Source organism: Chanos chanos, chromosome 9 (assembly GCF_902362185.1).
Source record: "Chanos chanos chromosome 9, fChaCha1.1, whole genome shotgun sequence".
In the NCBI taxonomy this organism is placed as follows: domain Eukaryota; kingdom Metazoa; phylum Chordata; class Actinopteri; order Gonorynchiformes; family Chanidae; genus Chanos; species Chanos chanos.
In genome coordinates this window covers 42765202-42896203 of record NC_044503.1, presented here as the reverse complement: position 1 = coordinate 42896203, position 131002 = coordinate 42765202, and the positions used below count along the sequence as shown (strand labels likewise).

The 131002-nt window shown below is 40.8% G+C and overlaps 3 protein-coding genes across 3 annotated transcripts; 1 reads left to right on the top strand and 2 right to left on the bottom strand.

Moving 5' to 3' along the window:
• Window positions 1-47798: 47798 nt before the first annotated feature.
• On the bottom strand, window positions 47799-54767 carry LOC115821833 (interferon-induced very large GTPase 1-like). The gene is made up of 3 exons (XM_030785620.1): window positions 54370-54767; window positions 53913-53987; window positions 47799-52821 (listed from the first exon to the last, which is right to left on the bottom strand). Exons 1-3 carry the CDS (start codon window positions 54765-54767, stop codon window positions 47799-47801), a joined length of 5496 nt encoding a protein of 1831 aa, XP_030641480.1.
• Window positions 54768-83075: 28308 nt separating this feature from the next.
• On the bottom strand, window positions 83076-90044 carry LOC115821832 (interferon-induced very large GTPase 1-like). The gene is made up of 3 exons (XM_030785619.1): window positions 89647-90044; window positions 89190-89264; window positions 83076-88098 (listed from the first exon to the last, which is right to left on the bottom strand). Exons 1-3 carry the CDS (start codon window positions 90042-90044, stop codon window positions 83076-83078), a joined length of 5496 nt encoding a protein of 1831 aa, XP_030641479.1.
• A 1076-nt stretch (window positions 90045-91120) lies between these two features.
• On the top strand, window positions 91121-107840 carry LOC115821831 (carcinoembryonic antigen-related cell adhesion molecule 6-like). Its single transcript, XM_030785618.1, has 6 exons — window positions 91121-91231; window positions 100007-100280; window positions 103493-103768; window positions 104254-104479; window positions 107314-107435; window positions 107779-107840. The coding sequence occupies exons 1-6, from the start codon at window positions 91121-91123 to the stop codon at window positions 107838-107840; spliced, it is 1071 nt and encodes a 356-aa protein (XP_030641478.1).
• The last annotated feature ends 23162 nt before the right edge of the window (window positions 107841-131002 follow it).

Here is a 131002-nt window from a genome sequence, read left to right as displayed (position 1 = left end):
CATTGATTCAGGAAATAACTGGACTATCTCGTTACCCTTAGCCCACAGTTGAGCGGAGAGCTTTGTTGTTGTTATTGTTGTTTGTGAACAATCTTGATGACATGTACAGATGGTTCCAACAACAGCACAGGTGACCACAGTAGTGCTCAGTAATGCTCAGTGAATAATGCTTAGCACAATGCTTAGCTTAACACAGAGGCATTGGCAGAAACTACACTATTACGTATTTATTATACATGCAGTCTCTGCGGAGCAAGCTTTAATTCCTGAACTGCCCTTCCTTGGCCATTCTGTCATGTTTAACTCTTACTTGTCCCATTGTTCTGTTAATATTTTTTATTGAACTTTATTAGTAACCTCTTAATTATTTTTCCTCTCTATTGTTGTCAACATTTGCACTCAGTTTGCGCAGTTCATTTGCCAAATACGGAGGTTGTGTGCTTGTTAATCATTAACACTAGAAGCGCCGAGTGCCGGTCATTTGACCGCTGTGACGTCTTACTAGAAGCACCATGGTGGTTTGACCTACTTATACCTAGAAGCACCGAGCGGCGGTCATCAGACCGCAGTGACCCCCCCCCCCCCAAAAAAAATCTAAGTTTTACGTTTTTTAAAGTTTTTAAGTTTTAAATCTTTGCACTCGGTCAAATTTCAGGACCCTCCTTTCATGACTTTTCCTAGATTTGTGCGTTTTATCACCCAGCAGCCTTAAATTTTCAAAAATCACCCCTGTACAAGCTAATTTAAAGCTATTTTGCTCCTATTTCTGTGAAATTGCCATCAGCCTCGTGCTCGGCCATGTTGTTTTCTGCCTTTCAAGGCTGCGATTCTCTTTTCTCTCAGCAGATGTCACAAGGGTTCGCTCGTACTAGTTTTCCGTCTTTATATATATATCAGGGTTTTATATATATCTATCGAGAGTTATAAATTAATATTACATAATGTGCAAAAATGACGACAATTTAATAACTATGAAGCGCATTTTTGTTTCATGTAGACCTACATGGGTGTATCAATTGTCACTAATTTTTGCACTAGCCTACTTGAACCGTGCGTAATTGGTCATCATATGACTAATAGTTCGTGTGTAGACTATGAAAAGCTTTATTCTCATGTCATGACATTACATTATTTTAGAGCTGCAACAATAATTTACAATATTAAAATGCAAATGTTTTGTAAAGCGGATCAACGTATAATAAACGCAATTTTGTTTCACGTACAGGGGCGTAACTAATTATTATACGACTTAGATAGTTGGCAGGAATTTTGCAGATACTAATTCATTCAATATAATAACACCCTATGCAAGAGACGGCACAGTATGGGTTAAACAAACTGTTGGCAACCCTCTGGGTAGAGCGCGAGAGTGCAATATCATGAGAGAAACCCCAGGGCCCACATGTTATGCCAAGGACAATATTACAGGTACATTGAGCAGTTTAGTGTGTTTGATTGACACAGAAATGTGGTGAAAGATTCAGAAATACTCTGAAGCAGAAACTGACCGAAATGATGCTGATAAGTTCAAACTGCGGGTCTCCTTTATTTGAGAGGTATTATGTGCGGTAAAAGCATGAACCCGGACGACTACTGGTCTGCTAATGTGGGAAATTCCATTTTCAGAGACGGATGTCTCGACAGAGATTCCACGATATCACGCGCTATCTGCGCTTTGATGAGAAGAATGCAAGGGCTGCCCACCTTGTGACAGATAAATTAGATTTTTGATAAAGTATTGCTTCTTACACACCTAGTGAGAACATAACTGTAGATGAACAACTGTTCCCTATCAAGTCGTTAATGTGTCGTTTCACACAGTACATGGCCATTAAAACCGGGCTAATTTGCTATTAAATTCTGGGTGGCCGCTGACGTTGAGACAAAATACACGTTGAACGCAATTCCCTATGTAGGGAAAGATGACAGTAGGCCGACAGTAGGCACTGTCAAACAATCTTTTAGTCTACATTGAAGGGAACTTCTGAGTTGGTCAGTTGACCAAGTGATTCATGACGCGGTCGTTAGGAGGGGGTTGGGATCACACCTAGGCTATTGTTCTAGGCTGTCGGTCGAATATCTCTCCACTTGAAATGGGAACACAAAACAGCGAGGTACAACATTCCCTGCTTGAACAGGCTCTGTAAAAAGGGTTACAGCATCCCGACACATAGGATACTAAATAGCTCGAAAAGTACTTTGTTATCTATTTATTTAGTTAGTACATTTTTCACTGTATACACTGTCTCATGTATCTATCTTGTATAATGTATAATTCATTCTTAAGTATTTACTGTAAATAAACTACACAGCTGCTGATTTACCAAAAAGAAGGGCGTTTTTTCGTGCTGTAATTTAGTTTCAATAAATGGTAAAAATTCGGCCATCTTATGCTACGTTATTTACTCTAAAAGCCTACACACCTGACACAGCTTTGTTTACGAAAATCCATTGCGACATACATATTTTGTAAAAACAACATCCATGCATATTTATTCATTTCCAAGCTGTGCCTACATTTTCTATTACATGTGTGGAATTAGATTTAGATGAGACTCATGATAGACCGTGGTAAGCTACTCGTGGTATGAACTAGTTTTGGCCAAATTATTGTAATGCGGGAGACTAACAATAGACTATGGCACTCTATTGGGAGGGGGTTGGGAGGTGTTACTCGTAGGTTACTTGGCAGGCTAGGTGTTAGGCTACTCATAGCCCACTTAATGCCTTGAAAAGTTGTAGTGTTTGCTTCTATCATGGCATAGAATGATCTGTTAGTTGTGGTAGATAATTCATTTATTAAAATGCAAGTGTAAAGCTTGATATGCTTGGCTGGGCTTATTATGTGGTATAAGCGATAATTTCACGGAAACAGACGAGTTCGGAACTGAAACGCTTTAGTCTACTTCTCCAGCGCCACCCAAAGCAGTGTCACACTCTAAACTTCCACAAGTTTTGATTTACACGCATTGTAATTCTCAACCAATTATTGCCTGTCTTGTCATTCCGATAGGTTGTTCTGCTGAGTAAGCATAAAGTCCAGTTTATAGCTTACTCCGTCACCCGACATGTCGCCCAACAATTAGAATGTCCAAATCTGTAATCGCTCCCTACAATAGAACTGTCTGCGGTGCTTTTAGTGTTAAACAGGAGTCAACAGTCACATGATTTACCTTCACAGATGGTGACAGATTATGAGTGATGCATTTGTCCAAGGAGAATGACCCCAGTAAGGAGCTCTATCCCCAGGCAGACAAGGTGGGATTCCTGCAAGGAGAGAAAGTGCTGATAGTGGGAAAAATGGAAAATATGTACAATATGCTCCTGCAGCCTCTAGGCCAGGACTACTCAACATGTGGTCCATGGGCCACATGTGGCTGTTGACCAGATTTTTTGCATACCCTCCCAAATGATATTATTATTACCTATTAATTATGATTACAGGTGCAAATATTGCTGCAAGCGGCAACAAAGGGGCCAAGCAGCTCATGGGCACCAGGTAGACAAGTAATCAGAATAACCCCTGCACAAGACACCAGTCCATCACACGGTGAACAGACACACTGAAACCCACTGTTCCCTATGAGGGTGCCACATTCCACCAAAATTCAGCTAGGGCTCTTTTGGCCTGCCATAGACAACCATTAAAAAACAATGATACCAAGATGAGTTAAAAATACAATGGTCTGCATAGAGTGTTCATAACTTCTCAGCTAAGATTCTTTACTGTGATGATGTACAAGAAGTTTGATTGAAATAGCTGCTTTCTTCCTGAATTAAGATTTTTATGTGTTTTTCCGGTATAGCACCCCCAATTTCACCAGACTTGCTGGGGACCCAGTGCTCAACCTGGCAATGAGATGTACCAAGTTGGGCATCAATCCACGTAATCATTGCTGAGATAGGCTCACTTCCTGTTTTAGAGGCTCCACCATTGAAGTTCTTTGAATGACAGCAGCCATATCGTTTGTCCTAGCAAAATTCTTTGCACAACTTTTGGTCAGGCTCCACTGTAGATGATGTGTACCAACTTTGGTGGTGACAGGATCAAAGCTCTAGGACTAGTTCATAAAAGTAGGGTTTATGAAAAGCTCAGAATGGCAGAAAATGAAATATGGTGATTTCAGATAAACTGAATTCACTTCACTCAGCATGAGACAGGGATTAAGTGGAATAAAAATGATTGCTCTAGGCTCAATGATTCAAAAGTTATAAGCAAAGATGTGCTCTGAACATTAGCCTGTTGGTGGTGCTACAAGGATTGATGGATTGACCTCAAATTTGGTGCCTAGATGCCTTGGGCTGTGCCCTATGAGGGGTGCCAAATTTCACCAGGATCCATGTATGGCCTCTATAAGCTCAGATTGAAAACAGTTGAAATTTGTTAAAACCAAGATGGCCAACAAACAAAATGGGCAACTCCTAGGTTTCATAAAATTTCAGTTAAGGCTGATTACTGTGATCATGCACAAGAAGGTTGGTTCAAATACCTGCTTTTGTCCTGGAGTTATGGGTATTTTAATATATTTTTGTGTGTGTTTTCTGGCATGGTGCCATGATGTGGCCAAATTTCATGAAACATGGTGGGGACAAATTATTCCCCCTCCAAATGAAGTGTACCAAGGTTGGCATCAATCCATCTAAATATTGCTGAGATATGCTCACTTCCTGTTTTGGTAGCTTCATCATCTAAATACTTTGGATGACAGTGGCCATATCCTTTGACCTTGCAAAAACTCTTTTTATAACTTTTGATCAGACTACTCTGTAGATGATGTGTCCCAAATTTGGTGGTAATCGGATCGATGGTCTGTCTAATACAAGTAGATTTTTCAAAAAATTAAAAATGGTAGAAAATCTAATTAGGCGGAAATTGATTACACTGAGTGCAATCGACTCGTTATGACCTAAGTATTCAGGGGGAAGACACAACTCTAGGACAAAGGGTTCAAAAGTTATAAGCAAAAATGTACCTTGAAATTTGGTCTGTTGGCGGCACTACAGGGATGCATGGACTGACCCCCAAATTTGGGTGCTGGATACCTTAGACCAGGGGTGGGCAAATCTAGTCCTGGAGGGCCGGTGTCCTGTCAGTTTTTGTTTTCACCTCTTAGCTACCTGTTGATTTTCACTTTGAAAACAGGTGTGCACGCTCTTCAGCCAATCAGAGACTGTATTTAGTTGGTCGACAAGAAAAACAGCAGGACCATGGCCCTCCAGGACCGGATTTGCCCACCCCTGCCTTAGACGGTCCTCTATCAATGTGCCAAATTTCACTTTTTACCATACGGTTCTAGGGGCTGCCATAGACTCGCATGTGATGAAGTATAATAATAGTGGGACTTCAAAAATCAGAACAAACACGATAGGGTTCCAGCAGCCTCTCTGCTTAGACCCCTAATAATAGTGAAAAACTCTAACGACTACAATAGGTGCCTGCAGCTTCGCTGCTTGGCCCCTAATAAGGAACCAGTTTTTACTCTCATTCCAACGATGTTAGGCTATAAACAAATTCTACCTGCAATTACACCCCGGACCAAAAGTTGGCACTTGTGATTTTTGGTCCTCATTGATCAGTCATGGATTTAGCACAAATGAACCCTTAAGTGAGAGCTAGTTGCACAAGACATGGCGAAATGCAAAACCTCATACAAGTAGTTTCAGGAAGCATGAGAAGAGGAATTCGCTTTCGTGGAGGTAAATAACAAACCAGTATACCTTTTTTGTCAGAGAACAATAGCTGTACCAAAACAAGCTAAAATTCAATGTCACCATGAAAGCTATCATGACAAGTTCTTGATGTGCATATTCATATGGGAGGAATTTAAAGACAGGCAAAATTCACACACCCACTGACAGCTTTTGTGGCAGGAAAACTCTGCTACGATTTAGCTGTAAAGAAAGTGACAGGGTCACTGAGGCATCACAGAATATTATGGGATATAGTAAAGAGCCAAAGGACTTTCAAGTGAAGGGAACTGAATAAGAAATGTTTCATTTGAGTCTGCAGAGAGTCGCATGTTGCTAATTATAAAGATAAAGGTGACATCAGATGTCTAAGTTGCAACATTCAGCTTCTACCTGCTCATGACATGTGGAAAGCATGTGTGATGATATGGCTGTGAAACTGATCGAAGACCTCGAGAATACAGAGCATTTTTATGGAGGAAATGCTCATCTGTTTCTTTTTTGAAGGTCAGATAAGAGGGGAGGAAATCTGTTTAACAGACTTTAACTGCATCCAGCTAATTACACTGTAACGCACACAGTATTTGACGGAAGAAAAGGCGACTTTTTTAAAACGTCTTATTTCTTAAAACGTAAGAAGACTTGTTATACCCATACATTATTATTGGTGATAGTTTACACTTTGTATCAGTATCAAGTCTATTAGATATTGTTGTAAAATTGACCATTTGCGGCAGAACAAGGCAGGGTGAAGTCTTGACAGTTCTAGTATCAGTTATCTTTGCTTTTTTTCCCCTCCTCTCTGTTATTCCCAACATTACCATTTTCTATCTGTGCAAATGTTCAGATCAATTCATTTCAGAACAGATTCAGGATTTGTGCTGAAAAATCATTCAACTTGACTCAACAGCCACAAAATGTACCTCCGCCGATGGCAAGGGATTAGGTGTGTTGCATCCTTCCAAGGAAAATGGCAGTGTTGAACCAGACCAGCCCTAACCCAAGGGAGACAAGGAGAGAAAGCATTGGTTACCATGGAAATGGAAAATATGAACAATGTGCTCCTGGAACCTCTAGGAAAACCAGCACAGATTTAGCCTTCTGTGAGTATGACGGCCTCTGATCAGGATAGCCACAAGCCACTATCATTCTGAAACTCATAGAGCTGTTACCACAGTCATGAAATTTCCTTTGAGCATGCAAAAGAGTGCATCATCATCATCATCGTCATCATAAATTCAGTAATTTATGATACAGCCAGTCACTGTAACAATGATAACCATGGGAATGTAGGACTGAATTACTGCAGTGTGTGAAAACTACTTAATTCCCAACTGTTTTAAATGTTACACACAGACTACTAATTGTTATACCTTTCATATTGTGCTCAGTTACAGTGTAATTTGAGTGATCACCGGTGACTGATGTTTGCTTAAGTGTAAGCAACGTGCTTTTTAAAAATGTCCAAAAATTACAATAGCACAAAATAAAAACGTTTGGTGTGTTTCTGTTCAAAATTTACCAGAAAATGTTGATAAATTTTCGTTAGATCGAGACAATGATTTGATTTTGATTAGGACCATTTAACAGCTTTATTCCTTGTAATTATCACAAGTTACATGTTAAATGTAAATGTTTAGTTTAAAGGACTCTTTTAGATGAAATTGCACCATTCTGTTTAATATAAAGAGGAATTTTTTTTTTTCCCCCAAAATTTAGAATTTACAACATAATGGTATTTGTTGTGTTTTCTGTCAAAAATGACCCACATAATTTTATTGATAAAGAAAACATTTCTTTTCATATATATCATTCTCTAAACATCTTTTATTACATTTCCAAACATGTCACAGGATGAACAGTCCCACTTCACATGTAAAATCTTCGCTCATAATTTGTGATTAAAAAAAATACAGTAATCAAATAGGGAAGACAATAACCAAATTATGTATTCGATCAATAATGTAATCTTGTCAAACTATGGTCAGTTAGGCGTACTTAAAGCAGTAATATGTCAATATACTGTGAAGCTTTGACGTGAGTCATTTGTGGTTCGATAGTGTTTAACAGGTTTAAGAGAAACATATAAACATCATAGCGGTGACCAGCAGGTCAAGCTGTTAAGGTTTCAAGTTTTAAAAAAACTTCAAATTTCTTAAAAAAAAAAAAACTTTGATTTTATGATAAAAAAGAATCATTTTTTTAATCTGTTTTTTTCTTTCCCTCAGAGGTAAACATTTTTATGTTTTCAGATATTAAACAGGAAATCAGGATATAAAGAGAAAATAGGCTAAAGCAATGATAAAGTGCTGTCTGTTTTAGTCACGGTGCTTCAGTCAAAATAATGACATTTTTACTCACTTTTTACTTGTCCTCTTTTCAGGAAAAAGCAGGTGAGGAATCAAATAAGGAGACACAAACATCTCATCCCGTGAGAGTCCTTTTGACAACACTCATCAAATGTGGTAATATTAGCCACACACTGCATATGACTGCAGCTAGATCGTTAAAAAAGATTAAATGTCGGAAGTGCAAGCAGCACCTCTTTCTCCTGCTCTGTTGCCAACCTTCCAGGCAAACTGGCTCTTAGTCATGTAGCCCGGAACTTAAATAAGGAAATGCTCTCTCACTTTCAGTTTCATTTGGACAATACTGACCAAATATGGTAACAGCTCCATGGCTTGATTGTTCGTACGTCAGTTCAGAAGCCTGAACTGAAAGTTTCATTATAAAACTCTGAGGTAACAGAGCTGTCACTTACTATAAAAGGCAGACAGAGGACTTAGACGAACCTAATCTCTGCTTCATCTTTATATGCTTATATACTGTATATGGGCATCTGCTGAGTCATCATTATTTGTGTGCACTTTTGGATGCTGTTGTGTTTGTCTCTGTACATTCTGATTTGGATGGCAAGTATAGGCTTCATTGTAAATAAACCATAAGGACTGGAGCCTGTCACGTCATGTAGTGTGATATCACCCAGCAATTCTTCAGGGGAACAGGGTAATGAATGGGGCAAATGTGATAAAAAACACAGTTGTGTATTAGAATTTTAATCAGGACCGGACACCCCTGTCACTATTTAACAGACTCATTTGACAGACCGATCCTGCCACAGACACGAGTCAACCACTTCTTCCCCGCCAACAGTCACTTTTTTCACTTTTTCCCCAATTTCTTTCAGTTTCTCACAAATGTACGGCTCGTCTTCAAGTTCGCGGACAATAGTCTCCGCAGTACCACGAAATTTTTGCGGGTGTAATAGTAGTTTGTGTGTGTCCAGCAGATGTGTGATGGCATGTGGTAACTCGGGCTTAAAAAGCTTTATTTCCACGATGTGTGATCGAAAAAAGTAGGGATCTGGTTCAAGGAGACATGAATGCCTTAATGGACACCCAAAACAATGTTCCTGCAGCATTGCCTCAATGACATGAGACCAACAGCAGCCTTTATGAGTTTGAACCTCAGCGGGGGGACGCAACCATCCGCATCTTCAGCGGTGTGGTCTTGGTCTCTACATCCCCTGGTGAAGACGATCCGGCTGGCATCTCAGCAGACTCAGACCCTTGTGTGCAAGTCAGATTCGTTTTCCCTAGATCCCTGCAAAATTCATCAAGCCTGCGCCCGACTTCAGGTGTTGTTATTTCATTTACCGGCGACAGTCTTTTCAATGCATGTAGAGAATGGGCGGTGGCTCCGAATGATCACCTCCAACACACCTGTCGGCTACAATTACACCTCTTTGTCGTGCAGTGGATCGTCAATACAGGTAATTGTGTCACACGCTCTGATTCCCCTGGGGCATTGCACCACACGTTCGTTGGCCATTCCCTACACCTGGCGCCTACAATCATGCCTTTTTCTTTTTGTCGTGCAGTAGACCAACAATACACTGGTATCTAACACCTGGTCTGGCAATCGGACCAAAATTTGATTAGGCTACGTCCTGCATGTTGAAAACTACAAAGGGTGTATATACCGATTCGAATATCCGTTTGATGAAAGACTTCCTCTACAATTCCAGACACCTTTTCCTACTTTAGTTGGTCCAGCCCCCAACCAATCCTAGGCACTGACACATGGGTGACACCGTTTAGTAGATGGTGGGCCATCATGTTATACAGACTTTGTCTCATACTGTCATAATCGGGTTTGTGGAAGTATTTTTCATTTGCAAACATGCGGTAGATTTAACGACCAGATCTTTCAACCAGTGCGCACTGAGCTGGAAGTTTGCGCTGTTTTTAAGCCCCTCAACAATATCAAATAGCACAGATTCCAACCGTCGGTAGCCAATTTGTCGTACTTTTGTTCATGCTTTTGATCCTATTTTAAAGGCGCAGGAGTGCTCACCAAGACAACGGTATTTCCGACCAGATATCCATCCATCATCAAACAAAACTTATAGTATACCTGTTCCGACTTAAATTGATGATCACATATCAATAAAACCGCCAAACATAAAAAACAACATCTCACTGAATAAATGTATTGGTGAAATCCAGATACCACGTTTTCCCCACGCAGTCTCCACACCACCATGTCTCACACACATACCCTGTCAATCATACCGGCCGAGGGAGGGGAAAGGGAGGGCGAGAGGGGTGGGGTGTCCTCACAGGGGGGTCATAAATCAATTTGATTGACAGTTTGACAAAGTGTAGGATATATACTACTAACGCTAAACATTTAAGGTAATTAAACTATTTGCTAGTGTGTCCCTTCACGCTTTGTGCTCGTTTGCTGTTGTGTCTGCATTTCCGTGTTTGTGTTTATGTGTTTTCCAGTAAATTATGGCAGGTCATGGGTTCCTCTGCCTGCTGATGTCTCATTGGGGTTCAGCACTTTGTAAGTGCACTGTTTCAGGCTGTGAGATTTGGGTACCGGACAAGGCAGAAGCACACGGATTCAGACATCCATTGCCACTCTGTTTTGACCATATGTTCGTCTAGTTTTGGAGCCTTAACGTTTGATTTTTTTTTCTTATTTTCATACTTTTTGTTTAATTCGTTATATGTTTACAGGCTTTACTTCAATCTATTTTTGCCCATCGTACAGTCCCACTCTCCTGCTCTTGCTCCTGTGTAACGACCTCGCCAACCCCATATCCTGTTATTATTCACCATGGTTCCTGATACCCAATGATATGAGAGCATTTTACTGGTGACCTGTTTCAGCTCAGAGAATTGTGTCTTTGACAAGGAATATTAGCCCCTGTATTCCTTAATACAATAGTACGTGGTTGAAGTGTCATGTTTTGGGGAAAAAAAACTCTGATGTGTATGAAAGAAATGCATTCATTTCATGGACTCAAGCCCAATTATACTGTAGTTGTGCTCACAACATAGAAAGAGGTTGTTATGCCCAGCCTAGGGGTACTGAGCATAACAAAAGTGACCCCCCCTTTTCCTGTACCTAGTGATGACCCGTGCCCACGAATTACAATCCAAAAAGTGATTTATTTACAAGTGGTAGTAAAAAGCTTTGGGGGTGAGCGCGGCCAAAACAACAAACAAAACAATCTATATTTCCCCAAACTAAATAACCTACTTTCCAAAAATAAAAGAAAAGAAAATACAGAAAACTTCCCTAACTCTCTAACGAAAAAACAGGAGAAAAGGAGAGCAACAAAAATGGCTTCACACCCCCTACCACTACCCGAACAGTTAACACGAAAAATATTTACAACTATTTTACAACAACGAAAATCACAAACACACCAATAAAGTTTTACAAACGATACAACGAATCTTCCTCCAAAACACATACAACGAATCTTTCTCGAAACACACACAACTAGTTATCAAATCGCAAATGAACGGAAACGGACAAAGTGGCCAGGACAAAACGAGAGGCAACCGGCATCTGGGTGGCGTGTCTTTTTAAAACTGGCGCCGTCAACCGTGGGCCAATCCTCGATCGCCACCTGCGGAGTAACACATTAAAGAGACATACGGGGGAAACACAGGCAGGGGAGGAAACAGCACCACACACAGGCAGGGGGAGAAAAACAACAGCAATACAAAATAATACACGTTTATGACTCAGGGTCATAACAGAGGTATTCTATTTGAAAAAAAAGGCATTAAAGGGTACAAGAATAAAAGCTGTCACACTTGTGTTACTGCACTAACAAGTGTTCACACCTGGATAGACATTACCATACACAGTATATTATTATATAGAACTAGATTGGGACCATTTACTCAGCAGTCCCAGTCTTTAATCCTCCCAGTGGTTTCACCATGACCTTTTGTTGCTTTCCTTGCAGTCATGTGACTTACAAGAAGTGTCTGTACCTTAACTGAAAGTGAAAGAACTCAGGGTCTTATTTTGTCTGATGCATTCATTGGTTAGGTGTTTGTCTTATTCAGACGGAGACTAAATTAAGGCCTATATCAGGAAGGCTTCTACCTAGCCAGGTTATTTGCTGAAGCCAATTTAAGATCACATGGTTTGCTCTAAATGTGATTCTAAAAAGAGTACTGCAGTAAAGTACACTAAAGTACACTTTTTACTGCGAAAGTGTAAGAGAAAACTTTGAAACTTGCAAGAGCTAAGTGGGAAATGGTGTAAATGAGTCAGAAGAAGTGTTTTTGTGTGATTCACAGTGGTTCTGTGTGATTCACAATGGTTCTGTGTGATTAACAGTGGTTCTGTGTGACTCACAGTGTTTCTGTGTTGAAAAACTTGCGGCCCTTGTTGGAGAAATGGAAGAAGGCCTCAGAAATGGAAGAGGGCCTCTGTAAGTTGAAGCCAACGGAAGAGGGCCTTGGTATACCAAAAAAGGAAGATGGAACATCAGCAAAACATAGAGGCAATATGAAAAGGATAATATCTAGGTCATAGTGACAGGGAAGCATAAGTAATGGCTGGGGCGTAGTGGCGTCAGTGTCCGCCTTGCATGGACTAGCCATCACTTGATAACAAACACCTGCATTAAGGGGTAAATATCTGGGGTAAGATCGGGGACATGGTAAAGCATCCAAAGCAAAGTGAGGGCAAAGTGAGGACATGGCTTAATCATCATTTTTACATAGCCAAAAAAGGAAATCGGAAACAGTGATGTATGGAATAATGAAATTCTGGGAAAATTTGGGGAAATTTCTGGAAGCGAATGGGATGGACCATGCAAAAACGGATGATGTAAGGGGTGTTACCATACAACCGTGTTATGCGTTTATTGGTTACATAGGTTTTGCATGCAGGTAAAATTTTAAATATAAAATTCTAGATTTAGATTTTTTTTTTCTTTTTTTTAGGAAAGGGAGGTTAGGCATTGGGGGACAGGTGGGTTCTAAAGAGGTGGGTTTTCAGTTTCCTGCGGAAGATGGTAAGAGATTCCGCGGTCTTGACTGCATGGGGGAGGTCGTTCCACCACCTCGGGGTAATGGCGGAGAAGAGGCGTGGTCGGGAGGAGCGGCTGCCGGGTTCCCGAAGTGAGGGGACCGTCAGTTGTCCAGACGTCATAGAGCGGAGGGTCCTAGTTGGGGTGTATGGACTTATAAGAGCCTGAAGGTATGATGGGGCAGAGCCTCTTGTGGTCTGGTAGGCCAGCACCAGTGTCTTGAACTGAATGCGGGCTGCTACCGGAAGCCAGTGGAGTGCAGTAAGCAGTGGAGTGACATGAGAGTGTTTAGGAAGGTTGAATACCAGGCGTGCAGCGGCGTTCTGCACGAGCTGGAGCGACCTGATGGCGCAGGCTGGCAAGCCAGCCAGTAGCACGTTGCAGTAGTCCAGTCGGGAGATGACAAGCGCTTGGACCAGGAGCCGAGTCGCCTGTTGTGTTAGGAATGGGCGGATTCTCCTGATGTTGTATAGGGAGAATCTGCAGGATCGAGTGACTGCCGCGATGTGATCGGAGTATGTCAGCTGGTTGTCGAGGGTTACACCAAGGTTTTTGGCTGCTGTGGTGGGGAATACCACAGATCCCTCGATGGTGATTGCAGTGTCGATCGCTGGGGAGTTCTTAGCAGGAAAAAACAGGAGCTCCGTTTTCTCCGGGTTGAGTTTGAGATGGTTAGCAGACATCCAGGAGGCAATGTCAGCTAAGCAGGCTGCGATGCGAGGTTGAACCTGGGAGTCAGAGGGGTGGAAGGAGAAGAACAGCTGTGTGTCATCAGCGTAGCAGTGGTAAGAGAGGCCATGGGTGGAGATAACGTGACCGAGTGATCTGGTGTAGAGAGAGAAGAGGAGTGGACCAAGTACAGAACCTTGTGGGACTCCAGTGTGGAAAGGGCGGGTGGAGGAGACCGATTCCCCCCAAGAGACCAGGTAGGAACGGTCAGACAGATAGGACTTGAACCATGCGAGTGCAGAGCCCGCGAAGCCCAGCCCAGAAAGGGATGAGAGGAGGATCTGGTGGTTGACCGTGTCGAATGCTGCGGAGAGGTCTAGGAGTATGAGGACAGAGCTGAGAGACTTCGCTCTGGCCATGTGGAGTTCCTCCGTGACAGCAAGGAGGGCTGTCTCGGTGGAGTGGCTGGCTTTGAATCCAGATTGATTCTGATCCAGGAGTTCTGCAGAAGATATGGAGAGAGTTGGTTATAGACTGCACGTTCCAAGGTTTTGGAGAGAAACGGTAGGAGAGAGACTGGACAGCAGCTAGTGACATCAGCAGGGTCTAGAGTGGGCTTTTTGAGCAGTGGCTTGACCCGTACTCTCCTCAGGGCAGAGGGAACCGTGCCAGTCGATAGGGAGCTGTTGATCAAGGACGAGATGAAGGGCAGAATGTCGTCCGAGATGGCCTGAAAGAGGGGAGAGGGGATGGGATCAAGAGGACAGGTAGTAGGACGATGGGATTTTATAAGTAGGAGAGCTTCAGCGTCAGATAGAGGGGAGAAGGAGGAAAAGATAGTGGAGGGGGGGAGGGTGCAGGATCCGGGGTGGGAGGGGGTGGGGGGAAGGAGTCGCAGATGTCATTGATCTTTTTCTCGAAGAAGGAGACAAAGTCATCAGCAGATAGGGATGAGGGAGGAGGAGGAGGAGGAGGAGAGAGGAGGGAGGAGAAGGTGGAGAAGAGTTTGCGGGTGTTTCCCCACGAGGGGGGAGATCAAGTTTGGTTCTATCAGCACGAATACTATCAGTCACCCTTGTGCGTTGCAGGGGACTCCACGAGGGTGAAGTCAAAGGACTGAAGGAGGGAGAGTTGGCCATCAGACTGAGTAGAATTCGGAAGGTTGAAGTCTCCTAGCAGCAGGATGAGAGTGCCGTCTTCAGGGAAGGCGCTGAGGAGGATGTCCAGTTCATCTAGGAATGACTGCAGAGGGCCTGGGAGGCGGTATAGAGCAGTCATGTGTAGTTTATAAGGGGAATAAACAGAAACAGCATGAAATTCAAAAGATGTTGGGGAGATAGAAGGGAGAGAGGTTGCTTGGAAGCTCCATGAGGGGGAGATCAGGAAGCCAGTTCCCCCACCCCTCCCCGAGGATCTGGGAGTGTGGGTGAAGGAAAAGGCTGTGGAGAGGGCAGCAGGAGTGGCCGTGTTCTCCGGCATGATCCACGTCTCAGTGAGGGCCAGAAAGTGCAGGGACAGCATGAAGGCTTGAGCGGAGATGAAGTCGGCCTTCTGTACCGCCGATTGGCAGTTCCAGAGACCACCTGAAATGCCAGCAGCAGTGTTAGCAGAGCGTGGTGGATGGATGAGGTTAGACAGGTTGCGTCCACGAGGATGCATCGGACGCCACCTGCGGAGATTGCAAGAGGAAACTTGAACAGGAATAGGGAGATGACTCATGATTAGTGAGAGGGGGACAAGGTATTTTAGGAGGTAGGGAAGAGACACAGCTCAGCACAATTACACAGATAAGCAAGTGAAAAATAAATAAATCAAGATGAAAATAAATCGCTTAGAGTACGGCAGACAGGTAGTAGTTGTCTCCGCTTCCTCGTTGTCCGTCCTCGGTGGACTCCCACAGGTAGACTCCCTTGTCTTAGTCCGACGAGACAAGGGAGACGAGACTGCTACAGCTGCCGCTTGGCGGAAGCACTATTACTAATGAGTCTTGTGACTACAGCATTCGCGGCTTAAGGGCTGGCTAGAACAAAGCGTAAATTCTGTGACCGAGAGTAACAAACAACTGCAAATCAGTAACTTAGCAGCTGATGCGACAGGAATTCAATACAAACTCCCTAGTAAAGTAAGCTAAGAACGATACCAGACAGCGCACACAGTTCTAAATAGATGGAGAACCTAGGTAAAGCAAGCCCTGAAAGACTCACGCACGAAGTAAATTATATATGGTAAACGACAGCAGAGTATACAGAGCAAACAGAAATCGCAGCTACTCGGACAATTACACGCAACAGAGACAAGAGAGAACCCAGAAATCGCGGCTACTAAGCAATTTAAAGCAAAGTCTTACTAGGAACCTGCTCTGAAGGAGAAGTAATCCAACTGAAAACGATGCACACACTGACTTAGTTTGTTGTATTTTGTTCACTGCTGAATGCAATAAACTTACACTGCATCGGACTCCTGAAGACTTTGACCGCTTTTTGAAGCTTAGACTTTATTTTTTTAAAAAAAGAAGAACTTAGTATAGGAAGTAGAGAACTGAGTGTGGAGAAAGGACTCGGTCACATCTGGCCCTGACCGGGGAGTCTCTCCCACACCCTCTAAGTCACAGAACTCCTCCTCCTGTTTTCTGCTTGTTTGAGTCAAGTAACTGGACTTTCACTGTTAGAGTGTCAGTGGAGCCTGAAAACATCAAAACTGCACATCATTCCCTCCAAACGTAGAGACAGATGACTTACTCAGGGCCTTATCCCCTCCCTGTGTGTGTGCTTTCCAGTAAATTATGAAAGGTCATGGGTTCCTCCACCTGCTGATGTCTCATTGGGGTTCAGCACTTTGTAAATTCACTGTTCCAGGCTGTGAGATTTGGGTACTGGACAAGGCAGAAGCACACGGATTCAGACATCCATTGCCACTCTGTTTTGACCATATGTTCCCATAGGTTTGGAGCCTTAATGGGTTTTTTTTCTTATTTTCATTCTTTTTCTTTCATCAGTTTCTTATTTTGTCTGATGCATTCATTGGTTAGGTTATTGGGACCGGGTTCTATGTGGATCCGCTGACCTTACAAATATTACTCTGTTTACCTGACAAGATTAAAACATATATTTCTGAAAGGATTTTTGTCAGTAACGTTAACTCGGCATTTTCGCTAGCTAACTATTAGTTTGTGTCAGCAGTGGATTCACACAGGACCCGGTGTTATGTCCCAAATGGTTTTCAAGCCAACTGGTTTCCGTACGCATAAGGGAAGCAGTTAGCTTGGAAACCAGTTGATTTCAAAAATGTCAGACATGGACTTAAGATATGGCCATGGCTGCTCTGGTGAGGAACCTTTATCTTCATCATCTTTATCTTCCATTGTAGTAGCCATCAGTAAAACCGCCAAGTTCAGTTGTTAAAACAAATGCCGCACGCACTTGACTGACAGCATTGGAGTAGTTTACTGTGATTGGTTTTTCCCCTGTGATGAACACAATATAGCCTATCGCATTTTAGAAAAGAAAATTTGTCCGCTGACTTCAAAGCTATGCGTTAAAGTAACGAGTAACGAGAACCTTCATAGAAATGTAGTGGAGTGAAAAGTACAATATTTGCATTTCAAATGTAGTGGAGTAAAAAGTTTCCAAAAAAAAGTAACACTCAAGTAAAGTACAGATACTCGAAAAATGTACTTAAGTACAGTACTCAAGTAAATGTACTTCGTTACTGTCCACCCCTGGTTAGGTGTGTCATGTTTGTCTTATTCAGACTTAGAGTAAAGTAAGGCCTCTGTCAGGAAGTGCACATCTCAGCCAACTGATTTGCTGAGGCCAATGTAAGATCAGCCGATTTTCTGTAAATGTCATTCTAAAAAGAGTATGGAAAGTGTTGACATGTTATACCAGTGACTAACTGTATTGTCTCTCATCTTTAGAGTGTGGGGCCTAGCTGAACATCCTGTACCATTACAGGAAACCTTCAGCTGAATATTACCATATATAGTGGTGTAGCGGTAAGACAAGACCACAGTATATCTTGTTGAGTGAACGGATGTGAACATATTCTTCCATCTTATGTTACAGATATACGTTTGTCTTAGTTATGTTCCCTTACATGGGTGCTGGTTTATAAACAAAGCATTCACACACCTGGTTAAGTTTGGAAGTTCCTGTTATCTGTGGGCACCACGGTCAAAAGTCCTTGGCTTCACAGGTATATCTGTGTGTGTGAGTACCATTGCAGTCTAGTCTTCCACCATCAAGACTCTGCTGGGTGGTTTTGATGACCTCCTCTCTGCTTTTGCTGTGTATTCCACCCTTTTACCTCAATAAAGACAAAAGAGCTACCTCAAGTCATCATCGTGCCTGTTTATTATTTTCAACACTTTAAAACATCGATGCCCAACAGAGTACTGTTTGAGTGTATATGTCCAAAATGTAAGGTAAGCTGTGCACAGAATATTTGAAGACAATATTTTATTAAATGTTATATTTCAATGATTCAGAAAAAAGTGTTTTTGTGTGATTTGCAGTGGTTCTGTGTCGAAAAACTCTGTCAAACTGTCACTTTGCCTAGAACTGTTAGGCAAATATGCTAATGGACACTGATCTCAGATCAGCAGAGAAGATGATGCTGTTGCTAGGAGACAGAGGTTGACCATCTACAACATGTGTGTCATGACTACAGCCTCATGACTACACAAAAAACTGTACATCCAGGAATGAGTGAAATGACATTTCATGATTTAACTAAAACTGAAGAAGCTGTAAAAAGCTTTTCTCTTGATTTTTATCTTTAGTACTAGACATTGTTTTTAGACATGCCTGTCATATGTTGTATTGTGTATGACATTGTTTGTGATGTGTGTGTTGCATGTTGTGATGTGTGTGACATTGTGACATGTGTGGTCTGTTTTCTGGTGTGTGTGTGTGTGTGTGTGTGTGTGCGCGCGTGTGTGTGTTGTGTTTTGTGATATGTGTGACATTGTGACACGTAAGTTGTGTATTGTGATATATTACACTACATTACAGTACATTACATTTATTTAGCAGATGCTGTTATCCACAGTGGGGAAACAATTCAAACTCCAGTATAGTGAGAGACCTATGAGTAAACACTGAGTACTACATCTGTTCAATAGGGCAAAGTGCAAGCAAGAAGTGCAAGTTTTCTTTTGTGTGTGTGTTGTGTTGTCTGATGTGTTTGAAATTATAATGTGTGTGACTTTTGTACAGAAAAGTTAGTGTAAGTTAGTGTCTCTGATCATCTCATATCAGCCTCTGTTTGTGTCTTTTTCATCATAAACTTTTTCTGACCACAGACCTGCTGTTGTGTGGATGTTTTCTCAGTGCTGGACTCTTCTCCATATGCCTGTGACGTTACTAAGTGTGAAAAACACTAGCAGTGTTGTTATTCTTGGCTTATACCACCGCCCTGACTGCTAACGGTTATTCACACCTCACTATTAACTCTCCTCATGCAACTATGTACCACTCAAACTCTCTTAAAACTCTTGTCATGCATGACAGACAGAAATATTGTGTTGTTTTTGTCCACATTCTAATCTTTATTAGTGTTATTAACCATTTTTCACCAGTTAAACTGGATTTTACTGGATTAACTGAATCTCTATATTCAGACATAAACCATAGCTGTGAGGTGTCTGATTATAAACCTGTCTGTCGCTCTGCCCTATACCCGTCTGTCTCCGTCAGTCTCTGTAACCAATCATCTTTTTCCAACCACAGGCTCTACTGTTGGCCGGATGGTTATCTGAGAGGTGGACAATGCTGGGTATAAACCACAGACACTGCTGTGTGTCAAGTACCCAACAGAATTTCTGTTACTCACATGGTTATACTGGAGTGACTGGTACCAGTGACCCTGCATCATTCCAACACACTCTGATCTTTTGTTTTGTCCGTTCTATTACCCCCCCCCCCCCCCCCCCCCCCCCAAAAAAAAAACCCCTCTTCCTTGCCCCTTGTTTCTCATTCTTGTCCAGCAGACAGTGTAGGTCACTGTGAATTTACAGCCAATCAGAATCATTTGTGTCATATACTTAACTCAGCTTTTTCAGGTGTTACTGAGAACACAACTGTGTATCAGGTGAATTCTGGGAAACCGTGTGCTGTGTTCCTCTGGAGATACTAGTGAACTGTAAACAGAAACTATGGCTGACTTCATACATGAAGGTGCATATGCCGACCCTTACCTTTCCACAGTGGGGGTGAACAACAGGGGGTTCACAAAATCAGTGAACGAATCGTTAAGGCCAAACTGGACGTATATACAGAACATGTATAATGGAAATAAACCGTGGTGTCTTTATGTCTGATTCTCAGAACCACAGGCCTCATCCTGTTTGATGGGCGTAAAAACTCACACACACTTCAGCACTGTTCTGGAATCAGTTTTTACATGGTGCATGCTGATTTAGGGCACGTACCAGCTGCTGTCAGTTTAGCGGATTAAAAAAGGGCCTAAATGAGCAATCACAGGGTCCCTGTTTGGAATATTTCACAACATCACATTAAATTAGGAAACTGTTGAATAAAAACTGATCTGATCTGATCTGATTCTGATCTGATTTCCGTTATTTTCCTGAAATATTTTCAGATTTTTGTGTATGTTTTTATATTTTATATTATGCGACTGACCGTAATGATGACTTTTCTCTATATGTCTGTGAGTCTGATCTGTGAAAACACCAGCAGGTTCCTGTTTCTCATTCCAGTGGATCTGACACTGACAACCATGGACCATGGACCACGTTCTGAATTCAGAAAAGCAGAAGTTCCTGAGTCAAAACCACAGAAGACATAAACTCTGAGAACGTTGTGTGCTATTCACACACACACACGTGTTAAAAACCCTTTCATTTTCTAAAACCTATGAACTCAGTTGTTCTGCCTCTGTCATCTCAATGAGCCAGACTGTTCAGTCAGTGAGAGGACCAGGATTCACACTGCTATTTTAAACAGATAAAATATGTACCTGTATGTTTGTGTGTATGCATGCATGTGTATGTGTGTATGTGAGTGTGAGTGTGTGTGTGTGTGTGTATATGTGAGTGTGAGTGTATGAGTGTGTGTATGTGAGTGTTAGTGTGTGCGCGTGTGTGCGCGCGTGTATGTGTGTGTGTGTGTGATACACAGGGAGAATGTGGATGATGAGGGATTTAAGAGACTTTAAATGGTCCATGGTTGTCAGTGTCAGATCTATCATGAGATGTCTAAATGGTCCGTCTGGCGGTGGAATATGTCCTATAGGCGCTGAAAAAGCCTTTCTATTATTATAGGCCGCACATGTTGTACAATTATGTAACGCTTGATCCACCATTGCTGACAAATAGGGTGACCACCATGCATTTTGAATACGCTTAATAACCTCCCCCCTTGCGCAATGGTCTGGGCCATGCGCATCTGTAATTAAGGTGTGAATGAGTGATGCAGGTGCCACGAAATGTCCCGCAGGACCCCTCCATAAACCCCGATTTGTGTCGTTTGGTGTTTGAATTGCCCCTCTTTGTAGCCAAACGCTTTTCTTATAGACGCTGGCTTGTTCTTGTGCTTGTATAAGAGAGCTTAAGTCCCCTGCTGGACTGGGTTCTTCCGCTACTAGTACCCCTATTAATTTAGTACCAACAGCTGCATGTTGGGCCAGTTCATCTACAAAATTATTTCCTTTTGCAACTATCGTGTTTGTTTTTTGATGAGCTGGACATTTAATGATAGCTAAGGCGGTTGGTAGATGCATGGTGTAGGTGCAATTGCAGTCCTAACACAGAACACCAAAAGATGTAGGTGTGATAGGATTAATAAATCAGTCTCATAAAATTTATTAACCATTAATTTGGGTGTTCAGTATTTTATTAATTAAACAACCAAGATTAATGGGATAAGCTAGCTGTAACACTGTGCTACAGTCTTAGAGAGCATTGCAGTACTAATGTATTACAATTACACTACTAAATCCATAACACTCATGAACAACCAGATTGGTGAAGGTAATTGGGAGCGCTTTGATGGCAGAGGTTGGCATTCAGTGAATACTGTGGCAAAAACAGACAGGACAACAGTTTATTTCAATGATACTATTTATTAACATAATCAATACTACTTGACAAACTAATACTGATATGGTACAATCAATAATCAGCAGCAAATAGAATGATCAAAGGGTAAATGGTAACAAAATGGTGATAAGTCTATGTACAGGTATTCAGTGTAGGACTGAATGAGTGTTAGACCAGAGATGAGTGAGTGAGTGTGTGTGTGTGTGTGTGTGTGTGTGTGAGAGCGAGAGAGAGAGAGAGAGAGAGAGAGAGTGCGTGCGTGTATGTGGGCGTGTGCCCAGCTGCGCACTGAAGAGAGAGGGAGGAGTTTCTTGGAGAGAGGCTGTGCGCAGGCGCACAGAAAAGAGGAGGAGGAGCGAGGGAGAGAGGCTGTGCGCATGTGTACAGCAAGAGGTATGCGTGGTATGAGGATTTAGTGCGCGAGCGTGCGTGCTAGGCACCAACTAGAGTGGGGGTGGCAACGAGAAGCGCATGTGTGCGAGAGACCAAAGAATGTCTAACTTGAGAGCTAGTCTCAAGTAAGTAGGCCCTAAACTCAACAACTCTACCCAACCCTTAAGTCACACTGCAATCCCAATGTTGGAGGTGTGCAATCAGAAGAAGGGAGTTAGAGAGAGAGAGAACGCATGCCAGATCTATCCTTCATTAGTTGTGACCAAAAGAAAATAGCAAACGGCTAAAAAACGCATCGTACATGAAATACAGTGTGTACATTTAAATCATAAAAGAATTCAAATGATAACACTTTCTTCACGTTAACTGCGTATGATCTTAATACTAAAGTATGCCCAGATGCCAGCCTTACTTTGAATAGCTCATTGCGTGGCGACCGAAGGTGCGTCTTTGGTAGTCTGATGAGCAGTGCGATTCGCAGGTCCAGGGAGAAGTTCCTTTCCTTGTCACTTGAAGATCTTCGGGGCTCGGTGGCTCGTCCGTTGATCTTTAAGGGTTTTTGATTTAGTTCGTCGACGTTTAAAGAAATAAAAAGGGGTCCGGTCGCCTTTTCTTCCGTCGAAAACTGTGTGCGTTACAGTGTAACTAGCCGGTAGAGGTTAAAGTTGCAACTGCGCGAGAGAAAGTAAATTAAACTTTGGTCGTACCAATATCTCGCTTCGTTGTTACTTGGTCCTTTTTAAGCAGGGAATTATGGGTAATATGTTCTACGGCCTGACGACCCCTACAATGGCCTCTAACAATTGAGAAATTGCATTCCCATGTGTAATTGGCGTACCGTCAGCCCTCAGGAATGCTCTTTGCTTCCAAATGTTACCATAAATGTGGCATACGCCGTAGGCATAGGCCGAATCAGTAAATATTAACTATTAACACGTATTAACACGTAAATATTAAATATTAACACGTTTTCCTGCCGCAAATGTACACGCTGCAGTTAAAGCTTTAATTTCGGCTAACTGAGCAGAACACGGCTGATCAAGCTTTTTAGCTTGTATCGAAGAAAAAGAATTATCAGGGATGTTCAATTGTGCTATTCCATAGCCCGCATGATTACCTGTTTCATCTCTATAACATGATCCATCAACAAATAATGTAAGATCAGCATTGATAGGGTGGTTAAAGAGGTCGTCACGAACCTTGAGAAAGGTATCTGTGGCTTGGGCACAATCGTGTGGAGTGCCTTCATTTGGAAGTACCATTCTGGAGGCCGGATTAATAGTGGTACAACGTTGAATAGTGAGCTCAGGTGCTGAAAGAATTACTTCATAGCCAGTCTTCCTGGCATGGTTTAACACAAAGCGTGGACTGGTTAACAGGGCGTGTAATTTGTGAGATGTATACAGTGTTACTGGATGTCCCATAGTTATGATGGAAGCTTTTTGGTATGCAAACGATGCAGCCCCAAGTCCCTGATAACATGGGGGTAAACCTTGTTCTACTGTGTCTAGCTTAGTACTATAGTACGCTATTGATTGCTTACCTGTGGGGGTGTCCTGCATTAACACTGCATTAGCAAAACCCGCTCTTTCAGATTCATACAAATGGAATGGCTTGCTATAGTTTGGGGTGCCTAGTGCCGGAGCAGACTGCAGTTCACCTTTCATTAATTGGAATGCAGCCTCTGCTTCTGTAGTCCACTGTGAAGGTGTAGCACTATCTGATTGCCCTGCTGCTTTAATCATAGCCCGCAATGGCGCTGTTTTAAGGGCATAATCACAAATCCACTGTCTGCTGTATCCCGCCATACCCAGAAAAGAAAGCATCTGTCCAACTGTCTGTGGCTGTGGAGCTTTAATTATGGCATCTATGTGTGATGGAGCAATACACCTTTTATCACCGCACAACTTCCTACCTAAATATTCTACTTCTTGTTTACACAACTGTATTTTATCCTTACTGATTTTATGACCTCCTTCTGCTAGGGCACATAAGACAGTTACTGTGTCTCTTTCACACTGCTGTTTTGTAGGACTGCAAATTAATAAATCATCCATGTACTGAATTAAAGTGCTATCAATATTGATGTGTTGTAGGTCCTCAGAAAGCACTCTATTGAAAATGGTTGGACTATCACAAAAACCTTGTGGCATCCTGGTGTATGTGTATTGTTGACCTTGGTATGTGAATGCAAAAAGATATTGTGAGTCTGGATGTAAGGGTACACTAAAAAATGCTGAACATAGATCTATTACTGTGTACCATTGAGTGTCCGGTGGAATATTTGACAACACTGTATGAGGGTCTGGTACAACTGGAGTCTCCGCTTCAACTATGGCATTAATCGCCCTTAAATCATGCACTAACCTATAATCATTTGAATGTGGCTTTCTGATGGGGAAGATCGGGGTATTACATGGGCTTTTAATTTTGATTAAGACTCCTGACTGTACCAAGCCCTCAATAGTGGGCCTAATGCCGTCTATGGCCTAAGGTGTGAGAGGATATTGTTTTTTATATGGTAAGTTAACTCCTGCTTTAACTTTAATTTTTATTAGTTGTGCAGATCTGACCATACCTACATCTGTCTTACGTAATGTCCATAGATTCTCTGGTACCTGCTGCAACAGGGTGTTTTGTTCTTCAGTGAGTGGTAATTGTGTGTTTATTCTTTCATCTAACAGCACTTTTTCAGTTACACTCTGATCATATGTCTTATTTGATATCCTAATAAATTGTTTATCCGAAGAAATGTGAATATTAGGATTACCGGTTGGAAGCCAATCTTGTACCTGCAATGTTTTTTTGATCATAGGTCCTAATTCATGTGATTCATGTCTATCAGCAATCATTAAAGCTGAGCCCTCTTTACCAATGCATGAATATGTTGTGCCTGTATCCACCATAAATAAATGTTCTCTCTGGTTTATAACTACAGGTATGGTGGGCTGTTCTTGTGGATGCTGTGAGGTGACAGGCAGCATCTGCTCTCCCTCGGGCCTCTCTGGGCAGCCCTAATATGGTAATCTTGTTGCCAGGCCTGTCCACGGATTGATTGGGCATTCTCTTTTCTTGTGCCCTACTTGGTTACATCCCCAGCACAATTCGTTGCTTGTTTGAGTGGGGGTTTGTGGCTGCTGTTGTCCAGGCTGTGATGGGCCCTGCTGTGCTTGCCAGGCATTATGCGGCTGTGGTCCTGGTTGTTGGCTCTGTGGGGGGTGTGCTTGGTTCTGTGGAGGGTACCCAACTGTCGTTTGTGTCGGGCCTCTGTATCCTCCTCTTTGTCGTTTGCTCCGCCCTCTTGACGGCTTGTAACCATACGGGAGTGAATTCACGTGCACTTGGATTATGGGTGTGGCTGATGCTAAGGCCATGGCAGGGTTTATGGCTGTAGATGGTTGATACATGTGTGTGGGTGGCATTGGCTGCTGCTGCTTCAGTACTGGGGCAGGGGGCGTCTGAGGCGGTGATGGCACTTGTGATATAGCCGTCACTACAGGTGCTTGGATGTGCTCCTCTTTCTTTTTGCCTTTGGTATTCTTTGTGAGCTGTCCTACTTGCAACTGAGTTAATTTGTTGGCCAGCCGCTTGGACTCCTCCTCCTGCTTCCGCTGCTCCTTTCTGTGTTGTTCCACATGATGGACTATATGTTCAGAAAACATCGCCCAATCCATTTTCAGCAGCCCCACCACATTATCTAATTTCTGCTGCACCTCTGGTGGCATGCTCTTTTTAACCATCATTTTAAATAAACTTGCAGTGGTAGCATTAGCATTCCACGGACTTCCTGTCTCTTCCCTCCACTTTCGTTGAAAGGCATGCAGAAATTTCAATGGGCACTCGTCATCTTTTAATGTTTCCCCCTCTAGTTTTGAAGGGTCCATCTTTTCTGGATATTGTTTTCTTACTGCAGCCCAAATCTCCCTTCTATGACCATTAAACCCCACATGATCTGCAATATTGCTAACGGCCAATTGTGGTAGTTCTGCTTCGTCGAAAATCTCATGGGCTATTTGTTTTCCTGCCGTGTGCATTAATAAAGCTTTGATATCACCCAGTGCCAGCCTCGCTCCTCCGGTGAACTCCTCTAGGGCCACGATCCACTTATTGGCCCCTTCAGTCAACGGAGGCAGTTTGCTGGACAGGGTTTGCATGTCCATAAATGACCACGGCACGTATTGCTCTCTGTCTCTTTTCACAATCAGTGGTGCCTGGATCTCGACCTCCTCCTCCTCGTTCGGCTTCACCTGTTCCCTCGGTGCTGTGTCGACTCTACGCCCACTCCTCAGCTCCATTCTGGTCTCTGCTGTTTCTGTTAATCTTGTCATCTCTTGAAGATGGCGATTAATGTTCCGCTCCGCCCTGCTGAAGTCTTCAAGTAGATGTTGATATTGTTGGTTAGTTCTGTTTCCTCTTTCTCGGGCCTCTTCGGTTCCCTCTATCCATAATTTTCCAGACACAAATCTCTCCATGGAGGTTGACCCTGTGGGCGGCTCTGTTGTCTTCCTTCTGCAACTCATGTCCCTGTGCTTTGGCGTGGAAGTTGTGTATCCCTCGTCCATTAACACCTCTGGGTTGATAAGCATTGACCTTTGAGGCTTCTCCATATCCGCAGGAAGCATATCCACTAGTCTGTGAAACTCCTCCTTGTCTGCCCTCTCTTGTAGGTCCTCCATATATTTTCTTTCTCCGTCACTGTGTGTGCCTCCTGTTGTTCCTCTCTGTCTCCACTCCTTCCAGATGTAGCCCCCCTCTTCCTGCTTCTCTTTGAAGTCTGCATATGTCTGTGTGCCTCTGTGAGTATGTGTGCTTGGGTATGTGTGCATGCCTGTGTGTGTGTGGGTGCATGTGTGTGTATGTGTGCTTGCACGTATTAGAATGCCTGTATAGGTGTGTGCGTCTGCATCTGTATGGGTGTCCGTGGGATTCCATGCAAGTTTGACAGTCCCCCTTATCGGTTCCAGCTCTATTTCTGTTTCAATCCTTCTTTCTTCCTGGGGTTGTCCTGTCTGTAAGACGTATTGTCCTGCCTTCAGTGGATTCTTGTCAGCTGAGTAGGATGGGGGTGATGAAGACCATGTGGGGGCTGTTAGTGGTGTGCAAACATTTGCTTCAGACAATGATTCTTGCCTATCTGCTATTTTCCCGCATTCTCTCTCATCCTGCACCTCTCTATGTGTATTTTGCAGTTCCCCAGCCCTTCTAGCTGACTGCCTACACGCTGTCCCTGTTTGCATAAACCAACCAAGAACCTCTTTTTCCTTCTGCTTTTTTTCCTATCCTCTTATCACTAGTGTCTCCCGCTTTGTAATGTGTTATATTAGTTTCTACCTCGTTACAGCATGCAATGTCAAACGTACCCTCTAACGGCCACTGGCAATCTCCAACTGTTCTTTTATTCCACTTTTTCATGCACTTTAAAATGTGGGCTTTGTGTCGTGGGTGTTTTTGAATGACTAATTCTTTTGGTGTATTCATGCTTTTGCTCATCACGGCTTTTTTCATGTTGTTAATCACAGATACATGTTTTTAAGTTGATTTCAATAGTTCTGGCCTGTCGTCCCTGTCTCTGCGCGAGCTTACGGTTATACACAATCTGGGACTAACCAACTGCTTTTCCTGGACCTTTAATACATTAATTTTCTTATACCCCCGAAAATGGACTTAACAGTACGATTACAATATTGTCTGAATTTCTATAGAGACTTTTAATATCAGCTGCGACGTACTAGCACTTCATAGCCTCCGTAAATATACAGTCCATGTCAAATAGCACCTTTTATAAAGTTACCAATTAGTAATTTGCCAAAGCTTTAGTTCGATCAGCCGGTCACTTTGCCAGTGTTTAATACTGTTAAAATCTTTATACGTTCGCTTTAACCAAAAACGTGTCCTAATTCCCTACGTTTCTACATAGTCTTTTTAAATTTAACTGATCATAAAACGGCGATTGCGTCTAGTAATACACATGCAATAACAAAAATTAAGTAGTCCGCGTTTTTTTTTTACACACACAGTTTACTGCCTAATGTATGTGGTATTTCGCATGTACTTTTCACATATGGATGTTTGCTGCTATAGCATAGGCATTTAACATTACTCAGTGGTTCTTTAGACTGGGGCTGATAGCAAAACAAGGTTTGTTCATGACAATAGGCGCTTTCGCACCGGAGGAACTTTTCATAGTGCTTAGAACTGTTGGAGAAAGTACCCCCTTTTTGGCGTGTTCGCACCGCAGGAACTTAGAACGATTTTAGTTCTAAGAACGCCGTTTTGAGGGGCTTTTTTTGCCCCTACTCCAGGGTAGGTACTTTTGCAGCACAATAGGAACCTTGTGACGTAGGTGTACAGCCATTGGCCCAGACGCAGGTATACGATGATTGCAACCGCCATTTTTAAAGATCCGTACAAAATATAAAGTCTTAGAACGTATTTCATTTAGCTTTTGATATTCATGTCTCAAAATGTCTGGAATTGTAGGAGGGGGCACATCGTTTTTATGTTTTATTTTACCGGTATTTTATATCCCCCAAAAATGACCATTTTGCAACGTCCAATGTATATTTGTACATTGAAGAGGTAGCGTACACTCCGCTTCGGTAGGTGCTTGTGTGTCCGCTTGTGTGGCTGTGATCCGCATTTTAACCTAAAATAAGAATGTGTTTATCCAGCTTACGATTTTAGGGCTGTGGCAGGGAAAAAGGGGGAAAAAAACACGATGCCGCGAGTAAGGGTCAGGCACAAGCGCTATGCTAGCACCCGAAAAGTACTATGCCCATCCTGTCATTCAAATTCAATAAAACTCATTGTGTATACTGTAGTCTAGTTTGTCGATTTCTTTTGCCGCAGTAATGGTTCTTTTTTTCCTTTTGGAGGTATTTAAAAGGTCTTAAAAGTCATTAAATTTGTACTTCAAAATGTGCAGCTATCCTGGTTAGTCGTAAACAACAGCTCTTAGCTGCTATACCGTCGGCCGGCTTACGTCACTTCAGCGTTCCTACTGGCGGTGCGAAAGCAAACAGAAAAAAGGCCCTAGAACGAATGTAGTTCTAGGGGAAGCTCCACAGGGGGTAGTTCCTATCGAATTAGACCCTAGAACTGTTCGGTGCGAAAGCGCCTAATGTGCACACTTAGCAATGTTTAGGGAGGTCCTAGCGCTTCCCCATGGCACCCGCTGAAATAACTTACTTACTTACTTAACTTACTTAACTTACTTACCGAAGCAGACTGGTTGTTAACACCGCAAAGTTTCCCCAGTCTGCAGGTACCGTGCAATACGTCACCTCCCAGACAGCCTCGGGTGGGAGTTCACTTCCAGCGGATAGCCCCCCTATCTGCTCCCGCCCGGTATACACCAAGCCAGAGCCCTTCGGGAAGCCACCAAGCTTCTACTGGAAGCGCACTCAAACAAAAACAAACACCTTCTCCCATACACTGGTCCCTCAGCACATGCAGTGTAGATAGCTTCTACTTAAACAACACAGAAAAGTTAGTCACACACACACAATCACACACTCACAAATTACTGCATCGGACTCTGCTATAATTTAGATTCTTTTAGAGGAGAGGCTAGATAATGCCTCGGCCCGGGCGGATCCACTGCTCTTGGTCTCGACAATTTTATGCAGAATTTTGGAAAAAGGCTCTGCTTACCTTTTGTATATGGCCACCGTCGATCCAAGGAGCAGATCCGTCCAAGCTGTTGGCTTCCCCGTGCCTCTCCTGGCTGGCTCGCCACTCAAATGTGGGTGAAATTCTCAGCCTGGGCCAAATGAGACTGAGTCCCAACGCCACACGATACCTGTTCTGAGACAAAACAATAGGAGTCTAACAATCAGTCAGATGCAGTGTAAGTTTATTGTAGAGTTCAAAAGGCATACAACAAACTGAGTCAGGTCCCGGGGAGTGACTGACTCCTTCTCACAAAGCACCGGCCTTTATACACGTTTTCTCAAAAAAGATACACTTTGTCTCTTTGTATGTGGGGCACCTCGGCCAGCCCATCTTCAAAGACTCCTCTTATCGTCATTATTGTCTAGTTCCTTGACTTTTACCATATTTACTGCCCTGCTAAGCGGTGGAGCGAGATATAGCACAAACCAGGAATATTTCACCTTCTCCATATATTATGACTGACCTCAACACTCTGGCAGAGACGCCAACCTTATCTCACATGCTGTCCTCTATAGGGCCGCACAGGCCTTTTCTTTCTGAACAAAGAGAACTTGATGTTTCTTGCAATACAAAGGATTGTATAGTTATATAGCTGTTAATATAAACGATTACATTGATTCACCCCTATAATAATGAATACATTATGGTTACATTGTTTATCATGGTTACTACAGTGGTTAGCTTAAAGGAGAGTAATATTTTTCCAACATACTGATGACTCAAACATGTCTGTAGTCATGTTACTGATGACTCAAACATGGCTGTAGTTATGTTACTGATGATCTAAACATGTCTGTAGTCATGTTACTGATGACTCAAACATGTCTGTAGTCATGTTACTGATGATCTAAACATGTCTGTGGTCATGTTACTGATGATCTAAACATGGCTGTAGTTATGTTACTGATGACTCAAACATGTCTGTAGTCATGTTACTGATGACTCAAACATGGCTGTAGTCATGTTACTGATGATCTAAACATGTCTGTAGTCATGTTACTGATGACTCAAACATGTCTGTAGTCATGTTACTGATGACTCAAACATGTCTGTAGTTATGTTACTGATGACTCAAACATGGCTGTAGTTATGTTATGTTCTCTGTACACACACTTACATTTCCCCATAAGTTAAGAGGGGAATACATCACTGATGTTCATTGATCCTTTAGCATCAGCTGACTCACACTGCTCCCTTAGCATTAGCTTCTCTGCTCCACGATGAAAAAACAAAAACAATATTTGCTTGTCTCAAACATACAAAGAATTAACTTGACAGAAATTCCAGTCCATGTATAAGAGCTAAGTATTCCTCTTTCTTTGACTCTTCGGACCCGTACCAGCGGGTTCAGAGATCAGACTCCTGAACCACTGACACTACACATGCACATACTGCCTGGACCCTTAGACTGATAACTGTCTACCACCGCACATGCACTTTAAGACTGTTTCACTCAGGACTGTTCCACTCCCACTACACATTCTTATACTCCTATACTCTTATATCTTATATTTTTATATTTCTACATTTCTGTACATTTCTATTTATTGCATCATGTACATGTATATTCCCTTATATATCTCCTTATATTACCTTTATATTTACCTTTTATTGTTCTTTCATTATTATTATTTACCTGCTACATTTTGCAAGCTGAGCTGGCTCCGAGCCCAAGAATTTCATTACTGGTAATGATGCCAACACTGTTATCTAGTAAATGACAATAAAACTTGAAACCTGAAACTACAAATACAGAAATGTAAGAGATGTTCTGCCCTCTGGTGGTAACTCACTGTAAAGACAGGAGAGGAGGGAGGTGAACTCACTGTGTCAGAATCCAGTACTGAGGGGCCAAGGTGCTGGTCGCAACAGAGAAGATGATGCTGTTGCTAGGAGACAGAGGTTGACAATCCTTCATATTTTCTTTGGTGATGATGGAGCCAGTTCCCTCACAGGTTAAAACAGCAGAACTCTGATCTTCTGTGAGGCAGCCTCCTGGAGTCCCGATGTTGGTACCGGATACTGGCACTGTAGAAAACGCATATGAGGAGAAATATTACACTGGGATGTGATCACCCACATTATAGATGGGATAAGATTAATTAACTCCTAAAACTGTTGTAAGTAAGTGTAAAATTTTATTCATAGTGTACACACGAACAACAGACAGCTCATAGACATATAGCAAATGTAAATAGCTAGGATGAGGCTGACGCAGACAGCTAGAACACACACGCACACACACACACACACACACACACACACACACACACACACACAATGTGTCGATGACAGTATAAAAACACAGATGAATGAACAGTTAGTGTATGCAACCGTTTTATAATTTAAGTTAGAAAAGCAGTGTCAGTTATTAATACCAAGTTACCCATAGTAAGTAAGTAAGTAAAATTGATTTGTATAGCACTTTTCACAGACATAATTCAAAAAGTGCTTTACATGGGCATTGTACAACATACAAAAGAAAAATATAGAGGATGAAGTGACCACCCAAAACATGTGGAAGAGGCCCAATACTTTGCTTTATCACGGGGGCAACCTTTTCTGGAGCAACAATTAGAACCTCCCTGTCTCATCAGCTATGAGCCATAAGAAATTTTCCACCGTCCAGCCCCTACTAGCATTGAGAAAGTCTAGAAGCCTAAATAACCTAAAGGCCTCACTAGGTTTGAATGAGAAGTAGAGTTGGAAATAATCTGGAAATACATGATATGCAATATTTAATCTGTTTGTAATCTGTCCTGAGGGCAGCAAATATAAAGAGAATAACAGAGGCCCCAGAACCGAGCCCTGCGGGACACCACAAGACAGTAGAGAGGAATCAGACACAAAGTCTCCAGTGGAGACCGTGAAACTTCTGTCAGTGAGATGAAATGTAAACCAGTTTAATGCTGTGCCTGATATGCTCACCCAGTCAGGTAGCCTCTTAATCAGGATACAATGGCCTACTGTGTCAAACACAGAGCCGAGGTCCAGTCGTTCTAACCACCGAGTCGCTGTATTGCTGTGTCGCAGGCCTCTGTCTGTCACATGCAGCCAGCTTGTGGGCTACAAATGCACTGACAGGAGATGCATCAATTTTCTTAAAAAAAGTATATGCTAATAAATATTATAAATATATAATAGAATATAATAAGTATACACTATATTATATAGTCATACATTATAAATATATTATAAATATATAAATATATTATAGCCTATTAACATATCGCCCAATATATCAAATCAGGTGCCTTCCCACAGAAAAGTATGTTTTGGAGGTAATTCATTTTCCTATAAACAGTGTGATCTCCTTCCAACACTACAGAAAAGTAGCATTCGCAATCGCCGCTATCCATGTGCAGAGACAACGCTGTGAACCAAAATGCTAATATAGGAACTAAAGTTTAAGAAAACGTTTGACAGCCAGAGAATATAAAAGGAACACATCTGCCCTCTGATTGGTAGTCGCTCGTTGGCATAAAGTTGAACGTTGCTTTTGTCGCCAGTGCATAGCGATTTTGTCGCCAGGCGACTAGTCACGCCATGTCGCTTAGTGTCGCCCGGCGATCATTGGAAATGAATGACTTCCTGTCACTTTGTCGCTTGTTGTTACTGCCGGTGTGAGCGCAGGGTGACTGCTGTGGGGCACCATGGTGGACCCATACACATTTGTTCTATTGGAGGGCTCAAGGCAATTTTCCTCTGACATTTATTCTCTCTGTTTTATTCATTATACTTATTTATTGTCATATGTGTTCTGTTATACAGCATCAGACCAACAGACTGAAGGAGAAATGATGAGTGTGTGTGTGTGTGTGTGTGTGTGTGTGTGTGTGTATGTGTGTGTGTGTGTGTGTGTGTGTGAAGATTGCAGTTGTGTTTCCTGTGTCAGTGTCTGAGTGTTAATGGAAACTGATTCCCATCACAGACTCATTTATGATATTGATGATGTTAACAGTTTATTGGAAGGAGGGGAACCCAGCAGTGAACATGCAGTTAATGTATTTTTTGGTCAACGCGACCAGTGTGAGAAGCTTAAAGGACCTCAGCATTAAACACATAGTTACCGTAAGGTGATGTTCCCAGTTTTGTGTCTTTACAGTGTGTGCTGTCAGTTCAGATTGTACCAGTCCATATTCTGTATGAGTTCAGCTTCCATGGGCTGGGCTGTTAGGCATTTATATCAGTGAACTGGAAACTCTCTCTCTCTTACACTGTGTTCTCCTCTCACAATGGTAAACAGGGCCTGCGAGAGTGTTCCTCCATGTATGCTGAGGTCCAAGGTGTCTCTGCAGCCAATCAGAGACCTGCACACGCCACCTGTGATACCATTTACTCTCAGGTCAGTGATGTGACTGGTCAGGACAGAGAGGACACTGGACCAGGGTGTGTGGGGTCAGGTCAGTGATGTGACTGGTCAGGACAGAGAGGACACTGGACCAGGGTGTGGGGTCAGTTCAGTGATGTAACTGGTCAGGTCAGAGAGGACACTGGACCAGGGTGTGTGGGGGTCAGGACAGAGAGGACACTGGACCAGGGCGTGGGGGGTCAGGACAGTGATGTGACTGGTCAGGACAGAGAGGACACTGGACCAGGGTGTGGGGTCAGTTCAGTGATGTAACTGGTCAGGACAGAGAGGACACTGGACCAGGGTGTGTGGGGTCAGGACAGTGATGTGACTGGTCAGGACAGAGAGGACACTGGACCAGGGTGTGTGGGGGTCAGGTCAGTGATGTGACTGGTCAGGACAGAGAGGACACTGGACCAGGGTGTGTGGGGTCAGGTCAGAGATGTGACTGGTCAGGACAGAGAGGACACTGGACCAGGGTGTGGGGTCAGTTCAGTGATGTAACTGGTCAGGACAGAGAGGACACTGGACCAGGGTGTGTGGGGTCAGGACAGTGATGTGACTGGTCAGGACAGAGAGGACACTGGACCAGGGTGTGGGGGTCAGGTCAGAGAGGACACTGGACCAGGGTATGTGAGGTCAGGTCAGTGATGTGACTGGTCAGGACAGAGAGGACACTTGACCAGGGTGTGTGGGGTCAGGTCAGAGATGTGACTGGTCAGGACAGAGAGGACACTGGACCAGGGTGTGGGGTCAGTTCAGTGATGTGACTGGTCAGGACAGAGAGGACACTGGACCAGGGTGTGTGGGGGTCAGGTCAGTGATGTGACTGGTCAGGACAGAGAGGACACTGGACCAGGGTGTGTGGGGTCAGGACAGTGATGTGACTGGTCAGGACAGAGAGGACACTGGACCACGGTGTGGGGGTCAGGACAGAGAGGACACTGGACCAGGGTGTGTGAGGTCAGGTCAGTGATGTGACTGGTCAGGACAGAGAGGACACTTGACCAGGGTGTGTGGGGTCAGGTCAGTGATGTGACTGGTCAGGACAGAGAGGACACTGGACCAGGGTGTGGGGTCAGTTCAGTGATGTAACTGGTCAGGACAGAGAGGACACTGGACCAGGGTGTGGGGGTCAGGTCAGTGATGTGACTGGTCAGGACAGAGAGGACACTGGACCAGGGTGTGGGGTCAGTTCAGTGATGTAACTGGTCAGGACAGAGAGGACACTGGACCAGGGTGTGTGGGGTCAGGACAGTGATGTGACTGGTCAGGACAGAGAGGACATTGGACCAGGGTGTGTGGGGTCAGGTCAGTGATGTGACTGGTCAGGACAGAGAGGACACTGGACCAGGGTGTGGGGTCAGTTCAGTGATGTAACTGGTCAGGACAGAGAGGACACTGGACCAGGGTGTGTGGGGTCAGGTCAGAGAGGACACTGGACCAGGGTGTGTGGGGGTCAGGACAGAGAGGACACTGGACCAGGGTGTGGGGTCAGTTCAGTGATGTAACTGGTCAGGACAGAGAGGACACTGGACCAGGGTGTGGGGTCAGTTCAGTGATGTAACTGGTCAGGACAGAGAGGACACTGGACCAGGGTGTGTGGGGGTCAGGTCAGTGATGTGACAGAGAGGACACTGGACCAGGGTGTGTGAGGTCAGGTCAGTGATGTGACTGGTCAGGACAGAGAGGACACTGGACCAGGGTGTGTGGGGGTCAGGTCAGTGATGTGACTGGTCAGGACAGAGAGGACACTGGACCAGGGTGTGTGGGGGTCAGGTCAGTGATGTGACTGGTCAGGACAGAGAGGACACTGGACCAGGGTGTGGGGGTCAGGTCAGTGATGTGACTGGTCAGGACAGAGAGGACACTGGACCAGGGTGTGGGGTCAGTTCAGTGATGTAACTGGTCAGGACAGAGAGGACACTGGACCAGGGTGTGGGGTCAGTTCAGTGATGTAACTGGTCAGGACAGAGAGGACACTGGACCAGGGTGTGGGGGTCAGGTCAGTGATGTGACTGGTCAGGACAGAGAGGACACTGGACAAGGGTGTGGGGTCAGTTCAGTGATGTAACTGGTCAGGACAGAGAGGACACTGGACCAGGGTGTGTGGGGTCAGGACAGTGATGTGACTGGTCAGGACAGAGAGGACACTGGACCAGGGTGTGTGGGGTCAGGTCAGAGATGTGACTGGTCAGGACAGAGAGGACACTGGACCAGGGTGTGGGGTCAGTTCAGTGATGTAACTGGTCAGGACAGAGAGGACACTGGACCAGGGTGTGTGGGGTCAGGTCAGAGAGGACACTGGACCAGGGTGTGTGGGGGTCAGGACAGAGAGGACACTGGACCAGGGTGTGGGGTCAGTTCAGTGATGTAACTGGTCAGGACAGAGAGGACACTGGACCAGGGTGTGGGGTCAGTTCAGTGATGTAACTGGTCAGGACAGAGAGGATACTGGACCAGGGTGTGTGGGGGTCAGGTCAGTGATGTGACAGAGAGGACACTGGACCAGGGTGTGTGAGGTCAGGTCAGTGATGTGACTGGTCAGGACAGAGAGGACACTGGACCAGGGTGTGTGGGGGTCAGGTCAGTGATGTGACTGGTCAGGACAGAGAGGACACTGGACCAGGGTGTGTGGGGGTCAGGTCAGTGATGTGACTGGTCAGGACAGAGAGGACACTGGACCAGGGTGTGGGGGTCAGGTCAGTGATGTGACTGGTCAGGACAGAGAGGGCACTGGACCAGGGTGTGGGGTCAGTTCAGTGATGTAACTGGTCAGGACAGAGAGGACACTGGACCAGGGTGTGTGGGGTCAGGTCAGTGATGTAACTGGTCAGGACAGAGAGGACACTGGACCAGGGTGTGGGGTCAGTTCAGTGATGTAACTGGTCAGGACAGAGAGGACACTGGACCAGGGTGTGTGGGGGTCAGGTCAGTGATGTGACTGGTCAGGACAGAGAGGACACTGGACCAGGGTGTGGGGGTCAGGTCAGTGATGTGACTGGTCAGGACAGAGAGGACACTGGACCAGGGTGTGTGGGGGTCAGGTCAGTGATGTGACTGGTCAGGACAGAGAGGACACTGGACCAGGGTGTGTGGGGTCAGGTCAGTGATGTGACTGGTCAGGACAGAGAGGACACTGGACCAGGGTGTGGGGGTCAGGTCAGAGATGTGACTGGTCAGGACAGAGAGGACACTGGACCAGGGTGTGGGGGTCAGGTCAGAGATGTGACTGGTCAGGACAGAGAGGACACTGGACCAGGGTGTGGGGTCAGAACCATAAAGTCTGAATCATACGCTGTCAGATCTGTTTCTCTCCACTAATGAATCTGAGCTGAGATGTGTTTGTGTCTGTAAAACAGGTTTCTCCTCCTGCAACTCAGACAGAGGATCTGACTCACAAGAGGGTTAGAAAGCCTGGAGTGGACCAGGGCTGAGGAGGTGTTGACAGGAGAGAAGATCACAGACATCACTGGTATCTGTGTTTGATACGGGACTATTATGTGACGGTTTAGGGTAATGAGTCTGTTCTGCTTTTTTGCTCAGTGCACAAGCTGTGACTTAGAGTCACTTACGATACTGACCAATCAAATGCCTCTATGCAATCTCAAACGCTGAAGACATGTTCATTTCTTATTTCTCATGACTATGAGTGGTTTGTTTAGATGGAAACTGATTGATTCTTTGAGACTGGTTATAACTGATTTTTAAACTGGTTATGGCTTGTTTTAGACCCCCATGTGTCCTGTGCCCAGGTTCATGTTGTGTGTTTGTGCTGTGTTGGAGTTGTAGCTCTATGGACACAACTGAGTGAATAGAGGAAATAAAACAGCTAAAGAAAATGTCGTCTGTTGGTTGTGTCTATGCGAGAGAGAGAGAGAGAGAGAGAAAGAGAGAAAGAAAGAGAGACAGAGAGAGAGAGAGAGAGAGAGAAAGACAGAGAGAGTGTGTGTATGAGAGAGAGAGAGAGAGAGAGAGAGAGAGAGAGAGAGCGGTGAGTGTGTGTATGAGAGAGAGAGAGAGAGAGAGAGGTAGAGAGAGAGAGAGTGTGTGTGTGTATGAGAGAGAGAGAGAGGTAGAGAGAGAGAGAGAGTGTGTATGAGAGAGAGAGAGGGAGAAAGAGAGAGAGAGAGTGTGTATGAGAGAGAGAGAGGGAGAAAGAGAGAGAGAGAGAGCAGGGGTGGGGGACAGGAAAACCACAAAACCAACTTTAAGACAAAGTTTCCAGATTTCTCTGAAACGGCTACAAACCACACAGGTGTCACAGAGTCACTGCAGGTTCCCTCCTTCCCTGTCAGACAGAGCTGATGACACTGAGATGAGCGTTTTCTTTAGTTCCATTCAGGGTTACAGACCCATATGTACCACACTCTTCTAAACTACACTCTCACACTGAACAGAGGAGACTGAAGAGAGACAGGGCTGGCAGTCAGACAGTTCACTAAAACGTTGGTCATGTCGATGGGACCTCACGTCCCTGCTTTGTGTAGTGACCTGTTGGAGAAATAATACGCTCCCATAAGATACTCATCGTAACAATCATGATAAACAATGTAACAATAATGTATTCATTATTATAGGGGTGAATCAATGTAATCATTTATGTTAACAGTTATAACTATACAATCTTTTGTATTGTAAGAAATGTTCAAAAAGAAGAGGCCTGTGAGGCCCTTTAGGGGCTGCATGTGAGATAAGGAAGGCGCCTCTGCCAGAGTATTTTAGTCAGTAACAACGCATGTAGAGGGTGAAATGTTCAAGGTTTCATGGTACGTCTCCTTCCACTAATGAGCAGGGCAGTAAATATTGGTGTCAATGTATAGGTGTACAGTAAAATAAGCAATAATGATGTGATGTAAATCAGAGATGAGAGGGAATCTGTGAGGATGGGCTGGCAGAGGCGCCCCACATACAAAGAGATGAGGTAATGTGTCTCTTTTTTTTGAGAAAACGTGTATAAAAACCAGTGCTTTGTGAGAAGGCGTCAGTCACTTCCCGGGACCTGACTTAGTTTGTTGTATGCCTTTTGAACTATACAATAAACTTATACTGCATCTGACTGTATATTACACTCCTGTTGTTTTGTCTCAGAACAGGTACCAGTGTGGTGTTGGGACTCAGTCCCATCTGGCCCAGGCTGAGAATTTTCACCCACTGACCCCTGCAGGTGGAAGAGAGAAATGCAGGGTGAGATGCAGTTAGTAGTGGTTTCTCATCAATAACACACCTAAAACACTTTTAAAAGTATATTCATTTAACATGTCAGTGAAAACAGGAAGTCTGACAACAGCGAATTTCCTGTTAAACAATGTTTAAAATTACATAAGTGTAAGTAGATACTGAGAAACTGTTTCACTACACACACAGAACGTTACTGATAAAAACAGACTACATTACCCAGTGTGCAAAGGGACACTACGAAGCTGGAGTTACCCAGCTGATCTGTCTGACGTGCAGCAGTCAGTCCTGTTAATGTGGTGTGTGAAACGCTGATAAACTAGGCACTTTGTACTGATGTGGTGTTTGAGCTCTGAGAACATCTCCTCACAGTCCTTAAAGACTTAGATTTGATATTTATTACTGAATTTAAATGGATTTATTTTTAATGATCTTAATTATATGCATGTAGTCAGTCCAGTGAAATCATTTTTAGAATTTAACAAGGAGGAACCTATGGTCATGTACAGATTTACTGCCATCAAAAGACTGAACAGTTTACCAGCCTGCGTTTGCTAACTCCTGTTCTAAATCTTTATCAGACAACATTACACACCACACTGTACATTCTGAGTTCAGTCTGTTCTAGGACAGGAAAATGATCTGACACTGTCTTGTATCTGGACTGAAACAGCTCTAAATTCTCTCTCTTTTTTCATCTAAATTTCCTGTTTTACACTCTGTTCTGGTGATCGTCTTTCAGTATGCGTTTTATTTTATGTTAACCGACTAGACACTGTGAGTTACTATGCAGGATGAGTGAGTCTCTGATGTTTCTCTGTGGTCAGTAAGCTGTCTGTGATCAGTGAGGTGTCTGTGGTCAGTAAGCTGTCTGTGATCATTAAGCTGTGTGTGGTCAGTAAGCTGTCTGTGATCATTATGCTGTCTGTGATCAGTGAGCTGTCTGTGATCATGGATTTCTATACTCAGACATAAACCACAGCTAAAGGAATAACAGCTCTATGCAATACAATGAAAGAAGGAACAGGGCTCAGTTTTGAAATGCTTGAAGAAAAACACTTATTAGAAACACAGGACTTCTATCGGTGTCTGCAGGTACAACGTTCTGTCAGTGTGAGGGTGAGAAAGGTAACAGAGACAAGTGCATGTCTGATCCTGTTTAGAAAAGCATATAATTCAGATACTGGCAGTAGAATCATTTCATGCATGTATAAGGGTCAGTCAAATCCTAAAACACATTTGGCTTCACACGTTAAATCAAACTGGCTGAGGGGAGGAGGGATAATTATATCTGAGGAAGGATGGACAACAAAATGGAGATATCAGTGGAAGTGTACTAGTTCACAGAGATGGAGGGAGTTTGGATGGAAAAACCTGATAAGGTATTTTATTTTTACACTCTCAGAAATCTCACTATGATAAGAACCACCCTGTATGATGGAGAAACTGTGAAAACCAAAACGCAAAGCATTACCGTATTTTCTGGGATTGTCCCGTTATCAGAGATTACTGGAGAGGGAGACTTAGACTTAGACTTATTGTCCAATCAGCATGAATATACAACTGTCCATTCAGCATGAATATACAGCTGTCCAATCAGCATGAATATTCAGCTGACTTAGACTTAGACTGCTTTTATTGTCATTTCCACACGTGCATGACTCATACATACAGGGGAACGAGATTGCGTTACACAAGGACCACAGTGCCACATAAAACAATTAACAAATAAATACCACATAAAACAATAAAGAACGCACAACAAGTACTTAGGTGATTCTGTATTCCATAACATAGAAAAATTTAAACTGAAAATTACATCCTCCACTAACAACATTAACTGTGTTTACTTGATAATCTACATTATAGCTGATTTGAACAAATTTCAGACAGGTTTCAGACTTACATAACAGTTTATCAACACTCTGATGTCAGTGTTCTTGCGTTAAAAAAGCATGTTCCCATATCGTCATTTCTAACGACTTTGCACAGTAACAATGTTATGTGAAGAGCAGTTTACCAGTCAGACAATGGCAGGGTGAACTCAGGAAGGGGCTGTCCTGCTAGATTACACTGCAGCTGTAAATCTGCAGTGGGCTGTGAACTGAGTGTGTAGAGGAGTCTACTGACTGAGACAAACACTCTGGATGGATGTGGACATGACACAGTACCTGCTAATGTCCTCACTTTTCTTTTAACGGTAAGAAGAATAATGTTTACGTTACATTAGGCTATTACATTACGGATATGTTTTATTTATGCAAAAATAATCTGGTGATAAACACACATTTGTAGTAACGTGACATTCCAGCGTGTTTTGCTTTTACATAATTGGGAATATGCTTGTGTTTTCCATGCAGTTTAGGGGCAATTGTTACGAAGAGAATCATATCTAGTAAAAATAACTGTAACCTTCCAGTATCAATGTGACAAATGCAATCAGTGATTGAATTATTAGCTATGACAGCACATTTGATGAGACTAATTTTATTTTCAGTGGTCACACTTCAAACACTAGCTATCGTTAATGTGTTTTTTCGCCCTCTAAAATGTAGTCTCATTCTGCTCCCTCTGCGTTTGTTTCCACCCCTGCGTTCTCTGTGGGAGTGTACTTGTTACCGGCCCCAGACCTAGGGGATATCTGGACCGGCAGCAAGTGATGCACAGACTGGATAACACTGTGAATCAATGAAGAGACATGACATTCTTTAGTGTCTAACTGTAGCCAGCGCCATTTTATTTTTGAACTGCGCGGGCTTAGAGCTTGAAGCTATGTCTCCCTAGCTGACCCACAGGAGTGCGGAACGCCACCTACTGTCTGGATGATATCACAATTAGAATAGCTCCGATTATCACAAAAAATTAGGGGGGTATCTGTTATTAAATGAAACTATGAATAGAGTCAATTTCTTAGTCCTCTACATACTTCCTGTTGGCAGTGTGGTCTGTGTGGGGGAAGGCCTGTGGTTGTCATTGCTGGGGGGGGCAGGTGGCTCGATCAAGTGAAGTACAGGTCAATGGTAGGGCTTGTCTCTGACCAGAATCTCTGTTGAACGATCATGGTTATCTGCTCCAGGATATGTCTCTGAGTGACGAGCAGGCCAGAGTGCTCCAGGGAGCTGATGGTCCGTGATCATGACGATGCTCCTGGTTGTGAGGTTATCATCATCACTTGTCCATTTCTGTCATGGCTGCAGGCTGGACAGGTACCTCTGAATCAGTGGGGTTACATGTGCAAAGCAATCTGATTAAAGCACCCGTCAGATTATTATCAGATAAAGGAATAGTCCAGTTTACATGAAGTAGTAAAATCCCATTCACATAGTGAAACATCTTCAGTCGAGGAACGATAGGTATCGGTTGCATAATTAGCCCACAGGTATATTTTGAAAAACTCGCAGGTCTTTGTTGTATTTTGCTTGTGTGTTCTGTGAGGTCTGTGATACTAAAGATGATATCTGGGTCTGCGAGGTCTGTGATACTAAAGATGATATCTGGGTCTGTGAGGTCTGCGATACTAAAGACGATATCTGGGTCTGCGAGGTCTGTGATACTAAAGACGATATATGGGTCTGCGAGGTCTGCGATACTAAAGACGATATCTGGGTCTGCGAGGTCTGTGATACTAAAGACGATATCTGGGTCTACACACTCAAAAAACCAAAACAGTAACTGATGGTAATTTGGGGTTTTCCATAGGATTCGTCTCAGATTTGCTCCGGAGTCCTGATGAAACATCAGAATCAGAAAGTTTACCGAAGACCTCTCTGAACTTTTCACCATTTCATCACTGGTCTTCCTGCTGTCTAGGTATTTTAACATGTTTAATTCTTTTAAAACTCAGGCCAATCGTAAATATAGTCTCAGCTTCTGTCCAGAGATGACTGTTGTATCTCTTCATGCTAGTTAGTTAGCAGCCTACCATAGATTGGGTAACTTTAGAAGTTTCATGCCATGAAAAACTACATTTCACATCCAAGCCAAATTAAAATTATTGTCAAGTCTCCTCTTAACTCTGACAGAACTAATTGTCTGTGCTGTCAGTAGGAGTCAAATGAGGAAAGCTACAAAGCTAACCCTGACGTGTACTGCATTAGCAGGCAAACTTATAACTTGCTGTATGTGAAAAAAACAGCTCTAGGCAGAGTTTTGGTCATGGAGGACAGGCATATAACCTATTTGATAAGCTGTTTGATCACTGTAGGAAAATTCTTTATTCGTAAAGCCAGGTTTACGAAAACCCCACCAAATTCAAAAGTGAGCCTTATTTTGGGTTTCAGGTCTCAGAATGTAAGAATGCCATAGATCTACAGAATATAGTGGCCAGTTTTGATTTATTAATTTAAATTTGAATTAAATTCATTTGCTTTATTTTGTATTTTTGACTGTTTGTTTGTTTATTTATTGTTATTATTATTGTTATTATTATTATTATCATCCTTTTATTTATTTTTACTTTAGTACTGTTGTAATGTATTGTAATCTTTGTTTTATTTTTACATTCTCAACATTATTATCTCAAGGCATTTATCTTCCTCTGCTAAGCTATTTGTATTTTGTTATAATGTTACTGCATACAGTTTCCATAATGCTGTGTATTTGAATATTTCTGGAAAAAAAAAAATCCTCCTGACTGAAGTCATATGAAGTGACCAGTGAAATAGCAGAGAAAAATATCACAAATAGCCACTAGGTGGAGCAGCTCTAATACACTGTTGCTTCCCTTGTCCCTTCCTTGTTAAACTTGAAAGAGATTTTAATTAGCATGCACTGTGGGTCTGGAGTTCTGCTTGGGTGTTGTGTGCTTGGTTATGTTGGGTCTTGTTCTGTTTCCTTTAGTTAAAAATGTTGTTTAAAACAAATTATAGATACGATCATGAGGCAATATATTATAACAATGTGAACTGATTCAATGAAATCATATGCTCAGCAAACAATGAAATAGAGCAGCAATAATAATTGCAATATTACATGATAACCAAAAAGAAATGAAAAAGATCAGTAAAAATCAGATCCACCGAAATAAAACCAAGGCTGAAGTGTCAGTCAGTCAGCGATGAGTAGTCTGGATACTCAAGCTCAATATCCTGAACATCAGGGATTAAGGGACTAGATGTTGCTAACCACATGGAAGCTACCCATCTTCATTTTGGCCTTGGTCACAGCGGTCATATTATCAGAGTTGCAAATCTGGAAACTCTGCCTGACAACGGCTCATCAGTGTAACCCGACAGTGTGACCTGTGCTGATTCGTTAAACAGTATTCTGTGATTCTGTCACTTCCCCAGCTGACACTGGGCTAACATCGGCCTCACAGTGGAGTTCCACTTTTGACTTTCCCAATCTATGTGGACACTAGCCAAGGTCAGGTGGCTGGCTGGCTGGAGCTGCTTCAAAACACCAGCTTCATGCCTGAGTGCCACACTGCAGTGGCCTGTCCCCCTGTCCCTGTGATAGCAGCTCCAGCCATCACTGTGACCAGGGCAAGGAGAAGGAAAGGAGGAGTTATGCAGGAACGTTTTTTTAAGTTTTAAACAGCCATAACTGTTTACATGGCATCCATTTTATGTGTGGTCATGCCTCTGTGTCTCAAACAGTGTCAGTATATACAGTATATACACATATCATTATTGTTCTGTTTATGATGTGATTGATTCTTACTAGTGTCTGTGATGCATTAGAGTCTAGTTAGCATGTGTGTGTGCTCAGCCAATGTATGCGATTATATTTTTATGATACTTGTATCATATGGAGCCCATGGAAAGGTGTGTGTGTTATGTAGTTAACTTTCATGTACCAGTATTTGTGTGCTGCCCATCTGTTTGAATTCACCTCTTTTTTCAGTGTCCTGATTGAAGTTTCATCCATTTAATTATTACCTTAGTTGCATTTGCTGTCTCTGTAGATACATTTCTAACTCCAGTATGAACCAGTGTATACCTGCATCATTCGGCAAAACACGCTTGAGACACTGACCAAGGGCAGTGTATTATGATAGCTGATCAGGAATGGGAGATCACATCATGTGATCAGGTAACCCTCAGCCACAGTCAACCACAGAAGGGAAGTGGGCTTAGGGTATCCCTTGTAATGGTCACCCATTAAAAAATATATAAATATATATATGTTTTAATATGTCTATTTTTTTTACCTTTCTTCCTTGGGGTCCTCATTGGAATATCTGTTTATAAAATTGTCTTAATAATAAACAGACACTTGGAGGATGGGACTATCAGACCAAAGCATTAGGAAAAAAAAACACGGGGAAAGGACTAAGGTCCCATCTATTGGCCTGCCAATCAGCTGGAGGTGTTGGTGGGATGGGACAAGTTTTTTCATCATCGCCAGCAGCTGTAGTATAGTCAAATAGTCCGCCCAGACCTTTTATGCGTTTGTAGCCCTTTCTATTCTGAGAAATAGAGAGTGTTCGTTACACCCTGATGTGCTTAATGGGGATGGAGGTAGACTACCATTACATCTTCCCAGGAATTTCATTTTTCTTTGCTCTGATGTTTTTGTAACTGTATTCTTACTACTAACTGGGGAAAGACTAATGCTGTAATGTAACCTTCAAATGCTTTTACAAAACAACTGAGTGCTTGTCCAGAGACTGAAGACTGAATTTTTGGAAAGGTAGGTAACTATAGTAAGAATGCCAACTAAAACTCTTAAACAATTTAAAACTTTTAAACAACACATCCCTTTTTGTATAGCTGAAAGAAACACCCAGCCATAATGTGTTATTTGTTACAGGGAGGCGCACAGATAATTATCACATAGGATGAATTCCTTTTATGGTACATGGATGTTGAATTTTTGTAATAAGATACAACATTCACTACATACAGTGGAAAAAAGCTTAGCCAGACATTCTGCTGCCTACTTGTCTTGCCATATTCAGACCTTACTTCACTCTTTACGTTCCAATTTCTGTACCATGACATTGTGTTAAAATACAACATAAAATTAAACTTATACATCTATTTTTTTGTGAAGCATAGTTTGGTATCAATGCACAGATAGTGAACAAAACAATGGGAACACAGCAAGGTTTGACAAGCGAAGGGTTCTGGTGGTTCAGCCACTTTATCATGTGGATTTTCCTTAGCAGTTTGGTTGACAATGTAAATTAGGGGGGGGGGGGGTCAGAAAGGGCTGTCAAATCAGTGAATACATATCATTTAAGAGAGAGAACCACTGAGCTTATTCTGGTTCGATGGATCTTTAGGAAACACAAATAAGGTACAGAGATCTGAAATTAATATGTGGGACACCCAATCTTATGCATTCACTATCTTCAAAAGAAAGTTGCACATCAATCTAGATTCCTTTTCCTTTGTCATGTAAAAACAACCACAAGGTTGGAGGGATATTTCTTTGACAAATACCCAAAAAGGTATTAAATATTCGAAAGGCTGTAAAGGAGTCATACTTCAGTAAACCAAAGTATGTACAAAAGAAAACAAAATAACAGAAAAGAGGACAAACTCAGCTCTCACATTTCAAGCACAGACATTTATACAGAGATTGTAAACAGGCATCGCTTGCATGTGATTGGTGATTTGCAAAACAGAGAACAACAGGGATTTCTTCTTCTAGGGTTACAAAGGTTGTTTTCTCTACACTTACACATTGCGAACAAGAACATCACTTTGGGTGGAGACTGAGAGGGCCCTCAGCATCCACGGCAATGCCCTGTGCAGTCAGACACCTTATGGAATGTTCATAGCCTGGGAAGCTTGGGCCTGTTCCTAGGGCCTGTCGCTAAGCCCCTCAGTAGATAAGCGAGAGAGAATCATAAACTTAACAGACAAAAGGTTCTTGTTAACTGCTGGCCTACACAGAGTAAGGTTATGTACATGATACAGTATGAAAATGGGTATCGCTGACTGTGGCACAATTTCTGTCCCTACACCTTAAAGAGGAAAATGTTGAAAAACCAGCCAAAAACAAGAGCATTATGTAGTTTAACGACTTTAAGTCAAATCTGAAAAAAAGAATAATCTTTCATTCAGATAAGGGGCGGATACAGATAGTCACTATGGTGACAATTTCATGTGACTCTAAATCAGTAAGGTTTTAAAACAAATCGGTGAATAAGTAAAACTTGAAATTAATGGATGGAGTTCAGAAACAAGCTTAATTATTTGATTTCAAGAATATGCATTAGTACAGGATATTTTACACACAAGAACTGATCAACAACAACTCTGAAGAAACAATTTTCAGTCAGTTGAAATGCATTTGGAAGTTTTACTGACAATAGTAGCATATCGCTCTCGTAGCATTATTCATAGTATACGTAATCATATATTATTAGAGTTCAAGCACTGAAGAATCCTCACTTTGAAATGACCGAAGTTTGACACAGTTACCTAATTTACGATGGTGGATGAACAAATTGCATGTGTTCTCATCCATACTCGATGAAACTGTTAATGCAACTCTTCCAAAGCAGATTCTCTTGTGAAACTGTTCCATTCATCTGGGATATTTCCACGGTCTTTGAATTTATATCCATACTTTTGCTCCCATTCTGACTGAAACTTACAGATGAACCATTTCCAGTAGCGCTGCTCACTGCCATCTGCAGTAATGCTCCATGTATCGTATGGGTCTCCAGCATCCCTATATGTCTTGAAGGGGATCCATTTATCCTTCTTACGAGCAAAGAATTTTGCATCACTGTTAACTGATGTGGTACAAAAATCTACAGAAAAATGGTCTGTGTTATGATAATGGTAGCCAGCCAGAGCCTCACAGCGATGAAACCTAACGCTGTGTCTTTTATCATGGTTGGGGATGGTGTTTGTGCAGATGGCTTTGCAGAAAGGACACTGGGCCCAACAGCCCTCGACCTGCTGAAAAAGAATTTTGGTAGGTTTCTCTCTCAGTGCCTCCACATCCATCTTTTCGTCCTTAATCATCTCTTCCAGGGATTTGGCCATCATCTCTTTAAAGAACTGCCAGTCTTTGATGTCTTCATTTTCAATGCAATGCAATTCATTTCTCATTATTGTAATGAGATGCCCCACATTTCTACAGAACAAGTCAAGCCACATGCTTGCATTGCCTGCCTTTTCATCCACTTCTGTAGTTACATCTGTGCTTGCTGTTAATAACTGATTTTTCATGGTCTCCAGGCTCTCCTGATGGATTGTGCCCAGCTTTTTGGTATCACAACAAAATTCATCCACCTTTTCCTGGATAAATCTTTCAAAGTATCTCTTTGGGTAATCAATATACTCCTCATACATGCTGAAGTCCTCCTGAGTTGCCAGATGTTTTAGTATATGATTTTCAAGATTTGATCGGTTGCCACTGAGAGCTTGGTTGTTGAGCTTCAACTCATCTGCTATCTGCTGACTGAGTTTCTCATTTGCTGCCTTCAGAACCTCTGGTGTGATGTGGTCACACAGAAAATCAACAAATATTTTCACAGAGCTGGCTCCTTTGCAGTAGTTTTTGAAAGATTGGAAATATTTGTCTCTTTGACTTTGCAGATATGTTAGTGGATCATTTGCAGTCTTGAATTCCTCATGCATCTTCTGAAATCTTGAAACATTTTTGAGACAAAGATAGACAGACAAGTCCACCCTGAATTCTTGGGTGAATTTATGAGCATCTGGTTTGTCCTCAAATGCAAGAATGTCCTTTTCAATATTTGATAAAATTTCATAAATGAAGTTCTGATCAAAATCCTTCTTGTCATTTTCTTTGGCAGTGATGTATTTGTTGACTGCATGAATAACATCATTTTTGAGAACCTCTACATCATGTCCTCTGCCACGTACCCAATCATATGTCCTTTGAAAGACATTTTGCTGAATGTGTTTTTTTGGATCAAACTTAAACAATCCTTTTTTAATTTTATCTTGGATGCCTGGTTGTTTACGGAACTGGCTTAGGAGGACTGATTCCACTACAGCTTTCACATTCAGTGGCTCCTCAGGGGGTTGTGATTTCAACACCTCAGCTGTCCAGTTACTCCAGAGATCATCAAACTTCTTCGTCACCTGCTTATCTGTCAGTTGCTGTGTTTTAAGTTTAGATGCTAGGCGTTTGCTCTGCTGAGTCAGCTCATTTGTGTATTGGGTTTTCCTCTTGTCCAGCTCTGACCTGTTTTGCTTGGAGGTGAGTAATTCCTTACATTTTTTCAGAGTCCCATCAATGAGCTCACTCTTCAGGCTTTCAAAACGCTTGTCAATATTTGTCTTCCACTTTATGAGGGTCTCTTTGTTTTTGTCTTCTTTGAAATACTTCTCTATCTCAGTCTTGAGAGGTTCATAGACTTTGTCATACTTTTTCATCAGATCTGCAAAAGTCACATTCTGAATTAAGTTGCTAGCGATCTGATTCTCCAGTTTTGTCTGAAGGCTCAGGGAAAATTTCCTCAGGTGCCATGACCAATCTCCATACTTACTTTCCAAAGAGCTGTACACCATCATTTCAACTGTGTTTTTGAAGCTGAACACAAAGTTCTCTTGCAGTAGTGCAGTCCAAAGGTCAGAAACTCTATATTTGAATTCTGACAGTGAGGAAAATTTACATTTCTCCTGCCATGATGCAGCTGTTAGGAGCTTGATCTTCAGTTCTTGAACATTCTGGCTATATGAGGGATTAGGTGGGGCCATGGGAGGGTCTCCCTGTAGAAGATTTTTGAAGTAAAAAACTTGTGTTTCAATGTCAAAGTGTATGACATCACTGAAGCAAGTGACACCATCAACATTCTCCTCTTTTGCTGCCAGTTGAGCCATTTCATCCAGTCTCTCCAGGAGACGTCTCCTCCCCTCAATGTTTTTATCTCCAGCTGATGATTCTGCAACATTCTGGTGCACAAAAATGCAACTAGGTGTGATTTTAACCTGTTTCATTCTCAAGAAGGCCTGCACGCAAATCTGAAGAATGTCGTGCATCTCAGAAGGGTTCTCCCCCATGATATTGATGACTGTTGCGTCGCCAAGTCCGATGATGAAAGTGGCAAGCTCGTTGTCATGGTTCAGTGATATCTTTGTACTGAGTTCTGGAGATCTGAGTCCCTCTGTGTCCACAATGAGGACAAAGTCATATCCGAGGTCATTTCTAATGCTGGAGTCCACTTCTACTAGCTGCATAAAGGCTCCGCGTGTACATCTTCCAGCGCTCACAGCAAACTGAAGACCGAACATGGTGTTCAGCAGTGTGGATTTCCCAGAGCTTTGAAGCCCCAAAATGGACAGAACAAACACCTTTTTGTCTCCAAGGGTTTTGATGAGCTCATCCAGGACAGCGTTAATCCATGTTAAAGGCACATGGGCAGCATCCCCATCCATTATTTCTAGTGGATACCCAGAGAGCAGCATTGTCACCCCTATTTTTGGCAGTGTGGCATATTGTTTAGTATTTTTCTTGGCTTGTGTGCACATCTGAATGGCCTCATAGAGTTGACTGACCTCTCTCATAATATGCTGAAGTCCAACTGTAGTAGCGGCCATTTTGTCTGTTATTCTGTCCAGCTTGGTTTGCAGAGATTGTACAAGAGATGCTTTTTCTTTATCTTTGGATACATTTTTCATTTTTCTCCAAGTTGAGTTATAGTCCTCTTCAAGCAATGCAAGCTCATCAGTGGTGAGATCATCTAGGAGGATCCTAAGCCACTGCAGCATGTACAGACGTGTGCCTTCAAACTGAGCAGGCGTTGTCAAGCATTCCAAGAATGATCTCATGAAGTCATTGAGAGGAGTGGCTTCACGAAGTTGTTCCTTACGGATCTTGGTCATCTGAGCTGAGATTTTACTCTGCTGCTGTTCGATACTTTCCTTTTCTCTGACTTGCAGTCGATACTGCTCTTTGTTCTTGTTGCACCAGTCATGCCACAGTTTACCTTGCAGTGGTAAAATCCTCTCCTTCAGGGTGGATACATCCTTCACATCTTTCAGAAGGCACATTAATGTCTGGGCCTTTTCGTACCCATCCTTGCATGATGGCTTATCCTCGTCGACTATGAACTGCAGTTTCCTTGCCTCTTCACAGCACCTTTCAATTGTTGCAGTCTGTTTATATTTACTGATGCACTGTTTGATGCTTGAAATCAGTTCCTCTGTAAATTTAGCCTGATTCCTGTTCTTTGCAGCTAGCCTCACCTTTGTGGGTTTTTTTGATGGCTGAATATTATCCTTACCTGAGAACAAGCAGATCAAGGGGACAGAGGACTTGGACAGTTTATGGGAGACCTCTTTAGCGGTTTCACTCAGAGGGTGCTCTGAAAGTAGAAGCACATTGACTGTACTTACTGCTTGAAGAAACTCGAGTTGTTTTGGGTGTTCTGCTGCATCACCATGAAGGTTCAGAAAGGCCACACAGTCATCAAATACGTCGTCTTCCTTTCCTCCAGGACAGTACCATGCAATCTCCACAACTCCATTCATGAGCAGGCTGTCTGGAGTGCTGCCTTTGCAATGACGGTGGAAGAACACACTGTGCTTCTGTTCGCTAATGACACCGTCCAATATCTGGGACTTGGAGTTGGAATCAGAAACTCCCAATCTAATGAAGGAAACAATTGGCACTGGTGTGTTGAACATTTGTCTGTTGTAGTACTTCCCACAGCCGCTAGATGCAGTTTGTATTTTGGTTTGCCATGATTTTCTGATGTGTCGGAGTGCCCAGAGAGGGAATTCCACTTCATCTGTACAGGGGTTAGGTACCAAGAAGGGTAGGCTAAACTGACAAGCAGAGAGTTTCGTAAAAATGTACTGTCGCAGGAAATCATTGGAGCAGTGGAAAATGGCCATGTGCACATCCATTGGGTGAATTTGTGCCAGTTTGACTCTCACCACCGTGTCTGATTTATCAACAAAATCAAAGAAGTCATCATCATCATCATCTTCAGCATTTGCACCATCCTCCCCAAAATCCATGTTAGTTGCCTCAGGTTTTACAAACAGATACCTGGCTCTGTAGTCCAATGTCATGAGTTTGTAGAGATAAAGGGAGCTCAAGTCTTTCTCTGTTTTGGGCTCTTTTACACTCAGAGATAATTTGTCTATGAGAAGAACATTAGATTTTATCATCTTTTTGGGGTAGGAGTCTTGGAGGCCCAACTTCAGAAGCAAATCCATAAAGCTTCTAGTTTTTTCACTTTTGTTATTCACTGGTGTATTCTGCTCATCGGTTGTCTGAACCTCAGTTAAAGGTGCCACTTGCTTCACTAGTATATTTTCCAACTGAGAGACAGCCACCTCGACTGTTGCACTTCCATCACTCATCTGGGTGCCGGTAATGATGGAATGTAATGCCCTCTCCAGGGACTCCCAATCATCATGGCTTTTCTCAATCACTGATTCAATGTGAGTTGAAAGATTGTTCTTCAGTTGTGTTTGTATGAGCTGCAATCTTTCTCCCTTTTCTTTGGGTGAAATCGTGATGTCTTTGTCAGTGGAAACAGTCAAAGCTGTCTGCAACAGGTAGGCCTGAGCCCTAATGGAACACTGTTCTTTTAGAGAGGAGTATATGCTAAATGCTTTCTGCAGTTCAGACTGTAAGAATATGATTTCATTCATATCCAGAACATGATTAAATGTCTTATATTCTCTGCGGTATCCTACGACGGTGATTATGGATAGTATCAGCAGTTCAGCTTCCTTTTGATCATTTTCTGCCAAGGAATTACAAAATGAATTCAGTGAGAGGGTTACAGTGTTTGTAGCTTTTTTTTTTGCACTGCGATCCTGTTCAGAAGAACTGAAGGCGTGTCTGCTGTCCTCCAATTCCTTTTTGACACACTGCAAGATTCTGTCTAGGTCTGAGAATTCAGACACCAAAACTTGTTCATGGAAGTCTTCTTCAGTGTGGTAGGCCCAATTCACAATTGTCTTTCTGTTTGGGAAGTTCCCCAGTTCATAAAGATCAGGTTCCAACAGAGAGCGCATCAAAATTCTCAAGTCTACAGCTGGGGATCTGCTGTTAACTGTAACCACTTCAAACAGGTACTTGTGAAGTGTCTCATTTGAGAGACATTCCAGAAACCAGGTTTTGTGGGATCCTGTTTTCTCAAAGAGCCTGGTTTTTAAGTCCAACAACTGTGTCAAGTAGGATCCACAGTCAGAGGCACTCCACCCCTTTACTGACTGAATCAGAGTTTTTGCTTTTTCCACTTCAGAAAGAATGTTCTCTCCCCACACCTCTTCAACGGTTTCTTTAGTGATATCTGCGTATGCTTCCATCAATATTCTGCCTAAATTGGACACGTCTTTGAAATCACCTCTGTGAGAAGCCATCACTATTTCCCAGACAGGAATCAGGGTTGTTCCTCTGTCAATAACACTCCAGGTTCTGTTATTAGCAACAAGATGGGATTTCCACAGCCAGTGATCATCAATCTCAGCAGGACCACCAGTTTTACTGACTGACAGCTGCACTTGACTCATCAGGTCCTCTCTGTGTTTCCCAGTGAAAGATCCTCTCAGCTGTGTGGAGGATGCTGTTGCTTTGCCTGAGATAGATAGCGCACCAAATCCGAATCCAACACAAGAGTAAACTTTTAGAGATTCAGAAGTCAACTTTTTTACCTCCGACAGATCTTTACTTCTGAAGCCTGAGGCAGAAGCTCTCCACCAGAAAACTCCACCGAAGTGTAGAGGGCCCTGGTTAACATGGGACCCAAATCTCTCATAAAAACGTCTCACTTTGTTGGTTTGTGTTTTGCGGTCATTCGAATGCAAAATGACCTTCTCAATTTCTTTAAGGGCATTAACAGCCCCAGTGGAAAGCTTGAGTTTATCTCGCTGAAAAAATCCAGATGCAAGGGGGATGTAGTTGTACTTTGTGTGGAGGATGAAGGACTCTTCTCGTGAATTTGAACTTGTTTCCTCTGTCTCGCTAAATTGACTTTTCTCCACTCCAAAGCCAAAGCTGAAGCCTTTGAATCCAATGTTCAATGAGCAGCTAAAGCTATAGCCTAGTTTCTCCATGACTTTGTGGAAAACTGTTTCAGATTTGTGGGATGAAAATTCTTTCTGCTCGTACCTGGTATTTTGCTTTGGGCCGGTAAGTGAAAATGAATCTGGAATCTCAATGAGCTGATCTCTTTTCACCAGGAAGTCTTCAGGATTCCTGGTTTTGTAAACCCCTTCCAAAGCCAGACCCCCAGATGCATTCTTCAGAACATCCTTATCTGAAATCATCTCGGATGAGAGTGTTGAACTCTGTACAATGTCCAGCTGTTTACGCAAGATTTCTATGACATCCTTCAGAGTTTGACCGGTGTTCATCCAGCTTTCCCTCGGGACATCGAAAGCAATGCGGATCTTGTCTTCCATGTCTTTTACTTTAGCATCATTTCGATCTTTACCCTCCTTAAACAAATTCTCAAGCTCCATCAGATTTTCCTTAACCCGTGCTATATTTTCTTTGAATAACTCCATTCTGGCCTTCTAACACTTTTCAAGTATTCTTTTATCTTCTCAAAGATGTCTGATTGGTCACACGTTTATCTTCATTTCCTAACTGCAGATGTTGTCAAGGTGTTATTCCATAATTTCCTAACATTGTTTCACCTCAAATATACAGTACCACATGTGTCTAAAGGTCTGAATTTCAAAAGTAATAAAATGAACAGTGTCTTCAATGTGTCTTCCACAATGATTTTCTTCTGTGTTTCATATTTCCTGGAGGAACAAAAATAAATTGATAGAAATGAAATTTAGTTGTAATTAAATTTATGCTTTCAAATACAAGGTGTAAGTATATTATACAATTTTATTTTCACTTAATTTACTTTTTTTAAACAATCCTTTTTCATCCCTCAAGTCATCACTTTATACTTCTGAATGTTGCCATTATTTTAATCGTATTCAAAAACAGGCCCCATGACTGTGTGTATTAGTGAGCAAATTCATACATTACCATCATTTGAACAGTAGTCACATAAAATGTTTCCAGCAGTTTTTACTAATTTATGATGTAATATAACAATTAAGTTTTATAACTGTACTATCTTGTTACCCTTAGCCCACAGTTGAGCGGAGAGCTTTGTTGTTGTTATTGTTGTTGTTGTTGTTGTTTTGTGAACAATCTTGATGACATGTATAGATGGTTCCAACAACAGCACAGGTGACCACATTAATGCTCAGTTATGCTCAGTGAATAATGCTTAGCACGATGCTTAGCTTAACACAGAGACATTGGCAGAAACTACACTATTACGTATTTATTATACATGCAGTTTCTGCAGAGCAAGCTTTAATTCCTGAACTGCCCTTCCTTGGCCATTCTGTCATGTTTAACTCTTATTTGTCACAATCTTCTGTTAATATTTTCTTACTGAAATTTATTAATAACCTTTTAATTTTTTCTTCACTTTATTGTTCCCAACATTTGCACTTTTCAGCTGCTCAGCCATGCTCAGATCATTTGCCACATATGGAGGTTGTGTGCTGGTTAATCATTAAACAGGAGTCAACAGTCACATGTTTTACCTTCACAGATGGTGAGGGATCATGAGTGATGCATTTGTCCAAGGAGAATGACCCCAGTAAGGAGCTCTATCCCCAGGCAGACACGGTGGGATTCCTGCAAGGAGAGAAAGTGTTGATAGTGGGGAACAATGGGACATATGTACAATGTGCTCCTGCAGCCTCTAGGCCAGGACTACTCAACACGTGGATCGGGGGCTGTTTTTGCGTTCCCTCCCAAATGACATTATTATTACCTATTATTTATTATTACCAGTGCAATCAGGAACCAGTTTTACTCTCATTCCAATGATGAATTCTTTCCTAAAGCCCTGCTTTTGTGGTATATGGTGACAATGAGCCTCAGGGTATACCCAGTTAGCCTGGGGGGGGGGAGGACAATACACCTATGGGTAAGGCCCTCCATGAGATTTCAAATTGTTTCAGATATGTTTCTTTGGGGTAACCAGTAGAGGGCGCTGCCTGTTGATTGGGGGGATGTGCTGCTGCGAGCTAGTTGCTTTTCCATATCATTACAACTGGCAACCTGACGAAGCAGCACGGTGTTTTGTGAGCTTTCTTTAAACACTACATTTCTCCACTCTTCAGGAGTGTAACACTTTCATACTGTAAAATGGGCATTTCTTTTCCTTGCTCTCTAGAAATAGTAAAAACAAACTGGTTTCAATCGCTGATACTGCATCTTAGATCACCAGCTCAAGCCTTGTAAATCTGATGACCCTTCATGAACAAGCTGTTCAAAGGAAAGCACATTTCATCATGGCAGCTGGACAGCGATTGGAGCACTGATGTTTTTAACTGCTGCCTTCAGGGTGGCGCTATCACTTTCCCTTTGCGGGACTGCCCAAATTAAAAAAGGTTTGTCCCGTTAGCCATTGATTTGTAAAATGGATAACTCCCCTTGTCTTAAATGTGCTAATTCTGGTGATATGATCGCTCTGTTCTTTTATGTTTTGTGTTCTCTGTGGGTTTTTGTTCTGACCCCGAACTGTGGAAACTAACTTTCCATGAGGACAATACCAATGCATTATTATTGGTGATAGTTTACACTTTGTATCAGTATCAAGTCTATTAGATATTGTGGTAAAATTGACCATTTGCAGCAGATCAAGGTAAGGTGAAGTCTTGACGGTTCTAGTATTAGTTATCTTTGCTTTTTTTCCCCTCCTCTCTGTTATTCCCAACATTAGCATTTTCTATCTGTGCAAATGTTCAGATCAATTCATTTCAGATCAGGTAGGTTTTGTGCTGATAAATCATTCAACTTGACTCAACAGCCACAAAATGTACCTCCGCCGATGGCGAGGGATTAGGTGTGTTGCGTCCTTCCAAGGAAAATGGCAGTGTTGAAACAGTCCAGCCCTAACCCAAGGGAGACAAGGAGAGAAAGCATTGGTTACCATGGGAATGGAAGACTAAATTATGTAATGTGTGAAAACCAATTCTTCCGCTGTCCCAACCGTAGTAAATGTTATACCTCTCATATTGTGCTCAGTTACAGTGTAATTTGAGTGATCATCGGTGACAGGCGTACGCTTAAGTTTAAGCAATGTGCTTCTTAAAAACGTCCAAAAATTACAATTTCACAACGTAGCAACATTTGTTGTGTTTCCGGTCAAAATTGATAAAGCTTCACTGGACATAACCGATGATCTGATTTTGATTAGGACCCTTTGACAACTTTGTTCCTCATAATTATCAAAAGTTATACACATCTCTGTACATGTATAGTTTATAGGCCTCTTTTAGATGAAATTGTACCACCTGGTTTAATATAGAGGAATTCTCTTTTTTTTTTTTTTTTTCACAAAATTTAGAATTTGGCATGTGTTGTGTTTCCTGTCAAAAATGACCAGCCCAATTTTGCTGATAAAGAAAACACACCTCTTTTCATATAAGCATTCATTCTTTAACCATCTCTTATTACGTTTAATAATAACAACAACAACAATAATAATAATAATAATAATAATAATAGGTTTATTTAGAGCTCAATATCACTATTTATAGTCTCAAAGGGCTTTACATACGTACATATTTTTTTTTATAGTTAATGGTGCTACTATATTGAGTACACTACGCAGGGTAGAATTTACGCTGTCCGTAAAAAAGCTGTAAAAGCTTTATTAAGTGAATCAGACCTGTTATTGATGTGGATCTTAAAGTCCCCCAGTGTCACGATTTTATCCACTCTAGTTAGAGTAATCCAGATAACTGCAGAGAACTCATCTAGAAATGGACTGCAGGGCCCCAGGGGATGACACAGCACTGCTATGAGAAAAGACCAGGTGGTGCAGGATTGCCTCATGGAGAGCAACTCAAAGGAAGCAAAATTAGGTAAACTAAGGGTGTTAGGAGTAAATTTAGTATTATAGATTAGTGCTACACCCTCATCTTTCTTTGCTGCCCTTGCAGCATAGGAGAAGGAAGAGTTAGGGGGTGAAGCTTCATTTAAAGGGAGAAAAACGTCTGGCTTTAACCAAGTTTCACACATACCCATCAAGATCACTGATCAGGTTGCCAACAAGCAACGCCTCTGACATTGATAAAACCTAACTTTAGCGTCAAATGGAAGTCCGCTGACTCTGCTGAATAATTTTTGGCTATAAAATGCATACCCATCGTAGATGTGATGTCGATCAAAGTCTGTCTATTGTAAGTGATCATGACGTTCAAAAAATGTAGCGTTATAATATATTATAGCGTTAAATAGGGTTGTTGCATAAAATAGTGTGAATAAATGAACAATAAAATTCCATTTAAGGAAGAGCTCACAGAACTACAGCCGTCTTGACGGCGCGTTACCATTTCCAGACATGTCATAGGATGAACATGCCCAACTCACATACAAAATCTTCGCTCGTAATTTGTGATTAAAATTTTAAAAAATACAGTACTCAAATAGGGAAGACAATGACCAAATCATGTATTCGATCAATATTGTACTCTTGCCAAACTATGGTCAGTTAGGCGTACTTAAAGCAGTAATATGTCAATATACTTAAACCTGTGAAGCTTTGACGTGAGTCATTTGTGGTTCGATAGTGTTTAACAGGTTTAAGAGAAACATATAAACATCATAGCGGTGACCAGCAGGTCAAGCTGTTAAGATGTTCTCATGGTTTCTAGTTAAAAAAAAAATTCAAATCCGTTATAAATTTCTTTAATTTTATGATCAAAAATATATACTTTTTTAAAAAATCTATTTGTTTTCTTTCCCTCAGAGGTAAACATTTTTATGTTTTCCGATACGAAACGGGAAATCAGGATATAAAGAGAAAATACGCTAAAGCAATGATAAAGTGCTGTCTGTTTTAGTCACGGTGCTTCAATCAAAATAATTACATTTTTACTCACTTTTTACTTGTCCTCTTTTCAGGAAAAAGCAGGTGAGGAATCAAATAAGGAAACCCAGACATCTCATCCCGTGAGAGTCCTTTTGACAACACTCGTCAAACATGGTAACATTAGCCACACCCTGCATAAGACTGCGGCTAGTTCGTTAAAAAAGATTAAATGTCGGAAGTGCAAGCAGCACCTCTTTCTCTGTTGCCCACCTTCCAGGCATACTGACTCTTAGTTATGCCGCCCGGAACTGAAAAAAGGAAACGCTCTCTCACTTTCAGTTTCATTTGGACAGTACTGACCAAATATGGTAACAGCTCCATGGCGTGATTGTTCGTTCTTTACATAAGCTTCAGTGAAGTGGCATGATTTCCCGGAAGAACTGAACGTTTCATTATAAAACTCTGAGGTAACAGAGCTGTCACTTATAAAGGCGGACAGAGGACTTAGACGAACCTAATCTCTGCTTCATCTTTATATGCTTGCATACTGTATACTGGCATCTGCTGAGTCATCATTATTTGTGTGCACTTTGGATGCTGTTGTGTTTGTCTCTGTACATTCTGATTTGGATGCCAAGTATAGGCCTCATTGTAAATATACCATAAGGACTGGAGTCTGTCAAGCCATTTAGTGCAATATCACCCAGCAATTCTTTAGGGGAATAAGATAATGAGTGGGGCAAATGAGATAAGAATCACAGTTTGACTGTACTGTATATTAAAATCTTAATCAAGTTTGGACACCCCTGTTACTTTTTAACTGCAGAACAACAGAACACTGACAAAACCCATAGAATTTGTTCTTTTGAAGATGGTTCTTATGGCTTGTATGAATAAACATAAATGCAATGCAACTGTTCTCATCTGGATTTGGTTGGCCCAGTAATGAAAGCAAACGTATGGTAGGGATATATTAATATTAGCAAAGTCTTTAGAATTGGGTCGGTTTATATGTTTATCTGGATTTCTCTGAGTGCATGACAAAACTGAGTTAAAAAAAAAGAGTGACAAAAACCTTAGATATTTAAGGTAATTAAACTAGTTGCTAGTGTGTCCCTTCACGCTTTGTGTTTGTTTACTGTTGTGTCTGCATTTCCGTGGTTTGTGGTTGCGTGTTTTCCAGCAAGAAAAGGGAATTGTATAGTAGAGAAAAGTAATTCAAGAGAAATGATAGTTTAAAAGAATGCATCAGACAGAATAAGACCCTTTTGAAAGAAAAAGAATGAAAATAAGAAATTCCCTGACAAGTTCTACAACACGTTCAACACGTTCTTTAATTCACCAAGCTTAATACGTTCATAAATGGTCTGCAGACATGGTGTTTATGCGGCACACCCCCCATGCTCGCACTTTTTGTGTCCCCTCCAGGATTTTGTAGAGGGTTTTTTTGTGTGTTATCATTCATGCTGTTGCATGTGTTGAGCACTAGGTGGCAATAGAGGTAAAAGGATGAAGCGCGGTCTTGGCTGGGACAGTGACGTGTAGAAGAAGAGGCCTGGGAGGGGGAGAGAACAGACACAGAAAAACTGTCGGTGTAATGTGTGTTTCTGTGCCGTTACGGAATAAACGGAGAAAACGCACCAAAACACGTGTCTAGGACATCGTTTTATTAAAATGTAAAATAGGGTCATATATGGAAGTGTCAATAAAGTTTATTCACAATTCTTGTGAACGCACGTTCATTTACGAATGGATAAGGTTCATCCTGTTTATGCGGTAAATTTGCAATAATTTTTTGAAGTATGTTTGATTGTTTCTTAAATCTGACATGACAAAGTTGAACGATCTTTGGTCACACAAATGCTCCCGTAGGAGACCCACTGGGTACAGAGGACGAGTACATTCATGTGAAAGTCTCTGAAAGCAGATGGTCTCTGCCATTTTAAAAGAGTTAGTGGAAATATTCCAAACGTCATGGCCTGTTGTTTCTTCCGTTTGATGTTAAAGACTTTGCATCAGTTAATTTGGGAAAGATGAGTTTAACAGAATTTGCATGTGTTTGTACCATTCAGTGTTACTACTCTGAAACACATAAAAAAAAACTCTCTCTTTGGTGAAATGACAGTTTACTTAACCACACAGGGGCAGTATAATCCAGACCTGAATAATGATCTGACCTGATTATCTATATTAGTGTCTTAAACCCTTGCAAAGTGTCTTAAAATACTTGAAATATGTGAATATATACTTTACTGTCAGTTACAGATGTGAAGATGTGATTTTCATTTGAAACACAAACATAGCTCCACATCAGCATTATAGAAATGTCAGCCTGTAACAGACTAAAACCCTGATATTAGGCAGTGTGAGTTTAAATGTGTAGGGGAGGTTCTCTAATGACTGTATGTGTCAGTAGAGCAGTGTGAGTTATAATGTGTAGGGGAGGTTCTCTAATGACTGTGTGTGTCAGTAGAGCAGTGTGAGTTAAATGTGTAGGGGAGGTTCTCTAATGACTGTGTGTGTCAGTAGAGCAGTGTGAGTTAAAATGTGTAGGGGAGGTTCTCTAATGACTGTGTGTGTGTCAGTAGAGCAGTGTGAGTTTAAATGTGTAGGGGAGGTTCTCTAATGACTGTGTGTGTGTCAGTAGAGCAGTGTGAGTTTAAATGTGTAGGGGAGGTTCTCTAATGACTGTGTGTGTGTCAGTAGAGCAGTGTTAGTTTAAATGTGTAGGGGAGGTTCTCTAATGACTGTGTGTGTGTCAGTAGAGCAGTGTGAGTTAAATGTGTAGGGGAGGTTCTCTAATGACTGTGTGTGTCAGTAGAGCAGTGTGAGGTTAAATGTGTAGGGGAGGTTCTCTAATGACTGTGTGTGTCAGTAGAGTAGTGTGAGTTAAATGTGTAGGGGAGGTTCTCTAATGACTGTGTGTGTCAGTAGAGTAGTGTGAGTTAAAATGTGTAGGGGAGGTTCTCTAATGACTGTGTGTGTCAGTAGAGCAGTGTGAGGTTAAATGTGTAGGGGAGGTTCTCTAATGACTGTGTGTGTCAGTAGAGTAGTGTGAGTTAAATGTGTAGGGGAGGTTCTCTAATGACTGTGTGTGTCAGTAGAGTAGTGTGAGTTAAATGTGTAGGTGAGGTTCTCTAATGACTGTGTGTGTCAGTAGAGCAGTGTCAGGTTAAATGTGTAGGGGAGGTTCTCTAATGACTGTGTGTGTCAGTAGAGCAGTGTGAGTTAAAATGTGTAGGGGAGGTTCTCTAATGACTGTGTGTGTCAGTAGAGCAGTGTGAGTTAAATGTGTAGGGGAGGTTCTCTAATGACTGTGTGTGTCAGTAGAGCAGTGTTAGGTTAAATGTGTAGGGGAGGTTCTCTAATGACTGTGTGTGTCAGTAGAGCAGTGTGAGTTAAAATGTGTAGGGGAGGTTCTCTAATGACTGTGTGTGTCAGTAGAGCAGTGTGAGTTAAATGTGTAGGGGAGGTTCTCTAATGACTGTGTGTGTCAGTAGAGCAGCGTTAGTTAAAATGTGTAGGGGAGGTTCTCTAATGACTGTGTGTGTCAGTAGGGCAGTGTGAGTTAAAATGTGTAGGGGAGGTTCTCTAATGACTGTGTGTGTGTCAGTAGAGCAGTGTGAGTTAAATGTGTAGGGGAGGTTCTCTGATGACTGTGTGTGTCAGTAGAGCAGTGTGAGTTAAAATGGGTAGGGGAGGTTCTCTGATGACTGTGTGTGTCAGTAAAGCAGTGTGAGTCAGGTAGAGTAAGAACACAACACAGTCTGTTATAACCACAGTAACAATCACACCTCTACTCAAACTGACAATGGATCTGAACATGTTCAGCTATTTCATCTCTTCACTTTATCTTCATGGTAAGAATCAACACACAGTATTTACTGCACTCTGCTTTATATTTTATCATATGAGTGACTGGTGAATTAGACTTGTCTGTGATCATTTGAGCATGTCTTACTATATACGTGTGTATCCCCTTTGAGAGGATGCGTATTTCACATCAAACAGTCTCCGGATAAACCTGAAGAGAGTAATTTGATGGTGGAGCTGATTGTGTTTTCTGAGGGGTGATGTGAACCCTGTAAGATAAAATCTCTGTGTTAATGAAATGATCTGTTTTCAAACCAATGATGTAGTTTAGAGGTGAACTCTGGGCTTTTGTCTGTCATGTGTGTGTTAGTGACGGTGTATTAAATGTTTTGAAATTGTGAATTGTATACAGTCAAATAGAACAGTATTAAACGCTGACATAAAACGCATTTTCAACAAAAGCTGAGCATTTTTTTTAATGACATTTCAATACATTTCTTCTTTCTCTTCTTCATCTATTTAAACCAGAAGTGAAGTTGTGATAGTGTACAGTCTGCTTCAGTAAAAGAGGAAAATTCTAGAGAATACTTTTAAAAATCTGTGTGCACTGTATTTTCATTCTGTTCCACTCAATTCTGATATTGATTATTTTTTGATTCTACATGATTGATTTAATAGAATTGATTTGCTTTTTACCATCACATCACCTCTCCATTGGTTTTACTCAGTGTTTTACTGATATTTAAGATATTGGTTTTAAACCAGTTATCGCAAACTGTCACAAATTTCACTATAAAAATTAAAATTACACCCACACACACACGCATGGCAGTGAGTATGTAAACCTTAAATATAACATTGTTTCTGTATATTTTAATTTTTATAATTAAATTTCTATATATACAGATTATGTCTCTGTCATGTACTCTGACTGTGAAAAAAGTAAGAAAATAAAAAAGAGTTTGCCAATATAGAGACATTTATTCATTTATTTGTTTAAATTCTGAAGTGCTTCACGGTTTCTTTTTTATTTTACCGACTAAAAATTCCTCTGTCATTCACCAGGACGCTTCATAACTCCTTCACAGTGAAAAGAGAATCATCAGTGTGTCTCATTATGACACAAACTGTCTGTATATTTCTGTTCTCTTTAAAGATTATTCAAATACGTCTGAGGGCGTTTACATTTTTAAAAGTAAAGTATTGATTAGTTATTTCTACATGATTGATTTTGATAGAATTGATTCTCTTCCTACCATCACTGCACCTCTCATATATAATGTGGAATCACATGGTCAGAGTCGCACAGCTGTAATTCATAAACAGTAAAGATGCGTCTCCTCTGCTGTTTTAAAATTATGATTTTGTCTATCATGTCAGTTTAAGTAAAATACATCAGTAAAGAGAACAAACACAACACTTAACCTGTAGAACCATACAGAATCTGTGATGACCGGTCAGAAACATCGTCAAAATAGAAATACAAACAGGGGCTTTTCTAGCTATTGAAAAGATCAGGGGCCAAGTCCCAGGCTAAGAAGCTAAGAAAACCGGAGCGTTTCGTCTGGGTGGGCGCCTCTTCTAACTTCACTGTGTTTACTGTGTAGCGTTTGATTACTCCCCCCTCCTTCAGACACTGTAAGTCAAGATCTCCACTCTGTTACACAGTCTGTCTGTAGTTTTTCTATAAACACCTCCTTTTTCAGGGTGAAAATATTCAGTCCCGAATGATCGGACCTAACGGCACCACTGAATATAAATATAATAAAATCATTATAAAAACAGTGAAATTTAGTGAGGATTCACAGATTCATTTTTATTAACAATAATTAATAAAAATGTTATTAATAATAAGATGTAGTGTTAGATAGTATAGCCATTATAGACATTATAGTAGCCATTCAAGAAGAGAAGATATCACAGATATAAAACCAAAACTATGATTTAATCTCCTGTGCTAAGATGACAAGAAATTGTTTATCTGTGTCAGTCTATCAATTTGACAAACTGCATCACAATTACAAGAGTGGTGATGTGGTGTTGTCTCCTCAGGTGTGTGTTTGTGTAGTGATGTGGTGTTGTCTCCTCAGGTCTGTGTTTGGGTGGTGATGTGGTGTTGTCTCCTGGACCTGTGTATGGAGCAGTAGGAGAAAGTGTTTGGATCAACACCACCATCAGAACTTCTGATAAACCACTGAAAGACATCAGCTGGACATTTAATGGAAAACCTGTTATTACATCTGACGCTGATGGCGTCCTTATAAACCCTGTTTACCGTGACAGAGTTAGACTGGACCCACACACTGGTTCATTAGAGTTACTGAATGTGACTGTGAGCGACAGTGGAGAGTACACAGTGATGATAAAGAAAACTCCTAATGATCCAGCACTGACAGACAAAACTACAATAGACGTGATTGGTAAGAATCACTTCATCATCACACTGGTCACATTCTACTTCCTGTTTTTCTTATCACCCTTTAGGGCCTGACTAATTTGTCACAGAGAGATTTCTGATGATTATTATTATTTAAGTCTGACTCACTGAACTTACACTGAACAATCCTCCTTTCACCTGGTCAGGGGTTATGACAGGGTGATGAATCAGGGACAGAGATGATTCAATTAATTATCAGTGATATGAAAAAGCAGGACCAAATCTGGATTTAAGGGCCAGGTTTTGATCTCCTTGGGGTAGTTTTATGTGAATTATCTTACAGTGGTTGTAGCAGTTTCATTAGAAGTTTGAAACTGCACAGGACAAAATGAGTCTTAATTAATCATTTCATACAGTGTTTTTACTCCTCTGTCTGACAACACAAACACTCACTGGTCACGTTCTTGCAAACACATATGTTCTGGAGACACCTCGTTAGTGTACAGTTAGAGACCATGGCCCATCTGTTGTCATGCACAGGGCGTGTTATCCATTCTCTAGATCTTCATCAGCGATCTGGTTCTGACCACAGGACCACTGTTGGCTGGATCACTCTCAACCCAGCAGGAACAAAATATGAGGGAGGTTAGGTAAGTAGGTATGAGTGAGGTTAGGGTGGTAGGTATGAGGGAGGTTAGGGTGATAAGTATGAGTGAGGTTAGGGTGGTAGGTATGAGGGAGGTTAGGGTGGTAGGTATGAGGGAGGTTAGGGTGGTAGGTATGAGGGAGGTTAGGGTGGTAGGTATGAGGGTGGTTAGGGTGGAAGGTATGAGTGAAGTTAGGGTGGTAGGTATGAGGGAGGTTAGGATGGTAGGTATGAGGGAGGTTAGGGTGGTAGGTATGAGGGAGGTTAGGGTGGTAGGTATGAGGGAGGTTAGGTAAGTAGGTATGAGGTAGGTTAGGGTGGTAGGTATGAGGGAGGTTAGGTAAGTAGGTATGAGGGAGGTCAGGGTGGTAGGTATGAGGGAGGTTAGGGTGGAAGGTATGAGTGAAGTTAGGGTGGTAGGTATGAGGGAGGTTAGGATGGTAGGTATGAGGGAGGTTAGGGTGGTAGGTATGAGGGAGGTTAGGGTGGTAGGTATGAGGGAGGTTAGGTAAGTAGGTATGAGGTAGGTTAGGGTGGTAGGTATGAGGGAGGTTAGGTAAGTAGGTATGAGGGAGGTCAGGGTGGTAGGTATGAGGGAGGTTAGGGTGGTAGGTATGAGTGAAGCTAGGGTGGTAGGTATGAGGGAGGTTAGGATGGTAGGTATGAGGGAGGTTAGGGTGGTAGGTATGAGGGAGGTTAGGGTGGTAGGTATGAGGGAGGTTGGGGTAGTAGGTATGAGGGAGGTTAGGTAAGTAGGTTTGAGGTAGTTTAGGGTGGTAGGTATGATGGAGGTTAGGGTGGTAGGTATGAGGGAGGTTAGGTAAGTAGGTATGAGGGAGGTTAGGGTGGTAGGTATGAGGGAGGTTAGGGTGGTAGGTATATGGTTGATATATTTCATAGAGTGGCCAGTGAATGTGGGTCAAATGTAGGTGTTTATAATAAAGTGGAAAATGAATTTGTACAGCTTGTGTAGTGGATATTAGAAACCTAGACACCTGTTTTCAAATGTTAACTTTTGTTTCCTTTAAGGCAAATGACTGATCAGTACATGATAGGAATAAAAATACATCAACAATTTAAAATGAAAAACATCTCAGACAAAGTTTTCTAATTTTCATGTAAACAAACATGAACAAACCTGAAAAACATAAACATTACATGATAGGATGTGGCAGTAGATGCCAGCTTCAGTATCTACTTTAAACCCAGAATCACACACTGAGACAGAAGGCACTTATACAACTCATCTATTACACTTACATAAATCATCTATTATGCAGATCAGAGCTAAAGAAAACACTACACACTGACATAATGTTTCTCTATACATTACACACTGACACAGTGTTTCTCTATAGACTATACACTGACACAGTGTTTCTCTATAGACTATACACTGACATAATGTTTCTCTGTAGACTATACACTGACACAGTGTTTCTCTATAGACTATACACTGACATAATGTTTCTCTATAGACTAAACACTGACACAATGTTTCTCTATAGACTATACACTGACATAATGTTTCTCTATAGACTATACACTGACACAATGTTTCTCTATAGACTATACACTGACATAATGTTTCTCTATAGACTATACACTGACACAATGTTTCTCTATAGACTATACACTGACACAATGTTTCTCTATAGACTATACACTGACATAATGATTCTCTATAGACTATACACTGAGACAATGTTTCTCTATAGACTAAACACTGACATAATGTTTCTCTATAGACTATACACTGACACAGTGTTTCTCCATAGATTATACACTGACATAATGTTTCTCTATAGATTATACACTGTCACAATGTTTCTCTATACACTACACACTGACATAATGTTTCTCTATAGACTATACACTGACATAATGTTTCTCTATAGACTATACACTGACATAATGTTTCTCTATACACTACACACTGACATAATGTTTCTCTATAGACTATACACTGACATAATGTTTCTCTATAGATTACACCCTGACACAGTGTTTCTCTATAGACTATACACTGACATAATGATTCTCTATAGACTATACACTGACATAATGTTTCTCTATAGACTATACACTGACATAATGTTTCTCTATAGACTATACACTGACACAGTGTTTCTCCATAGATTATACACTGACATAATGTTTCTCTATAGACTATACACTGACATAATGTTTCTCTATAGACTATACACTGACATAATGTTTCTCTATACACTACACACTGACATAATGTTTCTCTATAGACTATACACTGACATAATGTTTCTCTATAGATTACACCCTGACACAGTGTTTCTCTATAGACTATACACTGACATAATGATTCTCTATAGACTATACACTGACATAATGTTTCTCTATAGACTATACACTGACATAATGTTTCTCTATAGACTATACACTGACATAATGTTTCTCCATACACTATACATTACACACTGACATAATGTTTCTCTATAGATTACACACTGACACAGTGTTTCTCTATAGACTATACACTGACATAATGATTCTCTATAGACTATACACTGACACAATGGTATTCTATAGAACAAAGATTTCCAGTGATATTTAAGCCTAGTTACAAAATAAAAATCACCCTCCTTTTCTCACAGAGATAATATCTGGAGTTTCCCTCACTGGTCCAGCACAACCCCTAATAGAAGATCAAAGTTCTGCTGTTTTAACCTGTGAGGGAACTGGCTCCATCATCACCACAGAATGGATGAAGGATGGTCAACCTCTGTCTCCTAGAAACAACATCATCTTCTCTGCTGATCTGAGATCAGTGTCCATCAGTCCAGTGAGGAGATCAGACAGTGGAGAATACCAGTGTAGACTCAGTAACCCTGTCAGCTCTGACACTGCAACCTACACAATGACTGTCAACTGTGAGTGTCACACACATTCACTTTACAAGCGCAAGACACCGGTTGTAGTGACAAAAATTATCTTCTTTACAAAAGAAGATCAAAATACAGGTGCAATCCAATAACAAAAAGGTGCAGCGAAACAGTGTGCATACAAAACACAAACAGCGATTGACAAAGAACAGGTGAAACACAAGGGCTTAAATACTAGAGGAAAACTAAACATTGATTGGATGACAATAACAAGGCAGGAACGAGGTAAATAAATGCAACAAACAGGATCAGGTGAGGGGTGGAAACACACAAGGAACAGGAGCACAAAGACATATCAAACTAAAAGTCCAAATATGAGGTGCAGGCTGTGACACAGACACTATAGAAATGAATAGAATATCAGAGACAATAGAATGAATAGAGCAATAGAGAGAATAGAAAATAAATAGAGTTACAGAGACAGTAGAGATATTAACAGATTAACACCATCCCATGATGCCTCTGTGTTTCAGATGGACCAGAGAACGTTTCCATCAGTGGACAGAATGAGGTGGAGGTGGGGTCAAAGGTGACTCTGACGTGCTCTGCTGAATCCACACCTCATGCCTCCTTCATCTGGATGTTGAATGGAAGAGAAACAGGAGAAACTACAGCCTCATATTCCATAGAGAAGATTGACTCCACACACAGTGGGAATTACAGCTGCACAGCCTGGAACAGCATCACCTCACTCACAATGTCAGTTCACCATCATTTAACAGTTAAAGGTAAAGTTTCACTGTGAGTTCACACACACAGCTCTGTTAATGTACTTTAACATTGTTATACAGTGATTTTTGTGTTGACAGAGTTCAGTACTAAAGTGATAAACGTCCTGTTTGTCTGCAGTGAGAGAGTCTCTCCATGGAGAAGCTGTCAGTGTAATCATCATTGGGGGAATTACTGTATCAGTGACAGTAGCTGTAGGTTTGGTGTTCTGCTTTATGAAAAATAGAATTGGGTGAGTGATCTTTTATTTTGTGTGAGATCATTATGAATTTTTTTTACGATGTTTTTTAAAGTAGAACATATTTAGAAGAGAGAGCAGTCTGAAATTCTCTGTTTGTTACAAAGTCACAGATCAACTTAGGGAAAGAGATGTGAATCCAGTTAAAAGTCAATACTGGAATCAGAGAAATAATATTCCTTTTTCTTGTTCCCTTTTCACTCCAGTTTGGTAATGACCCATTGCTTTCTACTTCTGGTCCCTGGTCACAACCCCCATGCCAGCTAGAGAAACGTTACTCCTTAGGTCTATGAGATGTTGGGCCATAGTGTTACTCCTTAGGTCTATGAGATGGTGGGTCATAGTGTTATTCCTTAGGTCTATGAGATGGTGGACCATAGCATTACTCCTTAGGTCTATGAGATGGTGGGCCATAGTGTTACTCCTTAGGTCTATGAGATGGTGGACCATAGCATTACTCCTTAGGTCTATGAGATGGTGGGCCATAGTGTTACTCCTTAAGTCTATGAGATGTTGGGTGATAGTGTTACTCCTTAGGTCTATGAGATGTTGGGCCATAGTGTTACTCCTTAGGTCTATGAGGTGGTGGGCTGGTGTCGTTTTGTCTCAGGAGGAAGCAGCAGTCAGACTCCATACAGTGATATAGTATTTACTTTGTTCTAACAGTGGATGGTGTAGATCAGATTAATTGGTAGTAAATGAGATCTTATGTGATCTTATGTGATGTTCAGTTCAGATCATCCCACACTGTAAGGTCTTGTTCTTTGTGGAGTTATCATACTGCACAATGAGGACACCAGTCAGGACTGTCTCTGGTTCTGAGGTACAAAGTCACCAGTGTCTGTGGACTTACACAGTTCTATAGCAGGACAACATGGAGGCACTTTTGGAGGTTTATTGCAGACTGTTTATCCTGTTTAGAATCTAAACTGGTTTTCATAGTGGACTGTTTGACCTGTTGAAGGTTTAAACTGTTTTTTATTGCAGACTGGGCCCAGGACGGTTTAGAATTTAAACAGGTTGCTCTGTAACCTGAGGAATTTGTATTGATTCACTATTTTCACTAATTCACCATCAGTATTGACTGAGGTGTGACTCCTGGAATGTGTGCAGTTCTCATCACTGTAAAAGATCAGTCACATCGCTGTGGTGTCATCAGGAACACTGACACTGGGAGCTGTCATCTGAATCATTTTGTGTTTTAGCGCCACCTACCAGTCATTTCTTGGTGCAGTAAAGAAAGTTGCTTTGAGTGAGGTCACTTTAAGAAATAGCCTCTTTCTCATTGGTGGAGCTCAGGCACATGACTTGTGAAATCACACTTTGGTCAGCCATTTTGTCACCAGCATTTACACTAGAAGGCATTGTTTAGTTCTGTCTTATGAATCTTTTCCAATGTGTTTGTGTAGCCTGGAATAGCTTTGCTTGTAAGCAGCACGGTTCTTCTATGTTACTTAGCTGTGTGTGGGTGCATATTTAGTGGCCTCATACACTTTGTGATGCTGTGTAACATAAGCAGATTACCACTGTGTTTGCCATACTGTTATACTAGCTCAGTGGTTAGTGCTGTTGTGTACTGTAGTTCATAGTAAAGCCTAAGCTATACAGTGTTTATTTGTAGCATTCTATTGACTTTTTTTTTTTTTTACAGTATTTGCATTTTATATAAAGTTTGTAAGCAGATCCTCTTAATTGTGTTATACTGGATGTGCCAGTAGACAGGCAGGCAAAGAATAGGAACAGTTCACTGATGGGGTTTGTTTCTCTGTATGTCTGAAGAGTTAAGATGAACATTTCAGTGTGGTGTTGGTCTGACTGTGAGAAAATCCAGTCAGTCTTTACAGATGGACCTGCACTGTCCAGATCTCTAAGTGTCAGTAACACTATGAAACAGATCATATTATTAAAGATTTTAGTTTGTGAATAACATTTTGTCAGAGGTGTCTGACGTGTTCAGATGTTCCAGAACAGTGTGTAAACAGATGGCATTTTTTCACTAACCTGTTTATCCTATATGAAAGCCTCAGTGAGGCCAGAGTTTCACTAACCTGTTTATTCTGTATGGAAACCTCTGTGAGTCCAGAGTCTCACTAACCTGTTTATTCTGTATGGAAACCTCTGTGAGTCCAGAGTTTCACTAACCTGTTTATTCTGTATGGAAACCTCTGTGAGTCCAGAGTTTCACTAACCTGTTTATTCTGTATGGAAACTTCAGTGAGTCCAGAGGTTGTGGGTCAGTGCTGGACAGTATGAGACAGTAAGAGTCTTTGTGAGGACTTCACAGATGTTAGAACAGCTGTAAATGTCACATTCGGAGAGCTGTAATGAGATGGACAATGTGTTATCATGGTCTAACTTTACCAGAATGTTCTTTTTAAAATCAAGAATTCACCTCTTTTGCTTTTTGTGACATAGTAAATTAATCATTGACAAACCTTAAAAAGGACACAGACCAGCCTTTTGACACTGTGTGTGTTTGTACGTCCACGTGTGTTAGTGAGTTATACATAATCTCTCTCTCTCTCACTGTCTCTCTCTCTCTCTCTCACTCTCTCTCTCTCTCTCTGCCTGATGTCAGACATTTCCAGGAGGCCAATAGGAAGCAGGTGGAGCTTGGAATCTTGGGAGGAGACACCTCAGTGTACTCAGAGGTCAAACTCAACTCTGCAGCCAATCAGAGAGCTCTACAGCTCATCTTAGGTCAGTGATGTCACTCTAGCTCCGCCCTTTCATGGACACCTCAGTTTCTCACAGTTCTGATCAAACTCAGGGTTGTCATGGAACTTGTTGTCATGGGAATTTATTTTTGTACATTAATGAACTTTTCAGCTGATTTATATTTTAATATTTCTTATGAAATAGGTGTCACATCTGCCCTTGAAGTATCAGAAGTCATTTATACACAGGTGGAGAACTGACTGCTGGCTCTGATTGGATGAAAGCGTTGGAGGTGTGAAGAGTTTTTACCTGTGGTGTTCCTGGGCTGTGAGTTAGTTGTTCTGTGGACAGTGTGAAATATGGAAGGGATGACCTGTCTTCACAGGAGATGCATCAAATTTTATGACAAGAATTAACATAGACATTGATGACAGTGAGAAGAACTGAACTCTGAACCGCTTGTTAAAAATACCAACTACTTCCTGTTTGTAGCCACCGCTTATGTTTGGCCGTCTAACACTACATATTACAACAAAATAGAATTTAGTTAAAAATCAAAGTTCTCATCACCACACACACTATACACACTATTTACAACAGATTCACATGCATACAGACTGTAGCAAGTGGGCACACACACACACACACACACACACACACACACACACACATATTCACGCTACACAATCTCTCACACACACGCACACACACATATTCACGCCACACACACACACGCACATGCACATGCCACACAGATATATACACGCCACACACACATACACACGCCACACAATCTCACACACACGCCACACACACATATACACGTCACACAATCTCTCACACACACACACACACACACACACACACACACACACACACACACAGGGTTCTAAGGTCTAAACACAGTTTTATGACCATGTCTCCTAGTTTCAGATGGAACTGAACACAGGTCTCCGGTCTGTAAGGAACCAAACACAGGCATCTGTTATGTGAGGAACTGAACACAGGTGTGTGTTCTGTGTTGAACTGAACACAGAACTGAACACAGGCCTCTGTTCTGTGGGGAACTGAACACAGGTCTCTGTTCTGTGGGGAACTGAACACAGGTCACTGTTCTGTGGGGAACTGGACACAGGCCTCTGTTCTGTTGGGAACTGAACACAGGCCTCTGTTCTGTGGGGAACTAAACACATGGTTTTTGGGGAGATAAAGTTAAAAGCAGAGAAAGGGACATTCAGACAGGAGAATTTCTCACTGACTGTTTGACCAGAGAAAACTCTGTCATTTTATTTTTGTCTTTATTTTTCCTGTGTGACTCTTATCTGAGCGTGAATCTCTCCTGTGTTTATATTTGTCATTTCCATGGTCATTCATGACTGTGTTACTTCATTAGTCTTGTTCAGCCAGAGTTTGTCTGTAACGTCTCTCTCTCCTCAAAATTTTCCTTTTTCAGATGATTAGATTTCAGTTTATGTAATGACAGTAGGATATCAGTTACTATGACAACAATAAAAATTCAGATAATATGTCAGTCTGTCAGCAATTATAACAGACAGTAACAGTCAAACTAACTCAAAAACTCTTCATCCAGGAATGAGTGAAATGACATTTCATGATTTAACTAAAACTGAAGAAGATGTCAAAAGCTTTTCTCTTGATTTTTATTTTCATTTTTAGCACCGGACATTGTTTTTAGACATGTCTGTCATATGTTGTTATGTGTATAACATTGTTTGTGATGTGTGTGTTGCATGTTGTGATGTGTATGACATTGTGACATGTGTGTTGTGTTTTCTGGTGTGTGTGACATTGTGTGTGTGTGTGTGTTGTGTTTTCTGATATGTGAGTCATTGTGACACGTAAGTTGTGTATTGTGATATATTACATTACACAACATTACATTTATTTAGCAGATGCTGTTATCCACAGTGGGGAAACAATTCAAACGCCAGTATAGTGAGAGACCTATGAGTAAACACTGAGTACTACATCTGTTCAATAGGGCAAAGTGCAAGCAAGAAGTGCAAGTTTTCATTTCAAGACAAAGGGCAGGAGATTAGGTAGAGAAGAACACAGTAGGTGTGAGTTAAGTACGTTAGGGTGTTAGAGGTGTTAGGTGTTAGGGGAGGAGGTGTTCTCAGACATGTGTGACATTGTGATGTGTGTGACATTGTGATATGTGTGTTGTGTTTTCTGATGCATGTGACATTGTAATTGTGTTTGACGTTGTGACACACATGTTGTAGATTGTGATATGATTTGTGTTGTGTTTTCTGATCCATGTGACATTGTGACTTGTGTTTGACATTGTGACAAATGTGTTGTAGATTGTGATATGACTTGTATTGTGTTTTCCGATATGTGTGATATTGTGGCATGTGTGTGTTGTGTTGTCTGATGTGTTTGAAATTATGATGTGTGTGACTTTTGTGCAGAAAAGTTAGTGTAAGTTAGTGTCTCCGATCACCTCATATCAGCCTCTGTTTGAGTCTTTTTCATCATAAACTTTTTCTGACCACAGACCTGCTGTTGTGTGGATGTTTTCTCAGTGCTGGACTCTTCTCCATACGCCTGTGACATTACTAAGTGTGAAAAACACTAGCAGTGTTGTTATTCTTGGCTTAAACCACAGCTCTGACTGCTAACGGTTATTCACACCTCACTATTAACACTCCTCATGCAACTATGTACCACTCAAACTCTCTTAAAACTCTTGTCATGCATAACAGACAGAAACATCGTGTTAAATGTGTAATACTTTTATTATTGTGTAATTGAGCTTTGGCTGCTAACGGTTTTTCACTGCTCACTGTTAACACTCATTACATGGCTATGTACCAATCAAACCCTCTTAAAACTCTTGTCGTGCATGACAGACAGAAACATTGTGTTGTTTTTGTCCACATTATAATCTTTATTAGTGTCATTAACCATTTTTCACCAGTTAAACTGGATTTTACTGGATTAACTGGATCTCTATATTCAGACATAAACCACAGCTAAAGAAATAACAGCTCTATGCAATACAATGAAAGAAGGAACAGGGCTCAGTTTTGAAATGCTTGAAGAAAAACACTTATTAGAAACTCAGGACTTCTATCAGTATCTGCAGGTACAACGTTCTGTCAGTGTGAGGGTGAGAAAGGTAACAGAGACAAGTGCATGTCTGATCCTGTTCAGAAAAGCATATAATTCAGATACTGGCAGTAGAATCATTTCATGCATGTATAAGGGTCTGTCCAATCTTAAAACACATTTGACTTCACACGTTAAATCAAACTGGCTGAGGGGAGGAGGGATAATTATATTTGAGGAAGGATGGACAACAAAATGGAGATATCAGTGGAAGTGTACTAGTTCACAGAGATGGAGGGAATCTGGATGGAAAAACCTGATAAGGTATTTTATTTTTACACTCTCGGAAATCCCAGTATGATAAGAACCTTCCCGTTTCCTGGAGAAACTGTGGAAACCGAAAATGCAAAGCATTACAGGAATTTCTGGGATTGTCCCGTTATCAGAGATTATTGGAGAGGGATACACAGTGTCCTACGAGGCATTTTTGAGTGTGAAACACACCTAGGAAGTAAGACCATATATTTTTGCTTTAAACCTCAAGAATGGTTAAAAATAGAGAAATATTTAATGAATACAGTGCTGGTACCTGGTAAAAAGAGCCTCACCAGGAAATGGTCATCACAGGAGAGTCCAACGTGAGACTCATGGATGGAAATCACAGTGGACCTTCGCAAAATGGAGAAGATAACAGAATCTGTCAATCATAAACTGGAATAATTTGCTTCACACTGGGAAAAATGGTGTATCTACGTAACGCCCCATAGGCCTGACTTTATTTTCACAAATCAATGATTATGTTGTAAAGAAAAGATCACTCCCTACCTGTACACAGTTTTTCTCCATTTCTATGTTTCTCACTTTTCTGTAAGTGTATACTTCTGATATGTACTATGTGGAGATTTGTGGCAAACATGAATATATGATATATACATACAACATCTGTAATACATCCTATGGAAATGTTTGTCTGATGAAATGTTTGTTTGTTTAAATGTAAAAAATATATAAATAAGTAAATAAACTTCCCAGTATGAGCTAAATCTGACCAACTGGACCACAAGATGGCAGAACAGTCCATCATGAGAACCTGCACATGTTTTCATGTTACTCTATATTTAGTGAGAAATTTATCACAACCAGCGTGTTGTACATAGTATTAGCACAGTGTGTTTTATTTTAAGATTCCTAGGTGTTTCTGTATTCCATAACATAGAAAGATTTAAACAGAAAATGAAATCCTCCACTAACAACATAAACTGTGTTTACTTGATAATACACATTATGGCTGATTTCAACAAATTTCAGACAGATTTCAGACTCACATAACAGTTTATCAACACTCTAACGTCAGTGTTCTTGAGTTAAGTTTCAAGTTTCAAGTTTATTTAGAGCCCAATATCACTGTTTACAGTCTCAAAGGGCTTTACAGGGCACAACAGTCAAATCAAAACAGGACTTAATCCTCATGGCAGGCAAGAAAAAATTCCCCAAAAACCCAAAGTTAAAAAGGCATGTTCCCATATCGTCATTTCTAACAACTTTGCACAGTAACAATGTTATGTGAGGAGCAGTTTAGCAGTCAGACAATGGCAGGGTGAACTCAGGAAGGGGCTGTCCTGCTAGATTACACTGCAGCTGTAAATCTGCAGTGGGCTGTGAACTGAGTGTGTAGAGGAGTCTACTGACTGAGACAAACACTCTGGATGGATGTGGACATGACACAGTACCTGCTAATGTCTTCACTTTTCTTTTACGGTAAGAAGAATAAATCAGTGTTTGAATTATTGGCTATTACAGCACATTTGATGGGGCTAATTTTATTTTCAGTGGTCACATTTCAAACAGCAGCTCTTCTTAATATGCTTTTTGGTCCTCTACAATGTAGTCTTCCACTCCTTCTGCGTTTGCTCCCACCCCTGCGTTTTCTGTGGGAGTGTACTTCCTGTTGGGAAAGTGGCCCTGCATTCTCTGTGAGAGTGTACTTCCTGTTGGCAGTGTGGTCTGTGTGGGGGGAGGCCTGTGGTTGTCATTGCTGGGGGGGCCAGGCGGCTCGATCAAGTGAAGTACAGGTCAATGGTAGGGCTTGTCCCTGACCAGAATCTCTGTTGAACGATCACGGTTATCTGCTCCAGGATATGTCCAGGGAGCTGATGGTCCATGATCATGACGATGCTCCTGGTTGTGAGGTCATGATCATCACTTGTCCATTTCTGTCATGGCTGCAGAGTACCATTGAATCAGTGGGGTTACATGTGCAAAGAAATCTGATTAAAGCACCCATCAGATTATTATCAGATAAAGGAATAGTCCAGTTTCCATGGTCAGAGAAGTGGTACAATCCCATTCACATAGTGAAACATCTCCAGTCGAGGAGAGATAGGTATCGGTTGCCTAATTAGCATACAGGTATATTTGAAAAACATTTCTTTGTCATATTTTGCTTACATGTTCTGCGAGGTCTGTGATACTAAAGACTAAACCTAGACCTACACACTCGAAAAACCAAAATAGTAACTGTTGGTAATTTGGGGTTTTCCAACGGACTCGTCCCAGATTTGCTCCGAAGTCCTGATGAAACCGGCATCAGAAAGTTTACTGGAGACCTTTCTGAATTTTTCACCATTTCTGGTCTTCCTGCTGCCAAGTTATTTTAACATGTTTAATTCTTTAAAACTCAGGCCAATCGTAAATATCGTCTCAGCTTCTGTCCAGAGATGACTGTTGTATCTCTTCATGCTAGTTAGTTAGCAGCCTACCATAGATTGGGTAACTTTAGAAATTTCATGCCACAAAAAACTACATTTCACATCCAAGCCAAATTAAAATTATTGTCAAGTCTCCTCTTAACTCTGACAGAACTAATTGTCTGTGCTGTCGGTAGGGGTCAAATGAGGAAAGCTACAAAGCTAACCCTGACGTTTACTGCATTAGCAGGCAAACTTATAATTTACTGTATGTGAAAAAAACAGCTCTAGGCAGATTTTTGGTCATGGAGGACAGGCATATGACCTATTTGATAAGCTGTTTGATCATTATTGGCAAATTCTTTATTCGTAAAGCCAGGTTTACTAAAACCCCACCAAATTTAAAAACTGAGCCTTATTTTGGGTTTCAGGTCTCAGAATGTAAGAATGCCATAGATCTACTGAATATAGTGGCCAGTTTTGATTTATTAATTTAAATTTGAATTAAATTCATTTGCTTTATTTTGTATTTTTGACTGTTTGTTTGTTTATTTATTGTTATTATTATTGTTATTATTATTATGATCATCCTTTTATTTATTTTTACTTTAGTACTGTTGTAATGTATTGTAATCTTTGTTTTATTTTTACATTCTCAACATTATTATCTCAAGGCATTTATCTTCCTCTGCTAAGCTATTTGTATTTTGTTATAATGTTGCTGCATTCAGTTTCCAGAATGCTGTATATTTGAATATTTCTGAAAAAAATAAGAATAAAAAAAAAATCCTCCTGACTGAAGTCATATAAAGTGAGCAGTGAAATAGCAGAGAAAAATATCACAAATAGCCACTAGGTGGAGCAGCTCTAATACACTGTTGCTTCCCTTGTCCCTTCCTTGTTAAACTTGAAAAAGATTTTAATCAGCATGCACTGTGGGTCTGGAGTTCTGCTTGGGTGTTGTGTGCTTGGTTATGTTTGGTCTTGTTCTGTTTCCTTTAGTTAAAAATGTCGTTTAAAACAAATTATAGATACGATCATGAGGCAATATATTATAACAATGTGAATATTATCAATGGATTCAATGAAATCATGTGCTCGGAAAACAATGAAATAGAGCAGCAGTAATAATTGCAATATTACATGATAACCAAAAAGAAATGAAAAAGATCAGTAAAATTCAGATCTACTGAAATAAAACCAAGGCTGAAGTGTCAGTCAGTCAGCGATGAGTAGTCTGGATACTCAAGCTCAATATCCTGAACATCAGTGATTAAGGGACCAGATGTTGCTAACCACATGGAAGCTACCCATCTTCATTTTGGCCTTGGTCACAGCGGTCATATTATCAGAGTTGCAAATCTGGAAACTCTGCCTAACGACGGCTCATCAGTGTAACCCGACAGTGTGACCTGTGCTGATTCGTTAAACAGTATTCTGTGATTCTGTTACTTCCCCAGCTGACACTGGGCTAACATCGGCCTCACAGTGGAGTTCCACTTTTGACTTTCCCAATCTATGTGGACACTAGCCAAGGTCAGGTGGCTGGCTGGCTGGAGCTGCTTCAAAACACCAGCTTCATGCCTGAGTGCCACACTGCAGTGGCCTGTCCCCCCGTCCCTGTGATAGCAGCTCCAGCCATCACTGTGACCAGGGCAAGGAGAAGGAAAGGGGAGGTTATGCAGGAACATTTTTTTAAGTTTTAAACAGCCATAACTGTTTACATGGCATTCATTTTATGTGTGGTCATGCCTCTGTGTCTCAAACAGTGTCAGTATATACAGTATATACACATATCATTATTGTTCTGTTTATGATGTGATTGATTCTTACTAGTGTCTGTGATGCATTAGAGTCTAGTTAGCATGTGTGTGTGCTCAGCCAATGTATGCGATTATATTTTTATGATACTTGTATCATATGGAGCCCATGGAAAGGTGTGTGTGTTATGTAGTTACCATGGGTGAATTTGATTATAAGCTGGGTTTAGTTTGATGTGGGACCGAAAGCTCCCATCCTGTTGTGAACTCAGTGAATGAAGCTTCAGTTCTGGTCTCATTATTCAGTCATTCACTTCAGTATATTTGATTAACAATACAAGATATCCACTATGAACTTCACAAACAGTTTGAACAACTGCGATTGCCGCTGTATGGGTCAGTCTCAAGAATGTTCGGTTTCATGTACCAGTATTTGTGTGCTGCCCATCTGTTTGAATTCACCTCTTTTTTCAGTGTCCTGATTGAAGTTTCATCCAGTTAATTATTACCTTAGTTGCATTTGCTGTCTCTGTAGATACATTTCTAACTCCAGTATGAACCAGTGTATACCTGCATCATTCGGCAAAACACGCTTGAGACACTGACCAAGGGCAGTGTATTATGATAGCTGATCAGGAATGGGAGATCACATCATGTGATCAGGTAACCCTCAGCCACAGTCAACCACAGAAGGGAAGTGGGCTTAGGGTATCCCTTGTAATGGTCACCCATTAAAAAATATATAAATATATATATGTTTTAATATGTCTATTTTTTTTACCTTTCTTCCTTGGGGTCCTCATTGGAATATCTGTTCATAAAATTGTCTTAATAATAAACAGACACTTGGAGGATGGGACTATCAGAGGAAAGCATTAGGAAAAAAAAACACGGGGAAAGGACTAAGGTCCCATCTATTGGCCTGCCAATCAGCTGGAGGTGTTGGTGGGATGGGACAAGTTTTTTCATCATCGCCAGCAGCTGTAGTATAGTCAAATAGTCCACCCAGACCTTTTATGCGTTTGTAGCCCTTTCTATTCTGAGAAATAGAGAGTGTTCGTTACACCCTGATGTGCTTAATGGGGATGGAGGTAGACTACCATTACATCTTCCCAGGAATTTCATTTTTCTTTGCTCTGATGTTTTTGTAACTGTATTCTTACAACTAACTGGGGAAAGACTAATGCTGTAATGTAACCTTCAAATGCTTTTACAGAACAACTGAGTGCTTGTCCAGAGACTGGAGACTGAATCTTTGGAAAGGTAGGTAACTATAGTAAGAATGCCACCTAAAACTCTTAAACAATTTAAAACTTTTAAACAACACATCCCTTTTTGTATAGCTGAAAGAAACACCCAGCCATAATGTGTTATTTGTTACAGGGAGGCACACAGATAATTATCACAAAGGATGAATTCCTTTTATGTTACATGGATGTTGAATTTTTGTAATAAGATACAACATTCACTACATACAGTGGAAAAAATCTTAGCCAGACATTCTGCTGCCTACTTGTCTTGCTTACAATATTCAGACCTTACTTCACTCTTTACGTTCCAATTTCTGTACCATGACATTGTGTTAAAATACAACATAAAATTAAACTTATACATCTATTTTTGTGAAGCATAGTTTGGTATCAATGCACAGATAGTGAACAAAACAGTGGGAACACAGCAAGGTTTGACAAGCGAAGGGTTCCGGTGGTTCAGCCACTTTATTATGTGGATTTTCCTTAGCAGTTTGGTTGACAATGTAAATGACAATGGGGGGGGGGGGGTCAGAAAGGGCGGTCAAATCAGTGAATACATATCATTTAAGAAAGAGAACCACTGAGCTTATTCTGGTTCGACGGATCTTTAGGAAATACAAATAAGGTACAGAGATCTGAAATTAATATGCGGGACACCCAATCTTATGCATTCACTATCTTCAAAAGAAAGTTGCACATCAATCTAGATTCCTTTTCCTTTGTCATGGAAAAACAGCCGCAAGGTTGGAGGGATATTTCTTTGACAAATATCCAAAAAGGTATTAAATATTCAAAAGGCTGTAAGGGAGTCATACTTCAGTAAACCAAAGTATGTACAAAAGAAAAAAATAATAGAAAAGAGGACAAACTCAGCTCTTATATTTCAAGCACAGACATTTATACAGAGATTGTAAACAGGCATCGCTTGCATGTGATTGGTGATTTGTAAAACAGAGAACAACAGGGATTTCTTCTTCTAGGGTTACAAAGGTTGTTTTCTCTACATTTACACATTTGTGAACAAGAACATCACCTTGGGTGGAGACCAAGACGGCCCTCAGCATCCACGGCAATGCCCTGTGCAGTCAGACACCTTATGGAATGTTCATAGCCTGGGAAGCTTGGGCCTGTTCCTAGGGCCTGTCACTAAGCCCCTCAGTAGATAAGCGAGAGAGAATCATAAACTTAACAGACAAAAGGTTCTTGTTAACTGCTAGCCTACACAGAGTAAGATAATGTGCATGATACAGTATGAAAATGGGTATCGCTGACTGTGGCACAATTTCTGCCCCTACACCTTAAAGAGGGAAATGTTGAAAAACCAGCCAAAAACAAGAGCATTATGTAGCTTAAAGACTTTAAGTCAAATCTGAAGAAAAGAATATTCTTTCATTCAGATAAGGGGCAGATACAGATAGTCACTATGGTGACAATTTCAAGTGACTCTAAATCAGTAAGGTTTTAAAACAAATCGGTGAATAAGTAAAACTTGAAATTAATGGATGGAGTTCAGAAACAAGCTTAATTATTTGATTTCAAGAATATGCATTAGTACAGGATATTTTACACACAAGAACTGATCAACAACAACTATGAAGAAACAATTTTCAGTCAGTTGAAATGCATTTGGAAGTTTTACTGACAATAGTAGCATATCGCTCTCGTAGCATTATTCATAGTATACGTAATCATATATTATTAGAGTTCAAGCACTGAAGAATCCTCACTTTGAAATGACCGAAGTTTGACACAGTTATCTAATTTACGATGGTGGATGAACAAATTGCATGTGTTCTCATCCATACTCGATGAAACTGCTATTGCAACTCTTCCAAAGCAGATTCTCTCGTGAAACTGTTCCATTCATCCGGGATATTTCCACGGTCTTTGAATTTATATCCATACTTTTGCTCCCATTCTGACTGAAACTTACAGATGAACCATTTCCAGTAGCGCTGCTCACTGCCATCTGCAGTAATGCTCCATGTATCGTATGGGTCTCCAGCATCCCTGTATGTCTTGAAGGGGATCCATTTATCCTTCTTACGAGCAAAGAATTTTGCATCACTGTTAACTGATGTGGTACAAAAATCTACAGAAAAATGGTCTGTGTTATGATAATGGTAGCCAGCCAGAGCCTCACAGCGATGAAACCTAACGCTGTGTCTTTTATCATGGTTGGGGATGGTGTTTGTGCAGATGGCTTTGCAGAAAGGACACTGGGCCCAACATCCCTCGACCTGCTGAAAAAGAATTTTGGTAGGTTTCTCTCTCAATGCCTCCACATCCATCTTTTTGTCCTTAACCATCTCTTCCAGGGATTTGGCCATCATTTCTTTAAAGAACTGCCAGTCTTTGATGTCTTCATTTTCAATGCAATGCAATTCATTTCTCATTATTGTAATGAGATGCCCCACATTTCTACAGAACAAGTCAAGCCACATGCTTGCATTGCCTGCCTTTTCATCCACTTCTGTAGTTACATCTGTGCTTGCTGTTAATAACTGATTTTTCATGGTCTCCAGGCTCTCCTGATGGATTGTGCCCAGCTTTTTGGTATCACAACAAAATTCATCTACCTTTTCCTGGATAAATCTTTCAAAGTATCTCTTTGGGTAATCAATATACTCCTCATACATGCTGAAGTCCTCCTGAGTTGCCAGATGTTTTAGTATATGATTTTCAAGATTTGATCGGTTGCCACTGAGAGCTTGGTTGTTGAGCTTCAACTCATCTGCTATCTGCTGACTGAGTTTCTCATTTGCTGCCTTCAGAACCTCTGGTGTGATGTGGTCACACAGAAAATCAACAAATATTTTCACAGAGCTGGCTCCTTTGCAGTAGTTTTTGAAAGATTGGAAATATTTGTCTCTTTGACTTTGCAGATATGTTAGTGGATCATTTGCAGTCTTGAATTCCTCATGCATCCTCTGAAATCTTGAAACATTTTTGAGACAAAGATAGACCGACAAGTCCACCCTGAATTCTTTGGTGAATTTATGAGCATCTGGTTTGTCCTCAAATGCAAGAATGTCCTTTTCAATATTTGATAAAATTTCATAAATGAAGTTCTGATCAAAGTCCTTCTTGTCATTTTCTTTGGCAGTGATGTATTTGTTGACTGCATGAATAATATCATTTTTGAGAACCTCTACATCATGTCCTCTGCCACGCATCCAATCCAATGTCCTTTGAAAGACATTTTGCTGAATGTGTTTTTTTGGATCAAACTTAAACAATCCTTTTTTAATTTTGTCTTGGATGCCTGGTTGTTTACGGAACTGGCTTAGGAGGACTGATTCCACTACAGCTTTCACATTCAGTGGCTCCTCAGGGGGTTGTGATTTCAACACCTCAGCTGTCCAGTTACTCCAGAGATCATCAAACTTCTTCGTCACCTGCTTATCTGTCAGTTGCTGTGTTTTAAGTTTAGATGCTAGACGTTTGCTCTGCTGAGTCAGCTCATTTGTGTATTGGGTTTTCCTCTTGTCCAGCTCTGACCTGTTTTGCTTGGAGGTGAGTAATTCCTTACATTTTTTCAGAGTCCCATCAATGAGCTCACTCTTCAGGCTTTCAAAACGCTTGTCAATATTTGTCTTCCACTTTATGAGGGTCTCTTTGTTTTTGTCTTCTTTGAAATACTTCTCTATCTCAGTCTTGAGAGGTTCATAGACTTTGTCATACTTTTTCATCAGATCTGCAAAAGTCACATTCTGAATTAAGTTGCTAGCGATCTGATTCTCCAGTTTAGTCTGAAGGCTCAGGGAAAATTTCCTCAGGTGCCATGACCACTCTCCATACTTACTTTCCAAAGAGCTGTACACCATCATTTCAACTGTGTTTTTGAAGCTGAACACAAAGTTCTCCTGCAGCAGTGCAGTCCAAAGGTCAGAAACTCTATATTTGAATTCTGACAGTGAGGAAAATTTACATTTCTCCTGCCATGATGCAGCTGTTAGGAGCTTGATCTTCAGTTCTTGAACATTCTGGCTATATGAGGGATTAGGTGGGGCCATGGGAGGGTCTCCCTGTAGAAGATTTTTGAAGTAAAAAACTTGTGTTTCAATGTCAAAGTGTATGACATCACTGAAGCAAGTGACACCATCAACATTCTCCTCTTTTGCTGCCAGTTGAGCCATTTCATCCAGTCTCTCCAGGAGACGTCTCCTCCCCTCAATGTTTTTATCTCCAGCTGATGATTCTGCAACATTCTGGTGCACAAAAATGCAACTAGGTGTGATTTTAACCTGTTTCATTCTCAAGAAGGCCTGCACGCAAATCTGAAGAATGTCGTGCATCTCAGAAGGGTTCTCCCCCATGATATTGATGACTGTTGCGTCGCCAAGTCCGATGATGAAAGTGGCGAGCTCGTTGTCATGGCTCAGCGATATCTTTGTACTGAGCTCTGGAGATCTGAGTCCCTCCGTGTCCACAATGAGGACAAAGTCGTATCCGAGGTCATTTCTAATGCTGGACTCCACTTTTACAAGCTGCATGAAGGCTCCGCGGGTACATCTCCCAGCGCTCACAGCAAACTGAAGACCGAACATGGTGTTCAGCAGTGTGGATTTCCCAGAGCTTTGAAGCCCCAAAATGGACAGAACAAACACCTTTTTGTCTCCAAGGGTTTTGATGAGCTCATCCAGGACAGCCTTAATCCATGTTAAAGGGACATGGGCAGCATCCCCATCCATTATTTCAAGCGGATACCCAGAGAGCAGCATTGTCACCCCTATTTTTGGAAGTGTGGCGTATTGTTTAGTGTTTTTCTTGGCTTGTGTGCACATCTGAATGGCCTCATAGAGTTGACTGACCTCTCTCATAATATGCTGAAGTCCAACTGTAGTAGCGGCCATTTTGTCTGTTATTCTGTCCAGCTTGGTTTGCAGAGATTGTACAAGAAATGCTTTTTCTTTATCTTTGGATACATTTTTCATTTTTCTCCAAGTTGAGTTATAGTCCTCTTCAAGCAATGCAAGCTCATCAGTGGTGAGATCATCTAGGAGGATCCTAAGCCACTGCAGCATGTACAGATGTGTGTCTTCAAACTGAGCAGGCGTTGTCAAGCATTCCAGGAATGATCTCATGAAGTCATTGAGAGGAGTGGCTTCACGAAGTTGTTCCTTACGGATTTTGGTCATCTGAGCTGAGATTGTACTCTGCTGCTGTTCGATACTTTCCTTTTCTCTGACTTGCAGTCGATACTGCTCTTTGTTCTTGTTGCACCACTCATGCCACAATTGACCTTGCAGTGGTAAAATCCTCTGCTTCAGGGTGGATACATCCTTCACATCTTTCAGAAGGCACATTAATGTCTGGGCCTTTTTGTACCCATCCTTGCATGATGGCTTATCCTCGTCGACTATGAACTGTAGTTTCCTTGCCTCTTCACAGCACTTTTCAATTGTTGCAGTCTGCTTATATTTACTGATGCACTGTTTGATGCTTGAAATCAGTTCCTCTGTAAATTTAGCCTGATTCCTGTTCTTTGCAGCTAGCCTCACCTTTGTGGGGTTTTTTGATGGCTGAATATTATCCTTAGCTGAGAACAAGCAGATCAAGGGGACAGAGGACTTGGACAGTTTCTGGGAGACCTCTTTGGCGGTTTCACTCAGAGGGTGCTCTGAAAGTAGAAGCACATTGACTGTACTTACTGCTTGAAGAAACTCGAGTTGTTTTGGGTGTTTTGCTGCGTCACCATGAAGGTTCAGAAAGGCCACACAGTCATCAAATACGTCGTCTTCCTTCCCTCCAGGACAGTACCATGCAATCTCCACAACTCCATTCATGAGCAGGCTGTCTGGAGTGCTGCCTTTGCAATGACGGTGGAAGAACACACTGTGCTTCTGTTCGCTAATGACACCATCCAATATCTGGGACTTGGAGTTGGAATCAGAAACTCCCAATCTAATGAAGGAAACAACTGGCACTGGTGTGTTGAACATTTGTCTGTTGTAGTACTTCCCACAGCCGCTAGATGCAGTTTGTTTTTTGCTATGCCATGATTTCCTGATGTGTCGGAGTGCCCAGAGAGGGAATTCCACTTCATCTGTACAGGGGTTAGGTACCAAGAAGGGTAGGCTAAACTGACAAGCAGAGAGTTTCGTAAAAATGTACTGTCGCAGGAAATCATTGGAGCAGTGGAAAATGGCCATGTGCACATCCATTGGGTGAATTTGCGCCTGTTTGACTCTCACCACCGTGTCTGATTTATCAACAAAATCAAAGAAGTCATCATCATCATCATCTTCAGCATTTGCACCATCCTCCCCAAAATCCATGTTAGTTGCCTCAGGTTTTACAAACAGATACCTGGCTCTGTAGTCCAATGTCATGAGTTTGTAGAGATAAAGGGAGCTCAAGTCTTTCTCTGTTTTGGGCTCTTTTATACTCAGAGATAATTTGTCTATGAGAAGAACATTAGATTTTATCATCTTTTTGGGGTAGGAGTCTTGGAGGCCCAACTTCAGAAGCAAATCCATAAAGCTACTAGTTTTTTCACTTTTGTTATTCACTGGTGTATTCTGCTCATCGGTTGTCTGAACCTCAGTTAAAGGTGCCACTTGCTTCACTAGTATATTTTCCAACTGAGAGACAGCCACCTCGACTGTTGCACTTCCATCACTCATCTGGGTGCCGGTAATGATGGAATGTAATGCCCTCTCCAGGGACTCCCAATCATCATGGCTTTTCTCAATCACTGATTCAATGTGAGTTGAAAGATTGTTCTTCAGTTGTGTTTGTATGAGCTGCAATCTTTCTCCCTTTTCTTTGGGTGAAATCGTGATGTCTTTGTCAGTGGAAACAGTCAAAGCTGTCTGCAACAGGTAGGCCTGAGCCCTAATGGAACACTGTTCTTTTAGAGAGGAGTATATGCTAAATGCTTTCTGCAGTTCAGACTGTAAGAATATGATTTCATTCATATCCAGAACATGATTAAATGTCTTATATTCTCTGCGGTATCCTACGACGGTGATTATGGATAGTATCAGCAGTTCAGCTTCCTTTTGATCATTTTCTGCCAAGGAATTACAAAATGAATTCAGTGAGAGGGTTACAGTGTTTGTAGCTTTTTTTTTTGCACTGCGATCCTGTTCAGAAGAACTGAAGGCGTGTCTGCTGTCCTCCAATTCCTTTTTGACACATTGTAAGATTCTGTCTAGGTCTGAGAATTCAGACACCGAATCTTGTCCATGGAAGTCTTCTTCAGTGTGGTAGGCCCAATTCACAATTGTCTTTCTGTTTGGGAAGTTCCCCAGTTCATAAAGATCAGGTTCCAATAGAGAGCGCATCAAAATTCTCAAGTCTACAGCTGGGGATCTGCTGTTAACTGTAACCACTTCAAACAGGTACTTGTGAAGTATCTCATTTGAGAGACATTCCAGAAACCAGGTTTTGTGGGATCCTGTTTTCTCATAGAGCCTGGTTTTGAAGTCCAACAACTGTGTCAAGTAGGATTCACAGTCAGAGGCACTCCACCCCTTTACTGACTGAATCAGAGTTTTTGCTTTTTCCACTTCAGAAAGAATGTTCTCTCCCCACACCTCTTCCACAGTTTCTTTAGTGATATCTGCGTATGCTTCCATCAATATTCTGCCTAAATTGGACACGTCTTTGAAATCACCTCTGTGAGAAGCCATCACTATTTCCCAGACAGGAATCAGGGTTGTTCCTCTGTCAATAACACTCCAGGTTCTGTTATTAGCAACAAGATGGGATTTCCACAGCCAGTGATCATCAATCTCAGCAGGACCACCAGTTTTACTGACTGACAGCTGCACTTGACTCATCAGGTCCTCTCTGTGTTTCCCAGTGAAAGATCCTCTCAGCTGTGTGGAGGATTTTGTTGCTTTGCCTGAGATAGATAGCGCACCAAATCCAAATCCAGCACAAGAGTAAACTTTTAGAGATTCAGAAGTCAACTTTTTTACCTCTGACAGATCTTTACTTCTGAAGCCTGAGGCAGAAGCTCTCCACCAGAAAACTCCACCGAAGTGTAGAGGGCCCTGGTTAACATGGGACCCAAATCTCTCATAAAAACGTCTCACTTTGTTGGTTTGTGTTTTGCGGTCATTCGAATGCAAAATGACCTTCTCAATTTCTTTAAGGGCATTAACAGCCCCAGTGGAAAGCTTGAGTTTATCTCGCTGAAAAAATCCAGATGCAAGGGGGATGTAGTTGTACTTTGTGTGGAGGATGAAGGACTCTTCTCGTGAATTTGAACTTGTTTCCTCTGTCTCGCTAAATTGACTTTTCTCCACTCCAAAGCCAAAGCTGAAGCCTTTGAATCCAATGTTCAATGAGCAGCTAAAGCTATAGCCTAGTTTCTCCATGACTTTGTGGAAAACTGTTTCAGATTTTTGGGATGAAAATTCTTTCTGCTCGTACCTGGTATTTTGCTTTGGGCCAGTAAGTGAAAATGAATCTGGAATCTCAATGAGCTGATCTCTTTTCACCAGGAAGTCTTCAGGATTCCTGGTTTTGTAAACCCCTTCCAAAGCCAGACCCCCAGATGCATTCTTCAGAACATCCTTATCTGAAATCATCTCGGATGAGAGTGTTGAACTCTGTACAATGTCCAGCTGTTTATGCAAGATTTCTATGACATCCTTCAGAGTTTGACCGGTGTTCATCCAGCTTTCCCTCGGGACATTGAAAGCAATGCGGATCTTGTCTTCCATGTCTTTTACTTTAGCATCATTTCGATCTTTACCCTCCTTAAACAAATTCTCAAGCTCCATTAGATTTTCCTTAACCCGCGCTACATTTTCTTTGAATGACTCCATTCTGGCCTGCTAACACTTTTAAAGTATTCTTTTATCTTCTCAAAGATGTCTGATTGGTCACACGTTATTCTTCATTTCCTAACTGCAGATGTTGTCAAGGTGTTATTCCATAATTTCCTAACATTGTTTCACCTCAAATATACAGTACCACATGTGTCTAAAGGTCTGAATTTCAAAAGAAATAAAATGAACAGTGTCTTCAATGTGTCTTCCACAATGATTTTCTTCTGTGTTTCATATTTCCTGGGGGAACAAAAATAAATTGATAGAAATGAAATTTAGTTGTAATTAAATTTATGCTTTCAAATACAAGGTGTAAGTATATTATACAATTTTATTTTCATTTAATTTACTTTCAGCTTGAAACAATCCTTTTTCATCCCTCAAGTCATCACTTTATACTTCTGAATGTTGCCATTATTTTAATCGTATTCAAAAACAGGCCCCATGACTGTATTAGTGAGCAAATTCATACATTACCATCATTTGAACAGTAGTCACATAAAATGTTTCCAGCAGTTTTTACTAATTTATGATGTAATATAACAATTAAGTTTTATAACTGTACTATCTTGTTACCCTTAGCCCACAGTTGAGCGGAGAGCTTTGTTGTTGTTATTGTTGTTGTTGTTGTTTTGTGAACAATCTTGATGACATATATAGATGGTTCCAACAACAGCACAGGTGACCACATTAATGCTCAGTTATGCTCAGTGAATAATGCTTAGCACGATGCTTAGCTTAACACAGAGACATTGGCAGAAACTACACTATTACGTATTTATTATACATGCAGTTTCTGCAGAGCAAGCTTTAATTCCTGAACTGCCCTTCCTTGGCCATTCTGTCATGTTTAACTCTTATTTGTCACAATCTTCTGTTAATATTTTCTTACTGAACTTTATTAATAACCTTTTAATTTTTATTCACTTTATTGTTCCCAACATTTGCACTTTTCAGCTGCTCAGCCATGCTCAGATCATTTGCCACATATGGAGGTTGTGTGCTGGTTAATCATTAAACAGGAGTCAACAGTCACATGATTTACCTTCACAGATGGTGAAGGATCATGAGTGATGCATTTGTCCAAGGAGAATGACCCCAGTAAGGAGCTCTATCCCCAGGCAGACACGGTGGGATTCCTGCAAGGAGAGAAAGTGTTGATAGTGGGGAACAATGGGACATATGTACAATGTGCTCCTGCAGCCTCTAGGCCAGGACTACTCAACACGTGGATCGGGGGCCGTTTTTGCGTTCCCTCCCAAATGACATTATTATTACCTATTATTTATTATTACCAGTGCAATCAGGAACCAGTTTTACTCTCATTCCAATGATGAATTCTTTCCTAAAGCTCTGCTTTTGTGGTATATGGTGACTATGAGCCTCAGGGTATACCCAGTTAGCCTGGGGGGGGAGGGACAATACACCTATGGGTAAGGCCCTCCATGAGATTTCAAATTGTTTCAGATATGTTTTTTTGGGGTAACCAGTAGAGGGCGCTGCCTGTTGATTGGGGGGATGTGCTGCTGCGAGCTAGTTGCTTTTCCATATCATTACAACTGGCAACCTGACGAAGCAGCACGGTGTTTTGTGAGCTTTCTTTAAACACTATATTTCTCCACTTTTCAGGAGTGTAACACTTTCATACTGTAAAATGTGCATTTCTTTTCCTTGCTCTCTAGAAATAGTAAAAACAAACTGGTTTCAATCGCTGATACTGCATCTTAGATCACCAGCTCAAGCCTTGTAAATCTGACAAACTTTCATGAACAAGCTGTTCAAAGGAAAGCACATTTCATCACGGCAGCTGGACAGCTGACTGGAGCACATGATGTTTTTAACTGCTGCCTTCAGGGTGGCGCTATCACTTTCCCTTTGCGGGACTGCCCAAATTAAAGAAGATTTGTCCTGCTAGCCATTGATTTGTAAAATGGATAACTCCCCTTGTCTTAAATGTGCTAATTTTGGTGATATGGTCGCTCTGTTCATTTATGTCTTGTATTCTCTGTGGGTTTTCTGTTCTGATCCCTGAACTGCTGGAACTAACTTTCCAGTGAGGACAATACCAGTGCATTATTATTGGTGATAGTTTACACTTTGTATCAGTATCAAGTCTATTAGATATTGTGGTAAAATTGACCATTTGCAGCAGATCAAGGTAAGGTGAAGTCTTGACGGTTCTAGTATTAGTTATCTTTGCTTTTTTCCCCCTCCTCTCTGTTATTCCCAACATTAGCCATTTTCTATCTGTGCAAATGTTCAGATCGGTACATTTCAGATCAGATCAGGTTTTGTGCTGATAAATCATTCAACTTGACTCAACAGCCACTAAAATGTACCTCCGCCGATGGCAAGGGATTAGGTGTGTTGCGTCCTTCCGAGGAAAATGGCAGTGTTGAAACAGTCCAGCCCTAACCCAAGGGAGACAAGGAGAGAAAGCATTGGTTACCATGGGAATGGAAGACTAAATTACTGCTAATGTGTGAAAACCGATTCTTCAGCTGTCCCAACCGTAGTAAATGTTATACCTCTCATATTGTGCTCAGTTACAGTGTAATTTGAGTGATCATCGGTGACAGGCGTACGCTTAAGTTTAAGCAACTGTGCTTCCTAAAAACGTCCAAAAATTACAATTTCACAATGTAGCAACATTTGTTGTGTTTCCGGTCAAAACTGACTAAAGCTTCACTGGACATAGACTGATGATCTGATTTTGATTAGGACCCTTTGACAACTTTGTTCCTCATAATTATCAAAAGTTATACACATCTCTGTACATGTATAGTTTATAGGCCTCTTTTAGATGAAATTGTACCACCTGGTTTAATATAGAGGAATTCTCTTTTTTTTTTTTTTTTTTTACAAATTTAGAATTTGGCATGTGTTGTGTTTCCTGTCAAAAATGACCAGCCCAATTTTGCTGATAAAGAAAACACACCTCTTTTCATATAAGCATTCATTCTTTAACCATCTCTTATTATGTTTAATAATAACAACAACAACAATAATAATAATAATCATAATAATAATAGGTTTATTTAGAGCTCAATATCACTATTTAGAGTCTCAAAGGGCTTTACATACGTACATATTTTTTTTATAGTTAATGGTGCTACTATATTGAGTACACTACGCAGGGTAGAATTTACGCTGTCCGTAAAAAAGCTGTAAAAGCTTTATAAAGAGAATCAGAACTGTTATTGATGTGGATCTTAAAGTCCCCCAGTGTCAGGATTTTATCCACTCTAGTTAGAGTAATCCAGATAACTGCAGAGAACTCATCTAGAAATGGACTGCAGGGCCCCAGGGGATGACACAGCACTGCTATGAGAAAAGACCAGGTGGTGCAGGATTGCCTCACGGAGAGCAACTCAAAGGAGGCAAAATTAGGTAAACTAAGGGTGTTAGGAGTAAATTTAGTATTATAGATTAGTGCTACACCCTCATCTTTCTTTGCTGCCCTTGCAGCATAGGAGAAGGAAGAGTTAGGGGGTGAAGCTTCATTTAAAGGGAGAAAAACGTCTGGCTTTAACCAAGTTTCACACATACCCATCAAGCCAAGGCTAAGATCACTGATCAGGTTGCCAACAAGCGACGCCTCTGACATTGATAAAACCTAACTTTAGCGTCAAATGGAAGTCCGCTGACTCTGCTGAATAATTTTTGGCTATAAAATGCATACCCATCGTAGATGTGATGTCGATCAAAGTCTGTCTATTGTAAGTGATCATGACGTTCAAAAAATGTAGCGTTATAATATATTATAGCGTTAAATAGGATTGTTGCATAAAATAGTGTGAATAAATGTACAAAAAAATTCCATTTAAGGAAGACCTCACAGAACGAGAGCCGTCTTGACGGCGCGTTACCATTTCCAGACATGTCATAGGATGAACATGCCCAACTCACATACAAAATCTTCGCTCATAATTTGTGATTAAAATAAAAAAAAATACAGTAATCAAATAGGGAAGACAAGAACCAAATCATGTACTCGATCAATATTGTAATCTTGCCAAACTATGGTCAGTTAGGCGTACTTAAAGCAGTAATATGTCAATATACTTAAACCTGTGAAGCTTTGACGTGAGTCGTTTGTGGTTCGATAGTGTCTAACAGGTTTAAGAGAAACATATAAACATCATAGCGGTGACCAGCAGGTCAAGCTGTTAAGATGTTCTCATGGTTTCTAGTTAAAAAAAAAAATTCAAATCCGTTATAAATTTCTTTAATTTTATGATCAAAAATATATACTTTTTTTAAAAAATCTATTTGTTTTCTTTCCCTCAGAGGTAAACATTTTTATGTTTTCCGATACGAAACGGGAAATCAGGATATAAAGAGGAAATACGCTAAAGCAATGATAAAGTGCTGTCTGTTTTAGTCATGGTTCTTCAATCAGAATAATTACATTTTTACTCACTTTTTACTTGTCCTCTTTTCAGGAAAAAGCAGGTGAGGAATCAAATAAGGAAACCCAGACATCTCATCCCGTGAGAGTCCTTTTGACAACACTCGTCAAACATGGTAACATTAGCCACACCCTGCATAAGACTGCGGCTAGTTCGTGAAAAAAGATTAAATGTCGGAAGTGCAAGCAGCACCTCCTTCTCTGTTGCCCACCTTCCAGGCAAACTGACTCTTAGTTATGCCGCCCGGAACTGAAATAAGGAAACGCTCTCTCACTTTCAGTTTCATTTGGACAGTACTGACCAAATATGGTAACAGCTCCATGGCGTGATTGTTCGTTCTTTACATAAGCTTCAGTGAAGTGGCATGATTTCCCGGAAGAACTGAACGTTTCATTATAAAACTCTGAGGTAACAGAGCTGTCACTTATTATAAAAGGCGGACAGAGGACTTAGACGAACTTAATCTCTGCTTCATCTTTATATGCTTGCATACTGTATACAGGCATCTGCTGAGTCATCATTATTTGTGTGCACTTTGGATGCTGTTGTGTTTGTCTCTGTACATTCTGAGTTGGATGGCAAGTATAGGCCTCATTGTAAATATACCATGGGGACTGGAGTCCGTCAAGTGATGTAGTGTGATATCACCCAGCAATGCTTTAGGGGAATAAGGTAATGAGTGGGGCAAATGTGATAAGAATCGCAGTTTGACTGTACTGTATGTTAAAATCTTAATCAGGACTGGACACCCCTGTTACTTTTTAACTGCAGAACAACAGAACACTGACAAAACCCATAGAATTTTTTCTTTTGAAGATGGTACTTTTGGTTTGTATGAATAAACATAAATGCAATGCAGCTTTTCTCGTCTGGATTTGGTTGGCCCAGTAATGAAACCAAACGTATGGTAGGGATATATTAATATTAACAAAGTCTTTAGAATTGGGTCGGTTTATATGTTTATCTGGATTTCTCTGAGTGCATGACAAAACTGAGTTAAAAAAAAAAAAGAGTGACAGAAACCTTAAATATTTAAGGTAATTAAACTAGTTGCTAGTGTGTCCCTTCACGCTTTGTGTTTGTTTACTGTTGTGTCTGCATTTCCGTGGTTTGTGGTTGCGTGTTTTCCAGTAAGAAAAGGGAATTGTATAGTAGAGAAAAGTAATTCAAGAGAAATGATAGTTTAAAAGAATGCATCAGACAAAATAAGACCCTGTTGAAAGAAAAAGAATGAAAATAAGAAATTCCCTGACAAGTTCTACAACAAGTTCAACACGTTCTTTAAATCACCAAGCTTAATACGTTCATAAATGGTCAGCAAACATGTTGTTTATGTGGCACCCCCCATACTCGCACTTTCTGTGTCCCCTCCAGGATTTTGTAGAGGTTTTTTTGTGTTATTATTCATGCTGTTGCATGTGTTGAGCACTAGGTGGCAATAGAGGTAAAAGGATGAAGCGCGGTCTAGGCTGGGACAGCGACGTGTAGAAGAAGAGGCCTGGGAGGGGGAGAGAACAGACACAGAAAAACTGTTGGTGTAATGTGTGTTTCTGTGCCGTTACGGAATAAACGGAGAAAACGCACCAATACATATGTCTAGGACATCGTTTTATTAAAATGTAAAATAGGGTCATATATGGAAGTGTCAATAAAGTTTATTCACAATTCTTGTGAACGCACGGTCATTTACGAATGGATAAGGTTCATTCTGTTTATGCGGTAAATTTGCAATAATGTTTGATTGTTTCTTAAATCTGGCATGACAAAATTGAACGATCTTTGGTCACACAAATGCTCCCGTAGGAGACCCACTGGGTACAGAGGACGAGCACATTCATGTGAAAGTCTCTGAAAGCAGATGGTCTCTGTCATTTTAAGAGTTAGTGGAAATATTCCAAACGTCATGGCCTGTTGTTTCTTCCGCTTGATGTTAATGCCTTTGCATCAGTTAATCTGGGAAAGATGAGTTTAAGAAAATGTGCATGTGTTTGTCCCATTCAGTGTTACTACTCTGAAACACATAAAAAAAACTCTCTCTTTGGTGAAATGACAGTTCACTCAGCCACACAGGGGCAGTAAAATCCAGACCTGAATAATGATCTGACCTGATTATCTATATTAGTGTCTTAAACTGTTGCATAGTGTCTTAAAATACTTGAAATATGTAAATATATAGTTTACTGTCAGTTACAGGTGTGAAGATGTGATTTTCATCTGAAACACAAACATCAGCATTATAGAAATGTCAGCCTGTAACAGACTAAAACCCTGATATTAGGCATTAAAATGTGTAGGGGAGGTTCTCTAATGACTGTGTGTGTCAGTAGAGCAGTGTGAGGTTAAATGTGTAGGGGAGGTTCTCTAATGACTGTGTGTGTCAGTAGAGCAGTGTGAGTTAAATGTGTAGGGGAGGTTCTCTAATGACTGTGTGTGTCAGTAGAGCAGTGTGAGTTAAATGTGTAGGGGAGGTTCTCTAATGACTGTGTGTGTCAGTAGAGCAGTGTGAGTTAAATGTGTAGGGGAGGTTCTCTAATGACTGTGTGTGTCAGTAGAGCAGTGTGAGTTAAATGTGTAGGGGAGGTTCTCTAATGACTGTGTGTGTCAGTAGAGCAGTGTGAGTTAAATGTGTAGGGGAGGTTCTCTAATGACTGTGTGTGTCAGTAGAGCAGTGTGAGGTTAAATGTGTAGGGGAGGTTCTCTAATGACTGTGTGTGTCAGTAGAGCAGTGTGAGTTTAAATGTGTAGGGGAGGTTCTCTAATGACTGTGTGTGTCAGTAGAGCAGTGTGAGGTTAAATGTGTAGGGGAGGTTCTCTAATGACTGTGTGTGTCAGTAGAGCAGTGTGAGTTAAATGTGTAGGGGAGGTTCTCTAATGACTGTGTGTGTCAGTAGAGCAGTGTGAGGTTAAATGTGTAGGGGAGGTTCTCTAATGACTGTGTGTGTCAGTAGAGCAGTGTGAGTTAAATGTGTAGGGGAGGTTCTCTAATGACTGTGTGTGTCAGTAGAGCAGTGTCGAGTTAAATGTGTAGGGGAGGTTCTCTAATGACTGTGTGTGTCAGTAGAGCAGTGTGAGGTTAAAATGTGTAGGGGAGGTTCTCTAATGACTGTGTGTGTTCAGTAGAGCAGTGTGAGTTAAATGTGTAGGGGAGGTTCTCTGATGACTGTGTGTGTCAGTAGAGCAGTGTCAGGTTAAATGTGTAGGGGAGGTTCTCTAATGACTGTGTGTGTCAGTAGAGCAGTGTGAGTTAAAATGTGTAGGGGAGGTTCTCTAACGACTGTGTGAGTGTCAGTAGAGCAGTGTGAGTCAGGTAGAGTAAGAACACAACACAGTCTGTTATAACTACAGTAACAATCACACCTCTACTCCAGCTCACAATGGATCTGAACATGTTCAGCTATTTCATCTCTTCACTTTATCTTCATGGTAAGAATCAACACACAGTATTTACTGCACTCTGCTTTATATTTTATCATATGAGTGACTGGTGAATTAGACTTGTCTGTGATCATTTGAGCATGTCTTACTATATACATGTGTATCCCCTTTGAGAGGATGCGTATTTCACATCAAACAGTCTCCATATAAACCTGAGGCAGTAGAGTAATTTGATGGTGCTGCTGATTGTGTTTTCTGAGGGGTGATGTGAACCCTGTAAGATAAAATCTCTGTGTTAATGAAATGATCTGTTTTCAAACCAATGATGTAGTTTAGAGGTGAACTCTGGGCTTTTGTCTGTCATGTGTGTGTTAGTGACGGTGTATTAAGTGTTTTGAAATTGTGAATTGTATACAGTCAAATAGAACAGTATTAAACGCTGACATAAAACGCATTTTCAACAAAAGCTGAGCATTTTTTTAATGACATTTCAATACATTTCTTCTTTCTCTTCTTCATCTATTTAAACCAGAAGTGAAGTTGTGATAGTGTACAGTCTGCTTCAGTAAAAGAGGAAAATTCTAGAGAATTCCTTTAAAATTCTGATTCTGTTCCACTCAATTCTGATATTGATTATTTTTTGATTCTACATGATTGATTTAATAGAATTGATTGCTTTTTACCATCACATCACCTCTCCATTGGTTTTACTCAGTGTTTTACTGATATTTAAGATATTGGTTTTAAACCAGTTATCGCAAACTGTCACAAATTTCACTATAAAAATTAAAATTACACCCACACACACACGCATGGCAGTGAGTATGTAAACTTTAAATATAACATTGTTTCTGTATATTTTAATTTTTATAATTAAATTTCTATATATACAGATTATGTCTCTGTCATGTACTCTGACTGTGAAAAAAGTAAGAAAATAAAAAAGAGTTTGCCAATATAGAGACATTTATTTATTTATTTGTTTAAATTCTGAGGTGCTTCACGGTTTCTTTTTTATGTTTTTATTTTTACCAACTAAAAATTCCTCTGTCATTCACCAGAACACTTCATAACTCCTTCACAGTGAAAAAAGAATCATCAGTGTGTCTCATTATGACACGAACTGTACGGATATTTCTGTTCTCTTTAAAGATTATTCAAATACGTCTGAGGGCATTTACATTTTTAAAAGAAAAGTATTGATTATTTATTTCTACATGACTGGTTTTGATAGAATTGATTCTCTTCCTACCATCACTGCACCTCTCATATATAATCTGGATTATGTGGTCAGAGTCCCATGGTTGTAGTTCATAACCAGTAAAGATGTTATGATTTTGTCTCTATATACATCAAATATATACTATATTTGTCTCTAAATACATCAGTAAAAAGAACAAACACAACACTTAACCTGTAGGACCATACAGAATCTGTGATGACCGGTCACAAACATCGTCAAAATAGAAATACAAACAGGGGCATTTCTAGCTATTGAAATGATCAGGGGCTAAGTCCCGGGCTAAGAAGCTAAGAAAACCAGAGCGTTTTGTCTGGGTGGGCACCTCTTCTGACTTCACTGTGTTTACTGTGTAGCGTTTGATTACTCCCCCCTCCTTCAGACACTGTAAGTCATGATCCGCTCTGTTACACAGTCTGTCTGTAGTTTTTCTATAAACACCTCCTTTTTCAGGAGGAAAATATTCAGCCCCGAATGATCGGACCTAACGGCACCACTGAATATAAATATAATAATATCATTATAAAAATAGTGAAATTTAGTGAGGATTCACAGATTCCTTTTTATTAACAACAATCAATAAAAATGTTATTAATAATAAGATATAGTGTTAGATAGTATAGACATTATAGACAGTAGGCTAACCAGTCAAGAAGAGAAGATATCACAGATAAAAAACCAAAACTATGATTTAATCTCCTGTGCTAAGATGAAAAGAAATTGTTTATCTGTGTCAGTCTATCAATTTGACAAACTGCATCACAATTACAAGAGTGGTGATGTGGTGTTGTCTCCTCAGGTGTGTGTTTGTGTAGTGATGTGGTGTTGTCTCCTCAGGTGTGTGTTTGTGTAGTGATGTGGTGTTCTCTCCTCAGGTGTGTGTTTGGGTGGTGATGTGGTGTTGTCTCCTGGACCTTTGTATGGAGCACTAGGAGAAAGTGTTTGGATCAAACACCACCATCAGAACTTCTGATAAACCACTGAAAGACATTAGCTGGACATTTAATGGAAAACCTGTTATTACATCTGACGCTGATGGCATCCTTATAAACCCTGTTTACCGTGACAGAGTCAGACTGGACCCACACACTGGTTCATTAGAGTTACTGAATGTGACTGTGAGTGACAGTGGAGAATACACAGTGACCATAACCAAAACTGTTAATGATTCAGAGCTGACAGACAAAACTACACTAGAGTTGATTGGTAAGAATCACTTCATCATCACACTGGTCACATCCTCCTTCCTGTTTTTATTATTACCCTTTAGGGCCCGACTAATTTGTCAAAAACAGATATCTGAAGATTATTATTATGTAAGTCTGAATCACTGAACTCACACTGAACAAACCTCCTTTCATGTGGTCAGGGGTAAGGACAGGGTGATGAATCAGGAACAGAGATGATTCAGTTAATTACCAGTGATATGAAAAAGCAGGACCAAATCTGGATTTAAGGGCCAGGTTTTGATCTCCTTGGGGTAGTTTTATGTGAATTATCTTTCAGTGGTTGTAGCAGTTTCATTAGAAGTTTGAAACGGCACAGGATAAAATGAGTCTTAATTAATCATTTCATACAGTGTTTTCACTCCTCTGTCTGACAACACAAACACTCACTGGCCACGTTCTTACAAACACATATGTTCTGGAGACACCTTATTAGTGTACAGTTAGAGACCATGGCCCATCTGTTGTCGGGTACAGTGTGTGTTATCCATTCTCTAGATCTTCATCAGTGGTCTGGTTCTGTTGGCTGGATCACTCTCAGCCCAGCAGGAACAAAATATGAGGGAGGTTAGGTAAGTAGGTATGAGTGAGGTTAGGGTGGTAGGTATGAGGGAGGTTAGGGTGATAAGTATGAGTGAGGTTAGGGTGGTAGGTATGAGGGAGGTTAGGGTGGTAGGTATGAGGGAGGTTAGGGTGGTAGGTATGAGGGAGGTTAGGGTGGTAGGTATGAGGGAGGTTAGGGTGGAAGGTATGAGTGAAGTTAGGGTGGTAGGTATGAGGGAGGTTAGGATGGTAGGTATGAGGGAGGTTAGGGTGGTAGGTATGAGGGAGGTTAGGGTGGTAGTATGAGGGAGGTTAGGTAAGTAGGTATGAGGTAGGTTAGGGTGGTAGGTATGAGGGAGGTTAGGTAAGTAGGTATGAGGGAGGTCAGGGTGGTAGGTATGAGGGAGGTTAGGGTGGAAGGTATGAGTGAAGTTAGGGTGGTAGGTATGAGGGAGGTTAGGATGGTAGGTATGAGGGAGGTTAGGGTGGTAGGTATGAGGGAGGTTAGGGTGGTAGGTATGAGGGAGGTTAGGTAAGTAGGTATGAGGGAGGTTAGGGTGGTAGGTATGAGGGAGGTTAGGTAAGTAGGTATGAGGGAGGTCAGGGTGGTAGGTATGAGGGAGGTTAGGGTGGTAGGTATGAGTGAAGCTAGGGTGGTAGGTATGAGGGAGGTTAGGATGGTAGGTATGAGGGAGGTTAGGGTGGTAGGTATGAGGGAGGTTAGGGTGGTAGGTATGAGGGAGGTTGGGGTAGTAGGTATGAGGGAGGTTAGGTAAGTAGGTTTGAGGTAGTTTAGGGTGGTAGGTATGATGGAGGTTAGGGTGGTAGGTATGAGGGAGGTTAGGTAAGTAGGTATGAGGGAGGTTAGGGTGGTAGGTATGAGGGAGGTTAGGGTGGTAGGTATGGTTGATATATTTCATAGAGTGGCCAGTGAATGTGGGTCAAATGTAGGTGTTTATAATAAAGTGGAAAATGAATTTGTACAGCTTGTGTAGTGGATATTAGAAACCTAGACACCTGTTTTCAAATGTTAACTTTTGTTTCCTTTAAGGCAAATGACTGATCAGTACATGATAGGAATAAAAATACATCAACAATTTAAAATGAAAAACATCTCAGACAAAGTTTTCTAATTTTCATGTAAACAAACATGAACAAACCTGAAAAACATAAACATTACATGATAGGATGTGGCAGTAGATGCCAGCTTCAGTATCTACTTTAAACCCAGAATCACACACTGAGACAGAAGGCACTTATACAACTCATCTATTACACTTACATAAATCATCTATTATGCAGATCAGAGCTAAAGAAAACACTACACACTGACATAATGTTTCTCTATACATTACACACTGACACAGTGTTTCTCTATAGACTATACACTGACACAGTGTTTCTCTATAGACTATACACTGACATAATGTTTCTCTGTAGACTATACACTGACACAGTGTTTCTCTATAGACTATACACTGACATAATGTTTCTCTATAGACTAAACACTGACACAATGTTTCTCTATAGACTATACACTGACATAATGTTTCTCTATAGACTATACACTGACACAATGTTTCTCTATAGACTATACACTGACATAATGTTTCTCTATAGACTATACACTGACACAATGTTTTCTATAGTCTATACACTGACACAATGTTTCTCTATAGACTATACACTGACATAATGATTCTCTATAGACTATACACTGAGACAATGTTTCTCTATAGACTAAACACTGACATAATGTTTCTCTATAGACTATACACTGACACAGTGTTTCTCCATAGATTATACACTGACATAATGTTTCTCTATAGATTATACACTGTCACAATGTTTCTCTATACACTACACACTGACATAATGTTTCTCTATAGACTATACACTGACATAATGTTTCTCTATAGACTATACACTGACATAATGTTTCTCTATACACTACACACTGACATAATGTTTCTCTATAGACTATACACTGACATAATGTTTCTCTATAGATTACACCCTGACACAGTGTTTCTCTATAGACTATACACTGACATAATGATTCTCTATAGACTATACACTGACATAATGTTTCTCTATAGACTATACACTGACATAATGTTTCTCTCTAGACTATACACTGACACAGTGTTTCTCCATAGATTATACACTGACATAATGTTTCTCTATAGACTATACACTGACATAATGTTTCTCTATAGACTATACACTGACATAATGTTTCTCTATACACTACACACTGACATAATGTTTCTCTATAGACTATACACTGACATAATGTTTCTCTATAGATTACACCCTGACACAGTGTTTCTCTATAGACTATACACTGACATAATGATTCTCTATAGACTATACACTGACATAATGTTTCTCTATAGACTATACACTGACATAATGTTTCTCTATAGACTATACACTGACATAATGTTTCTCCATACACTATACATTACACACTGACATAATGTTTCTCTATAGATTACACACTGACACAGTGTTTCTCTATAGACTATACACTGACATAATGATTCTCTATAGACTATACACTGACACAATGGTATTCTATAGAACAAAGATTTCCAGTGATATTTAAGCCTAGTTACAAAATAAAATCACCCTCCTTTTTCACAGAGATAATATCTGGAGTTTCCCTCACTGGTCCAGCACAACCCCTAATAGAAGATCAAAGTTCTGCTGTTTTAACCTGTGAGGGAACTGGCTCCATCATCACCACAGAATGGATGAAGGATGGTCAACCTCTGTCTCCTAGAAACAACATCATCTTCTCTGCTGATCTGAGATCAGTGTCCATCAGTCCAGTGAGGAGATCAGACAGTGGAGAATACCAGTGTAGACTCAGTAACCCTGTCAGCTCTGACACTGCAACCTACACAATGACTGTCAACTGTGAGTGTCACACACATTCACTTTACAAGCGCAAGACACCGGTTGTAGTGACAAAAATTATCTTCTTTACAAAAGAAGATCAAAATACAGGTGCAATCCAATAACAAAAAGGTGCAGCGAAACAGTGTGCATACAAAACACAAACAGCGATTGACAAAGAACAGGTGAAACACAAGGGCTTAAATACTAGAGGAAAACTAAACATTGATTGGATGACAATAACAAGGCAGGAACGAGGTAAATAAATGCAACAAACAGGATCAGGTGAGGGGTGGAAACACACAAGGAACAGGAGCACAAAGACATATCAAACTAAAAGTCCAAATATGAGGTGCAGGCTGTGACACAGACACTATAGAAATGAATAGAATATCAGAGACAATAGAATGAATAGAGCAATAGAGAGAATAGAAAATAAATAGAGTTACAGAGACAGTAGAGATATTAACAGATTAACACCATCCCATGATGCCTCTGTGTTTCAGATGGACCAGAGAACGTTTCCATCAGTGGACAGAATGAGGTGGAGGTGGGGTCAAAGGTGACTCTGACGTGCTCTGCTGAATCCACACCTCATGCCTCCTTCATCTGGATGTTGAATGGAAGAGAAACAGGAGAAACTACAGCCTCATATTCCATAGAGAAGATTGACTCCACACACAGTGGGAATTACAGCTGCACAGCCTGGAACAGCATCACCTCACTCACAATGTCAGTTCACCATCATTTAACAGTTAAAGGTAAAGTTTCACTGTGAGTTCACACACACAGCTCTGTTAATGTACTTTAACATTGTTATACAGTGATTTTTGTGTTGACAGAGTTCAGTACTAAAGTGATAAACGTCCTGTTTGTCTGCAGTGAGAGAGTCTCTCCATGGAGAAGCTGTCAGTGTAATCATCATTGGGGGAATTACTGTATCAGTGACAGTAGCTGTAGGTTTGGTGTTCTGCTTTATGAAAAATAGAATTGGGTGAGTGATCTTTTATTTTGTGTGAGATCATTATGAATTTTTTTTACGATGTTTTTTAAAGTAGAACATATTTAGAAGAGAGAGCAGTCTGAAATTCTCTGTTTGTTACAAAGTCACAGATCAACTTAGGGAAAGAGATGTGAATCCAGTTAAAAGTCAATACTGGAATCAGAGAAATAATATTCCTTTTTCTTGTTCCCTTTTCACTCCAGTTTGGTAATGACCCATTGCTTTCTACTTCTGGTCCCTGGTCACAACCCCATGCCAGCTAGAGAAACGTTACTCCTTAGGTCTATGAGATGTTGGGCCATAGTGTTACTCCTTAGGTCTATGAGATGGTGGGTCATAGTGTTATTCCTTAGGTCTATGAGATGGTGGACCATAGCATTACTCCTTAGGTCTATGAGATGGTGGGCCATAGTGTTACTCCTTAGGTCTATGAGATGGTGGACCATAGCATTACTCCTTAGGTCTATGAGATGGTGGGCCATAGTGTTACTCCTTAAGTCTATGAGATGTTGGGTGATAGTGTTACTCTCTTAGGTCTATGAGATGTTGGGCCATAGTGTTACTCCTTAGGTCTATGAGGTGGTGGGCTGGTGTCGTTTTGTCTCAGGAGGAAGCAGCAGTCAGACTCCATACAGTGATATAGTATTTACTTTGTTCTAACAGTGGATGGTGTAGATCAGATTAATTGGTAGTAAATGAGATCTTATGTGATCTTATGTGATGTTCAGTCAATCATCCCACACTGTAAGGTCTTGTTCTTTGTGGAGTTATCATACTGCACAATGAGGACACCAGTCAGGACTGTCTCTGGTTCTGAGGTACAAAGTCACCAGTGTCTGTGGACTTACACAGTTCTATAGCAGGACAACATGGAGGCACTTTTGGAGGTTTATTGCAGACTGTTTATCCTGTTTAGAATCTAAACTGGTTTTCATAGTGGACTGTTTGACCTGTTGAAGGTTTAAACTGTTTTTTATTGCAGACTGGGCCCAGGACGGTTTAGAATTTAAACAGGTTGCTCTGTAACCTGAGGAATTTGTATTGATTCACTATTTTCACTAATTCACCATCAGTATTGACTGAGGTGTGACTCCTGGAATGTGTGCAGTTCTCATCACTGTAAAAGATCAGTCACATCGCTGTGGTGTCATCAGGAACACTGACACTGGGAGCTGTCATCTGAATCATTTTGTGTTTTAGCGCCACCTACCAGTCATTTCTTGGTGCAGTAAAGAAAGTTGCTTTGAGTGAGGTCACTTTAAGAAATAGCCTCTTTCTCATTGGTGGAGCTCAGGCACATGACTTGTGAAATCACACTTTGGTCAGCCATTTTGTCACCAGCATTTACACTAGAAGGCATTGTTTAGTTCTGTCTTATGAATCTTTTCCAATGTGTTTGTGTAGCCTGGAATAGCTTTGCTTGTAAGCAGCACGGTTCTTCTATGTTACTTAGCTGTGTGTGGGTGCATATTTAGTGGCCTCATACACTTTGTGATGCTGTGTAACATAAGCAGATTACCACTGTGTTTGCCATACTGTTATACTAGCTCAGTGGTTAGTGCTGTTGTGTACTGTAGTTCATAGTAAAGCCTAAGCTATACAGTGTTTATTTGTAGCATTCTATTGACTTTTTTTTTTTTTACAGTATTTGCATTTTATATAAAGTTTGTAAGCAGATCCTCTTAATTGTGTTATACTGGATGTGCCAGTAGACAGGCAGGCAAAGAATAGGAACAGTTCACTGATGGGGTTTGTTTCTCTGTATGTCTGAAGAGTTAAGATGAACATTTCAGTGTGGTGTTGGTCTGACTGTGAGAAAATCCAGTCAGTCTTTACAGATGGACCTGCACTGTCCAGATCTCTAAGTGTCAGTAACACTATGAAACAGATCATATTATTAAAGATTTTAGTTTGTGAATAACATTTTGTCAGAGGTGTCTGACGTGTTCAGATGTTCCAGAACAGTGTGTAAACAGATGGCATTTTTTCACTAACCTGTTTATCCTATATGAAAGCCTCAGTGAGGCCAGAGTTTCACTAACCTGTTTATTCTGTATGGAAACCTCTGTGAGTCCAGAGTCTCACTAACCTGTTTATTCTGTATGGAAACCTCTGTGAGTCCAGAGTTTCACTAACCTGTTTATTCTGTATGGAAACCTCTGTGAGTCCAGAGTTTCACTAACCTGTTTATTCTGTATGGAAACTTCAGTGAGTCCAGAGGTTGTGGGTCAGCTGGACAGTATGAGACAGTAAGAGTCTTTGTGAGACTTCACAGATGTTAGAACAGCTGTAAATGTCACATTCGGAGAGCTGTAATGAGATGGACAATGTGTTATCATGGTCTAACTTTACCAGAATGTTCTTTTTAAAATCAAGAATTCACCTCTTTTGCTTTTTGTGACATAGTAAATTAATCATTGACAAACCTTAAAAAGGACACAGACCAGCCTTTTGACACTGTGTGTGTTTGTACGTCCACGTGTGTTAGTGAGTTATACATAATCTCTCTCTCTCTCTCTCTCTCTCTCTCTCTCACTCTCTCTCTCTCTCTGCCTGATGTCAGACATTTCCAGGAGGCCAATAGGAAGCAGGTGGAGCTTGGAATCTTGGGAGGAGACACCTCAGTGTACTCAGAGGTCAAACTCAACTCTGCAGCCAATCAGAGAGCTCTACAGCTCATCTTAGGTCAGTGATGTCACTCTAGCTCCGCCCTTTCATGGACACCTCAGTTTCTCACAGTTCTGATCAAACTCAGGGTTGTCATGGAACTTGTTGTCATGGGAATTTATTTTTGTACATTAATGAACTTTTCAGCTGATTTATATTTTAATATTTCTTATGAAATAGGTGTCACATCTGCCCTTGAAGTATCAGAAGTCATTTATACACAGGTGGAGAACTGACTGCTGGCTCTGATTGGATGAAAGCGTTGGAGGTGTGAAGAGTTTTTACCTGTGGTGTTCCTGGGTTGTGAGTTAGTTGTTCTGTGGACAGTGTGAAATATGAAACAGGTGACCTGTCTTCACAGGTGATGCATCAAATTTTATGACAAGAATTAACATAGACATTGATGACAGTGAGAAGAACTGAACTCTGAACTGCTTGTTAAAAATACCAACTACTTCCTGTTTGTAGCCACCGCTTATGTTTGGCCGTCTAACACTACGTATTACAACAAAATAGAATTTAGTTAAAAATCAAAGTTCTCATCACCATACACACTATACACACTATTTACAACAGATTCACATGCATACAGACTGTAGCAAGTGGGCACACACACACCACACACACACACACACACACACATATTCACGCTACACAATCTCTCACACACACGCACACACACATATTCACGCCACACACACACACGCACATGCACATGCCACACAGATATATACACGCCACACACACATACACACGCCACACAATCTCACACACACGCCACACACACATATACACGTCACACAATCTCTCACACACACACACACACACACACACACACACACACACACACACACAGGGTTCTAAGGTCTAAACACAGTTTTATGACCATGTCTCCTAGTTTCAGATGGAACTGAACACAGGTCTCCGGTCTGTAAGGAACCAAACACAGGCATCTGTTATGTGAGGAACTGAACACAGGTGTGTGTTCTGTGTTGAACTGAACACAGAACTGAACACAGGCCTCTGTTCTGTGGGGAACTGAACACAGGTCTCTGTTCTGTGGGGAACTGAACACAGGTCACTGTTCTGTGGGGAACTGGACACAGGCCTCTGTTCTGTTGGGAACTGAACACAGGCCTCTGTTCTGTGGGGAACTAAACACATGGTTTTTGGGGAGATAAAGTTAAAAGCAGAGAAAGGGACATTCAGACAGGAGAATTTCTCACTGACTGTTTGACCAGAGAAAACTCTGTCATTTTATTTTTGTCTTTATTTTTCCTGTGTGACTCTTATCTGAGCGTGAATCTCTCCTGTGTTTATATTTGTCATTTCCATGGTCATTCATGACTGTGTTACTTCATTAGTCTTGTTCAGCCAGAGTTTGTCTGTAACGTCTCTCTCTCCTCAAAATTTTCCTTTTTCAGATGATTAGATTTCAGTTTATGTAATGACAGTAGGATATCAGTTACTATGACAACAATAAAAATTCAGATAATATGTCAGTCTGTCAGCAATTATAACAGACAGTAACAGTCAAACTAACTCAAAAACTCTTCATCCAGGAATGAGTGAAATGACATTTCATGATTTAACTAAAACTGAAGAAGATGTCAAAAGCTTTTCTCTTGATTTTTATTTTCATTTTTAGCACCGGACATTGTTTTTAGACATGTCTGTCATATGTTGTTATGTGTATAACATTGTTTGTGATGTGTGTGTTGCATGTTGTGATGTGTATGACATTGTGACATGTGTGTTGTGTTTTCTGGTGTGTGTGACATTGTGTGTGTGTGTGTGTTGTGTTTTCTGATATGTGAGTCATTGTGACACGTAAGTTGTGTATTGTGATATATTACATTACACAACATTACATTTATTTAGCAGATGCTGTTATCCACAGTGGGGAAACAATTCAAACGCCAGTATAGTGAGAGACCTATGAGTAAACACTGAGTACTACATCTGTTCAATAGGGCAAAGTGCAAGCAAGAAGTGCAAGTTTTCATTTCAAGACAAAGGGCAGGAGATTAGGTAGAGAAGAACACAGTAGGTGTGAGTTAAGTACGTTAGGTGTTAGAGGTGTTAGGTGTTAGGGGAGGAGGTGTTCTCAGACATGTGTGACATTGTGATGTGTGTGACATTGTGATATGTGTGTTGTGTTTTCTGATGCATGTGACATTGTAATTGTGTTTGACGTTGTGACACACATGTTAGATTGTGATATGATGTGTTGTGTTTTCTGATCCATGTGACATTGTGACTTGTGTTTGACATTGTGACAAATGTGTTGTAGATTGTGATATGACTTGTATTGTGTTTTCCGATATGTGTGATATTGTGGCATGTGTGTGTTGTGTTGTCTGATGTGTTTGAAATTATGATGTGTGTGACTTTTGTGCAGAAAAGTTAGTGTAAGTTAGTGTCTCCGATCACCTCATATCAGCCTCTGTTTGAGTCTTTTTCATCATAAACTTTTTCTGACCACAGACCTGCTGTTGTGTGGATGTTTTCTCAGTGCTGGACTCTTCTCCATACGCCTGTGACATTACTAAGTGTGAAAAACACTAGCAGTGTTGTTATTCTTAGCTTAAACCACAGCTCTGACTGCTAACGGTTATTCACACCTCACTATTAACACTCCTCATGCAACTATGTACCACTCAAACTCTCTTAAAACTCTTGTCATGCATAACAGACAGAAACATCGTGTTAAATGTGTAATACTTTTATTATTGTGTAATTGAGCTTTGGCTGCTAACGGTTTTTCACTGCTCACTGTTAACACTCATTACATGGCTATGTACCAATCAAACCCTCTTAAAACTCTTGTCGTGCATGACAGACAGAAACATTGTGTTGTTTTTGTCCACATTATAATCTTTATTAGTGTCATTAACCATTTTTCACCAGTTAAACTGGATTTTACTGGATTAACTGGATCTCTATATTCAGACATAAACCACAGCTAAAGAAATAACAGCTCTATGCAATACAATGAAAGAAGGAACAGGGCTCAGTTTTGAAATGCTTGAAGAAAAACACTTATTAGAAACTCAGGACTTCTATCAGTATCTGCAGGTACAACGTTCTGTCAGTGTGAGGGTGAGAAAGGTAACAGAGACAAGTGCATGTCTGATCCTGTTCAGAAAAGCATATAATTCAGATACTGGCAGTAGAATCATTTCATGCATGTATAAGGGTCTGTCCAATCTTAAAACACATTTGACTTCACACGTTAAATCAAACTGGCTGAGGGGAGGAGGGATAATTATATTTGAGGAAGGATGGACAACAAAATGGAGATATCAGTGGAAGTGTACTAGTTCACAGAGATGGAGGGAATCTGGATGGAAAAACCTGATAAGGTATTTTATTTTTACACTCTCGGAAATCCCAGTATGATAAGAACCTTCCCGTTTCTGGAGAAACTGTGGAAACCGAAAATGCAAAGCATTACAGGAATTTCTGGGATTGTCCCGTTATCAGAGATTATTGGAGAGGGATACACAGTGTCCTACGAGGCATTTTTGAGTGTGAAACACACCTAGGAAGTAAGACCATATATTTTTGCTTTAAACCTCAAGAATGGTTAAAAATAGAGAAATATTTAATGAATACAGTGCTGGTACCTGGTAAAAAGAGCCTCACCAGGAAATGGTCATCACAGGAGAGTCCAACGTGAGACTCATGGATGGAAATCACAGTGGACCTTCGCAAAATGGAGAAGATAACAGAATCTGTCAATCATAAACTGGAATAATTTGCTTCACACTGGGAAAAATGGTGTATCTACGTAACGCCCCATAGGCCTGACTTTATTTTCACAAATCAATGATTATGTTGTAAAGAAAAGATCACTCCCTACCTGTACACAGTTTTTCTCCATTTCTATGTTTCTCACTTTTCTGTAAGTGTATACTTCTGATATGTACTATGTGGAGATTTGTGGCAAACATGAATATATATATATACATACAACATCTGTAATACATCCTATGGAAATGTTTGTCTGATGAAATGTTTGTTTGTTTAAATGTAAAAAATATAAAATAAGTAAATAAACTTCCCAGTATGAGCTAAATCTGACCAACTGGACCACAAGATGGCAGAACAGTCCATCATGAGAACCTGCACATGTTTTCATGTTACTCTATATTTAGTGAGAAATTTATCACAACCAGCGTGTTGTACATAGTATTAGCACAGTGTGTTTTATTTTAAGATTCCTAGGTGTTTCTGTATTCCATAACATAGAAAGATTTAAACAGAAAATGAAATCCTCCACTAACAACATAAACTGTGTTTACTTGATAATACACATTATGGCTGATTTCAACAAATTTCAGACAGATTTCAGACTCACATAACAGTTTATCAACACTCTAACGTCAGTGTTCTTGAGTTAAGTTTCAAGTTTCAAGTTTATTTAGAGCCCAATATCACTGTTTACAGTCTCAAAGGGCTTTACAGGGCACAACAGTCAAATCAAAACAGGACTTAATCCTCATGGCAGGCAAGAAAAAATTCCCCAAAAACCCAAAGTTAAAAAGGCATGTTCCCATATCGTCATTTCTAACAACTTTGCACAGTAACAATGTTATGTGAGGAGCAGTTTAGCAGTCAGACAATGGCAGGGTGAACTCAGGAAGGGGCTGTCCTGCTAGATTACACTGCAGCTGTAAATCTGCAGTGGGCTGTGAACTGAGTGTGTAGAGGAGTCTACTGACTGAGACAAACACTCTGGATGGATGTGGACATGACACAGTACCTGCTAATGTCTTCACTTTTCTTTTACGGTAAGAAGAATAAATCAGTGTTTGAATTATTGGCTATTACAGCACATTTGATGGGGCTAATTTTATTTTCAGTGGTCACATTTCAAACAGCAGCTCTTCTTAATATGCTTTTTGGTCCTCTACAATGTAGTCTTCCACTCCTTCTGCGTTTGCTCCCACCCCTGCGTTTTCTGTGGGAGTGTACTTCCTGTTGGGAAAGTGGCCCTGCATTCTCTGTGAGAGTGTACTTCCTGTTGGCAGTGTGGTCTGTGTGGGGGGAGGCCTGTGGTTGTCATTGCTGGGGGGGCCAGGCGGCTCGATCAAGTGAAGTACAGGTCAATGGTAGGGCTTGTCCCTGACCAGAATCTCTGTTGAACGATCACGGTTATCTGCTCCAGGATATGTCCAGGGAGCTGATGGTCCATGATCATGACGATGCTCCTGGTTGTGAGGTCATGATCATCACTTGTCCATTTCTGTCATGGCTGCAGAGTACCATTGAATCAGTGGGGTTACATGTGCAAAGAATCTGATTAAAGCACCCATCAGATTATTATCAGATAAAGGAATAGTCCAGTTTCCATGGTCAGAGAAGTGGTACAATCCCATTCACATAGTGAAACATCTCCAGTCGAGGAGAGATAGGTATCGGTTGCCTAATTAGCATACAGGTATATTTGAAAAACATTTCTTTGTCATATTTTGCTTACATGTTCTGCGAGGTCTGTGATACTAAAGACTAAACCTAGACCTACACACTCGAAAAACCAAAATAGTAACTGTTGGTAATTTGGGGTTTTCCAACGGACTCGTCCCAGATTTGCTCCGAAGTCCTGATGAAACCGGCATCAGAAAGTTTACTGGAGACCTTTCTGAATTTTTCACCATTTCTGGTCTTCCTGCTGCCAAGTTATTTTAACATGTTTAATTCTTTAAAACTCAGGCCAATCGTAAATATCGTCTCAGCTTCTGTCCAGAGATGACTGTTGTATCTCTTCATGCTAGTTAGTTAGCAGCCTACCATAGATTGGGTAACTTTAGAAATTTCATGCCACAAAAAACTACATTTCACATCCAAGCCAAATTAAAATTATTGTCAAGTCTCCTCTTAACTCTGACAGAACTAATTGTCTGTGCTGTCGGTAGGGGTCAAATGAGGAAAGCTACAAAGCTAACCCTGACGTTTACTGCATTAGCAGGCAAACTTATAATTTACTGTATGTGAAAAAAACAGCTCTAGGCAGATTTTTGGTCATGGAGGACAGGCATATGACCTATTTGATAAGCTGTTTGATCATTATTGGCAAATTCTTTATTCGTAAAGCCAGGTTTACTAAAACCCCACCAAATTTAAAAACTGAGCCTTATTTTGGGTTTCAGGTCTCAGAATGTAAGAATGCCATAGATCTACTGAATATAGTGGCCAGTTTTGATTTATTAATTTAAATTTGAATTAAATTCATTTGCTTTATTTTGTATTTTTGACTGTTTGTTTGTTTATTTATTGTTATTATTATTGTTATTATTATTATGATCATCCTTTTATTTATTTTTACTTTAGTACTGTTGTAATGTATTGTAATCTTTGTTTTATTTTTACATTCTCAACATTATTATCTCAAGGCATTTATCTTCCTCTGCTAAGCTATTTGTATTTTGTTATAATGTTGCTGCATTCAGTTTCCAGAATGCTGTATATTTGAATATTTCTGAAAAAAATAAGAATAAAAAAAAAATCCTCCTGACTGAAGTCATATAAAGTGAGCAGTGAAATAGCAGAGAAAAATATCACAAATAGCCACTAGGTGGAGCAGCTCTAATACACTGTTGCTTCCCTTGTCCCTTCCTTGTTAAACTTGAAAAAGATTTTAATCAGCATGCACTGTGGGTCTGGAGTTCTGCTTGGGTGTTGTGTGCTTGGTTATGTTTGGTCTTGTTCTGTTTCCTTTAGTTAAAAATGTCGTTTAAAACAAATTATAGATACGATCATGAGGCAATATATTATAACAATGTGAATATTATCAATGGATTCAATGAAATCATGTGCTCGGAAAACAATGAAATAGAGCAGCAGTAATAATTGCAATATTACATGATAACCAAAAAGAAATGAAAAAGATCAGTAAAATTCAGATCTACTGAAATAAAACCAAGGCTGAAGTGTCAGACAGTCAGCGATGAGTAGTCTGGATACTCAAGCTCAATATCCTGAACATCAGTGATTAAGGGACCAGATGTTGCTAACCACATGGAAGCTACCCATCTTCATTTTGGCCTTGGTCACAGCGGTCATATTATCAGAGTTGCAAATCTGGAAACTCTGCCTAACGACGGCTCATCAGTGTAACCCGACAGTGTGACCTGTGCTGATTCGTTAAACAGTATTCTGTGATTCTGTTACTTCCCCAGCTGACACTGGGCTAACATCGGCCTCACAGTGGAGTTCCACTTTTGACTTTCCCAATCTATGTGGACACTAGCCAAGGTCAGGTGGCTGGCTGGCTGGAGCTGCTTCAAAACACCAGCTTCATGCCTGAGTGCCACACTGCAGTGGCCTGTCCCCCCGTCCCTGTGATAGCAGCTCCAGCCATCACTGTGACCAGGGCAAGGAGAAGGAAAGGGGAGGTTATGCAGGAACATTTTTTAAGTTTTAAACAGCCATAACTGTTTACATGGCATTCATTTTATGTGTGGTCATGCCTCTGTGTCTCAAACAGTGTCAGTATATACAGTATATACACATATCATTATTGTTCTGTTTATGATGTGATTGATTCTTACTAGTGTCTGTGATGCATTAGAGTCTAGTTAGCATGTGTGTGCTCAGCCAATGTATGCGATTATATTTTTATGATACTTGTATCATATGGAGCCCATGGAAAGGTGTGTGTGTTATGTAGTTACCATGGGTGAATTTGATTATAAGCTGGGTTTAGTTTGATGTGGGACCGAAAGCTCCCATCCTGTTGTGAACTCAGTGAATGAAGCTTCAGTTCTGGTCTCATTATTCAGTCATTCACTTCAGTATATTTGATTAACAATACAAGATATCCACTATGAACTTCACAAACAGTTTGAACAACTGCGATTGCCGCTGTATGGGTCAGTCTCAAGAATGTTCGGTTTCATGTACCAGTATTTGTGTGCTGCCCATCTGTTTGAATTCACCTCTTTTTTCAGTGTCCTGATTGAAGTTTCATCCAGTTAATTATTACCTTAGTTGCATTTGCTGTCTCTGTAGATACATTTCTAACTCCAGTATGAACCAGTGTATACCTGCATCATTCGGCAAAACACGCTTGAGACACTGACCAAGGGCAGTGTATTATGATAGCTGATCAGGAATGGGAGATCACATCATGTGATCAGGTAACCCTCAGCCACAGTCAACCACAGAAGGGAAGTGGGCTTAGGGTATCCCTTGTAATGGTCACCCATTAAAAAATATAAATATATATATGTTTTAATATGTCTATTTTTTTTACCTTTCTTCCTTGGGGTCCTCATTGGAATATCTGTTCATAAAATTGTCTTAATAATAAACAGACACTTGGAGGATGGGACTATCAGACGAAAGCATTAGGAAAAAAAAACACGGGGAAAGGACTAAGGTCCCATCTATTGGCCTGCCAATCAGCTGGAGGTGTTGGTGGGATGGGACAAGTTTTTTCATCATCGCCAGCAGCTGTAGTATAGTCAAATAGTCCGCCCAGACCTTTTATGCGTTTGTAGCCCTTTCTATTCTGAGAAATAGAGAGTGTTCGTTACACCCTGATGTGCTTAATGGGGATGGAGGTAGACTACCATTACATCTTCCAGGAATTTCATTTTTCTTTGCTCTGATGTTTTTGTAACTGTATTCTTACAACTAACTGGGGAAAGACTAATGCTGTAATGTAACCTTCAAATGCTTTTACAGAACAACTGAGTGCTTGTCCAGAGACTGGAGACTGAATCTTTGGAAAGGTAGGTAACTATAGTAAGAATGCCACCTAAAACTCTTAAACAATTTAAAACTTTTAAACAACACATCCCTTTTTGTATAGCTGAAAGAAACACCCAGCCATAATGTGTTATTTGTTACAGGGAGGCACACAGATAATTATCACAAAGGATGAATTCCTTTTATGTTACATGGATGTTGAATTTTTGTAATAAGATACAACATTCACTACATACAGTGGAAAAAATCTTAGCCAGACATTCTGCTGCCTACTTGTCTTGCTTACAATATTCAGACCTTACTTCACTCTTTACGTTCCAATTTCTGTACCATGACATTGTGTTAAAATACAACATAAAATTAAACTTATACATCTATTTTTGTGAAGCATAGTTTGGTATCAATGCACAGATAGTGAACAAAACAGTGGGAACACAGCAAGGTTTGACAAGCGAAGGGTTCCGGTGGTTCAGCCACTTTATTATGTGGATTTTCCTTAGCAGTTTGGTTGACAATGTAAATGACAATGGGGGGGGGGGGGTCAGAAAGGGCGGTCAAATCAGTGAATACATATCATTTAAGAAAGAAACCACTGAGCTTATTCTGGTTCGACGGATCTTTAGGAAATACAAATAAGGTACAGAGATCTGAAATTAATATGCGGGACACCCAATCTTATGCATTCACTATCTTCAAAAGAAAGTTGCACATCAATCTAGATTCCTTTTCCTTTGTCATGGAAAAACAGCCGCAAGGTTGGAGGGATATTTCTTTGACAAATATCCAAAAAGGTATTAAATATTCAAAAGGCTGTAAGGGAGTCATACTTCAGTAAACCAAAGTATGTACAAAAGAAAAAAATAATACCACAGGTTTACAGTAAATAATACAGGACGACACCCCCTGACTTACTCTGCATAGCGGGCAAGAAAAAAACTTCTCAAGAAACCCAGATGCTAGGGAAAAATAGGAGAAATCTTGAGAAGGTCCACAGAGAGAGGAGACCCCTTCATGGCCAGCCAGGTGTGCAACAGGTGCTGACCCAGTGTACTAATGGCGGGGGGGGGGGGGGGGGGGGGCAAAGTCATAATAATAACTGAGCACAAAGTAATAATGATAGTTAAATAACTTTATTTGTATAGCACTATTCATATGAGAAATGCAGCTCAAAGTGCTTTGCAATAAAGAAATCACATGCACAGAGTCCTTCACATAAAAACAGGGAAAATAAGATAAAAGATAAAACCCAATAAAATACAATAAAAATCAAGTTAAAAAGGAGAACACACAGAATGCATAAGATCAGTCAGAATGCGTCATTTTAAAGGAAGCGCAGCAGTGCATTAGTGAAAAGCAAAGTGCTCATTACAGAGAATCTTTGGGCCTGTATGAGGAAAGTCATAGCCAGGTAAAGGGTGAAGTGAAGAGAGAAGTTTTTAGCTTTCTTTCATAAATATGTAGTGAGCTGGTTTCCCTGATATCTATAGGTAGTGTGTTCCTTAGCTTTGGGGCGTAATTAACAAAGGCTGCATCCCCGATTTTCTTTCGGCTGTTGCTGAAAATCTCCCGTAAACCAGCAGCAGATGATCACAGTGTTCTAGAAGGCAAGTACTTAACAAGGCAGTTAGCAATGTAGCATGGTCCGAATCAGTTAAGGGCTTTGTATATGAGGAGGAGCTTAAAATCAATTCTAAATGTCACAGGAAGCCAGTGCAGAGCAGCTAAAACTGGACTGAGGTGCTTGGGTGTAACCTGCAATAAACCAGTCAGGGCTTCAGCTCCCATTCCCTTTAAAAGCCACCTGCACTGGCACCTTGGCAGATTGCTATTACAAAGACGGACTTAGCAACTGGATGAAAAGTGCGATTCGCTGCCTCCACTGTCTCCCAATCCTCTGTCCAACCAGGTACTCCATTTTTCAATGAAACTGTGACCTGATTGTAGAGCAGGTTTTTGTTTGTATTAGCGCAGAGGATTTCGGTTGCATTCAAAATAGCAACACACCAGCAACGCGCCTGACCACACCTCATTTTAAGACCAACCGCCCAGATGGACGCAAGTGCATTTGTTATTTAAACAACATGGGTGCTGGACAGGAAAATGACAACTGTGTCGGTCTGACGTGAGCAAAGACACTTGTGTTTTTGGTTTTAACGCTGATTTGCACCAGCCATGAGATACAGCCCTTAGCATCGTTCAATTTAAATGACAGATTGCTTAAAGATGACAGATTTTAAATGATGCTTTAAAAAGAAAAAGAATGAATTACATTCAGATATCAGGTACTTCCATCTATAGGAACTGAATGATTTTACTTCATTAGCAGGTTCAGCGATGACATTAGCGTCTTAAGTGTCACAGGACAATAATAAAGTGAATGACCTCCAGTCATGTCATATCATATCATTTTGGTTTGCCCGGGTAAAAGTTCCCCTTTTCATATAAACACCAGCACCAATAATACCAACAACAACAAGAACCCCAATGACTATACCAGCAATAGCACCACCACTAAGACCATCACTGGGGTCTCCAGCAGACTGGTCTCTATCAGGGTTCTTCCCTGTGAAAGAGAAAAGAGAACAGTGTCATTTTATTATCCTCTGACAATGTTTTTTTTTTTTTAATAAGGGATGAAATCACAGGTTGGTTAAACTGTGAGAAAAGTCACATGTCAGAAGCACTGAGAGAACACACTGTTTTCCATTTACACACAACTCACATTTCTCAAATACATTCCCCTGTGTTAACTTTTAAACAATGGACTGTGTTTGTGTTTGTGATGTAGGACTTTATTCTGAATGGAAGAAAAGTCTATAGTAACTTATGAAATATCTCTGTTGTTAACCGTGTCATTACTGTAGGTGTAATCCTAAAACGCCTGAACAGTGATCTGTGTTGATGCTGTTGATGGAGTTTGGTACAATCACAAATGCCTGATGGGACCTCAGGGAAATGTTGGTAAATGAACCATAACTCTCACAAATGAAGTTACACTGATTTTAGACTAACAACTCTTACTGGAAACAGGATTTCTGTTTTCAATGAAAATGGGAAAACAAAGAAGGAAAACTGAGTTAAGATGATCAGTATAGTCTTGATATCTGAAAATAAAACAAATTTTATAAGTAAATCATAACCACCCTTTACTCTCTATTAACCCAGTTCCAGATCTGTGTCATTAACAGGAAAGACTGTGATCTGATAAACTGTGACCACACACACTGTACAGTGTAAACTGTGAATTTACTACACACACTGTACAGTGTAAACTGAATTTGACTACACACACTGTACAGTGTAAACTGTGATTTGGCTACACACACTGTACAGTGTAAACTGCTCTACAGTCAATACCACTGTTCTCCATCCACTGGTCATTTCCCAGTCACTCCAGGGAGTGTATCTATTGTCTAATTCACTGTTTGGATTAAGTATGTTCAGATTAAAATGACAATGCAATCGCTGTTTATTTTAACAGCACAAACACAGAGACATAATGAAAATAGATAAACAAATGACTAGACAGCCCAGCTAGATTAACAGATAAATTTATCAGTCCCAGAAACTCAGCCTCATTCTCCCATTCAGGTGGCTTTAAACACCCTGTAAATTGTAATATTAATACTTTATTAAATAAAGTATTAATTTAAACATTTAAAATTTTTAAATGCCTCTCTACAGGGGTTTGTGTAACATACAATGGATTTTAAGGAAGGAAAAAAAACCCTCTACACTTATGGGAGACCAGTTCAGTACACTGAGACAGGAAATGAAACTGCTTAAGGAAACTATAGAAGCTTTTATGGATCTCACTAACATAAATGTTCTATTAAAGGGACAATAACATGAATTAAAATGTTAATGTTAAACATGATCTGAAATAAGAACCAGTTACTCATACAGGTATAATATGGAACAGTTTTAACACAGTAATGTCTCTATAATGTCATTACTCACCAGACACTATCAGAGTGATTGTGTCGGTTATTTCTGGATCATTCTCAGTTTTCTTAATGGTCACGCTGCACTTTCCACTGTCACTCACAGTCAGATCCCGCAGTTGTAATGAACCAGTGGAATTGTCCAGTGTGATTCTGTCTCTGTAGTCAGCATTGGGAAGGATCTGGCTTGGAGATGAGGAAACTATTTTTGTTTCATTAAATTTCCACCAGATGCTTCTAAGAGGTTTACCAGTAGGGCTGATGGTGGTGTTGATCCAAACACTTCCTCCTACTGTTCCATACACAGGTCCAGGAGACAACACCACACCACCACCCAAACACACACCTGAGGAGACAATACCACATCACCACCCAAACACACACCTGAGGAGACAACACCACATCACTACACAAACACACACCTGAGGAGACAGTGTGTGATGATGAGTCTTCAGAATGTGGGGTTAAATATGTGCAGATTAAAATGACAGTGATGTCACTGCACATTTTAACAACGCAAATACAGAAACATATTGAAAGAAAGAAAAAGAAAGAAAGAAAGAAAGAGCCCGCACCTGAGATCAGAAGTAAAATGGGGAATATGCAGATCATCATGGGCACTGAACGCTGGGCTGATCCCGACAAGCTACTACAAACACAGAAACACATTGTTTTCACTCATTGTTTTACTCTTAAAAACACATTACAGGTCATTTAGGCCTAACAGCGTACGTATCGGATGTGGATGGTTTTTATGGCTTTGTTTTTGTTTCTTGTTCTAAACACAAACTCGACAGAAATATGCACAATTCTTGCCTCTGTATACAAACCCTGTAATGCAAATGAGATTCACATACTGTACAGCTCATACAGTTCAGCACTGTACATAAACTCAGGAGTTTTGAATTGAACTATTTTGGGCCATTCCTCTGTTTCTCACTTTAAATAGAGGAAAGTATTTCATCCAGTTTCATTGATCCTATTGATGTACTTTCTTCCTGTTTGCATGTAGTACAGTATATTCAACTCATTCAACAGTCCACTGATTTAATGTTTGTATCTTAATGTAATAGTCCAATGTCAGGAGGAGAAGACAAACTCAGTGTGTGTTGATAGTCTCTGCATACACAACTCTCAGAATTTAAGGACTATACATTACCTTGCGTTCATTTGATGGATAGTTCTGACAGTTTGAACTCTACTGACATGTAAAGAGTGGTTTAGTTTAGGTCAAATCCAGCAGACCAGTAAGACAGGCCATTGTCTAATGAATGCATTATGCTGCAGTAGTGTATCATGGATCTGTATTTCTCCTAACTCTTACTTATCAGACAGTACCATTGGTTAATGGTTTAATTTAGCTGCCAAGCTGTCAGATGATGAACTGAAGTCTTATCAAGATTCCCAGATACCCTGTTAAGGTTTGGTCTCCCAGTTTAGGCTGTAGGTTGGCATGTACGCTGATCAACAATACTTATTCATCATTGACCATGGTTATCGACTTGGCTTTTCATCTATAAATGCTTTAAAATTGTGAATTTGGCTGCTGAACTTTTTAAACTAAATTCCTGGGGGTTGAGGAGTGATGAGTGGTGGGTAATGTCACAGAGGGCTTTCGCAGAGAATGCAGCGACTTCACCAATACCGAATCTCACTCCAAACTAAACTGAAAACTTGTCAGCCCTGTAACCCCGTTTACACTGTGGGCTACAAGCACCTGGGCTAGACTTCCTGTTGCGTTTAGACAATGGGCCATGTAACCAACGGCAAATTTCACAACCATAGAGACACTGTACAACATTCGATGGACTGATAAACAAAACATTGCTAACAACAGCAAACAAAATATGGAGCCACACACTCTCTTCCTCCTTGTTATTACAGTGCTACATTATATTAGCCCAACACATACAAGACGAGACTACCGCATTAACAGCGTATCGCATCTGAAACGCGACTGAGAAAGATACGTAAACTTATAAACGTAGCAGAAAAGATAGTTATAAACCTCATCATTCCACTCTATTCATTCAGACTGATGCTGAATGTTTTCATTACCCCAAATTTATAATAGCACCTTGTCTTATTTGCTGTCCAAAACTATCTCCCCCATTCGCCATTTTTCTGTATTTCATGTGATGTGATGTTATAGATCTGTTATGAGCTAGCATTAGCTAGTTAGCTAGGGTTACTTAGTCGCCTCTAACTAGAAAGTGCAAACAGAACCGTAATGGTTGTAACTATTCTTCGTGATGTGAAAGCACCAGGTCTTGGACCTCTGGCCCGAACCGTTGAGCTGGGCTTGTTGCTGAGGTTTCTGGTAAACCGAAGCCTAGCCCAGTACAGTGTAAACGCTCCCTTGGCCAGGAACTAAGGTCAAGCACCAGGTTTATCCCACAGTGTAATCAGGAATATGACATTACGGGGCGCGAGCTCTCTGCCGTAGTTCTACATTCCGTGAAAACGAGACGGTAAACTATTAGCGCGTGTTCAGCGAAGCGTTAAGTGAGACAGACTGATATACTATACATCACCTGCTATGCGCTATACTGTAGGAGGGTTATTATTATTATTTAAAAGAAAAGGTAAGTCCACTTACATTGCATCGCTCTGGTCCCCTGATTTCAAGCTTTCGCTTTCGAATGGAGCCAATGGGTGGAGCCAATGGGTGGCTCTGGTTACTACAGACGTCCAAGTGTCCACTTGTCCTTTCACTCACTGTATAGCGTTTCCTACATAGAAGACTTACTGGGGGATAAGGACAGACAGCTGTTGATACATTTCAGATGCTGTTGGATGTTATGCTTCTATTCGATGTTATGCGCCGGATATTCGTAATGTTTTATCTCTGTCGCACAAGCAAACGGCTGAACATCTGCATCTGCTTGGTCTGTAAAGACTTGCCTGCTTTCAGGAGACAGGCCGCAATGCACGATCGATATAGGGTGGCTTCTGTTCAATACATTTTGCCTCGCCTCGCGACGATTTTGTAGCGCACTACGTTTGTACGCTTTCCACGCAGAACGTTTGTGCGGAACCATGTCTGTACGGCCGTTGTTCTCATACGGACGCGTTTTAACAGTGCAAGCAACCCCTATAGAAACGCATACACCCGAAGCCTTTGTAGCCAGCCACAATCCGCTACCTGCAGCCTAAAGATCACAAGTAGAAAGAAAGAAGTGCATTCACCTCGTTTTAAGTGTTTCTTGTTTAGTGTGTGTGTCTTACGGCTGGGATACATGCGCTGAATAGGCTAAGATGTGATCTCGTAAAGTTTATTACCGGTATTTAAGTCATTAGCTATAAACAGCCTCATGGTCAGTTTCTTTGAAAAGGAAATATTCAGTCTGAATGAGCAAGTAGCTGCCCCAATACGGTTGTAATAACAGCGACTGTTTTAAGCCCGGCTGCCTACTTTCAATGCTGCCTTGGTGTAGTTTTGGTCAGTCTTTGCCACGTTTTTGGCGAAAGTTTCCCCTGCCGATATAGGCCTACTGCCGATATAGTTCTACTGCCAAGTGGAACGATACAGGAGTGTGTGGTCTATTTATTGGTAGGGATGGGATGCTCGATACTGACGTTTCCGAATACGTTTGCAGGCTGCTTCTGAAGCGAAGACGTTTCGAAACACTGTTCAGTACTGTGGTTCAAAACGCCCTTATCATGTGACAAGGCCTAAGTGAAGGTTCAGTGCGTTTCACTCCTGTTTTAAAACTATTCGGACAGGTGGCATACCTGCTGCTTCTACGTTTGATTGACAGTGTCAAGACCTTTTAGAGCTTCATTTTCCATGAGCATAATTAGCTGCATTCACTCAAACGTGGCGGCTGGTGAGCTTGAAACAGAGGAAGCCCAAACCTCATCTTCATATCTATCATTAATTTCGACCTGTTCCCGTTAATCCGCCTTGATTAACAATAAAACTAATGATTTGCAGAATAATCAACACCAACCGCGTAAACAGTCTAAATGATTATCAGTGTCATTTTGCGATAGAATTGCCGTTTTTTGCAAATTAGTTCAGGCCTGAGTGCTAAACTTTATTGTGCATTGCACTCAACGCTGATGTATTATACAGATAAAGATCTTGTTTTTTTCCTAACTTAAAAGTTTATTCTAAGAAATCTAGATTGATTTCAATAACTTTTCCTCCATTTTTTAAATTTGAATTTCGTAACACAAGAAAGCTACAATGTAAAACACACTGAGGGATTAGTTTTCCGCGTTTTCAGATAATTGCCATCCTTGTTAAACAATTTCACGCTGTAGCTGTCACTAAAGCACACACACTTCAGACAATCCACGGCGTTTCACGAGCATTTAAATGTCAGAATCTTGTAAATCAGACGAGCACATTTGATGTTAATATTCCCTGACGTCAGAGAGCGAAAAGTTCAGTTATCCACAAATTACAAGAACGCGTGGGTATAACAAATACTACACAGTAAAGAGATAAAACTATCATAAAATGACACTGAATCATTTACTCTATTTACGTGACTGATGTTGATTATTCTGCGAAACGTTAGTTTTATTGTTAATCAAGGCGGATTTACGGGAATAGGTGTAAAGTAATGATAGATTTAAAGATGAGGTTTGAGCTTCCACTATTTCACCACCATGTGATGTTCCACAAAGAAAGTACATTAAAGGGGCTACACTTCATAGACTACAAAGTGCACTCAAACCCACAAAACCCATGTGGTTATTTATCCTATAAACATAGTAATCATTGTCAGTAGATTATCTTCCTAAATGTCATGTTTTACACATGAAACTGAAATACCAAGCCTCACAGATGTTAATAAACACAATACAACAGAAAAAAAAGAAAAAAATATTGAAACACACTGTTCATTACAGTCCCAATTAACTGTCTCTGACAATCTGAAAGCTTTTGTTTCATTGTTTGATGTATGGTGATTTCCCCGAAATATGTACAGATCATACATATTCATAGCCTGTCATAACCCACCATAATAATAGGTAGTTTAGAATTTGTCAACACTTGTCTGAATTGCTGTTTCCCAGCATTTTCAAGATGTGATGATTGCAAAAGTGGCCATGGGTATCACTGTTGAAACCGGTGTTGGATTGTTTCCGAAATGTTTTGAATTTTCCGGCTCAATTGCTTCGAACGTTTCAGTGTTTCATGAAGCCTCACTTTGCCCATCACTATCTACTGGCATTATTAAATAGGATACCGTAATTTTCAAAAGATTTCAAGTAGCTTTTATCATAATATGCCGAGTGCCACCCCAATAAAATGGCTGGCCCTAGCTGCTAGTGTGGGGCCACACTGACCCAGTTTTCATAATTAAAAAAAAGAACAAGAAAGAAAGAAAGACAATAATGGAACATAGTTTTGCAAGACAATGCAAACTAAAACAGTAATGGTCCAACTGATTTGCACATGCTGTTTCCATATCGGGGCTATTTATCTAGGCTGTGTCTTAGAATAGTTATAGAGTGTTAAGGGAAAGAAATGGTCGGTTAACACGCCACAGACTGACGGCGTTCAGTCTACTCTTTAAATTGTTCTTTTAAACGATTCTTTCTCTTCTTTCTCTTTTCTCAATATTAGAGGAAAACTGTTTCAACCAAGACACACATATTGCCTGTATAAACGGGTGACCAGGGGAGTGACAGTTGAACCATTTTTGGCCCCGGCGACTGTTCCCGAATTTAACACACATTGGGTCTCGTGCAAGGGCCACTCACACAAATAGATTTCTTCTCATATGGCTCTGTTGAGCTTGGTGCTTTTACCATTTTTTATTTTTTAAATTTTTTTTCGGCGAGTAGTCCAGACCTGTCACACGACTTGCCGCTTTTACGAAAGACATTTCTGGACAATTAAAGTGGGACGTCAAGCCTTGACAGCGTCAATTCTGTTTATTCACAGTTCTTATTAACACATGTTCATTTACGAATGGATGGCATTCATTATGCGTACGCGACTAATTTACAACTGTTTTCTGAAGTTAGAAGTGCCACCTCACACCTCACGTCCAAATTAGGACAACAAAACGAAAGATGAGACTCACCAGCTGCAAAGGAAAGCAAAAACATTTGGCAGATGGTCTCTAGGTGGCACTGTTGTAAAGGAATTGGCGCTTGATTTTAATAATCTTGCATTTGATGATCTGATAAAGGTGAGTTTAACAGAATTTGAATGTATGTGCATTCATTATTACTACTTTGAACCACATAGAAACTCTCCCTTTGATGAAATGACAGTTCATTCAGCCACACAGGGGGAGTATAATCCAGACCTGAATAATTATTTGACCTGATTATTAGTGTTTTAGGATACTTCTAAATATATTACTAGACAATATACTGCCACTTACAGATGTGAGGGTTAGTGTGATTTTTATCTGAAACAGACATAACTCCACGTCAGAATTATAGAACTGTTAGCCTGTAACAGACTTCAGTCTAAAACCCTGATATCAGACAGTGTGAGTTAAAATGTGAAGGGGAGGTTCTCTAATGACTGTGTGTGTCAGTAGAGCAGTGTCAGGTTAAATGTGTAGGAGAGGTTCTCTAATGACATTGTGTGTCAGTAGAGCAGTGTCAGGTTAAATGTGTAGGGGAGGTTCTCTAATGACTGTGTGAGTCAGTAGAACAGTGTGAGTTAAATGTGTAGGGGAGGTTCTCTAATGACATTGTGTGTCAGTAGAGCAGTGTGAGTTAAAATGTGAAGGGGAGGTTCTCTAATGACTGTGTGTGTCAGTAGAGCAGTGTCAGGTTAAATGTGTAGGGGAGGTTCTCTAATGACTGTGTGTGTCAGTAGAGTAGTGTGAGTTAAATGTGTAGGGGAGGTTCTCTAATGACTGTGTGTGTCAGTAGAGCAGTGTGAGTTAAATGTGTAGGGGAGGTTCTCTAATGACTGTGTGTGTCAGTAGAGCAGTGTGAGTTAAAATGTGTAAGGGAGGTTCTCTAATGACTGTGTGTGTCAGTAGAGCAGTGTGAGGTTAAATGTGTAGGGGAGGTTCTCTAATGACTGTGTGTGTCAGTAGAACAGTGTGAGTTAAAATGTGTAGGGGAGGTTCTCTAATGACTGTGTATGTCAGTAGAGCAGTGTGAGTTAAATGTGTAGGGGAGGTTCTCTAATGACTGTGTGTGTCAGTAGAGCAGCGTGAGTTAAAATGTGTAGGGGAGGTTCTCTAATGACTGTGTGTGTCAGTAGAGCAGTGTGAGTTAAATGTGTAGGGGAGGTTCTCTAATGACATTGTGTGTCAGTAGAGCAGTGTCAGGTTAAATGTGTAGGGGAGGTTCTCTAATGACTGTGTGTGTCAGAGCAGTGTCAGGTTAAATGTGTAGGAGAGGTTCTCTAATGACATTGTGTGTCAGTAGAGCAGTGTCAGGTTAAAATGTGTAGGGGAGGTTCTCTAATGACATTGTGTGTCAGTAGAGCAGTGTGAGTTAAATGTGTAGGGGAGGTTCTCTAATGACTGTGTGTGTCAGTAGAGCAGTGTGAGTTAAAATGTGTAAGGGAGGTTCTCTAATGACTGTGTGTGTCAGTAGAGCAGTGTCAGGTTAAATGTGTAGGGGAGGTTCTCTAATGACATTGTGTGTCAGTAGAGCAGTGTGAGTTAAAATGTGTAAGGGAGGTTCTCTAATGACTGTGTGTGTCAGTAGAGCAGCGTGAGTTAAAATGTGTAGGGGAGGTTCTCTAATGACTGTGTGTGTCAGTAGAGCAGTGTCAGGTTAAATGTGTAGGGGAGGTTCTCTAATGACTGTGTGTGTCAGTAGAGCAGTGTCAGGTTAAATGTGTAGGGGAGGTTCTCTAATGACTGTGTGTGTCAGTAGAACAGTGTGAGTTAAATGTGTAGGGGAGGTTCTCTAATGACTGTGTGTGTCAGTAGAACAGTGTCAGGTTAAATGTGTAGGGGAGGTTCTCTAATGACTGTGTGTGTCAGAGCAGTGTCAGGTTAAATGTGTAGGGGAGGTTCTCTAATGACTGTGTGTGAGTCAGTAGAACAGTGTGAGTTAAAATGTGTAGGGGAGGTTCTGTAATGACTGTGTGTGTCAGTAGAGCAGTGTGAGTTAAAATGTGTAGGGGAGGTTCTCCAATGACTGTGTGTGTCAGTAGAGCAGTGTCAGGTTAAATGTGTAGGGGAGGTTCTCTAATGACTGTGTGTGTCAGTAGAACAGTGTGAGTTAAAATGTGTAGGGGAGGTTCTCTGATGACTGTGTGTGTCAGTAGAGCAGTGTCAGGTTAAATGTGTAGGGGAGGTTCTCTAATGACTGTGTGAGTCAGTAGAGCAGTCTGAGTTAAATGTGTAGGGGAGGTTCTCTAATGACTGTGTGTGTCAGTGGAGCAGTGTGAGTTAAATGTGTAGGGGAGGTTCTCTAATGATTGTGTGTGTCAGTAGAGCAGTGTGAGTTAAAATGTGTAAGGGAGGTTCTCTAATGACTGTGTGTGTCAGTAGAGCAGCGTGAGTTAAAATGTGTAGGGGAGGTTCTCTAATGACTGTGTGTGTCAGTAGAGCAGTGTCAGGTTAAATGTGTAGGGGAGGTTCTCTAATGACTGTGTGTGTCAGTAGAGCAGTGTCAGGTTAAATGTGTAGGGGAGGTTCTCTAATGACTGTGTGTGTCAGTAGAACAGTGTGAGTTAAATGTGTAGGGGAGGTTCTCTAATGACTGTGTGTGTCAGTAGAACAGTGTCAGGTTAAATGTGTAGGGGAGGTTCTCTAATGACTGTGTGTGTCAGAGCAGTGTCAGGTTAAATGTGTAGGGGAGGTTCTCTAATGACTGTGTGTGTCAGTAGAGTAGTGTGAGTTAAATGTGTAGGGGAGGTTCTCTAATGACTGTGTGTGAGTCAGTAGAACAGTGTGAGTTAAAATGTGTAGGGGAGGTTCTGTAATGACTGTGTGTGTCAGTAGAGCAGTGTGAGTTAAAATGTGTAGGGGAGGTTCTCCAATGACTGTGTGTGTCAGTAGAGCAGTGTCAGGTTAAATGTGTAGGGGAGGTTCTCTAATGACTGTGTGTGTCAGTAGAACAGTGTGAGTTAAAATGTGTAGGGGAGGTTCTCTGATGACTGTGTGTGTCAGTAGAGCAGTGTCAGGTTAAATGTGTAGGGGAGGTTCTCTAATGACTGTGTGAGTCAGTAGAGCAGTCTGAGTTAAATGTGTAGGGGAGGTTCTCTAATGACTGTGTGTGTCAGTGGAGCAGTGTGAGTTAAATGTGTAGGGGAGGTTCTCTAATGACTGTGTGTGTCAGTAGAGCAGTGTGAGTTAAAATGTGTAGGGGAGGTTCTCTAATGACTGTGTGTGTCAGTAGGGCAGTGTCAGGTTAAATGTGTAGGGGAGGTTCTCTAATGACTGTGTGTGTCAGTAGAGCAGTGTGAGTTAAAATGTGTAGGGGAGGTTCTCTAATGACTGTGTGTGTCAGTAGAACAGTGTGAGTTAAATGTGTAGGGGAGGTTCTCTAATGACTGTGTGTGTCAGTAGAGCAGTGTGAGTTAAAATGTGTAGGGGAGGTTCTCTGATGACTGTGTGTGTCAGTAGAGCAGTGTGAGTCAGGTAGAGTAAGAACACAACACAGTCTGTTATAACTACAGTAACAATCGCACCTCTGCTCTAACTGACAATGGATCTGAATGTATTCAGCTATTTCATCTCTTCACTTTATCTTCACGGTAAGAATCAACACACAGTATTTACTACACTCTACTTTATATTCTATCATATGAGTGATTTGGTGAATTAAACTTGTCTGTGATCATTTGAGCATGTCTTACTATATACGTGTGTATCCCCTTTAAGAGGATTCGTATTTCAAATCAAACAGTCTCCAGATAAACCTGAAGCAGTAGAGTAATTTGATGGTGGAGATGACTGTGTTTTCTGAGGGGTGTTGTGAACCCTGTGAGATAAAATCTCTGTGTTAATGAAATGATCTGTTTTCAAACCAATGATGTAGTTTAGAGGTAAACTTTGGGCTTTTGTCCATCATGTGTCTCTTAGTGATGGAGTATTAAATGTGTGTGTTAGTGATGGAGTATTGAATGTGTGTGTTAGTGATGGTGTATTAAATATGTGTGTTAGTGATGTTGTATTAAATGTGTGTGTTAGTGATGGTGTATTAAATGTGTGTTAGTGATGGTATATTAAATGTTTTGAAAGTGAATTATGCTGTTTTGCCCTCATGGTGAAGAATCATCTCCCCTGTTCTGTTGTACACAGTTAAAAAGAACAGTATTAAACGCTGACATAAACTCCATTTTCAACAACAGCTGCGCATTTTTTAATGACAGATTAAAATAAAGAAATACATTTCTTCTTTCTCTTCTTCATCTATTTAAACCAAAAGTGAAGTTGTGATAGTGACCAGTCTGCTTCAGTAAAAGAGGAAAATTCTAGAGAATTCCTTTAAAAGTCTGTGTGCACTGTATTTTCATTCGTTTCCACTCCATTCTGATATTAATTATTTATTGATTCTACATGATTGATTTAATAGAATTTATTCTCCTTTTACTATCACAGCATGTCTCATTGGTTTTACTCAGTGTTTTACTGATATTTAAGATATTGGCTTTACACCAGTTACTGCATACTGTTAATTTCACCATAAAAATTAAAATTACACACACACACACACACACACACACACACGCATGGGTGCGAGTATATAAACCTGAAATATTACATTATTTCTGTATATTTTAATTTTTATGATTAAAGTTCTATATATGCAGATTATGTCTCTGTCGTGTACTCTGTGAAAAAAAAGTCAGAAAGTAAAACAGAGATTGTCAATCTAGAGACATTTATTTATTTATTTGTTTAAATTCTGAAGTGCTTCACGGTTTCTTTCTTATGTTTCTATTTTTACCGATTAAAAATTCCTCTGTCATTCACCAGGACGCTTCATAACTCCTTCACAGTGAAAAAAGAATCATCAGTGTGTCTC

Bases quoted from the DNA above. Each gene is read 5' to 3' on its own strand.
- LOC115821832 (XM_030785619.1), bottom strand. From the start codon at position 90,044: ATGGAGTCATTCAAAGAAAATGTAGCGCGGGTTAAGGAAAATCTAATG. The intron at 89,265-89,646 runs GTACGAGCAGAA...CATGTTAACCAG, and splicing joins GGCCCAAAGCAAAATACCAG to GGCCCTCTACACTTCGGTGG. The intron at 88,099-89,189 runs GTAAAAAAGTTG...GTGTTCCATTAG, and splicing joins GAAGTAAAGATCTGTCAGAG to GGCTCAGGCCTACCTGTTGC.
- LOC115821831 (XM_030785618.1), top strand. From the start codon at position 91,121: ATGCATTTGTCCAAGGAGAATGACCCCAGTAAGGAGCTCTATCCCCAG. The intron at 103,769-104,253 runs GTGAGTGTCACA...TCTGTGTTTCAG, and splicing joins CTACACAATGACTGTCAACT to ATGGACCAGAGAACGTTTCC. The intron at 107,436-107,778 runs GTCAGTGATGTC...CTGTCTTCACAG, and splicing joins AGCTCTACAGCTCATCTTAG to GTGATGCATCAAATTTTATG.
- LOC115821833 (XM_030785620.1), bottom strand. From the start codon at position 54,767: ATGGAGTTATTCAAAGAAAATATAGCACGGGTTAAGGAAAATCTGATG. The intron at 53,988-54,369 runs GTACGAGCAGAA...CATGTTAACCAG, and splicing joins GGCCCAAAGCAAAATACCAG to GGCCCTCTACACTTCGGTGG. The intron at 52,822-53,912 runs GTAAAAAAGTTG...GTGTTCCATTAG, and splicing joins GAAGTAAAGATCTGTCGGAG to GGCTCAGGCCTACCTGTTGC.